This window comes from Vidua chalybeata, chromosome 16 (genome assembly GCF_026979565.1).
Source record: "Vidua chalybeata isolate OUT-0048 chromosome 16, bVidCha1 merged haplotype, whole genome shotgun sequence".
In the NCBI taxonomy this organism is placed as follows: Eukaryota; Metazoa; Chordata; class Aves; order Passeriformes; family Viduidae; genus Vidua; species Vidua chalybeata.
The window spans coordinates 10,423,656-10,567,834 of record NC_071545.1 but is presented as its reverse complement, the minus strand read 5'-3'; the positions used below and the strand labels follow the sequence as shown (position 1 = coordinate 10,567,834).

The following is a 144,179-nucleotide window of genomic DNA, read 5'->3' as shown; positions in this document are numbered from 1 at the left end:
TCCTAGAAACAGAACACTATTGAAGTGTGAGCTTTTTTAGTACTTACTGCTTGGTAACTTCGTTTTTCCTATTTAATTACAGGTTTCATGTTTAGAGTACGAAGAAGGACATCTTGTACAGGCAGCTTTTCATGTGTGGACAGACCATAAAAATGTAGGTAGGGGCTTCTTTTCCACAGTGGGTGCCCCTGTGGTGTTCAGAAATGCCTCACTGCTCTGTTATCAAGCAGACCTGTTTAGAAAAGAAAGAAAAAAAAGGACCTGAAGTGCAACCAACTCCTACTTGGTTACCTCCAACCAGACACTATTTGGTGGTGTGGGACCAAATGTCAGGCTAGACAAAGAAGGCAAGGATACAGTGAGTTGGGCTATTGTGGAGAAAGAGCAGGAATAAAAACAGTGTGGACAATAGTGACATTTCTGCCAGTGCAGTGGGTGCAACACACCCACTTGCTGAATCTGAAAATCTTGTGGGGTGCAAGCTCTCATGGTTAACATAGCTGTCATTAAAACCCACTGCAGCATAGAGGAGCCATTAGTGTTCTTATCGTTAATAACTGCAATTTTTGGAGTCAGTCTAGGTGAAAATAATTTAATTAAAATTGCCTTAATTAATGTGATTATTGCACCAAATAAAGAGGACAACACATCAATGCTTCTCTGAAGAATATTTTTTTGCCTCTTCTCTTCTATTGAAAGATTTAGCATTTACTGACTCAGTAAATTACTGAGTCATTAATTTATGCTTGGGGGATGAGAAATTTATTTTCAGTAGAATTAAATCTACAACCTGATGATGTAAGGGACTCCTCATGAGATCACTTGTACTGTAAATCAATCAATTTCTCCCAGGTCAGGCCTTTGGAGCACCAGCTAAACTTGGTTTTTTACAATGAGGGCAGAAGGACTGTTTATTTTTCTTCCAGATAGGGTGGATGGTGCCTGCCATAAGTCAGCTGAGGTGAGGAGCTGGGGAGGAGGTAAAATGAATATACAGGATGGGGAAGCTAATAAAACCCCTTCTTTTGCACAGGACCACAGACCACTTGGCAATAAGATCACAAGTGCAGGCAGACAGGGAAATTCATATTTCAATCACACTGACTCTTTAAGAAACAATGTATTTATTTGTTTTGTGGTATCCAAATAATCTTATTTAGCTTTGCCCTATAAAGGTATTTACCATAGTAATCCCATTAGGTAGATAATATCCCTGCCAGAGCTCCTGAGGAAAGCTTATCACCACTCCTATTGTTCCACTCCTCTTGGCTGCTCAGGAGACAAGAGCCCATAGAACCAGATACTGAAATTTAAGACCAAATTAGATTCTCACACCTTTGCTCCAAAGCATCTTGGAAGTGTTAAACTACTAAAGTGCTTAATCTGATGACTCAGGGGAGTCTTGCTCTTCCTCAGCAATGAGACTTCACCTACAACACAACTGCAGTACAAGCAAAGGATCTGCTTAAAACAGAGTTGTGACTTGGCTGGTAGGAAGAAGATAAAGCATGTAGAGTGGGTGGGATCTGTCTACTTCAGATTTCCTCCCATCTGTAAAAAAATATTGTTTCCATTTGTTCTTTCTGACAGCCTCTCAGAAGAGGGCTCAGGAATTTAAAGAGAAAAATGAATGCACTTGGAAAAAGCTCGACAAATTTGGGAACCTTTCTGTTCCCACAGAACTCTGTTTACTGAGCAGACGCAGCCAAGATGAGCTTGGAGTAGCAGTGAAAGTGCTGGCTCATTACCCAGGTGCCTCTTAACACATCTGTCAGTTCAGAGAAATAACACAGCCCTCCCTGCTTTCATGTGTGTGACCACAGGCTGATGTGCCCAAGGGTCAGCTGTTTAGAAGTGCACACATATTTTGTGTAGTTCATTTCTTTAGCAAATGCACATCTCTATTTCATATAAAACCCAACTGTGGTTTTTAGGCCCCATTTGAAGTGTTGTGTTGACATGGGATTAGATGAGCCTTCAATTTTGATTTAACATCATTTTCATTCCATTGGTAGCTTTCATAATCTGCTGGCAAAATCATGCAATAAGACTGGTCCTACATCTAGATCTTATTTAAACCAAAAAGCCAAAGTGGTCTCTGGGTTCCAAAAGAAAAACTTGATACGTATGAAACCCTCTGCAGGTCAAGCAATAATTGCATGGGAATTTATTACATTGGAGTCCTGAGGAAGGACCTGAGTGAAGGTAAAAATCTTTCTAGCTGAGAACAGGGGACAGAGCTAATGGTGCTGGTCTTGGTAGAAGAGCAGAAATTGGTTCCTGTGGATAAATCCCAATTGTGAGTCAATGAAGTTAATCAAGAAAACATCTAATCATCTTAATGCCCTGTTGCTCTTGAAGAAGAAATAATAATAATAATAATAATAATAATAATAATAATAATAATAATAATAATAATAAATTGCTAAAGAAGATTTAAAAATTGCAAACACATTCCATCTTTCCCAGAATTTCATTTTCCCAGTAAGGTCACAGCAGATATTTAGTCCTGCATTAATATAAGACTCTTAATATATATATATAATATATAATTTAAGAGTCTTAATATAAGACTCTTAAAAGTGCTGGGCTAAGGGAGAAAAATAAGGCCAGGTGCTGATGGAGAATTTGGGGCATCTGCTTCACAAACCATTTTGATATAGAGTATTTTAGAGGGAGGATCGCAGGAGGTGGAGTGGGTGGCTTCAGCCAGGCTGTCTCTGAGATGGTCTGTCAGAGCTGTATGACAGGGGCAGCTTGGTTTGTTCATGATGGGAGATAAAATTCAAATTTTAACTACTACCTCAGCAAAGCCCCAATACCTCCTTCTCCTCGGAATCTCCTGTCTGATACACCTTGAAGGAGGAATCTCTTTGAAGGCCCATCAGTGAAGAAAGCTGTGGCAATTCTTATCATGGCTGGACTCCATTTTCAAGGCAAGGGAAATTCCAGTGAAACTTCAAGATCCATCAAGGTGGTTTAGCTCTTATTCATCACCCTCCTAGCATCCAGGCTGAAATTCTTAATGTGATTAGTGCTGTGGAAACAATTTTCATCCTGCTCAGCTTTACTCACAGCCCCTGGTGAAGTGCAAGACCTGGTGGCCGAGAGGAGAGGGCTCACTAAGAGTTGCCCCTTTTACAGCAGTGGTGAAATGGCAGGGCTCTGTCCCCAAATTTTTTTGTGGCACATGAATATCCCTTTGCTCCATGGCAAACAGCCACAACAGCAGAAACCCTGAGAGGAGAGAGCACAAAACTCGAGCTATTGTGGCAGAAGTGTGGACAGCCAGGAGGAACGCCTGCAAACATTCTGACATTGGAGATCCAAGTGATTCCATTTTCCGAAGGTCGCTGGCGTCTGGTGTGTTATTAAGTAACTCAACAGAGATCTGTTAAATGCATAACCTCCCTGCACAAAGGATACTTTCTTTTACGAGGTTTCTCCCTTTAACCCCTACTTCCCTTTGATACTTGTGAGCTCCGCAGTTGCCAACCATGATTTTGACAACTCGGTTGAAACATTTTAGTGGGACAAATCACCCTGTTTACTCCCTGCCATCCTCATGAGTTTACAGTCAGAACCTCCATTGCTTTCAGCCTGACATTTCCCTTTGCTTTCCTGCAAATCCTTGGACTTGTTTTGTAAGGTGCACCAAGATATTTCATCACCGAGAGAGCAAACATCTGACAAAAGGTAAGGAATGAAGTTGGTCAGCCATGGTGACTGAAGTAGTGGAAAAAGATTAAGCAGATGACAGGACTGAGCTGTGTTTTGTTCTCGTTGGAGTATGATGGAGGACAGGGTAGAATTCAGACAAAATGTGAGATAACTGTTATGAGGAAAATTGTAGGGGATAATTGATATAAACTCAGTTTATTGAGTTTTACTCATCAAATACTGTGGCAGATGCTAGAGGTGTCATTTTGGCTTGGATTTCAGCAGGTCACCAGGGTTTGTGAAGGGCTGGTTTCAGGAATGTTGCTGTAGCCTCTCTGAGCACTATTGCAGCATAAAGTAGAGCACAGCCTTACCCAAATCTGAGCTTTCACTTTGGGCTGGGTTGAAAGTAAATGCTGAATGGATGCTATTGATTTAGGATTAGCTTTGCCACAAAGATAAAAGCTCTTGCAGCCAGGATGGGTCAACTACCATCCAGCCAAGTATCCTCCAGCTAAAACCTTCCCTTACATGGAAAAAGTACGAAGTACAGGACCCTGGCTGACAGGGATAACTGAATCAGCACAGTCAGCAATGGAGCACTTCTGGCCTCCTTAGCTTTTGTCCATTTTAATTTGTGACAAAGGAGGACTTTGGATTTTATAATACTTGTAATTCCCATCAGGGTGACAGAGGCAGAAAAGCTGTAGATGTCAGAACAAACTGACCATGTGAAAGCAGCAGAGGAGCAGAAGTTGCCTGAGTGGCAGCTCAAAACTTGGTTTTTCTTGAGTCAGAGTAGGCAGGATATGAACACTCAGCCCTTGTCTCATCCTCTTCCTCACAGGAGGTGAAGCTGATCTAATTGTCACGTGTTCATTGTGAGGAGGGAGGATGTTATAGCTCTACAGTCAGTCAGCTGGAACAGTGACCCCAGGAGTGGAGCTGGCCTTGAATAATGCAATTATTTAGTACCTATCTTAATACAAATTCTGCTAATTTGGCTGGAGAAGAAAGAAAATTTAGGTCATTAACATATAGGGAAAGTAAAAGGAAGAAACTGCCTTTTGCAGCCCCATACTCCTACTCCTTTCAGTTCTGACAATAGCTAGTACTCACAGTGTTTATAATAGTTATCTGCTCAAGTATTAAATTAATCAGAAACCTGCCCCCAAAGTTAAATATATACCAGTTAACGGTGAAGGATTTAATGTATCCAGTGAGGTAGGAAGGCAACTGTGCAGTTTGTGTGGAGTGACTGGAAACAGCTTTCTCAGTGCCCTTGAGTGCTTTTCCACCAGCATGGTACATTTCCTTCACGAGGAGTCTTGATTTACCCCATGTCTACAGCATCTTCTTCATTCTACCACAGTCCAGGGTTTTAATACTTTCATTTGCAATCCTCCAAAGGTCCTGGTATAAGTCTGTGGAAGTGAAAGAGATCCTTTTTACCCACTTCTCTAAGGTTTATATATTTTCATCTCCCTTGATGCTTGTTTTCATAGAATATTTGACTTTTTGTCAATTTCATGTGTATTGCAGGCTCAGCTAATGTGGGAATCTCTGCTTCCCAGTCAAGGGAGACCCAGCTTCTGGGACTTTATCTTTACTAGAAATTATAATCTGTGTTATTCAGAAGTCTTTATGTAAATAACACTCCTGACACATATCTGCATAATTAGGGTCCCCCATGAATATGACATCCTGTGGCTTAGGATAAAATATTAATTGATCTATGAAATATTCTGAAATCCCACTGGAATGCAGTTTATGTCCAATGAGTTTCTCTTTGCTTTTGACTCCCTGCATTACATGCAGATAAATCCAGCACAATCCTATGTTTTCTTCTAATGTTTTCTTCTAATGAAATATTACTCTTCAAAATCCATAGCAGGAGTAGCAAGAAGTACCCAGAGAGCTTTGACTTGTACCCTCTTCTGCAGGGCATGTGTAATTTGCTCACTTAATAATGATTTTAAAATGTTTAAAATCTAAACAAAACAACAAGTTCCTACTCTTGTATTCAGGTGTGACTTATCCATCTTTCATGATGAGACAGGCATAATAATTATATAAGCCCTTGGGCCAATATACATGAGCATTAAAGTGAATTATGACATGATCAGACTGCTAAGGAAAGCCACAGTTATTTTGCAGAAATGGGGCCAAGTTCTACTCCCCTGAAACTGGTCATGATGCTACAGAAGTCAGCAGTTACCTTCCTGTGAAATTTGCTCCGTGCAGCCTAATGTAAACTTGGGATTTTAGCCCTGTCATACCAGTACACTCTGCTGCCAAGAAAACAGCACAGAAACAAGATGATAATTTTTCAGTTTTACATTGCAAGTGCAGCTCTAATGCTCTGAGAGGCAATGGGAACAAAACAAGAGGTGACTTGGATACACAGATTTAAAATACGTGTGGTTTCCAAAAGCACAGCATAAAGGGGGAAAGTGAGAGAATTCTACAGCTACAATAGTTTGACCAAAGATCAGAGAAGTCAATGGGAGTCTCTCCATTTTTCATTCAGTGAGATTTAGATCAGATCCCTTTGGGGACTCATAATGAAGTTTATTTCCATTATAAATATACAGTTGATATGTCAAATTTTACTACCATCATGAGAAAACGATTACACACAGAGTCACAGCCCAGCTGAAATTCACTTGAAAGAAAATTGCAGTAAGTTACTATTGCCAAGTTTTAAAGGGAATGACATTTGACAAGAAAAACACTCATAGTTCTTAGATATAATCACTAAATTTTATTCTTTCTGTGGTGATCAGTCTATTGCACTCATTAATGAGAAATCTGTCCTTCTCAAAAATTGATCCTTACTGACCCTTTCCTCCAGATCTTAGCATATGATTTGACAGGAGGAAAAAACATAAATATCTTTACACTAAAATAGCCAAATGCTAGTGGAGTTTGGATAGGTGCACGAGCTGCAACCAAATAATTTTGAAGTAAATTTTTGGTTGTCTTTTACAAATTCTCTCATTTATTTTTCCTTCTGGTGAAGACAAAGCATTACTGCAAAGGTAATAATTTTTTTATCATCATAAATGAGACTGATTTATGGCTTTCTTCCTCTGGGTGTTACATTTATATGAACCAAATCCTAATTCAGGGTCAACCACAGCTTTTGTGAAGATCTCTGTACTTAAAAAATGAACAAACTCAATCCAACATGTTATTAATTACACAGGAAATTAGTATAGAAAAGAGTCTTTGACCATATTTACATCAGAATCTATTCTTTCCTGTTTGAAAAATGAAGTGATCGACACACTTTTATCAAGCACTCAAAACTCAGAATTTTCAACCACTTCTACTCATTATGAACATAATTTGGTTTTGGTGGGTGGAATTCTCATTAGTCTCTGAGCTGGCTGGCATGTTTTGATAACTGAGAAACAAAGTTAAAATCTCAGCAATGTGAAAGCAAGTTTGTTTATTTTCCCAAATGACCCTATTGAAATTCTCTTCCCAAATTAAAAACACTCCAATACATATTGATAAGTTTCACATGCCCCTAACTTTGAGGGATACCAGTCATTCTGATCCTAAATCACAAATATATTTCATATTCTCCCATTACTGTATTCATTGACAGGTTGTAAAGAGGATGTAACAGACTGAAATCTAAGAAAGAAATACAGCAAAGAGATGAAGGAGCGTTTTTTATCTGTCTGTCTCCTCAAGTCTTCAGATGGTGACTAGATGCCTACAGATAAGACTTTTCTCTTAATCAAGGAGTTAGAGAACTCAGAAGTTAAATGACATTGAGTGAGTCATAGAGGAGATCAGATCATCTAACAAAACCTTCAGTTGTTAGAATATGCATCCCTCTGAATACAGATAATAATTTTCCAGGAGTCAAAGACCAGATCTTTCTATATCAGTTATTTCGGTGGGAAGAGGAGCTTCAGGGGTCATATGTGTCATTTTCAAAGGTCCTAAATGTTAGAGCTGACCCAGGGCGATGTGACAGAAGCCACTGGCTGAAATTGTGGCTCCAGTGAGCCCAAGGGGGAGTCTGAATTCAGTGTGGCCATGTTACCACCCAGGGTGTCAGTGGGAAAATTGCCAGTCTAAACCAAGGGAAAGCAATATATTTAACCCCAGGAAGACAAAGAGAAAAAATATTCCAGTCCCCAGTCCCTCATCTCCCCACAGAGCCTCCACCCCCCCAAGCCAAAGATAGGAGCCAAATGGAGAGTGCCATCAGATTTACAGGTCTGTCAAGGTAAGAGGGGTTTGGGGCAAGTCTCAGCAGAAGACATGTGTGAGGCAGGGAGGTCTTTTTCTTTTTTCTAATACATAAAGGGGGTAACTAAGTGTAGGAAATGGGGGCTACAGCCATGAGATACGAGGGCAGTGAGAAATTGCATAAATTGGACAAAACAAAGTTCATCGATGGGCTCACAAAATCTCAGAATGGTTGAGGGTGGAAGGGGGCTCTGGAGTCACCATGTCCAGCCCAGCCTCAGCAGGGTCAGCTAACGTAGGCTGCCCAGGGCTCTGTGCAGACAGCTCCATTTCACAGAGACACCCAAGGGCACATCCCAGCCTTCACCATCACCATCCAGGGAGGATTCCATCAGAGCTTTCCTCCAGGTGCAGGCTCTTCCCCAGCTCACTCAGTGCTGCTGTTTCTCACTCGTTAATGGATCTCCCACAAGGAGTTTCTTGATGTGCAGGTAGCTCATAAACCCACAGTTTTTATGGGAGTCAGGGCAGAGCTTAATTCTAGTTACAGGAAACAGGAGGAAGAAGGGCGGACTTTTGAGCTGTTTTATTGTAATTTAAGTAGGCTTCTAAGAGACGAGGAGCTGGCAGTAATGTCAGAGGTTACAAGGAGTTTCCATACAATTGCAAATCCGTATTTCTCCATCCTTATGCACAATGTGGGAGAAGAGCAGCCAGGGGTAAGTGGCAGAACCAGGAGGAAGAGAGCTGTTAGCTGGCTCTGCTTTGTCTCTCCCTCTTATCAGATCTTGACTTTGCAGCAGCAGCTTCCACAGCAAACTCCTTTCCAGCCTGACTTCCTAGAGATGGGAAGTTTCAGACACAGGAGAGAAGCTAAGGAGGCAGAGGAGCAGCTTTTTCTGGCTGCAGCAAACTGCGTGGGATCCCTCCATGGCCCAGCTTGGTTTCCTTTGCCTACAAGCCCAACAGGTTCCCCGAGGAGATAGAATATTTGGTTAATGGTTAATTTGTCATTTGTTATTAAGTGAATACTGACAAGCATTAAGACTACACTGTGATTCTTTGATGGGAACTTGTCTGTGTTTTTTTCTAAGTGGTCAAGATTTTCTCTGCTGGATAGGTATTTCAAACTGCAAAAGAAATCCATTCCCTACCCAACTATTTCATGCTTGTAGACATACCAAAGAATGTCACTGAATGAACTGAAGTAATTGGGGCCACACAACACAATTGTTCTACTGAGATTGTTCCAGTTTTACATCCACTTACGTACCACCCCAGAAATCCGTCCACTGTTAATATTTTAAAGTATTATTTTAATTTTTTTTTTTGCTTGACATCCAGCTTTTCCATCATTTTAGATGATATTTCCTGTTTTAATCCATCCTGGGTACAATTGTCTGTTCTTTTCCTTGCAGTTCCCAGGGCAGATGGAAGAAAATGGGCATCAGTTTAGATTGTCTGTGCCAGGAAATATATAATAATGCCGTCATTCTTAAGACAACTCTGCAGCAGCAGGCTCAGACAGCTACAAAGTGGAGCACATGCATGGATTTGTCATCCTGTCTTACTCTTGAACAACATTGGCTTCTTTGTCAATTGTGAGGAAACGGGGGGGAAAGCCCCTTGGAGATGAGCCACACGTTTATTTGTTCCTGAGCTCTGATAGCAATGTTGGCTGCAAAACAATCCTTTTTTTTTTTTCAGAAAGGAGAGGTGAGCATCTTGTGCAACTTGCTCAGAAAAGTCAACAGATGTGTTTGACAAATGCACTTTCTTGACACAAGTTGACTTGTGACACCCAAGGGCAGGATGTGTGTGACAGCATAAATCAGATGTTCCAGACAGACCAGGAGTGCTGTTACCTGTTCCCTACATCCCCACTTCTGGTGTGAAAAAAAGCCATCAACCGTGGTAATGATCTGTGGGCAGAAGTGCCCTAGCACACTACTGGCACAGAGTGAAACAAACCTTGGGGAATATGTGAGCAGAAATTTCCTTTTCTGCTCTTCTGCACCAATGCCCAATCCATGGTGGTGGACATCTGATGTTTCTATCCAAACTAATGATTTAGTAAGGCTGTGTCTTTCACCAAGTTCAGCTGAGTGTGGCAGGTCCTTCTGAGAGGGGACACTTTGCTCCACCTCCTCCCTTTTCACAATACTCAGAACATGAAGAGATTCACTTTGTCTCATGGACAAGTAAGTACAGGCTCTGTGGACCTAAAGTCCTACTGGCTCCTGCAGCATCTCTTTCCAGAGTGCCAGTGGGAAGAAGTTGTGCCTTCAGAGTTGTAGATTTTTCAGTATTTCTGCCTTCATCAAATATTTGGGGGATATAATGAAAATATTTACTTCTAACTGCAAAGGGAGATGCCTTTTACTAGTGGATGCTCTGTTTCTCAGGCCTTGTGAGAAAAACAAAGTCCAATGCTGAAAGATGTCATTTAGGTGGTTGCATTCCCCATCCTTACCTGTGGCAGAGGCTGGGCCATCCACAAAGAGTTTAAGTCTGATCATGAGAGCACACAGGCAGCACCTGAGGAGCTGTGCTTCCACTGAGACAGACACACAGCCTATCCAAGCACTTCATGAGGGGGATGGTAATATTTTTAATGCCTCCCAGCAAGCACATGTTAAGAGGTTTGGTAACCCAATATGAATTCTGAAATGTACAGACACATCTGTGTCAACCCCTAATGAAAGTGCCTCTGGAGCACTCCAATGAAACATCTGCAGCCTGTGTGACTTTTGTATTGCCTTTAGATAAAAACATGCTCCCTTGTAAGAGCAGCCTTGCTGTTAAGTTGATGTACTTGCAAATCATGGAGTATGAAAATGAGTACTGGTAATATTAGTGCTGCAAGTCCTGATGGCAAAACACATTTCCTTTAAAAATGGAATGTCACAACTGACGGATGACATCTAATTGAGTGACACACTTCCACACGCATTAGCACATGCTTTTCTCAAAGTAGAATGACTTAATTTTAAGGGAAATCTCCACAAGGGAAGGGAAGAATATAAAGTCCTTCCTTTTTGGTGCATTAAGAAGGTTTGAGAATTTCCCACTCTCCTACTTGTTTCTTGAATTTCAGCTCCCTTTAAAGTCAAAAGCAGCACTGAATGTCCATTTCCAGCACTCCTGTATCAAGGGAGGGTTCTGTACCTTGCCCCATTGCATCCCAAGAACAAAAGATGACTGACACACTGAATGTGTTTAATAACACACGTAGCTCAGGGAACATTTGATGAAGCAGGACAGCTCTTTCGCTGTTGCTTTTTCACCACAGATGTCCCCAGCAAGCGTGCCCAGAGCTACCAGAGAACTCTGTAAAGCAGCTGAGGCCAATTGCCAACATTTGGGCATATTTCAGGTCATCTCACTCTAAAAAAGAGCCCAGAATAAACTGCATCAACTGCTACTTCTTCCTATTCTGGACCCCCACAGCAAAGTGTCACTGGAACAGAGTGTGTGGTGTTCCAGAGCTCCCTCCCACCAGTTTCTCAGCTGGTCTGAGCCTCCCTGTAATAGATTAAAATAAATAATGATGATAGGGAATGAATAGCTAACTAATTAAGGTTTAGAAAGACCAGCAAAATCATCCCAGAGCTAAGAAGCTTTCCACTGCTTAGTTTTGAAGAAAAGTTGACACATGAGCAATGTTTAGGTTCTAATCCTCCTCTATCCCATGCTCAGTCTCAGTGAGAGGAACATACCTCTGCATCTCTCTTCTCTTCTGGATTTTATAGCTCTCCTCATTAATCTTGTGTTTTCCCTTGGGTGAGTCCAGCTCTGTTACCACTCATCCTCGAGGCTGGGACCCTGGAAAATATCTTCTGAATTTTCAACAAGTATTTGTCTCCCTCACCACAGCTCTTATTCCTCTCTTCCCTTAGGAAACATAGCTCATTAAAGATCAAGAAGAGCTTAACTCAAATATAGGTTTTATTTATAGAATTTCCCCTTCCTCTGCCTCCCCATGTCCCCTTCACTTTTCTCAGTGTATTTTATTTTCACCAGCTGCACTATCCTCTCAAAAACAACTTTCAAACTCTGTAGCTCCATCAATGTTAAAGGAGTTATCCTGCATTCACAGGAAGAGTAAAGATCCCAGGTTTATGCTTCTTTATCATTTAACCGTAAAAGCTACAGTTTACAGGTTCTGTAATCTTTCAGGCTTACCTTAATGAGGGGTACTTATCCTTGTCACAAAAAGGTAACCTTAGGATTATACAAGAATAAAACTTTCTTTTGTCTTTTCTTCCAGGTGTCCATATGTCTGCAACGGGGAATCTGGCCAGCTCACAGAAACTTCCTCTCCTCCAAGAATTGCATACTGAGGCAAATTCCCAGCTTATTAAAAAATAGTTGTGTTATTTTGCCATCTTGTTTGTTCTGCAATTCCACTGTATTTTTCCCCCCCTCTCTCTCTCTCGTATTTTTTTTAATTATGCCACCGGCTTTTGAAGGGAAAAAAAAAAAGGAAATGGAAAAGAAAAAAAGCCAAGAAATTTTAAAATGTATCTTTATTTTGGGCCGTGTGTCACTTCCAAACTTCTGTAGGAATTGATAGGAACATCCCAATATTCTGATGCTATTTGTCCAGTGAAGAGCTGTTTGCATGAAGAAGTACACAGAAGCTTCCAAAAAACCCCTAAAGATCTTAAAGTATGTTATAAAGCTTCTCTTCAGCTTCTGACAGAGTGCCTTAACTTCACTGCTGCTGAAGTCTTTTCCAAAATAAATGAAATCAAAACTGGAATGGCTAAAACTTGAGTAACACCGTCCCAGAGCTTAATGTGGTCCAAACACTCAATTTCAAAGTTTAGCTTAGTTGTTTTAGTTTTCCTGAATGATTCCTAAGACAACTTTTCAATTCAGTGGTGGATTTTCTTTGGTTGTTTGCCTTTTTTTTTTACACCATCTTATAACTTCCTAGATTTTGAAGGTAAAAGCCAGTTATGTTGAGATTTGGGAAACTGCTCCTTCAAAATAAAGGAAAATGTTTTGGTCTGTGGCTTCTTTCATGAAGACACAAAACTGACCATAACAACACATTACATCTTTTTAGCTATACTGCATCCTTCATTACTTTTTGAAGGAAAGGATTGACAGAATTCCTTATATCCTTTCTTCTTTGAATGCTATAAAAGTACTCTAGAATTTTTTTCCTTAATATACACTTGTGAAAAAATTGAAAAGACACACACAAAAAAAATAAAAAAAAAAAAATTGAAAAGGCAGCACAATGTTTGCTGGTGAATCACCAAACGGCACCCAGACTCCAACACAACAGTGTTGCGTAGCTGTTTGCAACTTCACTTAATTGAATTTTGCAATGCAGTTTCACAATGCCACTTTGTAAGGCTTCCTTTGTAAGAATCCTGTTCCTTAGTATTTAAAAACCCCAACTAGGCTTTAGAGAAGAGGGTTTCAGCTCTGCCTGCTCCTGGCTTTTCACAAGCTCTCCCTGCCCCGCGCCGCTGGCGGAGCGATTGCGCAGCTCATCGCGGGGCGCGGCTGGAGGGAGGGATTGCGCCTCCCAGTCCTGACACATTTTTATCCTTGGACATCACACAGCGAACCGACAGCCCTGTTCAGTCACCCACAGCCCCTGGTGCCTCCTCAGAGCTCAGTGCTCACGGTTTTAACGTGGCCTCTGCGCTTCTCCTGCCCCGCCACAGCAGAGCCGCAAAGCCTCCGGCTCTCCGGCACAGAACGCGCTGTTTTGGTAAACTTTTCAACCCTCCTGCTGGGCTGGGATGCTGAGCACTGGGAAGAGCTCGTTATGCCTTAATGATCTGAGTGGGTCCAGCGTAGGGCTGGGAGAACAAGTGTTTATGGAAGGATGAAAAGCAAAAAAAAAAAGAAAAGGGTTTTATGGAGGAAGGTATGATGTCACCCGGACCACAGCCTATTTCTGGAACTAAACTGTGAAACCCATGATACATTTTGACACATAAATGTTGCCAAGGAAAACTGATAATATAATTGTTAATACGGTCACAGCCAACTGTTTTTCAGATAAGGAGTTAAACTCTTCTATGCAATACAGTATTTGTGGAACGTAGCACCTAGTCATTCCATGCTTTCATTGGCTCTGGGATTACTTATATCATATTTAAATAAAAGGACTAGATTATTGGGTAACATAAGAACAATGCATTGCTTATGGTCTTGCAGCATTTATCTTAAGTCAATACAAAAGTTTTGAGCTCTAAAGCCTATGTCAAGGGCAGAGAAACAAGGGCCACATTCAGTGAACCAGTGATTTGTTTATTTCTTAATGCACATTTAAGTATCTTATTTTGGGGACTCAGATATACTAAGATGATTCAGTTAAATACAGCTTAATTTAAAAAAAAAATGTGTCTGTCTGAGGAACCAAATCTGATAGAAAATATTAAAAGTTATTATGTGCAATTTGTTCTAGATAAGGCTAATGATCAAACAACTTCCTCATCTCTGCCACAGCACAATTTCCCCTGAGATAGAGGTCCATTTTTGCATCCTTCATATGAGCTTTGTTCCTGGGAGCTTGACAGGGCTCCACAATGTAATTATAGAGTGATTAGGAGTAAGTAATACCAGAAAAGAAGAGATACTTTATAAGTGCAGATATGGAAGGGAAGGGATAGGTTCAGATATGAAAGACAGAGAGACACTGTAGCCCAGACACATGAAAACTGCTCAGAGGGGCTCAGGACACAGAGGCAAAGAGTGACAGCCAGGACTCAAGGTGTGCAGGGAACAAGTGGAGCACTGAAGGGTGAAGTCTGGGCATGAGAAACAAGTAGAACATTTCTGCCACCTGCAAAAATGCAGGCAGGCCAGAGTTTAAAAGATGTTTAAGTGACCACTTAGGAGTTTCAGAGAACCGGAAGTCTCCCTGTTCTCTTCAAAAGCTTATAATGTCCTTTGTTTCCATATTTACAGGCAGACACTTTTAAGTATAAGATTATAAAATAGTGTAATTATTTAAATCAATACTTTCTACTCCTTAAATTCTGAAATTTCTGATTGCAATGAAATAAAATGAATTTTTTATCCTGGTTTGTAGTGGATCCCTGTAGTTCATTTGCAGCCATGGCCAATTTACTCTCAGAGAAAGAAAAATAGGTCTCTGGTTGAGTGTTTCCTTCAAACACAGAATAACATCCCTTTACTGCTGACCCTCCCCCCTCCCAGTGTGAGAATGGAGTGAGTGAATTTGGCCACGAACCTGCTGTGCTCCTGACTTTGATGGTGCCTGAAGGTCCATGAACAATTCAGTTGGGAGTGATTTGTGCTGGTGTTATTTCCATTTCCCCCAAATCAGCTTTCCTGCCATGATGTGATGCTGTGTTGTCCCCGGAGTGGGGTGCAGGGTCATTGGAGGCTGGGTCTCCATGTCCAGACCCCGTCTGGTGGTGCCTGTGCAGAGCTGCCTTGGCTGTGGTGTTTTCCCAGCTGCTTTCTTGGCTTCCAGCAGCAGCTCTCTGTGTTCAAGTGTCTGTAACACACGATCTCCCCGCGGTGGGAAGGGTGATGGTGTGATCAGTGAGCTCCATCTGAGGGTTCTGAATGTAGTTAAGGAAAATAACACTTAAGAAAGGATCACTTCTACCTCCTTGAGCCCAGTTCTTTCTGCCAGAAAGTCTCTTCTCAGGTGTCTCTTCATATTGCCCAGCAATGCCTGCAGGGCAGCTTGTCTTTGACTTCCCCTGCTTAATAGATCATATCACACCATTTTACTAAACTAGCAGAAAAGTTTGGAGTCTGCTCTCTTCTGATTCCCTGCCTTGAGCCAGAGTTTCAAGTTGTTTTTCCAATGTACACTGATTTATCTTTTCCTTCCTCAAGCAGCAATTTCCCAAATAACGGGTCAGGGCTGAGTGGCAGCGTGGAACTGGGTGGCCAGAAGAGGTTTTTATATATCATTCCTCCTTTCTGAAGACAGGACATGAATTCCAGAGGACTGAGGACTGCTGCCAGCTCAGCATCAGCTCAATCCCGACTTTCACTGCGTGTCGTTCGCCCAAGAGCAGCAGAGTGCAGCCTTGCCTGCTGGAGCTTGGATTTCTGTGTAATTGCTTCCCATGTTACTGAATTTACAAGGTCAAATTACACACCCTGGCTTCAGCAGGGACCTTTCCATTGGCATGGTGCCAATCTGATGGCCATGTGTCTCCCATTCAGTAAGACCCAGGGCACCAACTCATCCACCCATGTTCTTGGGCCTCCTGTCTCTTCTAGTTGGAGACCTCCTAGTCTAGGAGATTAATTGAGGTCTTCAAGTGTTGAGCCTATAGGAAATGCAAAGACTTAGGCAGCAGTTAGGCCAGATGAAGGCAGAACTCATTAGAGGGAGCAGGGCATGGTCATTTGGAAAGATTTAGTTATATATTCAGTGAGGAGGTTTAACTGGGGACAGCGCAGATAATCCTGCGATGTAGAGATGGAAAATTTGCATTTATGCCCTGAACATCAACTGTTCCTGCCAGCTGTGGGAGTTGTAACACTTGTGGGAAACAGGTGCTTGCTTGCTCCAGTGTTCACAGAACTCTCTTCCCCACATACCCCTCAGTTTGCAGAGAAAAAGCTGTTTGTACATAAAGAACTGTTACGCATGTTTCAGATTCTTAATGTCTATGAAGTTTCAATTACCCAGTAAAGGAGGAAAAAGAAAAAAAAAGAGTATCATGAGTATCATGTGACCAATTCATTTAAGAAATTATATGGCCCCTCAACACTTGGGGATCTGTGTGTAGCTGGCCCTGCTATGCTTGTTTTCCTCTCGTTACTGACCTCTTTGTACAGATGGGGACTGAGAAGTGAAAAGATGAAACACTGTGTGACAGCCAAGCGGGGAAACTGTGGCTGAGTCATGGAGAAACTCACATTTCCCAAGGATTAAGCACTGAAAGCCATCTGTAGGTGACAGAGGAACCAGGCAGGGAAAACCCCAGCCGTCTGCAGAAAGTCAGAGATAAGGGAAACATCTTAAGGACTGGTGTAAAGGTAGAGTGAACTGCTCTCACTGTGTGATTAAATGATTCCCATCAGCCACGGTGTCACAAACAGAAAACATGTGGGCATTGCTGCCATTCCTCAGCCCTCAGCAGCCTGCTCTCCTCGGTTCTTCTTGAGAGTCCCACCTCTCTCTGAGGCACTTGCAGAGTTCACAAAATCAGCCGGAATTAAGGCTGGTCACATTCGCCTTTTGAATTGCAACAGGTAATGGATGCTGGGGAAAAAAATAGGAAGGCAAAAGCAATCCCAAATATTAGACTGGCATCTCCCCTTGCTCCCTCTCTTGAGATGGGAGCTGCTTTCAGCAGCAGCTGTTTCCAGGGTGGGATTTGTCTTGGATGGAGAGAGTGTCTGTCTTGGCAGTGTCTGATCTGTGGGACATGGCTCTCCACCACCCCCACATCTCCATCCTGCACCTGTGCCAAGAGCCAATTCCATCACTTATGTGTCCACAACCTAAAAACAAGGTGGGGGCCACAAGCAAGGAGGAGACAGAATGTGGGTGGGGCTGGAGGAAGATGGACAGCATTGGAGACCAGAATAGTGGTGCTGAACCCATTAGCAATAATAAACTAATTTTCTTTGCCCAAACAGCCATTAGTAAAGTGGTTACCACCAGGCAGTCCCAAAAGGAGTGATTTCTTTGGGACAACATGGTCAGGCCATGTGTTAGTGGGGGACACTGCTGAGCTGAGGCCTCTTCCCAGGTCTCACCCACAACCTGGACAGAAATTTCTTCCTCCACGTGTTGGAGTAGATTCCAGCACTTCATTTCAAAGGCAATGCCAGCTGAGAGCAGGTTTCTGTTCCACGGCAGTGTGGGGATCATGCTGCTTTCTTGTGGCTGTGGATGGTGACGGAGAAAATAATTCGATAAGTCTGCAGAATGTTTTTATTGTCATGTCAACAAAATATTTTCTGCCTCCACAGACTGTGGAAGTACTTAGCATGCAGCATCCATCCAGTTTTGGAAAACACTTGAAAACCACCGACAGAATCTCACTATTCCTTTTTTTAGCTCCATAATAAAAAAGCAAACAAGAAATATGCTGATTACCAAAATGAACTAATTTTTTTTCTGAAGCAATTTAATTTTTTAGCTTTGATCTGATACCAGAACCCAAAGGACTTACTTGCTATTTCTAAATAATGAGTCTAATGTTTATGCTCTGAGCCTGAACTTTTCTGGTTTTGGAAAAAATGTGACTTTACATAAAAGTCCTTTGATTAAGAGATCTGCAGTCAGAGGAGTTTTCGATACAATAATGAAAAGGCCTTTCAGATCTCTCACTCAAACACTGCTCAGCACGATATTACTCAAGAAGGGAAGAAGCCGACAGAACAATCACACTATTAGTCTTTGCTTTGCCAAGTGTTGTGTTAGTCATATTCCTATGGTAAAATCTCCCAAAAGTGCCTAAGAGAAGTCTTACACTGCATGGAGCAATGCATGCCTGCAAATGCACCCTGACCTGGGTGGTCTCTCACCCTGGCTGTCTCCTTTGATTGTTATTTAGCCCAGTTTCATTGAGGCTTTAGGAGTTGATTGCTGTACAGAGGGAAAGTGCTTGGAGGAGAAACAAGGCTATTTCCTCCTGCTATGGTCCAAATTCCCCTGCAGCAGGGATGGTACCTACAGCAGGCTGCAGCAGACTCCTGTTGCCAGTAAGATCATGGCACAAAGCACAGCCCTTGCACAGTGAGATCCCATTCCCTGCCCCATCAGGGCACCTGGCTGCAGTGCACCCACCTCTCCTGGGTGCCAGGAGCACCCAGTCCCTGGGCTCATCCGAGCTCCTGTGAAGGTCACCCTGCTGTCCTGGTCCTGCTTCCCGCGACGTGGGATGGAAAGAGTGACTCTGGCACTTTCTAAGTAGGTTGAAGTTTGGAAGCCGAGTGCCTGTGTTATTTATGCAGAACTGACATGTCTCTTTGTCCTGAGCCATGTGGCCCAGATTCCAGCCCTTGTATCTACAAAACATTACTCACGTGCCCGCTCCTCCTGCAAGTCCTTGATTCCAATGGGATTACTCACATGTGCACGCATACCCAGGGCTCTGCAGAGCAGAGGCAAATCCTGCTGCCTTCAGCAGATTTACACCGCTGCTCTGGAGATGAAAATCTGACACAGGAGCAGCTCAACAGGAAAAGGAAGATCAACCTGATACCTCCTCTGTATTCTTCTTCCACATTCCCTCTCCACTGTCACTGGGGCAGCCTGCAGGAGGGCCTGCTCCCCTCTACCATCAGGGCCTTGCTGCATACTAGGGGTTAAAATGAGAAAGCACTTTGGTTTTGTAGATTTATTGCTTTCCTCCTGCTCTATTTGTAAAGCTCATCATTAAGGTCAGCCATCCCCACCACTGCAGCTGTCTGTACATTTTTTTCCTCTGGTTCTAGAGTTGTACTTTACTGAGGAAATTATAATTATTAAAACACACAAGGTCACGCTCTAGATGAACTTGGAAACAGTTCAAATATGTTTCAGGTTTGAAACTATGTAGCAGTTATGGCCAAGTGGTGAGTTCATAACAAAAGAATGGTTAATTTCACACTTCAGATAACATTTCCCCTGGAAAGCGGTAAAGCATATTGGGACAGGAATTATTAAAGGTCGAGAACACTGGAGACACATAATCAGTCATTAGTCCTGATAATTAGATATTCAAGATAGGCTCAGGATGGGGGTAGAGTGGTTCTGCCTGAATGAGCCAGTGTGTATTCTTACTTTTAAATCACTCTTTTAAAGTTTTTCATTTTCAGAAAGGCACCATGACTTTCTGGACTTGATGTGGGACATCTCGGGAACTTCTCCACAAATGGCTTTTCTTCACGTGCTGCAGGTCACAATTCTGCTTGCATGCCAGCAGATAACAACATCAGGCTACCACTGGAATTAAAATATACAAACCGTATCCTGAAACAACAACAAAGAAAACATACATGTTACCTCCCCCTGTGCATTGGGATGGTGGGAGGAAAGCAGTGGCAGATGTTTGTGGCCTCCCCAGCAATCTGCATCAGAGCTAATCACTGTTCATCCCTGGCAAACTGCAAAAGAGATTTCCACACAAGAGGTTTTGAAAGACCAAACCTCCTCTGTGCAGAGAGCAGCCTGGAATGGCTCTCTGCTAGCCTGTGTGAGATTTGTGGCTAAACCAGGTTGATCTTGGTTGGTTTTCTTCCAAAACTGAGGCTGTGTCATGCAGACCTCCCCTACTCCATTAACCTGCATTTCAGTGTTGAGGCTTATCAGCAGTGCTTCCAAAGAATCACTTAAAATAATATTTCTGTTAAACACAAAAAAACCACCCCAAATCCCCCAAAGTATCTGTCTTCCTGAACACTGGCATCCAAAAATCAATGTTGGATGTTCCAAATCCTCCTTTAGCAGCTTTCCTCTGGAAACAGCAACAGCCCAGCCCAGGTTGCCCACGCATCCTCAGCTGTGCCTCCAAATCTCCAGTATCACCCTGCACCAGGGGAAAACACACAGTACAACCAACCTGTGCAGCTGGAGTTGTGAAAATCTACTTGAGAGGAAACCAGGAGGTGACTGATTTTATGAGCACATCTCAGAGGCACGTGCTGCTGCCACCCACATGTCCTGCTGCCATGGCTGGGAGTGACACTGGACTCTAGTCTGTGACTTTGGGGAAATCAGTGACACCCCAGCTGCTGGGGCAGAGGGGAAAGGTGATGCTTTATGTGGGTTATTGCCCTAGCTGGATCTTTTATTTTCTCAGCTGTGCACAGCTATGGACATGCCCACAGTCTGTCTTGGAATTGTGTCCCAGTATTGGCTGTTCAGCTGCATGGCAATGAGGTCAAGAGGTTGAGCTTTACCTCTGAATTTTCCTTCTTTTCCAGGTATCATATTTTATTTACAATTTAAAAAGAACTTGCTCATGTCTTTGTGGAAAAAAAAAGAATGGCAGTAAGCATTCAACACTAGTTTCATTTTTCATCAGCATTATCAAGGCTTGGATTTTAACTTTGGAATGTCCTTATCTAAAATGAAATCAAGTAAGCACTTTGTGGCAGGGGGTCCTACACTCCCTCCTCACTTCAGGGAGCTTGTGCAATGTGCAGCATTTCCCTCCCTGCTGCATGCTTGGATCAGCTCCCCAGAGCTGACACGTGCACACATCTTCCCACAGGTAATGTCACGTGCACACATGGCTGGTAACATGCATTATTCATGCTCCAAGGTTTACACCTGAGCAGGCTCCCCAGCCCCTGGCTATGGACGGGACAGACGTGGCTGCTGTCAAACTCGTGGACAAATGTGTAAAGTGTAAAACATGCAAACCCAAGGCATATTTTAATGACCTCAGTGAAGCCCAGGGCTGGACATCAGGTGACCTGCAGGTGGGCTGAGCCCATCAAGTGGCCATCCAGAGGAGCTCTGTGTTTGTGTGCCACAGCGTGGACAACTGTCCAGCTGGAGCTGGACAGCAGCCTTGGGCTTCCTAGAAAATGTGGATGCAGACACCCGATCTTCTGCCAACCCTTTTGCAAACTTGCAGACCAAAAACTTGCAAACAAAAGTGAGCTGGTCCCTGCCTCTGCTTCCACCACATGGGGGATGGGCAGAACGGGCCCAAATGTTATGTCATCTGCTTTCTGTGGGGTGGGGAAAGCTCGGCTGAGTCCCACACTTGGATTTGAGAGGACTGGCAGCCCTCTGGATTCTCAGCAGCTTCCAGGGTTTCTCTTCATCCTGAACCTAATGTGTGACTGGCAGCAGAGTTCACGAGGATTTTCAAATGAGCTTAGAGCAGCTTGCTCATGACAATTTGGGTCCTTGGTAAATAGCCCACAATAGCTGATATTTTTCCATTTTATAGGGGAGAGTGCTTCCCAGATATATGTATTTTTTTAACTGCTATAAATGAACATTTTAATTTTAATGCTTATTCCTCTGCGTCCCCTTGGAACCATGTGCACTCTTTGGAAGGACACTTGTGTCTGTCTGAACACTCATGGGCTTTTCATGTGGGCATCCTCTCTCTCACTCCCATGAATGAAGTCTGGCTCCTGGGTAACCTAAATGGGCTGCACAAGTGGAGCTGCCACAGGCTGGCAAAATGGAAGGGTGGAACCTCTAAAATGTTAATGACACAGTGAAAATTCATAATTGATGGACCTGACGTACCAAATGAATAAAAAATAAGAGCAAGAAGTGAGAGGAGAAAGAGGAGGCCAAAGGCAGGTCCCTTTCAGACGTGTTGCCATTGCTGTCCTGACCAGCTGGCTGTACCTACTGCCCATCTGAGTCCACACCTCAGCACCTGCATGTTGTTGTCTGCGTAAATCCTGCTTCTTTTGTCTTCTACAAACATTGGGGCTATTATCTGCAATGTTCCACCCTCATTCATTGAAGAAGAATGTTCTGAAAATGAACCACTGAAGACCACAGGCTTTAGAAATACCCAAAAGTCATCTCGAGTAAATCCGTTGCTTTGGATAGAGATACTGCAAGGGTGATGCCCCCTCAAACCCATCTTAATCAGTACCATTTTACTCTAATTTCTGTAATAGTTTGGAAGTAATGCTGAGAACCTCTCTAAATGGTTTTTTTTGGGCCTTTTTTTTTAACAGAGATTCAGCAACATGAAAACACTTTGAGGATTTGCCTCATTTCTGCAAATTGTTCCTGCTGAGGCAAACAAACATTCAGAAAAAGCACCCTTCAGAACAGAATGTTTTGATTTTCCAATGAGAACAAATATCTTAACACTTGCCACCATCCTTAATGCCAGTTAAAGAAAAATTAATGAAATCTCTTGAACTTGAACGCAAACATAACGTTCTGTCCTAAACACGCTATTCTGTTGGTCTCAGTGCTAACTGCAAATTTATTTGCTTTTCAGCTTGCTAAAATATGTAAATCTTTTGTTTTCTAGGTTCATTCATTAATATTGTTTTATGAACTTGTCAGAGGCACTAACCATGAAATCACAAGTAAACAAACAATGATCTTGTCTGGCCTTGCATGGAAAGCTGGAAAGAGCATGGATGAGTGAACTGAGTGGAAGTGTTGGCTTCCACCACTCCAAGTCCAGCCTGCAAGTGGGATGGGAGCATGGGACCAGCTAGTCCAAAGAACAGCTTCAGCCACAGGCTGACTTAACAACACTGCTGCAGCTTCCAGAATGCTCCAGATGTGACAGGGATCAGAATTCGCCCGTGTTATTTCAGTTTGTGAAAGTTGCTCTGAATCTGCTGTGTCGTTTCATCTCAGCAACAAGCAGGGTTGTGTCAGTACAGCAACACAACTGCTATAAGCAGGGGAGCTACCTAAAATAACCTTGGGCCAGTCATCTTTCTTCCAAAATCTGGGCTGGAAATTCAGCAGTATTCTCTTCATTGGGAAAAGGTGGCTTTTTCTTGGGTTTCCCTGCGTGCCAGGAGCCAACGTTAAAGCCAAGACCTCACCCTGTCTCTCACACACAGGTTGCTTTGTTAAACAATATCAAAGTCTCACTCCATTGCTTCTCCTTCCGGAAGCATTGAACCGGCTGCTTGAAGGGGAAAAGTTGCACAAACTTGTACTGACACACAACTTGCAGTGCAATATGCAAAGCTTTCCTTCAAACCAAGGATTCCCCCCCTGACTTCACCAGGGCTCCTTTCATGTCCCTCCCCTGCACCACATCCTTGGCAATTCCAAGGAATTCCCCACAACCATGGTGAGGAATTTTCAGCATGATCAACTGGTGGTTGAAGAGTGTTTTTTGGTGTTTTTTTTTGGTTTTTTTTTTTTTTTTGTGGTTTTTTTTGTTTTGTTGTGGTTTTTTTTTTTTTTTTGGTTTGTTTGGTTTTTTATTTTTTTGTGGTCTGCTTCTTTTCTTTTCTTTTCTTTTCTTTTCTTTTCTTTTCTTTTCTTTTCTTTTCTTTTCTTTTCTTTTCTTTTCTTTTCTTTTCTTTTCTTTTCTTTTCTTTCTTTTCTTTTCTTTTCTTTTCTTTTCTTTTCTTTTCTTTTCTTTTCTTTTCTTTTCTTTTCTTTTCTTTTCTTTTCTTTTCTTTTCTTTCTTTGACATCTCCCATTCCCAAACTGCTCTGTTGAAATGTGCATTTGTGTTTCACAGTCACCTCTGGAGGATCCTTTAGAAGACTGCAGACCCAAGGAAAAGGGGAGAAATGGATGTATCTGGGTAGAACCAGAGATCTGAAGGAGAATGTTGCCTCCCTGCCTTCCCTTTATACAGCACTGCTCTCTTCAAAGAATACCCCAGCCCCTTTGCAGCTTAAATTAACAAGTGTACCTTGAGCTGCACATGTGATGTGGACACAAATCTGGTCTTGTGTACATTGCTGAGAGCATGATCCTCTATTCATTGAAATTAAACCATTACAAAAAACAGTGCAAAGGAAAGGACACTCTAAGCCTGTCTATTTTGATCAGGGTGGAAAATACCGTTAGTCTGTAAAATGTTGGGCTACTGTCTGGTTTTAGAAGACTACCTGGGTTTCCAGCTGGGCAGGTAAAATGTTGGTCAAGTGGCAAGGACGATACACCCCCATGGCTTCTTTATTTCCTAATTTTACATTCACTGGAAGAGCAAGAGAGAAGCATGGCAAAGAGAAAATGTCCAGTGTAAGCTGACATAACTCTACCATTTCTCTATGGTCAGTTTTGCATCAGAGCAAAATGAGTCGATTTAACTCATTGAAGAGGTGCTGCTTGACATGTGGGACCAATTCAGAATCCAAGACAGGGAGCTGCTTGCTTGCTGTGAGAAAATAAAGCTCCATTTAAGTTAATGGAGTTACACAAATTGACCTCCATGGGGATTTGCTCCTGCTCTCAGAAGTATCAGCTCACAGTAGTTAATGGGTGCTTTGGCATGGATTTAGGAAAGCCTGGGTATTGTCCCGGTCAGTAGGTGGTGATATTAAAAATAAAACCAGGATAACATTGAACAGAGAAGCCATGATTTTAGTATTATTTAAGACATGCCATCTACAAGACAATTAGTCTATTAAAAATATATTAGGACTGGATATTCCAGGTATAGTCTGTGTTGTGTCAGCCTGATGACTTCTAAGTGGGTTATGCACTTCATGACTTGTCAATCCATAGTCATTCTGCTGTTATAAACCTCTAAAATTGATCCAGTTAACTTTATCATTATCTAAAGACAGAATTGAGTAGCTGAACAAAGTGCTCTGAACTTCACGGCTCCATCCATCATCTCATCCTAAGGACCTTGCTCTCTCTTGCTTTCTTGGAACTGGCTGTTGTTCAGAGAGAGATTAAGCAGCATCTTCAAAAGCAAGATAAAAAGCAGAACTATAGGCTGTGCTTGGCTTTGTTCAACAGCTTCCACCTCCCTTTGAAGGAAGGAGGAAAGGCTGGGGAATCTGGGTTCTGCAGCTGAGCAAGGCAAGGGGTAGAAGAAATCTCAGCATTGAGAGGGTAGCGTGTGCTGGCATGCACTCAGTTACAACTGTGTTAAAAAGTGGATGTTTTTAGGGGAAACATGGGAATCAGGTTTATCTGCTCACTGCCCCTGGTTGGGTTTCACAGCCATGTCCTTGTCCCTGCAGGAATTGGCTGAGACACCACCTACCAACAAAGGGAATAACAAAGGGGCACCGTGTGCTCCTGGTGTCAGCCTGACCCTCCTTTGCTCTTTATCACTGTCTTAACTGAACATATTTACTGCAAGGAAGTTCTAATACATCTAAACACTTCCTGCTGCCTGAAATACTTTCTGTCAAAGACAGTGGAGACAAGTGTAAAACTAAGAGAAATGCCTGGAGAAATCAGGAATTTCTAATGGCCTGAGTGATGGCCAATCAGACAAGGTGTTCAGTAAGGCCTTGCATACTGGGAAGGGATGTAACACTGAATACTGGATATTGATTAACACTGTTTGATGTGTGAAAAGGGAAATCTTTCATAAAGAGTCACTTCTGTCTACTGAAAGAACAGCAGTAATATTTGTAAAGTGAGCTGAGAGAACAGCTAATGATGTATATTCACCAGTAAAGCATATGATGGGCCTGATTTTAAATGGCACTCAATTAAATGGTGCTGCTGAGGACAACCCCAGATGCGGGCAGCATGAGACTGTGTGATCCTCATCATCTTTCCCTCAGGATGCAGGAAGTTGGTGCCCTGGTGGGTGCTGGACAGACTGTACAGCAAATATTCCAAGCATTTACAGGCTCTGCCGTTCCTGCAAGCATCAGTTCATAGTACATTTCAATGCATTTAAAAGAAATAAAAAATGAGTAGGCACAGAAGGCACAGGCACAGAAGCTTGACTGTAATTTCCTCCTTGCTCTCAGATTGTGGGGTTTGAATTTTGCTCAGCCCTCCCTGAGAAAGGGTGAGGCAGGCCCTGATATGTCTGCCTGCTAAGGCACTCTGTCTATGAAGGGCTGCAGATCCTGACTGGTGTTCTCTTTGATTTATATGGGCCTCTACAGTAAAGATTAGTGTGTCTAAGGAGAAAATTAGGATAAAGTGTGTATCTTCCTTGAATGTCCTGTTCAGTTTGCTAAATGACAAACAGACCTTCAGACACCTGTTAAATTGTGATATAAGTCAATAGCCCACTAAATTGCCTTTCTGATTTCTTCTGCTGTTTGAACACCTTCCACCTAGGCTCTCCAGGATATTAACAGCCCTTGAGAAACACAGAATTCAGTTAAAAGCACCAATACTAGACCAAGGGCACACAGAAAAGATGTGCCTGAGGGATGTGTTCTGTCCTAAGCAAGGACAAAAGACTCCAAAGTCCTGCAGCAAAAGATGTCTCCAGGGATGTCCAACTCCACTAGTATCTTGCCTCTCCTTATCCTAAAACAACCCTGAAATCCTGGTTTCCGTTTCAGCTATTACATATTTTTTTCACGTGTGATAATTGTTAACCTGGTTACATGAGGCAGTTTCAGTATGAGATCCCAGAACTATTTCTTTCTGGTCCTTTCTGAGTGATTTATGCTAATTGTTTAGGCAAAACAGTATAAAAATACTGATCCCTTGAGAGGTTGGGCTTTGTGGCAGTCTCAGGCAGAGTACAAATAAAAAGTTGTGTATGGCTTAGCAGTGGACATGCACTCTTATGCAATCCAAGTATCCAGGAGCAGAGTATTTTACTCTTTCAGTTTAGGGCATGTGTCCAGGAATTACATGTGAAATTAAAACCACTGGAGTAACTGATGTGCTGTTTTTGTTGGACTCGCAGGGAAAGATTTCATCCAAGATTTCTCCTCAGACATAGAGATCAATTTTACTGATGGCTCCCTTGCAATCCTGCTCCATCAAACATCTGAGCTGCAAACAGCTTTGTTCCTGAAGCAGAGCTGTGGGATGGCCTGAGCTGCACACACCAGTGGCACAGCTACTGCAGGGAAAGCTTCCTGTCAGCCCTGGATGCTTGGAGTAAGTGCCCTGCTGAGGTAAAATGGCAAAGAACCGCTTGTTTCAGTGATGCTACTGCAATTTCCAGTGGCTGTTTGACTCCTTCAGGACTGCCACGGGGGAGGAAGGCAAAGCATGGGATGTGGGAGAGAAGTGGGGGATGGTCACAGGGGGGAGTTGCCCCAGATGATGCAGTTTGGGCTGGTGGCTCCAAGCAAAGGCAGGAGTGGGTGTTACCACTGACAAATCATCCTGCACCATCTGGTATCTGGTCCTGGGTTTTGTTCAAGGGCCATTTTTAAAAGCCTGGCTCAGGTGACATCTGATTTCACCCAAGCAGCTTGGTTACCTCCAGAAGGTGTGCAAACCATATTCTGCTAGCCAGGATGGATGTGATCACCACTGAAGTCTGGGCAGCTGCCAGGTGTCCCAAGTGATGTGCACTGGACCTTCCCTGGCAGTGTGAAGGGTGACCACAGGGTTAAAGCACTTTTCTGGGGCTTTCCCTGCTCAGTCTGCACCTGCTCGCCTGCACATAGCTCAATGAGTGCCTGGGACACAAAAATAAACTGCTTCCTGGCAGGTCATCTGAGATGGTGGAGGATGGTATGTTTTTATATCATTCCTTCCAGTCCTGGAGATATGAGCTGACCTAATCATTGAAGATAAGCAACATCAGGTCTGGTCAGTATGGACAGGAAAGACCTCCAAGAAAAACACAGGTGCTCCAGGAAATGCCACTGCTGATCCAGAGCTGCAGACAACACTGCATGGGGCTCCTGGAGCATGGCTGAAACAGCAGCAAATCCCCTGGGAGAGCCATAAATCCCTGGGACTTCTCATGGGAATGGGGTAACTCGTGTGTGTGTGCTGTTCTGCATGGGAGAGAGCTCCTGCTCTGTTCTCCTTCTCATGCACCAACCAACACATCAGTGTGACTGTGATGGACACTCTAAAGGCTTTCACCATCACTGCAGGGTGCTTTTAAGGGGCACGTGTCTATCAGACAAACCACAATGTTCATATTTATTTGGCTACCTAAAATACAACCTGTATCCTGTTGTCCCTTGCGGCTTCTTTCCTCGCCTGCTAAAAAGGTGTACACTGTGCCTGGTACAAACCAGCCAAAGCTGCTCCACCCTGGAGATGGGTGAACATCAGCCCTGAATTTGTATTTCTGCAGAAAGAACGATGATAGCAGTTTATTATTACCTCTAGAAATGATGTTGCAATATTGGTCAGTCACCACTAGCAACTGAAGTTGTAATGAAGTCATACTTCAAAGTACTGCTTTTTAATTCTGTTTGGTGGTTGGGTTTTTTATTATTATTTATTTTGCTTTGTGAGGATTTTTTTTTCTTCTGCTGGCAACTAATCTAGTATATAAATATCTGACCTTACTGGAACATTTGGGCAACTTATGTGTTATGAAGTCTCCTTCATTTGCTAAAGAAATGAATGTTGCAATTTTCCTGATTCTGAGAATACATCCTTCTGTGAATTAACATTTCACAGAAGCTGCACTTATGTGTTTTGGAGGAGGAAAAGATAGGAGAGAAAAAAAGAAGTGAAGAAGACATCAAAAAAAAATCTCATAAATTGTCTGTAGTCCTCACCAGACGTGTGAGTGAGAAGTGCACTCACATAGTTTTGAATAAGGGAGCTGTGACAGTTGATTTCTCCACACATAAAAAAAAATAAAGCTATATTATGACACAAGGTAGACTGAACAGCAGCCCAGTTTATAGTTTAAATGTCTTGGGAGCTTCCAGAAAAATCTTTTGCATCAAACCTTTAATACTATTGCCACCATGTGGCGAAATTTGACAAACGGCACCATTAGTTGCCACAAAATGTGTCTCTTCCTTATGATTTATTTCATATCAACTGTGTTTGGAGAGATTTAGAGGCCACTATATGTTTAATAATTACAGGAATTAAAGTCTTTGTCTTGCCTTCTCAGAAAAATGATGCAGAAAGTTCTGCCATGTTTCAAGGCACAGCTTCTGTAGTGAAGTTCCCAAAATGAGTTGGGATTTTTAGTTGGACTCAAGCTCTGGGGATGAGGGTCCCTCCAGTTCTTCTCCAGCTTTCCCAGACTTCTCCCAGTTGTCTCAGGCTGTCGAAAATCCCCCTCTAACCAGCCATGGCAAGGGCACTGCTACAATAAAATGTGTCCCACACGGGAGAGCTCCCCTAACCTCCCTTCCACGCAGATGCAGATGGACACAGTGAGCAGCCCTTCCTCTGCCCACCCCTGGCACATGGCACGGGGACTTGTCACCAGGCTGGAGACTTCAGGGTTCTGCTGAGAGAAGCCTCCTCATGAGTGACATCTTTTGTGCTGCTTGGGTGAAAAGGGGTTGGGAGAGAGGTGACCTGACAGGACCAAAATGCAGGGCAGTTCTGGCAGATGCCTTTGGAGCTCTAACTTGTTTCCCTTCAAATATGTCTAATAGAGATTTTTCAGAAAGAAGACTGCTGAGATGACTTATTACTGATGGAAATATCTTTTTTTTTCAGGTCACAAAGCCTGTATTTTGGTTATTTCAGCAGTGTGCCCAGTATTTTAACCACTGCGTTAGGGAATCCTGATACAATGTATGTTCCAGTTGGACTATCATGTCTGTTTCCCCTCAGGTCTTGCTCCTTCACTGCTATTAAACATATTTTAGCAGATTAAACATTTACCAAGCATTTGAACCATACCTACAATGCCATTTTTTCTTTCCATTTAATTCTGCCCTCTGCCCTGACCTTTGTTTTTTTCTTAGTCATTGGAGCCAGCCTGGTTTCAAACATTTAAACCATAGTACCAGTTTTGCCTTTGTCCCTTTGTGTGGCTGAGGGCCTGTCCTGATGGCAAGGACAAGAGCAGGATTGTGGCCATGCCATTCCTTCTCTGTGGGTTAGGTCTGAGAACACAACAATCATTCAGCGTGTCCAACGCCCCGTCCCAACAGGTGGTCTAAGACATCTACTGCTTGCCTCATTCACCAGGCAGATTTATTGAAGCCTGTTTCCAATTCAGGCTGTTTAATGGTTCCTTTTTTTTTTTTTTTTTTTTTTTTTTTTTTTTTTTTTTTTTTTTTTGTGTGTGTGTGTGTGTGAGCTGAGTTCGCCCAGTGTAGTGGCTGCAGTCAGCCACTCTACATCCCTGTCCCGGTGCAGTTACAGAAATGAGCACTCATGGCACTGCATTCAGCTGACCTGACTGAGAAAGCTGCAGCAACAGACACAAGTCATGCTGAGGAGTGTCTTGGCTGGGTCTTGCATGGCAGTGAGGGATGCAAGGGGCAATCCATCAGTAGACACCACAGAGGTGCATATATCACCCTATATATCTATACGTGCCACGTGTATCTATGTATTTACATGTTCACTTCTCCTTCTCCTCCCCTCCTTGGTGAGGGATGTCACTGGAAATCTTGACTGCTTCAACTTTGGCTTAACTCAGACCAGACCAGGTCAGACTGAAGCTGCCTGTGCCCCTCCTGAGCACAGAGCTCCTCCAGGCATCAGCCAAGGATGGCTCCTGGGCTGTCACATTCCTGCCCACCCTGGAACAGCCTGTCCCCTCTCACAGCTCCTCTGGCTGCCCTCCACCCTCATCAAGGGTGTGGGAGAGCACCCCCTGACTGTTCTAAGGTCAAACTGGGGAAAAAAACCCAAAACAAAAACCATGCGAATCTGTGAGAAAAGTTCATTGAAGTGAAAGAGGCTTGAGGAAGTTTTTGAATGAAATTAAGAAAGATACACACCCTCTTGCCCCCAGTTTTTTCATTGTGGTTCCAGGCATGGTTTTGTTTGATTGAAAACTCAGTGTTGGATTTAATTTCCAAGCTATTTATCCTTCTTGAATCTTGTGAAGTGATTTTTATGAAAAGAAAACCAGTGTTTGCAAAACAATTCAAAGAGTTGAACTTTGGGAAGCATCAGAATATGAACTGTGGGGTTTTTCTTCAGAATAAGATATTTCCTATAAGGATCACTGAAACAATCTATTTTGAAATTCATGAAAATTATCCCTTTGCCTTTATCCTTAGGTTTATTTTTTTTTTTATGACTGGAAAGATTTTAGAACAAGTTTCCTGCTGTATTTTGTTTGTCACTCATTCAAAAAATAGTGTTTAAAAAATGTCCAGATTGGATTTGTCTAAACCCTCCCATCCCTTTAAAAGGCAGACATCTGTGTTATAGCTGGTTATAGGTGCAAATGGAGCAAAAGGATGGGCTCAAGGGAAATAAAACCTCTGTGCATCCTGTATTTACCTGTCTGTGGATGTGTGCCATCATCCCTGCAGCGCTGCTACCGAGCACCCTTTCTCTGTGATTCTGGCTGACTCGTGTTCTGGAGCTGCTGATCATTTCTCAGCCACAGCAGATGGCTGAATGTGGGTATGATAAACCCACATTCTAACAAGCAGCCATTTGGCCAAAAAAGTTGCTTTGCTGCCCTCACCTTCCCCGTGTCAGATGGCACCAGCAGTGCCTCTTCTCATGGCTCGTGCTCGCTGCTGCTCCTGCCAACCAGCGGTTGTGCTGCTGCCCAAACCTGATCCCCAAGGCCACGGTTTGGGCTGGGGGTTGGGTGTTTTTCCTTTTATATTATCAAATGTATCCATGGAACCCTCTGAGTGCTTACAATAACCACACAGCCCCATCCATTTACTGCAAGAGCCTGCCCCAAGCCTCGTAGGAAGATAATGGGGCTTTAATCACAGCAAGACTCACCCTTTTGAACTGTGCTCTTGAGCAAAAAAAGTACATGAGGCAAACACAGTCTTTGGCACATCTACATGGAAAAACTTCATAGTGTTCCTCGGCTTGGCCTCCTGAGAGGGAGTCTGAGCTCTTGCTCTGTCAGTCAGATGGGATTTTTACTACACTTTTTTTTTTTTTTTTTTTGGTTGCTCTGTTGTTGGGAGAGAGAGGATCTCTAGTTGCCAGATACCAAACTGTGTACGATCTCCTTGAGCAGTCAGGGAAAAAACATATTTACTTCCCTTTCTATAAATGGCTCTGAGAGAACTGTGGTTTTCTCCAGGGTTTAGTCTTCTCTAGGGTTGATTTTAGGCAGGTCGTAATGGACCTACCAGAGGTTCATGATGGAAACTCAGGTCCAGGTTCTCAGCTAGAAAAAAGTTCCTGGCAATTAATGTCAAATTTATCCCAAAATCTCAGAAGCATTGACCAGGCTAGAGATACTGTTCTCAGCAAGGAAAGCTGCTGGTAGTGAATTTAGTAGCTATTCCAGCTGAAATAACATCAGGGCTCTCTTTTTTCCTCTTTACGAGCTGAACTTCTGCAGCGTGACTCCAGCATCTTCCTCTCCCAGTGCAATTCAGCCTGTTTTTTCTGTAAATATCTGTACATGTTAACATTAGAGACAGAAGGTATGATAAACTCCCATTAAGGGTTCAATGCCAGTAAATGAAAGAAAAAAAGCATTGAAGTGATTACTTGACTTAAAATTCCCTGTTTGGCTCTGGCAGGGTTCCAAGGCGCATGATCGCCAAGGTCACACACTTTGATGAAATTCCCTGGCACAGTGGGAGAGTTAAAATACTGTATTGTAGTTCCTTTTGCTGTGGGGAAATCTTACAAACGTTGTTTATTTGGGATCTTTCCTGCCTCCAGTCATTCCCCACTTCAGACTAGGAAGGAATCAGCTCTCATGAAGTAAACAGGGTCAAAGCTGGTGGGGTGTTGGGATGGGAACTGGGTGAATGTTTGTGGCTAAATATTTCATTAGAAGAAAAGGAAAAAATGTGGATGTGAGTCCTCCTGACAGGCTTGCAAATTAAATCATGTTTCTCAGGTGCTTGAGCCAAGAGAAGATGATAACTAAGAGTAATAATAATTCATTATGCTGTAATCTTGCAATGTTCTCAAGATGAAGCTTTGCTTTGCTTTCCTTTGATTCCAACATTTTTGTTGGAACTTTTGTTTAGAGATGGAACTAAACGTGTTTGCGCTTCAAGGAGAGAGGACTAATGGGAGTTAAATATTTCATGCTTGATTTTTGCTTGGAGTGTTTTACTTGAGTGAAATTTAAGGTGTTTTTTTCCAGTCTCAGATTGTGTATGCTAAAAAAAACCAGGTGGAGCTCCCTGTTATCTGCTGTTCAAAGCTAAAAATGAGGCGGTCTTTTCTTGGAGGAATTCACCCCCTGGTCCTTCTTGAGGAAGCAAATTTGCTAACCAAGAACCAGTGTTGGCTGTGATATCCTCAGACCTTCCAGACCTTTGGGTTTTGATGCAAATCTCACTGTATTTGATGTACAAAATGCCTCTACTCCTGGAGCTGATTCCTCATGTGACAACTTCAGCTTTTCATTAGGAGAACTTCAACACTCCGGATTTATGGGGAACAAAACTTGCCTAATGTGTCCCAAGTCACTCCTCATTCTCAAAAGTTAAACTGCAAATGGAGAAAACCCAAAATGCAGAGAAGGTGTTGACCTGGGAGGAAGGGTTTGAACAAAACTGCAGGTATTTTAACCAGTCCAGGGTTTGATTCCTGCAGTGTTAGGTGCACCAAGGCAGGAAACTCTCCATCCTTCCCCTCGCTGTCTCCCAAATGTTGGAGACTACCTCTTAAGAAATACTGGTTTCTCATCTGGAAGCATCTGCCTTTTAGCAAAGCCTTTCCTGGTTTTCCATTGTGTTGGAAGGTGCTGAGATGTACCTTAGCTCTGTTAATTTATATTTGTTATTGTCTGTCATAGCAACTTTATTTATAGTTGATTAAAGCTCTTGGTTGGGGAGGCTGCATTCATACAAGCAGCTCTTGGCTGCTCTACATTAAAGCGAGGCCAATATTTATGGAAAACAGAATATGGCAGAAAACTTGGGATTTTGTGGTTACTACAGAATGTCCCCATTGTTTTCCTTTCTGGTGCTCTACCCTCGCTGCTTGCCTTCAATGGCCAGGTTTGCTTTTGTTTCTTGACAGAATGCCTTGCCAAAACCACCGTTTTCTGATTCAAATCACAGTCTGACAGCACTTTGGATGGATAGATGGGAGAGATCTTCTCCTGCTTCTTGAAAAGAAAATGGGATTTCTCCTCTTGCTGATGTCTTTCATGAGAATGTTGATGCAAAACAGCCACCTTTGCACACAGATAACATTAAAACGGAGAGCCTGGGAGGAATAAGGAGATTTCAAACTCTCCAAGGGGAAAAAAGATTGAAATACTCCAAAATCTAAGTTTTTCCCAACTTGAGCACTGTTTTTCTTTGCATTTTGCTGAGCTGTGGAGGAGCTGGAGATGTGGGGGATCATGGAGGAGATGAGTGCCTGTGAGATGTCCCTCGTTCTGTGGGGACTTGAGGTGGGGCTGCGGCTTCCGCTGCTCCTGTGTGACTAAAGGACAGGGATGTCCTGAGTGCCCCTCTCTGGAGATATTTGCCTTCCAGGACCACGGTTTGCCCCATTTCTGCTCACCCCCAGCTGGGTGGGGTTCCCTGCAGGCTCATGGGGGCAGCTGGGAGTGTGGACATCCATCACACACAGCGTGGCATGAGAGGAGTCCCCAGCCTGCTCCCAGCGTGTGTGCCCTGCTCTGGCACCACACCCAAATCCCCTCCTGCCCCACAGACCCCACCGGGCTGGCTCGAGCCCAACCTCAGGGGCTGCAAGCCAACAACCAGAGCCCAAATTGGGGGCCCTGCTTTTAATTAGAGGATTAGTCTGAAGGAGGATGAGACAGCCTTGCAACTCTCCTAATTTTAACCATAGTTAGCGCCTAATTAATGAAACATTTAACTTGTCTGGGACATGGGCTTGGTGGGGGGAGAGATACCCCAGGCCAATCAGCACTGATGTATTCTGTTTCCCTTGCACTGAGGCAGAGCATTTCTAAGTGATGCGTGTGTGATTGCTTCCAGATTTACGATTATTTCTATTCTTTTAATGCTGAATTAAAAAAAAAAAAAAAAAACAACCAAAAACTCCAAAGAAGTCGGTTTGGCATAATCTAATTTTCTCATGTGAAACAGTTTGTAGAGCAGATGACCCCAAACAATAGGAGAGTTTGCCTGAGCCTGGCTGCTCTTGCTGCAGGCAGCCTTCCTCTGGGCTGCCCTCCTGTAACCAAATGTGACCATGTCCCTTGTTGAGACTCCTCAGCTCAGCCCGGGGACTTCAGCTCTGCTGCCTTGGCCAGGCTGCAGTGCCTGGCGAGTGCTGAGCACATCACAGCACGTGAGACTGGAGAGGGCCAAAACCAGACCAAAATGGATTTTTTTTCCCCAGACTAGCAGATTTTGGAAATTCTCTGTGAGGTTAGACAGGGTTTAAGGGATATGACCCTGGACTGGTTAGGACACAGATGAACTCAAGAGCTTTTAGATCTGACTGAATTGTATCTTAAATATCTCAATTCATATAAGCTTCCCTTAGCTGGAAAACTGCATTTCACCAAGGAGCTGCTGAGGATTCTTGGCTGGCAAGGAAAGGATGGTCTTCAGCACTTCAGGATTGCATGAGGGGATAGAAAGAGCCTCAGGGACTGGAAGGCTCCAGTAAACTCTGCTCACAGCAAACACCCTACCCTCTGCCAGGGTATGACCCTATGGGAACTAGATTAAAATGGAAACGAAGGAATTTATAGTGCTAAAGAACTGCATACCTGCCCTGTCCCCTCTGTTTATTTATTGTGCATTCCTTGGTTTTCATGCAGTAGCTCTGGCATCTAAAACTAAGTATGGACCTTGCTCCCTAAACTAAATCCAGACCTGGAGAAAGGGATTGGACCTCAGTGTTGGTCTGGTTTTGGTGCATCAGCAATGGAAGGGAAACAACAGCTCAGAGAAAAGAATTAGAAAATAGACAGAAAAAAAAATCCAAGTAATTTTTAATTCATAGTTAATAATTTAGATCCGGTTCCACTTTTCTGTGATCAGGGTATAAAAGAGAAACAAGGAATTAGTGATCTTCCCACCATGACTTCTCTGGCTGTGTACTCTGTTCTCTTTCCCGCATTTTTTGGTGGTTTTTATTTCTGATAATTGATTTATTTAATACATGAAATTAATTCAACTAGACAGAGGAACGAATAGTTTATTCGAAAGGGAAAATATTCTGGATATTTATACTGAAGCACCCCAGAATGGCAGCAGCAGGGCAAACCCCAGTGTTGCTCTTATCTTTACACACTGCTGATGTGTAACATCAGAGACATCTTCAGATGGGAAGGTCTGCACATAATTAAATGAGGTCACACCAGAGCAGGCCCAGCAGAGCAGGAGATGTCACTCCTGGTGTCCAGTGTGAGATTGAGAGGAGGACAAGTTCATGGGTGACTGTAGTGGCTTGTATAGTTCATTGTATTGTGTCTTTTTCTCTACAAGAGGCCAGATGTCAGCAATGCACAGGATCCTCACAGAAGGAATCTCTGCTTTTCAGTCCTGAGCTGGCAAAGCCCAGGGTTTGAATCACTTTGAATCAAAGCCAGGGAAATCAAGGAAACAATTTTCCAAAAATTAAGGAAAAAACTAAAACAAGAAAGCAAAAAAAATTTAAAAATCACCGACATTTAACTTGGAAAATCTCACTGCAGCGATCAGAATGTTTTATCTGAGATGATCCAGGGGTGAAGGTGGAGCAGGGAGGAGTTCCCAGCTTGAGCTGACTGCTGTGAAAGTGTGGTAACATCTGCCTGTGGCCAATCAAACCCATCACCATGGGGTGGATGCCCAGCAGGGCACTCCTCTCCCCACCTACACGGGCACCTCAACCTCTGCAGACTTTCTAGCCCTGTTTGTGTCATCCTTGCCATTTGTCCTGGCCCATGGGACAAGTGCATGGCCTTGATTACTGCTAAGATAGCTGTCCTCTCTGTTTGAACTGGAGGAATGTAGGAAGAACTCCCAAAAGCTGATGGTTTCAGAGGTCCCACTCCATCCAACACATGATTATTCATGTCCTTGAGATTTACTCTAGCCACACTTTTTTTGTGCTTGTCCTTGTAGGTTTTTTTTTTTTTTTGCAATCCTTCCAATTAGCATACAAGTGAATGACATTGTGAATATTAATATGATTTTCATTTATTTCCAGAGACAATAGCCATATGAATCAGCAGGGTTCCACTAATCTACGCTGAAGATTTCAGAGTTGTTGAAGCTGGTTTAAAAGGCATGGGAACTTGTGGCTGTGGAGCAGCTCATTATACACTCATTATGATTCCACCCTTGAAGGTGAGGAGCAGTGAACATTTGATTAGAGTGCTGTTATAAATAAAACAAATGTATCTGAAAAATCTGTGAAGAGGTAAATCATGTTAAGGGAAAAGGCCAGTAGTGAAAAAAGTCCTAGACAGTGCATGGATAAAGACAAACTTATATTAGCCCAGAGATTTGCTCCTCTCAGCCAAATACATTGCAATGTTTATCAGAATCCTTCCTGCAGTGGACCCGGGGCTCATGTTTGACTGCATTGCTTCAGATTACAAAGACATTTCTCTGCTTCCTTCTGAGGACAAAGTGCAGAGCTGTGGGAGTTGGCTGGAGGTCAGGGTGGTCTTAATCTCTTTCTGCATCTTTCCTTCCCTGCCTTGCTCTGAGGAACTAATTTAGGCAGGCACAGCAGGCTGTCCTCAGGGCTGTGTGGGTCACACACAGAGCCACAGCACCTTCTGTGCCCTGCTCTGCCCTTCCCCAGCCCTGCCAGCCTCCACAGGCTCCATGGCAGGAGCAGAAGCTGCCCCAGCTGAGCCAGAGGATGCTGCCTTTCCCTCCTGTCCTCTGATCTGGGTGTCCAAGCTGTGCATCAGGCTGCAATGGACAGCAGGGGCTGCAGAGGGGGATTCAGCTTCCAGGGCTTGAAGGGACACAGGAGAGCTGGAGAGGGACTTTCTACAAGGGCACTCAGTGACAGGACAAGAGAGGATGACTTTCAAATGAAAGATGGTGGATTTAGATTGGACAAAAGGAAGAAATTCTTTATTGTAAGGGTGATGAGGCCCTGGCACAGGTTGCCCAGAGAAGTTATGGATGGCCCATCTCTGGAAGTGTTCAAGGCCAGCCTGGATGGGCTGAGCATCATTAAGTCTAGTAGAATGTTCCCTGTCTGTGACAAAGGGGTTGGAACAACATGATCTTTAAGGTCCCATCCAGTCCAAGTAATTCTATGAGTCCATGACTTTGTGATTCACAGTTGTCCTGGAAGGTCCCTCCTAAAATTTCATATATAGGGCAAGATCTGTTAGAGGCAACTGAAACATTTTTGAAATGTCCCATCACAGTCATGAGACATTTGCAAGCAAATATGAAAACAAGGTAAGTAAGGACTGCATTTTCTCTCACCACAATATATGTGCAGAGACAGACAGACAATAAAATCTCATTTTTAATGTTGGTGAGGCAGAGGCTCAGAGTTTAAAGGCATAAAAATTTAACTGGTTTATCCACATGGGGAGGTGCTGCCTGGCCCATCTCCAATGCTGACACATTCTGCCACTGCTGAGCTTCGAGGAGTCCCATCACTGCAGAATGGAAGGCCTTTGGGACATTTTAAAATGGGCTGGGTCTTGTGTCTTTCCACATCCTAATCTCACTAGAAGCATCCTGGATACCTATTAGGATCAATGCCCTTCAGGAATCTGAGGGAAGCATTCCCACTGTTTGCTCTGCTAAATTAAGCAGTGATCTATCTGACTGCCTTTAAAGTACAATTTCCTTGGACTTCTTGCAGCTATTACCTGCTACACTGTATTGTTTGTGATTCTCTCCAAGAAAGAAATAGGACATGAAGATTGAGCCAAGGAGTCTGCAGTGCTTGGAAACACAGAGTGCTCCCAGCTTTGGCAGGCTCAGCACCCTGCCCACCCAAGTGGCAGCTGGAAAAAAGCTCAGTAGCTCTCATTTTTTGGCTAGTAGTGACCTGGGAGCGATGCTCCTATTCTTGAGGACTTTCTTTGGCAATTTCCTTGGATAGATAAAGCTCAAAAGGTTGGTTTTATTTGTTTGTACTCTGAGGTCCAGTGACCTGATTCTCAGTTTCATCAAGTGAAGAATTCCTGGCCTCACGTTTCTTTCATAAAGAGAAGTGGAAAGAAACATTTCCATCAGTGGCTGTAATTATCTTTTTCTTGCTGTTTTGGCATTAGTAACTGTATTCCATTCTGATCTAATTTGTGGCATTTCCTCCTCATATTTGTTGTTTTATATTATATATTGAAATATGATGTATCTGTAATATAGAAAATGTGTTCCATATTTCTGAGCACATTTATACAAAGGCTAATTCTTGTGCTGTAATTTGAAAAACATGAATCAAACCCAAAAATTAAAAGGAAAACATGCCTTAAACATACTTAAGGTAATGGCATACTTTCAGGAAAAACAAGAATGTATTCATTTTTATACCAAGTCAAATGTACCCTGGAAGAAGATCTGGATATTAATATTCACTTATTTTAAAATTGGTGCTATATTGTAACTTGAACAGGAAGAGGTAATCAATCTTTACATGGTTACATAAATAAAGCAAACTACTTAATTTATTATGAGTTACAAAGACCTGGACTCGTAACAGGAACTGAATGCATTTGTGAATTTATGTAACAAACATATCACTACCAACACCAAATTACATCTCAATCAATGTTAAAAGGCATCTGACATTTCCCTTTGATTTATGGATTAACCTTTACAGTTAATACAGTCTAGCATTTATTGTTTTCATCAGTTTGTGGTTTGGTAGCAACCTCACAGTTCATTGCTGGGAATTGACTAAATTAATGGCTTTTCCCACCATGATCAACCAGCTAATGAAAAAGGTCTATTTTGCACAGCTGGTGGATGCTAATATTTAAACAAACAAAACAAACCCTTATGAAGGACAAATGAGTCTTGGGTTCTGATTCTGCCAGTCAAGTTATTTATCTCAGGAAACCAAGGTGCACCTATTGACTGGGGTTAAACCTGGCTAAAATGTAATATATTAAACCCAAAGTAACACGAAGCAGTCCTGAAGCAGCAGCTAGAGGAATACATTGTATTTCAGGATCAATTTGCAGGTAAAAATTAGAAAGTTTTAATTCCTCATTGCCTGAGATGTTCTCTCTTTGGCATGGAAAATATTGGGGAAAAAAAAGTACAGGTAGTTTTGCCAAGTTCTGCTCCCATTGATACTGTTCAGATGCTGAGGGATTATGTATTAGAATGACAAAGCATTAAGCAATTATCTGCATCACTTTGTGGAAATAATTCAAATACAAAAGAGTTTTCTTTAATAAAGAATAGCACTGCCTTAAAATAATCCAGCTACCCCTCCAATTTACTCTGATTAATTATCTTAGAAAGAAAAACATTGTGCAACTTGAACTGATTTTAGTGATGACAAGTCAGTTTACTTGGGACTTCTCATTTCAAGCATCATTTTGCACATAGCTAATCAACGTGAAATTGCCATTAACTTCTGCATTGCAAGAAAAAGGAGGTTAGCACCTGGTTAAGGGTAACACAGCCTGGCTCCACACAAGCATGGAAAAGACAGGACAGGCTTGCCCAGTTTCTGGATACACTCATCTTCCACTTCATTGTGATCAAAGAGAGACCAGACTAAGAGCTTTCAGAAAATGGACAGGTTTGCCTACATTTATACAACTCTTCTGAACTTTATTTGTCTTAGACACCTCAGAGTAGCAGTGAAATTTCCACTCTGTCCCATCTGGAGTAAGAAAAATTTCAGTAATACCAGTCACTTTCACAGCATTTTGGCTTCCTTGTCTGCTTCCTCATGCTCTTAAATATTCATTTTTCTTAAAGTTCACAGAAGGTTTCCAAGCCTTAAAAGCCAGGGTTCGTTAGAGCTAAGCTTTTGTTTGAATTGCAAACATCTGGCAGCCCAAGGAGACAGAAAATGCTGCACTGCATCCTTGTTACAGCTCACAGTGGCCCCAGCAGATGCTGCCTTGCACCTTCAGCAGCAGTTGAAGGTGGAAAAATCTCTGTAATTGCAAGGCAGATTTATCTGTTTTATCCACAGTCACAGCTAAATTCTGCTGTGGCTCCATCCTACATCCCCAGCGATTTCTGAAGGACAGAGGAGGGCAGAGCTCATTAATAAAAGGTTTTTTTCTCACAGGTCACAAAGTTGGGGGGGGGAGGGCGGGGGGGGGGAAACCAACCCAGCAACCCAAACAACTTTCCCACTTCTGGTGAATTTTCCTCTGAAAAGGTTGGCCTGTTGGGGAGCCACGATCCATGACAATCCACTTTTCCTCAGCCATGGATCATTACTCCAGGATGGCACCAAGGCTACGTCTGCAGCAAATGCAATGAGCCCAGGTTGGCCTGGGAAACTTCTCTGGAGGCACAGTCAAAGCTCTCTGCTTGTACATCTCTGTGCTTGTGATATTGCATTCTACTCCTCTTTGGAGTAGTGTGGGGAACAACACAAGAGCCAAGCTGGGCTCTCCAGGAGATTTTGCATCCAAGGAGAGTTCACTGTGGCAAAATTATTTTAAGTTTCTGCATGAATTCTTTAGATTTGAACATCAATCCTGGCATTATGGGTCCTGTGAAGAGAATGGTTCAATAACTCTCTGCAATATCATTGTTGCCAGTGCCAGGGACTCCTCTTGAAATTACAGGTGTTGTCTGCTCATTTTTACTGCCAGTAGAAGGGGTTTTTTTGGGCATTTTCTTGAAAGAAACAGCTGTAAAATGCTTCTACTTGCTGCAACAGCACAATTTTTGCTGGAACGGGTGGTAGTGTGAGTTAATACGTGACAGAAAGTTTCTTTCATTTAGTTGGGGACATGGGTTTGCTCTATATGAGCTTAAAAACCGAAAAAAAGAAAACTATTTCTTAAAAGCAACATTTCCAAGCCTTGCAACCTGATCCCAGTTCTCTTTATACTTTTGTGCATTCCTTGAAGTCCTGCTCTTGGAGTCTCATGGAATCAGAGTGCTGTCAGTTCCTACACATTTAGGCACCACTCAGCCCTGTGCAAAACTGATCTGGGGCAACTGCTCAGTGGCAGGGTGCACAAGATGCTCCAGCTCTAGGGGAGATTAAAGCACAGACAGGAGAGGTGACAGCAAGTGGAGAGAATGTGGAAGGTCCATAATGTCAGCGCGCTGATACAGCATGTTTCTAACAAAATTCTTTGCAAAGGTGGACTCTGTCTGCTGCCTGGAGGACACACAGAGACATAAAATGATTTTCTCCAAGGCATTGCCCATGTTGGAGACAAAACAGATTGGATCTCTGAGGCCAGAAGGTTTTCTATTTAGGCTATGCCAGAGAAAAGGATGAAATACAGAAGCAAACAGAAATGCTTTCTTGGCTGTAACTTAAAAAATGAAAAATAGAATTTCCTGCTATCTGAAGTAAGTGCATTATAATCAGAGTATGGCTAAATCTAATATAGGAGCCCATGTGCCACCACCAGCAATAGTTATTTTGCAATTGCCTCCAGCTATTGCTACTAGTAGTGGTGATTGCAATTTCCTTGTACCTTATGTCAATATTACTGGGTCACAAGCAAGGAAACAGGAAGCCTGATAATCAATTTCAGTAGCTGTACAGTCATTTAGCTCGGGAGTTTGGTGGTTGGAAAAATTTAGACTTCAGCTCCAGTAATTGCAACCCTGAATTAAGACAGAGATATCAATTTCATATGTGCTGTGCACATGCCCATGTGGCTGTAGAGCCAGGACACAAAAAACTGACTTGTTTTAGTAGGAATATTCCTGACAGGGGAAAAAAATCAGTTGGGTTTTCAGCTCCAGTATTGTCTTCCCTCTCCAAATTCAGCTTATGCTGTTGTCATGGTAGAAATGGTTCACACTCAGGCAGGCTTAGAAGTAAAGAAAAAAATTGATATACATTCAGGTATATTAATTTTCCTCTCTGTCTGTTGTTAAGTAACAGGGCACAGCTTTATGATGCTGTAGCACAGAGTTGACATGATTATTCATTTTTATTTTGGAAAATATCCTCTAGATAAAAAAAACTGAGGCTCCTCTTAAGCAAACATCTGTCAAACAAGGAGTGTTTCAGGTGAGAGGGCTTTGTTGCAGAACCTCCTCTGCCAGTGAGTGCTGGTGGACCCGCTGGTGGTAGCCGAGTGTGTGTCCCCAGCACTCGGGGCAGTCTGCTCCTTCACATCACCCCCAGCAGCCCTGTATTCCTTTTGCTGTCACCTGATGGGAAGGGACAGGGGAGAGAACAAAGTGCTGGGAGCTGAGATTGCATAGGAGCACTTCTGTGCCTTGTCCCATGCATCCCCTGCTGGGAGATAATTCAAGTGAGACAAGGCTAAGAGATGGTCCTGGAGATACAGGTCCTGTGTGGCAGACATGGTCCCAGGGGTCTTTATAAAAACATACAGCATGCCTGTGGAAAATATGTGTCTCCCACCCCAAAAATGAGTTTCCCTTAAAGGCAAGTGGGACATTTCTAGAGAACAGCTTCACCTCAGCCATGCAAGGTCAGTGTGCACGGGCAGAGGACAGCTATTTTGACATCAGTGCTTGGTGTGGCTGAGGTTGGAAGTCAGGCAGGTCTCCCTCAGTCTGCTGCCCCTGGGGGCTCCTTGCAGCCAGCCTGGATTCTAGCTGTTCCCCAGCTGTTCCCCAGCAGTGGAGGAAGCAGTGGGAGCAGGACCTGCTCAGACCCCCCCTCCTCTCTTGGCCTGACCCACCCTCCTGGCCTGGTGTGGGAACAGGCTGCTGCTGCCTTTGGGCCGTTTCTTCTGGGTGACAAGAAATCTGCCTGCTCTCCTCCCAGCCCAGCTAACCTGTCTGGCAGTGCCTGGCTCTCTGCTTTCCTCCCAGGACAGGCTTGTCTTAGTTTCATGCACTGGGAAGCAGAAAGAGCCAAGCTTCTTCTCGATTTCAGGATCAGAACCTGAAATGGATTAAAAGGTTGCTGCTTGAATTTTAAAATGTTGTTTTTCATGACATGATTATGTGACCTACCTTTGTTTATTATAAAACTAATACCACAAGTTACAGTTCAATGAATTCACATTTTATTTGAAATTTTTGTCTGAAGTAGCCTAAAGCTCTTCAAGAAACAATTGCACAAAACCATATGAGAGCTGCTAATTTATAATCTGCAGCATCACAGCACAACTGGCTTTTCATTTGGCTAAAAGGAAATAGTTACTTAGAACAACAAAGTAAACCATGTGTCCATAGTTTATATTAAATGCCCTTGGTATTTATTAGGGATACACAATGTATCATCTCCAAAATATTTATTTTCCTGTAATTTCAACAACAAAATGGAAAGTAATACAGTGTCATGCCTTTGCCAAACTGTAGCAGATCTTGGGACAGTTTCCTGTTGAAAGAAAATCTGAGATCCTGAGTCTGGATATTAGCTAGTGTGACTTGTTTATTTGAGTGTGTACACCAGCCCCAGAAGAGAGATGCTCTCAAAAAGCATACAAACATCTTTGCACCAGGAATCTCACCCCAGATGCCAACATCTGGTTCTGCTGTGTTCAGCCCTTGGGCTTAGGGGAACTTATTCCCTATTTGGACACATTTCCCATTGAGTTCAGGAAGTATTTTGTCTGGCTGAAAGATAGAGCCAAAGAAACCTGTGGAAGCAAGCTTCTATTTTGTCTTGAGAAGTCACCAAGTAACTGCTAGAAGGTATTTAATTTTCTCTGCAGTCCACATGGCCTTTAATCTGATTAATTTCTGGCCCTGGTAATAGAAGATGAAGTTTTGATCCCTTGAACCCAGTGGCAAAACTCTCATTCATTTCATGAGAGTCAGGATTCAAGCCATGTAGCCAGTCCCAGATGCTCCAATGCAGAAAAATGTTATGGGCTGATTAGTGCTGAAGTGCCTCCCAGGGTTTGATAATTGCTCATACAGCTCTCAGCCTCGGAAAAGCTTGAGACAGATTAATCATGAAACACAGCTCATTGCACCTGTTATTTTCCACATCCACTTTTATGGGAAGTGCTGCTTCTTTTCTGCAGTCTCAGAGAGGCCGTGCTGGAAGGAGGGGATGGCAGCAGAGGATGCTGGATGCAGTCGGTACCAGCAGAGTGCAATGCCTCCAGCAAAGAGGGGAAGATGGGGAGCAGTTTTGTCGTAGGGTTAAATGTCTGTGGCATGAATCCTCCAAAAGCATTTTCAGCTAGAGCAGATCTTGCTTGAGACAGATGGCTAATGGTCAGCAGAGCCTTTGGGCCCAAGAGGGAAGTTGGTTCCATTCTAATGTTTTTCCCTGCACAAGGAGACCATGACAGTGCTTCACCATCAGCAGCTGTGGAAAGTGCAGCTTCGGGGGGCAGCTGGATCCACAGTGGGGCTGTTGGGGCCACTGCAGGGCTGACAAAAGGGTTTAATGGCTGTGGGACAGAGCAGAGTTCTTTACTGTGCAAATTTTGGGAAGCCTCGTTTGGTTTCTGTTGTCTTTTTATTCAGAACCACTGATATCAGCATGGAAACTGAACAAACTTTCAAGCACATAAATTCTTTATCACGTCTCAAAAAAGACCTAAGAGGGAGCAGCTTTTGTGCAGAACATTCAGTCTGTGGAGCTGGAGAACTGAGAGAGCTGCACTGAGCTGCCCCATGCAGGCTGACAAGTAAAAGAGCATTTCTGTACCTTATTTTCAACCTGCTCAGAGCGAGACAAGGTGGTGTGTGCCCAATGTAAATGCTGCTGATGGAGACCAGCAGCTCAGTTTTGCAGTGCAAAGTTTTTTTCCGAAATACTCTGTCAGAAGAACCACTCCCAACAGATGAAAGGAGGCTCCTGTTGCTGGCATAGCAGGGTTCATTCACTGCTACAAAGGGCAGGGAACACACAGAGAAACACGACAAAAAGAAGTTTGCTTTGGGCTTACTGCAACTTCTAGTTTTCTTCTTCTGTCAGTGCTCTGCAAGTGCTATTTTCAGTTCCATAGTTATGGTGAGAAACATGGTGTATTTTTATTCCTAATTTAGCTTGTTTATCCTGAGAGATTCCAGGATCTTCATTTGAAAGATAAATTCAAACCTTCTTTTTTTCCTTTGCAGCCCACATTCCACAACAAAAACATTGCATGCCATACTTCATTACAGGGCTTGGAAGACCTTCATGACCATAAATTTAGGAACTTGTGGAACACAATGGACTTTAGGATGGAAACAAGCCAGTTGGCCTATCTGGTCAGGTCCATCCCTTCTGTTTGAATTAACAGCTGGATTTCACAGTGGGAGAAATCCGGCAGTTCTTTCTCAGGCAAAATTCTCACAGTTGGATTTGCCTCCAACCACTGTAGCAAGGGTGGGAGGCAGCACAACTTACTTTGTTATTTTATGTTTGCTCTCCGGGTAAAAAAGACTCCAGTGGAAGTTCCATAGGACTTGGACCTACCCTGCTCTTTAATTTAATGACCCTAAGTGCAAAAAGAAAGACATTCCCAGTGCAACAGAGACAGAAACAAGGTTCTTTGTGCAGAGCAGTGCAGATGGTGCCCACGTTCTGGTGAAAGCAATTAGAAGTTAATCTAAGGCAAAATAAAGAGGTTAGGACCATTTGTTGCTCTGAGAATTCTATCTAGGAGGGAAGGTGCTGGCAGAGTTTTGCAGACTGTGAGATGAGAGATGTTGGGTAGAGAGATGCAAAGGTCGGATTCACACACGCTGTTTCAATTCCAGAGGTAATCACACCAAAGTTAACAGATTTGCAAGGATTTACACCCTCACAGAAGGGAGGAGAACATGGCCCAGAAGAGACAGAGAGGGGAGAGGCCAGCTGGAATGAGCAGCCCAGGATTTCCATGTTTTGACTTTGGGATCTGCAGGGCTGATCACAGACAGGGATTTGTGTTACACTGCCAGAGCTGAGGGTTCAGGTCCCTGTGTGCTCACGGGTGTGTGGTGGAGGTTCCCTCTTTTTCCCTGAGACTGAGTGCAGCTGGACTTGAATTTACAGCAGAGACTTGACACACAACCCCAAGAGCCCTTGAGATACCAGCTGTGTACTACTGGAAGATGTGGAGCAAAGTTTTTCCCCGAGGCTCTTCCCTCCAAACCCCTTCCCCTCTCACTGTGTCCTCTGTTGCTAGAGAGTGGGAGAAACTCACAAGATTCAGACCTGAACAGGCAAGTGGTAGACAAAAGAGAAACCCTCTGTGACCAGAAAACAGTGCAGAAATCAGGATTGGGTTTTGAGGGAGAAACCAACCTGCTGAGTGGCTGAGGAATGCAGTGGCAATTCAGGCCATGGCATGGAGCACAACAAAGCAAAGGCATGGGGAGAGCCAGCTCTCCAGGGTGGGTTGACCTTCAAATGCTCTTTGAGCACAGCTTCTCTTTACATGAGGAGCTAATAGGTCTCAGCTAAGAGAGACTAGTAAGATCTGATTGGCAGAAAAATAGGGGAACTTGGCTTTACTGACAAAGAAAAGGTTTGTTTTCAGCTATCCCAGTCTGCATTAATGCTCCCATAATGTGCAGGAGGTTCTGCTGAGGGAGAGGTAAACTGCTGGCCTGCCTTGGGTGTTATCTGGCCTCTCTTCACTGGAGGAGAAAAGATGCATCCTTGCATCCTTGCCCAAGTACTTTGAGCTTCATTCTAAGGCTGATGATTATTTTGCTGCACAAAAACCACTTTTGTGACACCAGTGGCAAAAGCCTGAGAAATTAAATCAGTAGAAGTGAAATCGCTGCATAATAACCTGGCGTGGCTCCATCAAAATCTTTGTTTTGTGATGGGAAGCCTGCCTTTAGAAGGATAAACAAACAACCCCCCTCCAGGGTCCCTCAGTGAGGCCAAGCCTTGCCTCTCCCCAGAAAGAAACCTTTCATCTTTCCTTTGCAAAGGTATTTATGATCCTGAAGGGAGAGCTCTAAAGGCTTGCTCCCCCTCTCAGTGCCCCCAGCCCAGCAGGCAGGAGCTGCTGTCCCACAGCCTCCTCCTGCCTCAGCCCAGCCTTGGGACAGGGTCAGCCCCCACGTGAGGCACCTCTGCTGGGCTCAGGAGACCCACGGCTCATTCTGGGTCTCTCTCTGCAGCCAGGAAGGTGCCATGAGATGAGGAATTGAGCCAACACCTTCTCCCAGCCTGGCCAGCCTGCTGATGGTCCTGGAAGGGTGCAGAGCCTTGCCCTGCGCTGCTCATCCCTGGCTTCAGCTCAGCTTTGAACCCCGGTGCCAAACGGGAAAATATTCACCTGCTTCGACACGGGGCAAAGAGGGATGCTCCTGTGAGATTTTCTTTTTTTTTTTTCCTTTATGCAAGTGGCAGGCTGTGATGGAGCTGAAGAAATAGCTCTTGATTCAGAGCAGAAAGAAACCCAGACTTTTCCCCCTCTTCCCTGAGAAAAAGTAATTTACGTAAATTTATCCACGGCCAGCACACGGCAATAGCTCACAACTTTGTTAATGGAAACCTGGTGATCCATAACACTTGTGTGGGAGATATTTGCTCGGGGGTAATACAATATTAATGTTAATATCAATGATCGATCAGAGGATTTGCAAGAAAGGCATAAAGTATTTAATTATAATTACATTGGGAATGGCTTTGTAATGGCTACGACATTTGAATAAGGTCACGTCTAGCCCTCACCCCTGTTATGTTGTTCTATATTAAATGCCATTCACTTTAACTGCTGGAAACCTTTCTGGAGTCGTCAGAATATAATATACTGGGTAAATTGAAATATGTCCCTTCATTTTTCGAAATATGATTGATATCCTTTGCAAAACAAATGTTAACACCTATTTGTACACAAATTTCTTTGATTATATGTTAGGGAAACTAAATTATGACAGTCTTTCCTAGCAGGCACTTTACTGTGAGCAAAGGACATGGCTATTTGTGAATATTAATTCATCTTACAGAAAATGGCTTTGGGTCTCTGCTGTAAATCCACTTGGGTGTATTTCTGCCTTTCCTAATGCATTAATTCTACATTGATTAGTAGCCATAAACTGCTTCTCCACTGGTCTCAGCAGCCCACAATGTTCACCTCACCCAGGTGTTCCTCAGGAGGAACTTTTGCTGTCACTGAATTATCTCTTGTTAACAGCATCAACCAAGAACACATAGTAACAATCATATTTGCATGTTTCACAGCAGAAAATATGTATTTCAAATATACTGCAGGTGTGTACCATAACTTTCAGCCCAACAGCAGCATTGCCATGTTTAAAACAATCAGGAAAAAAAAGATCTGTGCATAAAACAGAGTATTTATCTGTAGGCAGGATCCCAGAGGTGCACAAGTACCCACCCACAATGAGTGCATGCAAACACTGAAGCACTAAGTGAGGACATGCTCTTCCCACACCTATTTACTACTGAGCATAAACACCAAAGGAGCAAATTCTCGTCCCTCTTCAAATGAGAATCCATCTGTGCAGTCCCCCCAGAGGTTTTCTTCTTTTTCTAACATCAATGTAAACAGCAGATCAATCAGGTCTGAAGAGACAAATTTTGCTTTCAGATTTTCACCCAGAATAACTGCTGATTCACAGAGAATTGAAAGCTCCCATTTGAAGGCAGAATTTGGTCTCAATAAATCATCCCTTCAAAGTTTGGAAGACATACAGTGATGTAATTGACATGATTTTCCATTTCCTCTTTTCTGAAGAAGAAGCAAAGACTTTTGCGTGCTGTAGAAATTCTTGAAGAGAGAACAAGTTTTATAGTTTTCCAAAAAATGGGCATTTATTACCAATCAGTGTGAAATACCACTGCTGGTAAATTTTAAGTATATGGCAGGAGTTTCAGCATCATGACAACATACATCATGCATTTTTACAACATATAAGTGCAGTGATATTGCTCCCTTTCTCAATAACAATATATAAGAATATATAGTATAAATGTACAGTATATATTAGACACAATGTAAAATAACTTAGTGAAATGCCAAAGCTTCTGCATAAAAATTCAAGTCATGCCTGAGCATACCTCTATGCTGAATTTTATCTCATATACCTTCATTTACCTTCAGTTCCTGTTGCAAAGATAATTCTATCACTGTATTTAATTGCTTAAAACCATCAGAATTCTTATCCTTTTTTTCCTTTTATCTGCAGTAGGTGAAGACTGTAATAGCCAAGTCAAAGCCAGGATTTTGTGGAGCCTTTGCTAACACTGTTTATGTTCTGGGAAGCAATTCATTGTGAACAAGTTGTATAAAAGCAACTTCTTAAAAGCTCATTACAGTTCATCATTGTCCATCAGGTTCTGTTCCAAAATATCCCACTGCATGTATGGTAATGAAATGGTAATGAAGTGGCTTTCTCAGAAATGGAGCTCATGAGCTAACATTGATATCTGGAAATTATAAATCTCACCAGTTTAGCTGAAATCATATCAAGCACCACTTTGGTAATTGCTTGCAAGAAGGATCAATAAAAATCTGTTTAATGGGGATATGCAACTTGTCTCAGAGCAGGTAGGTGGAATTTTAGCTTTGCTCAACACTCGACAGAGATTTTTGCAGTGCCAGGTTTCCCTTCACACTTGCTAAATGAAATATGGTCAAGGACTTTTCTGCAGCATCTCAGGAAGATTTCTGATAGTACAAGGGAAAAAGTATTGGGGCTTTTTTTAACCAAGGCATTAAGAGACTCTTTGACTGTCACATTACATATCAAAGTCTACCAGAGTTCAGCATCCATGTAATTAGCTCTCTTGGAATTATTTTAAATACAACTTGACTTCAACAATTTAAACAATTCTGCCCTGAATATAAACAAAAATATACTTGAAATACTTATCAGTAACTACATTCCCTAATGAACAATGAATTAAAGCTGCAAAACAGTTTGAAGTATGATGTTAAAAGAAAAAAATAAGGGAAGACAGGGCGATTTTCTGTAATTCCTTTTAAGAAACAAATTTCCACCCCCTCGCCCCCCTACATTCCCAGCCAGTGTAAGTCGACAGAATTACACTGTTTTAGATCAGCTTAAGTTCTGACCTATATACTCCAGTGGAGTTAATCCTAATTTCCACCACTGCAAGTGGGATCCAATTCACTTTGTCTTTCATAAAGCAGTGGATGATAAGCAAGTCTCTTCTCTGTCGGATTCTGCTTGAGAAAGGAAATTCTTTGTGGTGCTAAATGATGTCCATGACAGTTTATAAAATAAAGCTGGAATTTCATAAATTTCAGCATGGTGAAAACCTATACTGGTAACAGTTATTTATGCTTTAATCATAGCAAAGTTCCTTGGGTACAGACAGGGCATCAGCTGGTGAGTCTGTAACCCTTTCTGAGCACGGCTTGGGAGGAAAATGAGGAGGCAGGCGGCTGATCTTCAGTGACATGAGGCTGCTGAACACACTGTGACTCAGACTTTGTTACCATGAAAAAATAACATCACATTGTCCAGAACTGGAGATTAATATGTGGGGCCTCCAGTAGGTGATATTTATTTTCTTGCATGTTATATTGAGATCTCAGGACAGGCAAAGGGTCGGGGGCTGAAAGGATGTAATCGATGCTAAATTTGATTTCAGAATCCGATTTTGCTAAGGAGGAATTGCTTAGGCTCTGCCTGTTGGTCACGCTGTTTGGAGCAAACCCACAAGGCTCCAGAAGTTTTGGGCCCGGTTCAATTCTTTCATGTTTACTTTCAGAAGAGGAAATGTTGTTCAAAGCAGAGTCCACAGACGAGATACTGGGGGATGAAGGACTTTTCCCTCTGCTCGGTCTCTGCTCCTTGTGTTCCCTTTTCACGTTCCTCCTCCTCCGTCTTCTCCTGTAATTCCCATTTTCAAAGAGATCCAGCATGGATTCGCATCCTGCTGCAAAGCTCCAATAGTTTCCTTTCCCCTTCTCATTCCCTTCTGTTCTGGGAACCTGTATTTATTTAAAGGCAGTTCAGTGTTTGCATGTGTTACAGATGCTGCTGTTTAGCATCTGCATTCATTTACATTTAAGAATGGTGTAAACACATATGACAAGACTTTTAAGCCTATTCTCTGTCATTATATGAGTAAGATGTAAGCCCCATCCTCTTCAATTTGTTATCTATTAGCATAGATCAGACAAGGATATATTCCTTATCTCTGTAATTGACAACTCAGATTTTAAGTGATTTGCAGCTCAGCTGTTTGTTTCCCTTCTTTCCTAGTGATGAGATTATTGCTGCCTATAATTTTTTAGCCAAGCACAGTGTGTATGTAAATACACAGTAACTGATCTTACCTTCACAAAACAACTGTTAAGCGATAAGTTATGTCGGATGGAGTTCTGCCAGGCTCTTTGATTTGATCTGTAGTAAGGAAATTTCTTCATTATAAAGTCATAAATGCCAGAGAGGGTGACTTTATTTGAAGGGCTTTGCTGGATGGCCATTGCAATTAAGGCAATGTAGCTGGAAAAAGGAAAACTTGCTGTTACACCATCGCCCTACTCACAGACTCAGTTTTTAGGACCACATGGGTACATGTGTGCCTATATCCTGCTTCCAAAATTCCCCCGGTGGCTCTGAGCCCTGACCCAAGGGAGAAGTCCTGAGTGTGGTCACTGCCTGTCCTCTGGGAGCCCCAGGTGACACGGCAGGGTCACTGCCAGGCGTTGAGCCCTCAGGGCTGCCTGCCCTGGCACTCAGTGCAGGGGACAGGATCAATCGCACGCCTCTGCAACTCCGTCTGAAAAGTTTCCCTGAGCAGGAAGGCTGCAGTGAGGCAGAGCAGGCTCAGAGTCACTGTCACTGGAGACCAGCCCTGCTCATGGAAAGGACCTTGGGTGTCCCTGTAAACACTTACAACCTGCCTCTTCCCACCACACCGGGATTTTCTGCATCCAGTTCACCTCTGGGCACATTTAACATTTAATTCCCTTCTCCCAGGGGTCCTGGAGGTTGGAGACTGTCTGAGATCTGGAGTCCTTAGGGCATGCCAGAGTTGCTGTGACCCCTCATGGGAGGAAACAAATCATGAACACTTCACACACAGAAAGGGGGAAACCTGCCCACTGCAGCGCCTGCACCAGGGCCAGACCCATTGCACACACCTGGCCCCCTGCTTCCCTGAGAGCTGTGATCCCACCAGCCCAGAGCTCAGAAACCTCACCACAGACAGGGGGACTTGGAAAAACTTCATCTTACCTGTACGCTGGTCTGGTGAATTTCTTCTCTTCGTCAGAACTACAGGTAGGATAATCATCCCCATCATAATTGAAGCAGTTATAGGGGTACTGCGTGTTGTCAAACATCGTCCTGCTCCTTGCTCAGCTCCTGTGGAGTGAGAGAGATGGAGTGATGTTTCTCAGAGCTCGGACTCCCTCCTCCCTTCTTCCCTCCCCTCTGTCTGTCTTATTCCCTCTCTCCCCCCTCCTCACACTCTCTCTCCTCCGTGCACACACACTCTCCGTGATGGGGTGGGGATTGTTTTTGCAATTCTCGCGTGCCAGGCAGCCCCTCTGTTGGGATATTATTTTTTGGGGGGTGCTGTTCTTGCTGTTGCTGCTGTTGCCCCCAGCGGGGTGGCACGGGCAGGCTGCCGGGGCTGTGGGCTGGGGTGAACCTCGGCTGCGGGGTGTGCGCGGTGCCGGTAGCCGCGCTCCGCTCGCTGGGTGGTCCCGGCTGGAGAGGGGCCAGCGCTCCCCCGCCACATCCACAACGTGACAAAGGCAAACAGCGTGATGTTAATAAATCATGCTTCAAGGTCTCTACTTGGAAATTAAACTTTGAGAACGGAGCGCAGCTCCCCGCAGCCCCCGAGTGCTCCCCCTCTGAATTTTTCTCTCCCCAGCGGAGGAGGGTGGCTTTCTTAATTATTTATTTTTAGAAAACCGACGTACAATAAACAGACGTTCCAAGCAGTAATGCACGCTTGTCCTGATCTGCAATCTATAATGCAGTATAATAGACATAAATTATATTTCCATGACTAAAGGAAAATCTGTATGTTCAAAGAAAGTAGAACAGAGGGATATGAGGGACTACTGTCAAGCAGGAAAGTAAAAGGAAAATAGCTGTAGGCAGGAGAGCTGCCTGTGTGGGCTTTGATCTGAAGGATGAATTAGACTAATAGCCCTGTGTGTTGGCATCCAATACTGTAACAATTTAATAGTTTTTCAATGCTTTGGAGTGTTTTCCAACAAGTGATGTAAACCAAAGGCATCACGCACCATTTCAGGGGGGACTTAGAAGGTGTGTGCCACATGATAATTAAATTATTTGAAGACAGCTCTGTCCCAGGAAATAGCCCCAGGAGGAAATGGGTTTTGCAAAAGAGAAAGCAAATTGGTGTGCAGAGAGTTTCCCTGGATGGAAATATAAAATCAGAACCACTAGCAATGCAACTTTTGTTTTCTGTAGCATCTTTCATACAAAGGATGTGCCCAAACCCCTTTTGTAGTTAAAGGGTACAATTAAGGGAAGATTCATCTGAGTGATAAAGAGCCCTTTAAAATGATGCTTTAGTGGCTCCCAGAGTTTTGACAAAGATGGACATAAGAAGGCTTTTTGTGTGGAATATAGCAAGACATTGTAGCAGGGCATAGGAGGAAGTGTATGGCATGAGAAAAACACATAGATGAGATGTTTTCTTGGGAATATTAAACCAGAGCAGATAGCCAACATAAAAATTATCTGCACTCTAAAATACATCAATAGGCATATGCATGAAACATCCACTGCAGGAGGAGGTGTTAATTCAAAGGGTCAGTACTGGTGCCTAAGGCGTTAGCAGGGCTTTAATACTAAGATAGAGGAGATTCAGAGGAGGAAAACTAAATATATAATGTCTGATCTTCATTCATACTCTGTCCAGCTGGACTAGGAGGTTTAAAGTAAAGAAGAAGCCAAGTCACAGATATGGGAAGATTCTCCCTCCCTAAAACCCATGATCCTTGACACAAGAAGATGTCCACTTTGATTTTTAGCAGTGGTTCTTCTCTTTGGAGGTGTTTTACCTCACTGAAATTCCAGTAACTTAGACTAAAGACTAAAAAGGGTCTTGCTTCTGATTTACAACAATTTCAAAAAGCAGACCTACATTGGTTGATTGCTTTTACCCAATCTCTAAGCACTCTTTTTTCAGTTCTTTGTATTCTATTTATGAAAATTGGCTTAAGAAAAGTCAGACAACACACTTTGACCAACATCCTCACATATTTACTGACAGTATTTAATAGATGAAATTTTCTGTAATGGGAATTAGAGCAAATTACTGTGTCATGTATGTAGCAATTTTAATTATCTCTATTCCTGTATTTTCTTGCAGGGGTGAGTGCCACCCACTTGTCCATCTCTAACACATCTGCAGTGTGCATTTCAGCTCATGGCCACTGTATTCCTCACCCACTCCAGTGGGAAATACACTTGGATTAAATTTCCATCTCAGCAGCTTGCTTGTGAGGCTAAATTGAGCAAAAGGGGTCAGATCATGGGTTGGTGTCCTTGGGCATCACCTCAGGGGTGAGTGGGACCATGGGTGGGTGGTGCAGGGGCAGCTTGGCAAGACACAGGAAACTCCTGCCACTGCCATTTGTGTCACACATCATCTGGGGACAGACATTGTCACTTCCTGAGAGCTGGGGGTTTGGTTACTGGCTCTGTAAATATCATTACAATCACCTGCTGCAAATTCATACAGACCCTAAGAAGAACACAAACCATTTCTGAGTCCTACAAGATCAGAAACAAATTATATACAATTTCTCATAAACTTGCTTCTGAAATCCATATATGCAAAACTGGCAGACTATTTCTCAAGGTAATTTTTAAAGCCTGCATGCTTATATTTTATTCCCAAGTGAGTGTTTATGGTCCAATTATAATCCTTGAAAATAATATTCATAAAGAAATGTTAACATGCTCTTGTATGTACCATGGTGGAGTGAGCAGGTGCCATGCTTATGGTGGCAGAACATGTTGCTCAATAGCTTTTTTTCACAGCATCTGTGCAGCCATTACAATTTAACTAGAGCAAGTATAACTCACCCCTGTCACTATCATAAAAGCATAATTTTGCCAAGCTAGTGTTTTCTCATGTTGTATATTTTCAGAACACAGAGTTGTAAACCATTTGATTTGAGATAGTAAATAGGCAATAAAAATGCCGTGAAAGATTTGACTAATTTTTTAAACATTGATATTAAAAAGTTATTTGCAATTTTTGTAATTATGACAGAGATCATGAAAGTTGTACATGAAATTCAGACAAGTCATAAATCCAAACAGGGCTGAATTACTGCTCATTATGGGATAATAGAATAACAGGGAGCACCTCAGAGTTTAGGACTGAATGCTGGCATTCCATCTTCTTACTGGTGTAGACTGGTGTCTCCCAGCAGCACAACTTCTTCTGCTGTTTCTCAGACTTGGCTGCAGTTTAGGACTTTATTCCAAACCTTTTAAATTTGTCATATAATCATAGAATTATTTGGAATGGAGGGGATATTTTAAGATTATCTCACTCCCACCCCCTGCCATGGCAGGAACACCTTCCACTATGCCAGGTTGCTCCCAGTCCTGTCCAACCTGGCCTTGGACACTTCCAGGGGTGGGGCAGCCACAGCTTCTCTGGGCACCGTGTGCCAGGGCCTCCCCACCCTCACAGGGAAGAGCTTCTTTCTTCTATTCAACCTAAATCTGCTCTCTTTCAGTTTAAATCAGTGGACACCAGCGGTGTCCTTCAGCAGGCTTTGAATCCCTCAACAACAACCTACACCAGCAGTAAGCTGCTTTCTTTCTTAGCACTTTTTAGTACAACATCTGTCTCTCTGGTGAAGAAGGGAATGGGGGAATGCAGGCTCTTATGCACTTTTTCTCATAGTTATTTTGATATGGGATGAGGAGGAGACTTCCTCAAACTCGGATGGGTATTTGGCTCGCCCTGTGAGAGATCTTATGGCATTCAACTTGCTGATCCTTTTTCCAAGGGAAAGGATGAGCCTTGCCTCACTGCCCACCTGAATTTCACCCTAAATTTCCCTCTGCTTCACCCACATCCATCAGCTGAATTCCTTTCCCTTCTGCATCTCCTTTGTGTTCACATGCAGAACTTCATGGAAATAAAATTTCCACCACAATTTGTGGTTTTCTGCCGGAGTTCAGTGAGAATTGTTTATATTTCCTAGCTAGGGGGTTATTTGGAGAAGCATTCCACATCTCTATGCCTTCTAGCTGCAGCAGTGTAAAGCTCATGCATAAAACACAGCATGTGTTTCTACCAAAACAGGAACGTGGATAAGAAACCTTCAATGAGAATTCATCCCATCAGAGGTGGTAAATCAGGGAGCAACTACAGACACTCAGACATATTATCCCTGCCCTAGCTGGATAAGGGGATTCACAAGGTATATGTGAAGATCCAGTTCTGGAGTTTCTCTGTTGTGTTTTGGCAGTGAAAAATAGGAAAAGGAGGATTTCCAGGGTGAAAAGTCAGTTGTCCTACCTACTCTTGTGTTGTGACTCATTTGCTGTGATGAATTCATGGCTTCAGAGACAGTGGGGGGAGAATATGGGCAAGTCTCTAGCTTTTAGACACTTACTAAGTGAAATTCTGGATTTTTTTAAAACACATTTTCTACTTAAACCCAAATGTAATGGAAAGATATTTTCAAAGCTTTATAAGTAATTGGAAAATAACTAAATAATCACTTTTGGTTGGACAAAATTGTTTGGGTTGATTGACCCAAAATGACAATTAAAATGTTATGTTCTGTCCTTGTTTTGTCCAGCACCTTTCTGCTGGAGGGATGTTGGTGGTTAAAAGGACACATCCCTGTTTCTCTCTTCGATATGGATACATGAGGCAGAGGTTCAGAGTTTGTGTGCTTGTGATTTGGTATTCTTCTCCTTCTTAGCAGAACAAATTTAAATCTCTCTCTCTGAGATTGCAGATGGAAACACTGGAGGGATGTGCAAGCTTGCACCAGAGACCTGCCAAGGAATCCCAGAATAGTTTGGGTTGGAAAGGACCTTAAAGCTCATCTCATTCCATCCCCTGCCATGGCAGGGACACCTTCCACTATCCCAGGTTGCTCCAAGCCCTGTCCAACCTGGCCTTGGACACTGCCAGGGATGGGGCAGCCACAGCTGCTCCGGGCAACCTGTGCCAGGGCCTCAGCACCCTCACAGCTAAGAATTTCTTCTTAATATCTATCCTGTATGTTACTGGGTCTATCTTATGTGTTAGTGGGATTTTTCCTGCCTCAGCTATGAAATCCCCTGAAATCCTGATCCATGGGGCTTTTGGAGTCAAGAAGGAAGAGGGTTTGAAATGAGGGTAAGTTGAGAGATGATGCCCATTCTTTGCCACACAGAGCACCTCTTGGGCTGGCACAACATTCACACCCCAGCTCAGTGTGAGCTTGTTTACCAGAAATGGACACAGCCCTGGCAGAGCTGCCTCACCTCGTCCTCCTCTGGCCATTGCTCATTCCAGCTGTCCAGAATCATTTGGCTATAGGCCTCCCTTCATACATTGTTTGAATTCTGCTCCAGACACAGCTAATAACTCGGGCCAGGAAACTTGTTCCAGATGTTAATTAACTCCCTCTGCATTAACTGGAATCACACAATTAAGGCCTGATTATTTATAAAACCATTTTGTCAAGAGAATTAGGAGAATTAGAAACATCCTGGCTCACACTTTCACACAAATGTCCATGTGCTGTTAAATTGTGGAGACTGGCACGAGTTGTCCCACACATTTATTTTCAGCCATCATAATTATTCCAGAGGAGAAGGGGCAAGAGTCAGCCAGGCGTGGAGGAGCAACACTGGAGCAAAGGAGCAGATTCTCAGCTGAGCAAAGGTCTACTGTTGTGGTACCAGAGATTCCTATCACAGGCAGGGTGTCTTTCCTATGCTCAGACACAAATTGCAACATTTAGGTAGCTACTCAGGAGCTGGAGGGCCAGACCTGGGGTCTGTGGTGCTTTGTCAGCTCTCTGCCACACATTCCTTGGTTTAAGGGATTTTTCTGGGGGTCACACAAGCACTTGACAAATCTAAAACAGCAAATTTGAACTAATTCAAAACTGTTCCTCCCATCTGCCTTGCACACATTTCAGACAATCTGGGAGCTTTCATTCTCTGATATGGACAAAATGGACAGATACAAACAAACAAATGCAAGGAGCACAAGCTTTGCCCAAGCTGGCTGGACACACGTGGTCCTGCAAGTGCAAAGTTGATGCTCCATGGTGATGCAGTGCATGGATGGGGAGGGGGCTCTGAGCAGCTGGAGCCTATGCACAGCAGTGTCTGTGTCTCCAGCCACCAGAGACAGTCCCTGGGAGCAGCTGTGACCCTGCAGGGAATGTTTGAATCAAGGCTGAGTGGTCAGTGGGAGTCAAGGATGCCCTGATGGATCCCTCGGTCCAGCCAAGGGCAGGGAGTGGTCACTCAGTGCCTCTTCCTGGACCCTGCTGACACCTTCACTGTTACAAACCCTGCACCTCGGGGAACAGGAGGGATAGGGAGAGGCACCACTCTGTTTTCCTGATTTTATTTTCCTTTGAAAGTAGTAATTCATTCCAGTTCACTTACTCATAGCTCTCTCCCACGCAGAAGTTTTCTGGGAGCTGCATGAACAATCCCAAAACAATGCAGATCAAACTGGCAGGGCAAAAGCAACTGGAAACTGGCCCCTAAGCAAGTGCTGTTATTTCTTTAGGGGAAGGGGATGGCAGCAGGAACACCATCTTCCTTCAGAACAGAGCTGCAGGATTACCTCCCCCCAGGTTCTCAATGTACTGGTTTCTCTACAGGTATAATCCCTTCAAATTTCTCCATAAGGTGCAACCTGTGACTGCACAGACCTCCTAGGATAGTCCAGTTTTCCCCAATCGCCATCTTTATAATAGGATTTCATTTTGTAATCTGATTCCCAAGTCTTAATTACCAAGTGATTATAATATTTCACTATTACCAATATGATTTCTTCTCTTGCATAGCTCACCTCTCCTCACTCATAATTCTGATTTGATGTATTTCTCCCCATAAGTAAAGTCAATTATCAAGGGTTTTCTTCATTCTGAAAAAAAAAAAAGTGAATGTTTTGATAATACCAGTTAAACTGTTCAACTTCCTTCCAGGATAAACACTTGATGGTTAATGTGTCAGGGACATGGGATTACATTTTCCTCAAAGCCAGACATAAGCTGCCTTCTCTTCCTCTGAATTGGAATTACCATTCACCGTTCATCATTTATCATCCTTCAAGTATTTGGCTTTCCATCACATGAAAGCCACTTGCAGCAGAGAACCAGAGCTAACATTGTGTTCTGAGGTTACTGCGATAGCTCCTTAAAGAGGTGTGAACACCCTTCTTGCTTTATTCCATCCTTTTCATCTTATGAGAGGCTTCCTGATGCACAGGGCAGAGTCTGAAGAGAAATAAGCTTTGATCTCTGCCACCTGAAGTGCATCCTCAACTTCAGTAATTTCAGGTGAAAATATTTGTAGAGTAATGCTACTCCTCAGTGCTGCTGAATTTAGCAAGGTTGGGAGCTTTGCTGTGTGCCTGTTTGGGAAGTCATGGTTTATGTTTGAGCTGGTTGAGTGTCATAAAGACTCTCTATATAAATATAAACCAGCTTTGTTCCTGCTTCTCATTAAGTTTTGACTTCAGATTATTTTTCTTCATCAGCTTTTCAATTTGAAATTTAATTTGGGATTTAAAAGTGGCTGAAGCCAACTTGTAGCACGAAAAGTTTCTCATTTTCAGTGTCTTTTAGGCAGGTGAATTTAACAAAATGGGACCATCAAGAAGCCAAGTATTTTAATGGAAGCTCAGCTTCTTCCCATTAATCTGATGTACGGCGCTTTTAGGAATATATAGGCAAGTTCTCAGTAAACCACATGTCTTGATTAAGAGTAGATTTTGTTATTTGAGAGTCAAATCCTCTGTGTTTTCTGACTAACCTGTTTCTGCAGCAGCTCATTTGGCTGTGTGCAAGTGAAGGACTGGTTATTCACAAGCACATCTCTCTGTTAATGAGTATTTGTGAGTGTAGTTTATTTTTCTTTATTATCTTCCTTATTTTCCAAGTTGTTCCTCAATTCCTATGAATAATTCTCAGGAGTTCTGAATTTAGAAATTATGGTCCTAATTCCTGAGCTCCGGATAGAATGCTTTTAGGGAAATAATAGAAGATGATTTATAGTATTTTGCTGCTGGTGTGAATTTCCAGGCAAACAGCAATTTATGAAACTTCAAAGATTCAGGAACTCTGTATTTGGCTGTGTATGATCCAAAACAAAAAAATTAGTATCTGGGAAATCACAGGGCAGCCAAGTCAGCACTTTTACCATGTGGAAGATATTCCTAAATCAAACATCTTCTGTGCTCACCTGCTCCAATAGTGGTGAGTAGCCCCCAAACTAAAGAAAGCCCAACGACTCTTCCAGCAGCTGCGATTCAGCTCTGTGGTGAAATTGGTATTTTATGAGGTATTTTGCAGCATGAAGCTCCACCAGCAACAGAGCTATTTTGTGCCCCTTCTGCTGCCCACAGCACAGTCTGCAGCCACAACTCCAAGGGCACCCAAATAGCCCAAAGCTGCACCTGGAAAACAGAGCCCAGAGGATTGAATGCATTGACACCATGGCAGCTGCTGGGCTGAATGGGAGCAGAGCAGGAGGGCTTGTGTGGGTGGTGACAAAGGCAGTGACCAGGAAACAACAAGGAATGTGTCTGTATTTAATTGCAGATCCTGTTGTTAATGATAGTCTGAAGGAGGAACTTGGGGGTTACCGTTTGTAGGCTGGTCCTCAGCAGGGTGATCAGTGGGTGGAGGTGAGACACTCAGGTTATTGCAACCATTGTAACCATTATTTCTTTAAAGCTGCTTGGGAGTCTTGACAAATTGACTTTTTTTTTTTTTTTTTCCCTCATTCTTCAATACCAGTCAATTTGGAAAATAAAAAGATAGTAAAAATGGATTTTAAATGTTCAGATCCTAATGGAGAATGTAATGACTCTCCAAATCAGGTATTGCCACTGCCCAGCACCCTGCATCCATTGAAAGGAAGCAATGGTACAAGATAGTCCTGGTTATTTTACTTCATATTTCAAGTTTTATTCCACCCAAGAAACACTGCCCATGCTAAAATGATAAGCAGGGATCTGCAGGACAAGTGACCCCACTCTGCAAGCTACCTTTTCCACCAGTACCCAACATCAGAGGTCTTGGCTGACTTACCTGGGCCTGGTGGCTCTTGTGTGATTTACTCAGCGAGTTTGGGAAAGACCTGAAGCAGCCCCTCTGCTACCTGAGGTGGGCTCTGGGTTGCTATAGGTGATTTGTGCTGTGGCAGCAGCCGACAAACAGAAACAATCTTGAAAATCACACAGATGCATTGGTGCTGACAAAGGACACTGGGGTGGGAAAAGAGTTTCTGGGAAGCAGGATGCAAAGAAGCCAAATTTTCACTTAAAATAAGCAGAGAATCCTATTCTGGCATGTGCTGCAGAGAGATCTGCTGGCAGTGCATCACTCTGCCCTGGTGGTTGAGAAAACTGGAGCCTGGGAGTTTTATGGGTCATACAATGTACTTTGAGCTATTCTGCACTAACTGAGCTGGGGAGGGAACACATCTTTTTGTTCATTTTACCCATAAGTAAAAATCAGGCACCAAGATGAGAAGATTGTAGAAAGGATATCTGAATCATGGACTCTTATTTGTGTTTTGAAATAGAACTCAGTAGAAGTCTTGAATCCCAAACCCTCTAAATTTGGAGCATGCAGAATTCACCTCAGTTTTTTGTGGTTAATGGCCTATATATCTCTACCTTTTGTGGGTAAAGCATCTTATTAAAAAAAAAAAAAAAAAAAAGCATTGCAGCTTTTTATGTTTGTTTGGTACAGGGCTGAACAGCATTGAACAGAGAGCCAGAAATGTATTTAGATTAATTCCCCTGGAATACCAGGGGATGAACATGTTCTTAATTAACTCCTGGAGTTTAGAAGATTGTTTCCCAAGGTTATTTTTGGTTGCTGAAGTCTGCATCTGAAGCTTGTTGCCTGGCTAACCCCAGTGCATTCATATCTGATTTGGGCAGTTTAGAACTTAATTTTTAAGAAGCAAAGAAGAGCAACCGTTCCTCAGTTTAAGGGGTGTCCCCAGTTTTCCTTAGGACAGTGTAAAGCTCTTTGAACCGAGTCTTACAAACCTCTCCACGTTGCAGCAATCTGAGTCTTACAAACATCTACCCTGCAGCTTGTCAGTGTGTTTTGCTACCAGATGGGAAACCTCTGAGTTTCCTGGAGATGTCTAGGAAAAGACAACACCTTCAGGGACGAGCACTCAGCTGAATAGATTCCTCATCCTGTTCCCCTACTCTGGCATCAGCTCCCCCATGTCGTGGTGCTCACATGGCACAAGCTGTGCTGTGGTAGGAGAAGAGATGGGAGGGGAAATGGGGATGTGCTGGAATGGGAATGCTGCTCCAGTTAGGAGCATTTGATTATCCATTTGGGGTTTATTTAACATGATTCAAAGGGTTGAACTGCTGTAAATGCTCAGAATTCACAAGAAATAACTAACTTGTCCATTCTGAGGAAGCTAATCCAGTGGAGCTAATGAAATCATCCTAAAAACCTGCATTGCATGAGGTCATCAGAAGCAATTTGGGCTCAAGTTGGAGCATCAAATTGCATTCAGGAAGTGGCAGCACTGTGACACTGGAACAGGTTGTCCCCACAAAAATATCCCCAGAAAGGGTTCAGCTGTGTGCTGGGCCAGGGTATCAGGATGCTCCCAGTGGAGCACTGGGATCTGGCAGGGTGTGGGGAGCTGGTGAAGGAGTGCAGAGCCCACTGCCCCTCTCTGCCCTGTGCAGGCAGGCAGGGCTCCCTTCCAGCTTTGTCCTACTCTGTGCTCATCATGGGCAAGAGCAGAGGGTCCCTCACTGGATATTCCTGCAGGTCAGCTGCTCTTCACTGCTCAGGAGCAAATCCCTCTTAATCCCTTGGAGGGGAAGGCCCCAGATTCTGCTTGCTCAGTTTCATTACACAGGAGTAGAACTGAAACCATTTGGGAGCCCTTTTCCAAGCTCAGCTGCCTAAAGACCCCCTGGTGCTTATTCATAATTTTTCTCCCCTGGACAGCAAAAAAGCAACAGCTTTTTGTGTAAAACCCATTGAAAGGTTTAACTCAGCTTCTGTGCTGTACTCCCTGAGGAGAGGGGAAGGATCAAGGTCTTTCAGGGATGAGAATGTTACTAAAAATTATTGAACTCTAAAATGAAGGTAACCAGCACTGTTCTAGCCATTTATTCTTGCATTTTCTTTCTTCTCTCGGCCTGGTTGCATGAGAAATGAGAATTGCATGAAGACATGGTCTATCTGCATCAGGAAGTTTTTTGCCTCAATCTCCAGGCTTATTTCAAACAGTTCTAGTAGCAGTTGAGTATGTTAAAGAATTAATATTATTAATGATTTCTTTATTAGCTGATGGGAAAGCTGAATTTGGATTTACTGGCCGTCTGGGACATCACACTGACCTGCATGTTGGAGGCAGAGATTGGTGGATTTGCCAAGCTTCGCTGCTTCCTGGACATGCTCCAGCACTTCAATGTCTTTTTTGTCATGAGGGGCCCCAAACTCAATCCAGGATTTGAGGTGTGGCCTCACCAGTGCCCAGCACAAAGGGGCAATCACTGCCCTGGTCCTGCTGGCCACACTGTTGATCCAGGCCAGGTGCCCTTGGCCTTCTTGGCCACCTGGACACACCTGCTCGTGTTCATTCCCTGTGGATCAGCACCCCCAGGTCCTTTCTCACTGGGCAGCTTCCCAACCACTCTGCCCCAGTCCTGCAGCACTGAGGAGGTTGTTGTGACCCAAATGCAGGACCTGGTACTGAGCCATGGCTGTATGGGTTAATAACCTGATAATAAACTGATTAATGGTTTGATATATCCGATGTCACACTGCAAACCAGGAAATACTTCCCTTGCCAAATAAGAGGTCACTACCAAGCTTAATGTGAATTTAATAAGAGCACACACACAGCTGCTGGCTCCAGGTGGTGGGCCACAGGTCAGGGTCATGTCCTTTGCTCACTTTGACAGCAATTCACATAAAGAAGGAAAATCTTTTCAGCAACATGTGTTCCTGCAGAGCTGCCCTGATGATAGCAGGGGTATGGGAGTATTTTCTGTGGGGCAGAGCAATGTCTCCATCACTGGTACCCTCCCGAGCTGGGTGATGCTGCTGCTGCTGCCCTCTAGATGGTGCAGTCCGATAAAAAATTTGAGAATAATGGTAATTTGCTCTGACTTTTTTTTTTTTTTTTTTTTTTTTTTTTTTTTTTTTTTTTTTTTTGCTAGGCAGAGATTTTTTAATTGCATTTACAGGAGGGAATATTGCTAATGGCTGGAAACTGGAGCACTGCACTGTTGGTAATTCCCTTAAGTGCAGGGATGGGAGCCTGATGCACCTAGTTTATGTATATTTAGTAAAACCTGGTACGCTGTACTGTATTGTGCCTTGAGACATTTTGCACTTTAAGTTTCTACATATACTGTTCTATATTATTTTTTTAAAATATTTTTTCCTTTAAACCAGGAGTCTAAGGAAATGCAATGCGTTTTGGAGGTCAATTTGGAGGATTATTTGGGAAATAATCACATACCCGAGTACGAAACCTGGTTTAATTGTTTTGGGTGTTTGTATCTTGGAAGCACAGGTTGCTGACTGCAAATTTGTAGTGAACAAACACAGTAGTGTATATGTTGTGCTGCAAAGGAGATATTTCACTAAGCTGATCACTGTCAAGTGGTACTGATGGAAAAACCAAAAGAAAAAGGAAAGAAAATGGGAATAGGAAGATGCCAATCCTTAAAATGCAAAATCTCCACCTAAAAGAGAAAACAGCAATTTGAGGTGAAAGCCTGCTTTCAATCCTCTGATGAAATAAATTCACCAGCTGGAGTGAAAAAAGCAACTTACACATGGGAAAATGTGTGTGTAGGGATGGGCAGCAGCCAGTTCAAACTGGATGCCATTTGGTACAGAAAATGAATGAGGTGGAGATATAGATCCAAAAATCTAGAGCAGGAAGGGTTAAGAAAAACAAAAAAGATATTTGTTTTCAAGTAAAAACATATCCTAGCAACATCACTGGCCTAATACTAGGTGGAGATACTGAAGCTGATGCAGCCATGAGAAAGGGAGAGGTATCCAGAAGATACTTTCTGCATTTGGAAAGCCACTCTCTTCTCACACAGGCTTGGCTGTTACCCCCTGGTCCATCCAGCTAGGAAATATTAGGCATCATCTGCTAAAGGAAAAATCAGATTTAATTATTCTCACCACTAAGCATCTCGGAGGAAGTGGCCAAGGAATTCTCTGGCCCATGAGAAATCATTTTTGGGTAGCTTGAACACAGTAAAGTCCAGGACTACAAGAATGCTGCTGCTACATCAGTATTAGAATCAGGCCAGCCATTCCTGCTCGTGGGACTTTTTGTCATCCAAGAGGTGAAGAGTGAATCCTATGAAGATAAAATGTGTGGACAGGACTATAATTAATGCCAATCAATTAGAAAACAAATTTTCTAGACAAGGCCTAGATTTACAAAGTTGGCAATCTCCTAGGTGGGATCTGACTGGAGAGGAGGCAGACAAGAGAAAGTTTGCTTTTGATAAATACCTGTGATGGGAGGTTCATGCATGGAGGGGTTTGGGAGGGCTGACAGGAGCTCAGCAGAGACCGGCACTGCCAAATTGAAAAAGCTGAGCTGAATGGAAAGCTGCAAGGGGACGTGACTGCAGGATCTGTATAACGTGGTGAGAAGGGACATAGCACAGGAGAGACACGTTCAGGCTGCAGAGGAGGCTCTGGGGTTGAATGGAGAGCTTTAGGAGAACGGCCAAGGGAGCAAATCACTTTGTCATTTCCTTGTGGTTTCAAACCAACTGGAGCTGCCTTTCAGGTAACTGCTTTGGTCATATAATTATGGGGTCAGCCTGGGGATACTGGGTGAAATGTTGACTGAAGGAAGATCAGGTTTAGATCTGGTCTGAGGTCTCTTCCTGGCCTTTAACTCTGGAGTGATGAAAATCATTCTGAAGAAAGACTGATAGAGACAGTGCATGAGAGGAAAGGAAAAGCTGGAAGTTTTCTTCTGCCCCTTGTTCTTGTCATTTGAATTTACTTATTTCTTATCTCAAGCTTGGTAAGAGTTGTGCATGTCCACACCAGCAACCATCCTGCCCAGCAATAAGTCAAAACAGAAAGCTGAAAATTTGTCTGAATTCATTTTTGTGGGTTTTTAATTTTTTAATTTTGAAATCTGTACTTTTTCTTCTCAGTTTGCAATTGCTATTTGCAATGAATTCTCCCTCTCCTGCCCTTTTGAAGTGACCTTTGCTCAGACCTGCTGGCCTCTTCTCCAGGCTGCAAGGGGGACAGCAGGACTGGAGCAGGTGTGACTCCTTCAGATCAGGGAACGTGGTGGCAAAGAATGTGGCTGTTTTTTTGCAATAGAATGTAAGCTCCAGTCCAGTGGGTTTTTAAAAGTATTATCAGAAGTGAAAGGCTACATTTAAAAATGTATAAGCAGGAACTTTCAGCACTGCATGCCTTCATTCATAATTCACCAGTACTCGTTTCTAAAGAAGATTTGGTATTTTTACAAGGTAAATGTACTTTAAAACCTTTCTTTACTTTGTGAATATGCAATTAAGTAAAGTTACTGAAAAGGAGAGAGAAGCAAGGTTTTGAATAGAGTTGTCCTGATAGCCATGAAATTATTTTAATTTTCATGTAATTCAACTTTGATTGGAAAATGTTGCTGCATTCCTGTTCATAGTAATGCCATGTTTGGGGCTGGTGAAACACCTTTTCTGACAAGATCTCCAAATTTGTGGCTGGTGACTATTATTACCTGAACCTTTATGCCCAAAGATCCGTGGTGGAGAGGACACAGTTTTCAACTCACATCTCCCTGACGTGCCCAAGCCCCACATTTCTGAAACCAGTTCAGCAGACTGGTGTGGCCTGGAAGTTGCACCAGCATGTCCCAACACTCAAACCAGCTCCCAGGACCTGTTGATATCTGTGGTGCTGATCTGGGGGAAGGACTGAGATGTTTACCCTGACAAGAGATCCCCACTGTTCCAGTCTCCACAGTAATTATGGGGGACAAAGCACTTCCCAAGCACCTTCCCTGCACCTTTTCTACAGGCACAGTGTGAGGTGCAGCCATTAATCAGACAAGCTGCTGGAGATAACTGCTAATTAAGAGCAGCTTGGCTCCCTGAAGTTCCCTCCCTCCTCCTATCCGTGCTGAAAGACATCATTTGTTCTTTGTGCTGGTGTTCAGGAGCAGGTTGTGGTTGGGCTCCTCTGCTGAGCAGGGGTTTGGAGAAGGGACAGTGTTTATATAAAATACAGCCCATGTGTGTGTGCTGAGTGCCCCTGCCCACAGCCACACCACAGAGTGAGTCCTGGGCATCCCTATTCCAGTTCTGCAGGAAGAGGGAACAGGGTGTGGTTGATAGGAAGCAATTTGAGAATTTCCACAGACATCTGACTCTGAATGTCTAAGTGGGTGGCCACCAGCATAAAAAGTGTTTGCAGCTGGTGTTGGAAAACTCAGCAAGGCTGTGTTGCAATGCCCTTTACATCAATGTAAGGAGGATATGTTTTTTGCACTAATAATTCTCTTAAAGCCAGAAAGCCGCTGGTGGGGAAAAGTGCTGCTTGGCAGCAGAGCTCCAGAGCAGGACCTGCTGAGTCGACACAAAGAAATGAAGAAAAAAACTGTAATCACAAGTCTGCCTGGATAAATTAGGTGGAAAATTCATGGAAAACACTGAAGTTCCAGCGCAGTGAAACCAGAGTTAAAGGAATCAGCCAAGCTCTATGTCCCAGATGTGCTATGCCACACTCAGCAATCTCCAGACAAGGTCACTTTTACCTCAAACACCGTGGAACAGCACCTGCTGCTTTATTTTCTAGCCAAACCCAGCATTTTCACCCTCATTCTCATTTTCTGCTGATGGATCCATTGTCCCCTATCATGTTCAGATAAAAAGGCCGCTATTAAAAACCACATTAAGTCAGGATTAACTACAAGAGACTTTTGGTGTGCCACACCCCTGTTAGGCACTCTTGCCCTTCTCTTTGGTGCTGCTCTGGGTGGGTGACAAGAGGGATCAGCAGTTTGGGCCCCTCCAGAGGTGCAGGGGGGATGGTGACAGTCCCCTTCTTGCCTCTGCAAGGGCGTGGGGAGCTACCACTGGCTGGACCCAAGACAAACTCTTTGTTCCTGCTTGATTCCATCCCTAGCTCAAATTCATTATTCAAAGGGAAGTCTTTCCAGGGAAATGCAGGGGGGAAGTCTCTGTCCCTAACAAGGCCATTTGGGGACAGTCTCTGTCTAAGCTTGTTCCCATGTAACACTCAACTGGGTCTGGCTTTTTTTACTTCACTGTTCTGTTCTTCATCCTTTAAGAGTTGCCTAGACTTAGGGATGAAAGCCTGCCTCCTTCCCTCAAAGGATCAAATCATTAGGCCTGTTTTCCAACTTGATTGATGTTTATATCTATTAATTGTTTTCCCTCTCATTTTCTGACTTCCTACTGATATCACAGAAAACCCCGAAGAAAACAATCTTTGATGGAGAATAACATATTTCAGAAGACAACTTCCCACCTCCAGTGTTTGTGGGTAATTAGAAGATTGAATATAAATGGCTTGTGAAGCTGCTTAATATCATATTTTTCTTATCTTTACCTAAAATAGTCCATTCCCCTGTGCAGTTTGGACATCCCAGGATCTTTTCCATGCCAAAGGCAAAGGTCACTCCCTCTCTGCCTGTTGTCCATGCTCTGCCAGCAGTGACTTTAGGCAATATGATATTTTTAGCATCTGCTGTGAGGTGACTCCTGTGTTTACACGCTGCTCTATCTTCCACGTGCATTAGCAAGTGGGAGCAGGCTAACCCACACCCTTCCCGAGGGAGACAGGTCCTGCCAGGTTCCAGAGGTGGACAGATGGAGGTGAAAAAACCCAGTGACACCATGAGATCACAGGAGCAGTCGAGATGAACTCTGGAAATGGAGATTTTCCTGCCCAGTGACCCTTGGCTCCAGATGAAGAGATGCATTAATGATAGGATGTGACCTTATCTAAATAAGGTTAAGATTTTCAACTTTGAACAAAGACCAATCTGGGAATTCAATGGAAAAATCTTTTGAGTCATAGTATATGGCAAATTCATATTCAGGACAGATGGTATTTTCTAAAAGTAGCTGTTTACTCCTAGAATTACTCTTCTTCCTTCCTGTGGCATTTTTCCCTCATTCTGTGGTTCTTCTGCCCACAAACTTGTCTTTTTCAGTAAATTTCTAGTGACAATTTTAACGATCTCTTAAAAAAACCCAGCTATAAAAAACCTCTCTCCCTGTCTTTGTCTTCTTACCTTCATGATCCTCTGGGGCAATATCCTGCCCTAATTATGGATAAAAGTACAATATTTAGCTATTTTGGAAAATGTCTTTTGTCTTCATACACAAGGTCTAATTAGAAGTTTAGTCCATCTTGCTTTTTGTCCAGCTAAATGCCACACTCTATTTGCGTTGCTGCCGTTGGTCCCAACTAATTAAGGAAATCAAGAATAGATTGAAAAAAAAAAAAAAAACCACAAATAACCAAACCTATCTTGGTTTATTTTCTTTTAGAAAACTGATTTCAGCTGCACTCTTGTCTCCTCCTTTCACCCTTTGGGAAGGAGAGCAGACTGTTTCAGATTTCTGCCACCTTGGTCTCTGCTCTCTGACAAATCCCCTCGGGATTTGTGCCCAGGTACAAATCAAGACAGAGCAGGGTTTGACCCAGCAGCCCCATCAGGAACCAAGCCCAGGGCCTGGCCCAGTCACCAGGCACCTTATGGGGCAGGGTTAGCCCCAATTAAACACCTTAAAGTTGCCATCTGTGGCAGCCTCATGGTCCTGTGGCAGGGCTGGGCTCTTGAATTTCCCAGGCACGGTCTTGAACATTAGATTTTCTGTTATTTAAGCTGTATTTTCTTTCAGTTTGGATGATGGCGGTTCTCCACTGGCACCACACTCATTAGAAGGCCTCTAAGTCCACAGCTCTATTCAAAGGTGTTGCTCATTAAACCTTGGAAAGCAGACAACCTTCCTCTTGTATGATGGTGAGGATGAAAGATGTTGTAAAAGTCTTTTTTGTAGAAATAAAAATAGTCCCAGAAGCGTAGGTTTTTTTGGTTTTTTTTTTTCTTCCTATTCCACACAGAGTTCTCTGTTAACAATTGCAGATATTTTTGTCTTCTGTTATTTCTGGATATATTTATGATAACCCTAGAATAATCTGACAGAGATTCTTCTCTTCACATAAGTAACCAGCATTCTTTCTGTAGTGTCTCCATCACCCTGGTTTCAACACTCATTTCAGATATAAAATTAGGGACACAGATGCTGAATATTGTACTATTCAAAATGCTACATTTTGTTTGGTCTTCTTTTTTCTTTTAAGTTTGCTTCTCATTAAATTAAAGACATTCCAACTCTCCAATTATAGAGCTGCACTTATTTTAGGGATAATTAATAGCAAATGTAGTTATTAACTTGTTTGCTTGAGGGAGAGAGAGAAAAGGTAAGAGAATTATTGTTGGACCAGCAAAAGAAATAGGAGAAAAAAATCTCTGGCTTCAGGTTACACGTAATATGGGACTGACAAAATGGAGCCAAGTGGGAACCTGCAACGCCAAACTCCAATTAATCCAGGCTCACCAAAGCTTGAAAAGCAGATTTTCAGCTGACATGAATTACACAGCACCTTGACTAGGCAGGCAGCAGCTCCTTTCCTCTGGCAACAAGTTTGTCTGCAAGAGCAGAATTGATGTGTGCAGGAGACAGAGCTCCCCGAGGTCAGGCTGGGCTCCTGTGCAAGGAAGGGGCTGTGGAAGCCAGCCTGGTTGTGGCTTTGATCCTGACAGGGCAGGGCTGCAGCTGAGGCTCTGCCTGCTCCAGGGGGATCAGGGTAATGGGATCAGTTAAAAGGGGAAAAAAGATAACCCACAGACAAAATCCACATGGTGGATGTGAGATCAGTTGTCACTCACACAGGGCAGTACCAAAGGGAGCCCAAACACCCCAACAGTGGCAGCAGCATCGCTGCCAGGGCACCACAGCTGAGCAGGCTGGGCAGGAGTGAACAGAATTTTCAGTTAAAATATTGTAAGGCCACGTGTTAGGAAAAAGTTCTGTTAATGAGCATTTTCAGCATCACCTTCTTGTTCTTCCTAATTTTTCCCCTGTGGAAAAAAAAGCTCTTTTCCTTACCATTCATCTGACTCTTGGTCTTTGAAGCCCTGTTTCTCATAAGTTTAAAAAAAAGGTTAGGCTGTTCCAGATAGTGTAGGGATTGGCATTTCGGGAGATAAATCCTTCTTTTACTGTCAGTTGAAAAAAAAATACTGTAGGAAAATTCCTGCAGCTAAATTCCCATGGAAGACTTTGTCCATCTTCCTTGCCTGGGTGGGTCCATTCTCCAGGCCTCTTCCCAAAGTCCCCGTCCTTGTTTGGCTTTGGTTTTATATCTCCACCTCTGCTTTACGTTGCTGAAGTAGAAGCATGTACATTATGAAAGCAGCTGCCTTAGACCCAGTCAGGTTTTCCCCTCCAGAGCCTTTTCATAAATCTGGGCATGCAGAACTTGGACAACCTTTAATGCTACTGTAGGGGTAGGAAAGAGCAGCTCCTTTCATTGGCAAGCACCAAGCATATTTCTGCACTCAGACACAGAGCAATGGTCTCATGAGCAACGCTTAATTCCACTATTGTTCATGCCAAAGATTAATCTGTTTGCCCACAGCATACTCCTTATCTGATTTATTTGTGTGTATGAAAGAGACCCTACCCGGGGCTCTGCCTCTGGGCAGTCATGGCAAAGACATCCAATTATCAGTTCATCGTTTTATTTTGATTAAATGATAGTTATGATGAACAGCCCCACTTGCATTGTGTCCTCTTTTGTGTGGCTATTAACACATGCCTAGCATGGCTGCAAAAGAGACCAGCCCTTGCCTGCATGCAAAGCCAGCTGGACTCAAAAAGAGCCTTTGTAGTGACTTCAGACAACCTTGGAGCCAGGCTCTGATGTAAAGTATCACAAGCTGGTAGTGACAATAATTTGCTTTTTCAATCTCAGGAAACTCCATGCTTCTAGATGCACCCAGCTCAAACAAATACATATTCAAAAGAGAACACACCATAGGTGGGAAGAGAAATATAATTGTGCCCAATTTTGCAATTGCACTTGTCCTCCAGGAGCTAAAATGGGATTTTTAATATACTTATTTTGAATATGTGCATCTGCTCTGTCATTTTTGCATAATGAGCACATTCCTGATACTTAAAGAATTAGCTTTCCCTCTTGCTAAGATATAGGCAAAATGAGGCATGCTGTTATTCATGTATTTATTTATTCATTCATTATTTCTTTTGCGTGAAGCATACTGGGCAATCCATCTTGTTCCCAGGAAAACCCCAGGGGCTATGGGGAAGGCTCAGCATTCAGCTCTGAACTCAATTATCACAAATCTCATCCTATAAATTAGAACATGTTGCAGAGAAAGAAGAAAATGCAGCTCCCTGTAGTACATTCCCTGAAAGAGAGAGAGAAAAAAAAATGCTTTTGGACAGATGCCTTGAGAGATGCAGGGAGAGAGTTTATCCAGTCACCCCCAGATTCATGCTGCAGCAAGGGAAGGGGCCCTTAGCTGTACTTCCAAATATGTTTTGCCATGTCATGGTTTCATAAATTAGCAAAGTCCAGAGCACAGGGGTAGACATGGACAACCTACCCCAGGCTCCACTCCAGGATGTATCCTGAGCTCAGGCATGATCCTTCCCTCAAAGGAAAGCAACTTTTCTTGCTCAAGTGAACCAAATAATGAGCTTTTATTTCCCCTTTTAATGACTCAGAGGATAGTTCTAAAAATGTATCATTTCCCAGAGTAATTCAGATGCTAGGAACCCACCAGGAGAGCACCTACAGGTCCTGCAGCAGGACTTAGGTCCATGGTAAGTGACCCATGTAACTCCCACAGACCTGCTCCACAGCTGCACCTCTGAATGCTGTGATTTAGAGGTTTCCAGAAAAAGTATCACCAGCTCTTGGGTTTTGACGTGTTTGTAGCACCAGCCTTGCTAACAGGTTGACAGAGACGATATTTTCCTCCAAGTGACGTTCGTAAGAAGGTGTGATTCATAACCAGAATAATTGCTGGAGTCCTTCTATTGACTTCACTCCCAGCCAAAGCTGGACACCCACGTGTGCCTGGGAATAGGGGAGCAGGCTGTGCCAAGCGTGCTGGTGCAGCACAGAAGCTGTGGAAATAGGAGCTGCTCTTAAAAACTCACTGATGTTGGTGCATTGCTGACTATTTAAATAGCGCAAGTTCCCTTGTTTTACGTAACTTTTGAAACTTATTTGGGTTCTGAATGATCCTGGGCAGCTGCCACAGCCTTTGTGGCAGTGGGAGACCACTGTCCCTACAGCTTTGCTCTGAAGGTGCCTCAGATGGCCAAGTAGCACAAACAACCTACAGCTCCATGTTGTGCTGGTTTAGTTGAATTGCTTCAATGGGGCCTGAAGGCTGAAGAATGAATAAGAAGCTTGTTGTCTGGCTGAAGCAGAGTCAAACAGCGAGTTCACCACCATTCCTAGCACCAGAGGGGACTGTGAAGCACTCTCAGGCTGCTGTGGGATGCTGTCAGACAGGCAACATCCCTGCAAATTGCCAGCACTCCACGTTGGAATCATTCAGTCTGGGGTTCAAGGTGTGGGGACCTGGTAAAAAAACTGCCTGAACCTCTCAAAATGCTAATCAACCATCACAGGCTTGAGTTAGGATGCTCTAATAAGGTGAGGATATGTGAGATGTCATAAATATGCAGCAGCCTGCCAGCTGGTTTGGAGACTGCACAGGATGGTGTAGTCCATATTTTTTTCTTTTGACTTCTTACCCCCCCTTCTTTGATAGGGGATATCTGTTTTCTCCTGTTGCAAAACTGAAACCCAGATAAACAGCTATGGCTTTACTCTTTAGCCAGGAACCACATATACCACCACCAGGTCAAACAAAACAGTTGTAATTTTTAACATTTTTTAACATATATCCAGGGTGCTTCTCAGCAGCTCAGGTGAGCAGCTCTGTATCTCTGCAGCTGCTGTAGGCTGGATCCAAAGAAAATTGAAACAGCTGGGAAGGTTTCCATTAACTTCACTAGACTGGGTCCTGTAACAGGAAAATGCTCCTAATTTCAGGCTTCATGGATGGCTCTGCCATTGCCTCTTTAATAGGTGAAAAAAATGCACTGTGGGGACCACACATCCTGAACACTACAAAACCAATTTTTCCACTAGAGCTATAGAATCACAGGAATGTTTAAGTTGGAAAAGACTTCTAAGATCATCGAGCCCAGCCATTAATCCAGCACTGCCAAGTCCACCACTAAATCATGTCCCTCAGAACCCCATCATTAAATCCTTCCAGGGAGGGTGACTCAGCCACTGCCCTGGACAGCCTGTTCCAGTGCTTGGCTATCACTGAAACATGATTTTCAGGTCTCATGACACATGTTTTCTAACCTTACCTGAGCTTCTCTGGAAAGAAGAGCTTCCTTCCACTTCCTGCATCAAACCTGAAGACTACCAGCAGGCCCCTGTTGTTTACCCTGCTCTGAACAGCTGCTGGAGTCTTCAGGACAGCAAGGAATCAGGGGGAAAACCCCACATAAACACTCTGGTGTTTGAGCAGTGCTGGAAGTTCAAAAGACTGGGTTCAGTGCAAGTGCCAAGATAACAGCTGGAGTCAGGAGGATCTGTAGGTGCTGAATCAGTGAGATTGGATTATTTCTTACACCAGACAAGGGGGTTGCTTGTGCTGACAACATTTACAATCCCTCATGATAAATTTGAGAAGCAAGAAATGATTTTGCAGGAACTACAGAATCCTAGAATCGTTTGGGTTGGAAGGGATGTCCAAGATGATCTCGTTCCAACATCCCTAAAAGTTCCTAAAGTCCCATCCAACCTGGCCTGGAACACTTCCAGGGATTATCACACAAGCTCCTATTTCAGTCTAGCAGACATGTCACAAAGTGAAGGCACCATCAGCGTAAGGAAACTTGCTGCAACACTAGAAACTAAAGTTCACTTCCAGCATTTAAAAAAGCCCTAATTACAATGAAAAGAGTTGGCTATAGATGCCTTAAGTTATAAATAATGAATGTTGGTGTTTATTCAGGCAAAAACCACAACCATTAAATATGGAAATCCAGTGCAAATCAGTGAAGCAAACATCTAGAAATAGAGAGAAAAGATAAACAATAATAATAAATTATTAAAGCTTATAATTAAGAAAGCCATGGGAATGTCAGAGAGACCATTCATCTGTAAATGGGGCAGTGAATGAAGATAATCCACCTAAATTCTACATTTAGAATTTAGAGTTCTGTAAAACTCTCACTGACTTCACTGATTAGGAAGGAGTTGCTTAAAAATCAGCAGAAAGGGTTCTGATTTGATCTAGAAAACAGTGCAAACTTCACTCAGTGGATAAACCAGAAATGCTTTTTATCATTGCTATTTATAAATGCTGCCTGTGGCAAAGATTCCTGGTGCATAAATTGTTATGGTGAAGGACTACCAGGAAAAACTACGAGGAAAGCACTTTGCAGTTTTGGATAGCCTGATTTGCTTAGTTTGCAATCAGATTTTTCCTCCATCTCCAAAGCTCAGCCTATGATCAGAGCAATAAGTGCTGCTCCTGGCTTAGGTATTGGTGTTCACAAGAATGGATTTGTCCATCAGCTTGCCTCTGTCATTTTTGGGTTGTTTCTTTCCTCCAGCTCCCTCAGCTGCATTCCTTACATTTTGCTTACAGCTTCAGCTCTCATTTCTCATTTATGTGTGCATGAGGAGTCAGAAGAGGCAGACAGATTGTTGTCCTGCCTTGATTTATGGCACCTTCTGCAGGCACCCAGGTGCTCCAGCGAGCACGGTGGGTGCACAGGGATCACCGTGTTCCAGTGACACATGGCTGGTGCTGGCACAGCCACAGCAGCTGGGGGGCTGAGATTTTAAATTGCCTGTCTTAAGGCACCCTGGGATGTATTTTAAAGTTATGTCAAGGTCAACTAGAGATGCCAAAGGTGGTTTTGTGCATGTGTCTGTCAGTCAGCACCTTTCCAGAAGAGTTGGAGGAATTGATGACGAGATCCTAATGCTGTTCATTACTGTGGCCAAGGCACAACGTGACCCAGATTCCCCCATTCACGTAAGTGGAAAGTGCTCTGATCTGACATCTCCACTTTTGGGATGTTCTGCTTTGGTTCCAGCTGCTGATTCCATCTTCAAGCTGCTGGGTTTGGGCCCATAGCTGAGCGAGACTCAAGGCATGCCATGAGTTACTTGTGACAGGGGATGGGGCTGATTGTGTAGTAAGGTCATTTGAAAGAGAGGAGCTGATCCCCCAGCACCTAAATCCTCACAGAGAAGATTGGATACAGATGTGAGCATTCCCCCATCCTGCTCAAAACCCCCTTAGCTGGTCATCTTAATTGCAGAGCATAAATAGAAAACCATGTAAAGTGTTAAATATGTCTAAAAAGGTGGAGCACCAGCTATTCCAGCAGCCCTTTTCTAGACACAAATCTTTGCTCTGTCCTTGCATTGGAGGAAGAGGAATTGGTACTGCCAAACCAACAGCCTCCTTTTTGCTGATGCTTCGTTTCTAACCATGGCCAGAACTTGTCTGACCTCAATTCTCGAGTCTTTTGACCCACCAAATTGAATTGCTTTTAATTTTTTTCTAGCCAGCCCCCAAAAGCATTGAAGTGGTACTTTACTGATGCAAATGTAGAAGGGAGCAGATAATTGAGTTTGATCTGGTCAGACAGAGTTATGGCTGGAGGCTACCTATGAAAACTTTAAGCATAAAAATATTATTTTCAAGAAATCCAGCAGCTTCTAACTGGTAATAACTTGGAATTCCATGTGAAAACTCATCCCACAACACTCAAAATTTCCTCCAAACACTCAATTTAATTTCAAAAGAATTTTCCTTGTGCACAATTATTTTTTGTGTATTGAGCCCCAAATAAACAACCATGGGCAAGAAACTCTGTAGAAACAACAGATAGCTGGAATAATGTCTGGAAAATGAATTTTGTGGTTATACACTCAGTGCTAGAAGAAAAGTTTGCTCCTTCAGGATGCAAATTATCAGTGCTCTAGTGTGTCCCCAGCTCTGAGCTAGACACTCAGCACTTTCAGGCTGAGTCACAAGAGCCTTGCTGGCAGTCATTAGTCAGGGCCTGGATGTGCCAAGGGGACAAAGGGGACAATGCCATTGCTGCAGGGGATGGCAGGGTGTCCCCCTTGGACCTACACCACCAGATGGAACCAGAACACCCTTTGGATGCTCCTCCCTGTAACACCCACTGAAGTTCATTTCCAGTTCGGTGCCCAAGGGCAGCAGTCAGGCTGAAATCCCAGTTTCCCTCCTCCTACACAACACATCTTGCTGCTGCTTACACTGCAATCTGCTCCAGGCTTCCAGCTTGTGTATACATCACGGGCTCTGCTGATCACAACAGTGATACCTACTTCAAACAATGAGAGCTTTTTGCCTGCAATTTCCCTTTGATGCTTAAATAACAGAAAAACCACAAAAGCAAATGAAGCTCTCCTCTGAATTACTCAGGAGAATAGGGTAAGCTATTCTGCGCTGTCAGATACTGTTGTAATTAGGTGCTTTTAGAAATATATTATCTATTTTTATCTGTTATTTATTGTGCATACTGTATTTATTGTGCTGAACACATTATGCCCCTGACAGGCTATCTCAGATTTCTCCGTGTGTTAATTGTCTGGGCCCTGCTGCTACACCAACTTCTGAGATTCAGAAACAAACCAATTGAATTCTGACATTTATTTATCTTCCTAGAGTGAATATTTTTTGTCTGGTAAATATGTAGAGCTCCTAAGGAGATGTTACACCACGTCATACCAGTCCTCCTCAGTTCCTGGATTCCTGGCCAAACACACAATGACAGTCCTTTCAGAGCCATGGGCTCACATGGTGATATCCTTTACCTAAAGGCAAACCCATGAGGTTTCCAGAAGGAATTTAGACCAGCTGTGTCTTGGGGCAATGCAGATACATCCCAAAAGTGGGGGTTTGCCCCTCCCTGGGCTGTACAAAGCCATCAAAGCCATCCTCAGGGCTGTGTTACCCCAAAAACTGAAAGGCACAGCCATAATTTCACTCCCTGGCTCCAGTTTCCTGTCTCTTGTGCCCACTCACCCCTGCCCACATAAAAAAGGAATAGCAGAACAAGGCAATAATTCTTTTCCCTTCCCAAAAAACCTAGAAATGAACATGAGTCAAAGCTCCAGCTGCCTGGCAGAGGGAATGCAAACACACCAGAACTTCCTGGTAGATACTGAGAAGTAACTGCACAACCTGTTTAATGAATTAATCATCCCTTCCAGCCCTGCAGTATCCTCCAGATCAGCCGTGTCCTCAGCTACCCTGACCACAGGTGGGGTCTGGGCTCAGCTCTTGCCATCCATCTCCTGAGCACCCTGCAGTGAGTTTAGACTTGCATTGCCCACGTGGGGCTCGATCACCCCAGTTTCTCATGAGAGGCACCAGAGAAAGGAAACCTCTCCAGGATGTGAGCCAGTGTCTCCATCCTTCCAAGGTATGTGCATGTCTCATGCCAAAGAAAAGCTTCCCTTTCAGCTTTTCTGTATGCCTAATTTAAGACTAGAAATGAGAAGAATTTTTATAAGTCTAGAAAGCTGTAGCACAGAGCTTACAAGTGGGAACATCAAAGTCCAGGAGAAAAAGGAAGCTGGAGGCCCTCAGAACTCTACAATGTGGCAAGGATTAACGACCTTGAGTCCTTTATACCCTGTACAAACACTACTTATTCCATACTAAACAACACTTAATCTATAAAAAACTACTGATTTTGCTTGTAGAAATTCAGAACCAGATCCATAACAGTAAGTTCATATCCCTGGTAGCAGCAGGCAGCCTTCTGCAGAGACCTTTAGCTTGAACCACCCTGCCAGGAGCCCCTGACCTACAGCCAGCCTCTAAAGAGGCTTCACTGATCTGATCCTCTTTGAACAAACAGGCTGCCAAGGGCTGCTTTCCACAAGCAAACCAGGTTTGCTGAGCTGATCCCAGAGAGCAGGGCTGCCCTGGGAAGGTGATTCTATAGCTCCTCTGCTGTCCTGGCACAATTGCATGGTGAGAAAAAGCTGCACCTGCATTGAAGATAGACCAAGGATAATACCACCCATTTCACCTTTCTATATTCCCAGGTTTTGATTTTGGGTTTTTTTTTTTCCCAATGGGGAGAGAACACTACAGTTCCAGTGCTCTTGCAGAGGAATCCTTGTCAGCATAGGTGGGTCTTCAAAGGTGAAAAAAAGCCATGGGATAAACCAGAAAATTTCCAAGCTCATGAACAGTTGTACAATTTGAGATATTCTGTTGTCTTTGTATGCCATGTATGTGAGAACCATGGGAATTCCAAATGGGCAATAAAATATAAAATATACGTGATTTTTAGTGATAATATATCAACCTAAGAAGTGAATGAGCCCATATAGCAGCTTTTTCTCTCATTCATTATTTTAATATGCTGAAATGCCTACATTTTAGTCTACCTGGCTTCTAAAGTATATGGTTATGAATCCCTGGGAAAGAAAGACATCAAATGAAATAAATGGCAGCTTTGAATTAAAGTTGTGATGAACACTGTCATAATAAATTGTCTCCTCACCCAGAGGAGTGATGAGGGATTCCTGCTGTACCACACCATGTTTTCACAAGTCAAATACAGCCACGTGTTCATTTTATAGCTTGCTTTTGGGCTGAAAGTCTCAACAAATCTTAAATGAATGCAGCTGAGCATGATTCAAAGCTATCTGGATAAGAATACCATGTTTCCAGCTAATTTAGGCTGGGATTTTCTAGGTTGTACAAAGGTTTTTGCAGCCCAAGTCAGAGGCACTGGTGTTTCTAAATTCTCTGGGCAGTGTGTCAAAGCATAATCTTTGAGAGGTGTTACTCCACAGCTTGTTTCTACAGCCATAATTGCAAGAGGAAGGAATGCTGAAATGACAGTCAAAACAATGCTTTCATAGGAAGGATTAACCCTTCTCAACACCCCAGCCCTTACTGGCATTGCAGTGTGCATTAATCACCAATTAATCACCAATTCCCTGCTCCAGCTCCATTTGCTGCTACTACAAAAGGGGATGACAATTTAAACAACCACTTCTGGGACACTTGGCTGGTGCACAGGGCTTTGCTCTGAACAAGATGAAGGAATCCATTTAGACAAGATGGCTACACATTTTGCATATCTTTATTGCACTTTTACCACGTTGCAAACAATTCCACAAAAATGCTGCAAAAGTAAGCCTAGAGCTGCTGAAAGCAGCTTTTTACCCATATATGTATATATTTACACAAAACTATCAAAAGCAAAATTGAAAAGTAGCAGCTCAGCTATGATAGTCTAGAAAGATAAGAGCTGCCACCTCCTTATGGACAAATAGTACAACTTGTCATTTTACATCACTTTGTAAAACCAACATTCAAGTATTCCTGTCAAAGCACAATTAGTGAAATTCCCTTCTGGTAACCCCTGTATTTATTATCATTATTGTCATTATTGTTATTATTTTTTGCCTTTAAAAGTTCATAATGCCTTAACCCTTTAAATGCTGAGTAGCTGGGGGGAAAATAAGCATTCAATTTAAATAAGATACAGTGGATTAGAGCACTTAAAGGGTTAACACAAAATACTAAGTGGACTGTCACCACAAATAAAGTGTGAGTCACAAAACTATGCTGTCCCTCTTAGTTAAATTTGGAAGGTAGGTCGGGGATTTCATAGATATACCATATATAAATACAAAATATTAAGTAAAGGCCTCCTTTCTATACAAAAAGGACAGGAGGTGTTTTGCTATCAGACTGCTGTCTGTCCGGGATTGAGTATTTTCTGAATCTTTTCACACTCTCTCTTCAGGAACTAATGAAAAGCATCACATTAGACTTATTTTTCTTAATGAACTAATCCTTTGCAGAGTCTACACTTTACCTACTTTGGGAACAATTGTATCTCATTTCTGAATTCACTGAATTCACAAAGTAGCATACACAGTCTTTTGCAAGACTTTATTTTTTGTCGTTGTTTTGTTTCTTTTTCTTCTTTGAATCTTCTTGACTCGGCTGGTAAAAACGTAGTCTTGCCATTTCACTACCTCTCGGTGGCAACAGTGTTAACATCCGTGTTAAAGTCATTTTCAACCACGTTGTCATAACCATCCTTCTCTATGCAGTCACTGACAGCCTTGAGGACAATCCGCAACCGCCTGTCCATCGCCTCCAGGTGAGGCTGGTAGAGGACTGGAGCTATTTTGTCTTTTAGCAAAGATTCTTTCATCAGGAGACTGAGTTTGTACTCCTCCTTGGCTAACAACTGTAATCGCAGATAGGTAGACTTCCTGATTCTAGGAGGGAAAGGAGGAAAAAAAATGCAAGTCAGTCATTTCCATGGCTGTTGATCTCGACAGTGCTAAAAGGCTTATAGCCAGAATTACAATAATAGTGCAAGAGCCTTATTCTGTGATCTGAAATAACAAGAACCAGGCACTGTCACAGTCCTAATGCAACTGGCATTGTCACCTGGCCACTGATCTTTCGGGGCCCTTAGAGGTACAGAGGTTTTGGAGCACAGATCCATGGGGCAGTGCAGGCAGCCCTCACATCCCTCACCTGGAAAGGCACCAAGTGGAGCTGGTGCAGCATTCACAGGGCCACGTCCACCTTGGCAATGACACGTGTGACACACGTGGCACTGAGCAGGGACATGTGTGACAGCAGCAGAGGCTCCTCAGGCTCACCCTGCAGGGCTGCCCAGAGCCCCCCCAGACACAGAGCTCACCCTGCAAAGCTGAAACTCTAAATGTCACCTGGCCCCTCTGAAAACCCTGGCCATGGGCACCATGGAAAGTTGTTGAGAAGCACGTGAACAAGCTGGGATTTTGTCACTTGACTTCGATGGGATTTTGTCTTAAAGCTTCTCTCCCAGTGGCTCATGGCTGTGTTCCTGCAAGGCCCTGATCCCACAGAGCATTTAATGTGGCAGTGCCAGTGCTCAGGGCTAGCTGAGCAGGATCACTCCATCTCCTCCTCTCTAGAGCGTGCAATGAAAGATTCACTTAAACATTTTCAGTCCTGTTAATGGAAACAGTGGTACAAACCAGGAAACACCTCCAGAGAGAAAACATACCTGCAGCACTGGTTTAAAGGCACCAATATGGAAAGTTCATCATGGGAATATTTTCCAAACCTATTTAAAGATAAGAGCAAGAATATAACAAGGGCTGTTTTAAAGACTGACTTTTTTCTTTTTCCTTTAACCCCAGAAAGATTATTAAAGGCATTTACCCTCTTCCATTATCTAAGTGGATAATAAAAGTCTCATTTCCAAACTTCTCAAAGGTTTCGTAGTGATGTCGATCCATGTTACCTATAGGACAAAGAGAAGATAAAAGACCATTCTCACTCTGGCTTGAGCCTGCAGGTCAGGGCAATGCAAAAGCCCAGTGCTCCCCAAAAACAGTGGCTGGGTAGAGAAGAGAAAGCAGCAAACCTGCAGAGCTCATTTGCTCCTACTGTAGACACCCCAAAGTGTCTGATACTGGAAGGGTTGTTAAACCCCTGGCAGCTTTTCAAGTTCTCTGTGGCTTTTATACTTAAGCTCTAAAAGGCCCATCAGGAGGCAAAGCCAACCCTCCCACCCTTCAGCAACCCCTCCTGGGGTACACCAAGGAAATCCCTCTCCAGCACAAGAGCATCTCAGCTGCCTGGGGAGCCTGGTCACTGTAGGGTAGCTGTGTTCCCTGCTGGCAAGGAGCCCTGCTGCTGCAGCCATTAGGGTGTGTGCAGCAGACGTGGTACATGTGACATGTGCAAGGCTTTGCTCAGGCAGGAGAAAATGCCTGCTTTGAGCAGGGGTGTTCATCCTGATCACTTTGTTAATACTGCATTCAACTTCCTGAACCCCAACCAAACATCCTGGCTTTCCTCTGGTTTGCCCCAGCTGCTGACTGCCTGGGAAGCCAGAACAGCATCATGGCTGTCAGATATGGACCAGGATGGTGCTGATCTGCACAACTGCACAGCTCTCCCTGTGTGAGCTGCTTTTTAAGGCCAATGTGCAGAGCACTGCTGCCAAGCTATGAATTTTGTCTCCCTGGCAGGGGTCTTGAGCTACTTATAGATGCCACATATGGCTCCTGAGCTGTCACCTGGCCTCTCCTGCTGCAGCCTATTGCAGGAATCTCAGTGGGGGCAATGGCACAGGCTGTGTCCATGCTGGCATGTGCCCAAGGATCCAGGATGGAGGTTGGCAACTCAGAGGTGTATTTGCTGCAGCAGGAAAGGTTTCATATGAGAATGAGAATTAGGCTTGGAATGTGTCACTAGTACCTGGCTGTAAATAATTATTTTATTGAGATCGGGTTACATAAACAGAAAAATTCCTGATACAATCCACAGCTGCCTTTGTGACAAAGCAGTGTCTCTTCCCCCCCAACCCTGACATTTTATAGAGAAGCAGCAGAGAACACTCCTGCAGGATGAAAACAAAGCGCCAGTAATGAGCAGTCCTTGCATGTGCATCCAGGAGCCATATATTACAGGGGTAAAGCACTCACTAAAGCAAACTGTGAAGCCCTTCACTGTTGTGAAGGAGACTGGCCTGACCTGCATTCATCACCACTCTGCATTTCTGAACATCTTTGTTCCTTTAATCTGCACTGATGGGAATACATAACCATGTAAATCTGCATTTTCTCATAATCATCTAGAAAAGCACATACAGTAAATGCAGCTTCAGCCACGCTTGAGCAAACTGCTGAGCTATGCAGAGCAGTTCAGAAAGAAATGGTTCTTATTCTAATTAAATGTTGCATTTAATTTTTGAAAGAGAAGAAACATACCCATTAGGAAATCAAAAACTGTCATATCCATTATATCCAGAATTCTGGTCCCACTGTCATATGGGGGTGTTTGTTTAACCTCTTCACAATAATCTGGATCAACTTCCCATCTGGAAAAGGCAATATTTTGATATTTTATGCGACAGACAAAGCTTACAGAAAATGACCGAAAAAATGTTACTTTGCAAAGATCTATTTGTATCACGTTCGACTGCGGGCAGGGTCAGGTAGAGGCAGCAAATTCCAGCAATGCAGGCAAGCAAGGAAGATTGTGACTGATGGAAAAGGAAGAAAATCACAAGACTGAAAACTATTTGCTTCAGGATTTAGGAGACTAGCTGCACCATCAGTCATATGGTGCAATCAGCTGAGACTTGTTTAGGGCTGCTGAGAGCAGTGCACCTTCTCCCTCTGACAGGACTTGTGCAGGTCCCATTGCATCCTGTCAATGCCACTGGAGGTACCTGTCCCATGAGGGAATTGTGCCACTGAAGGTCCTTTTGGGGTCAGCACCATAAACTGGAGCTCCTGGCACGTGAAGTGCCCTGTCCCTTCCCAGGGGCAGGGAAAGCCCAGCTGCTCTCCTGGGGCCAGGGACTGGGTTATTTCCGCATCACCCTGTGCAGCTCTGCTCACCACTACTCACTCTGCTTTCTTGCGCTTGTGGTAGGAACGCCTCCAAGGGTTTCTCCAGGTTTTCCTTTTTGCTAATGACAAATCAGGCAGGAAAGCAGCCAGGGACCCTTCAATCTGATCTGGTTTCCCACACAGGGCGTGCTCTGTTGAGCAGTAGTAGGAGCATTCCCCATAGAAGCAGATGTTGTTGGCTGGCAAAGAAGGGAAAACAGTTTTAAAGCCTACCCTTAAATTAGTATTGAGAATTCATAAAAGCACTGATGTATGTAGGAGCAGAAATAAATCCAAACCCCTGTTACCACACATAGTCTTCCTCTACTGAAACCACTAGAAAGACATTATTTCAGTGGCTGGGATCATGCCCTTTGCAAAGCTCTTTGTAACCATTTCCAGTCTATTTATATTCCCCAAACCTATTTTTTTTTAATCCTGTCCTTTCTCCTTTTGTTTTCCCAGACAGATACATTCCTTGGGAGTTATTTTCTACCCCAGGCTGGAACCCCAAACCCCACAGCTGAGCAAGTGGCATATGCCCAAAATTAAGTCACTTCTCAAAATATTGGCTTGTTTCTTTAAGAACGGAGAACATTTCATTCATTTCCTTGCTGGTATGAGAAGAACTGGCAGTTTTTGCAAGGAGAATTATTTACCATCAAGAGTCCCGTGGGGGTGTGCATGGAAGGTGGAAATAGCACAGACGTAACGCTGTCAGCACACATCTCAAACACTAATTCCTTCCTCCACACCTCACATTACTCCAACAACCACAGAAAAAGAATCTGCAGCAGGTTTTGGACCGTGTGTTACCTTAAAACCTCCCCAAAACTGTCACCACATATTTCTGTACCAACAGGAACACCCACATCTTTACAAGAACATCCTGCCCACAGGAATTCACTGAAGGTGAGAGAGAGCAGCTCATCCCCAAAGCCCACCAACACCAGACTGTGAACAGGAATAGGAGCACACTGCTGCTCTTGCCAGTGTGCTACAACTCTTGTGACATTGCTTTATGCACATAAAATTTCGTTAGAGGAAGACTGTGCCCTTTCCTCATGGTAATGCATGAAGCTGAGAAGTCACATTGCTTCCTAATTCCCCACAAGGCCTCTAAATTCAAATATTGTTTCTGAACTCCTCTCCCTCTGGGCAGGCTTGGTGTAAATGAGGCAGGAAGGGCTGGGAGCAGCAGGAGGTGATTTTCTGCCTGCCACAGGAAGGTAAGTGTGGGTTTGCATGGCAGTGATGGCCTGCAGCACACAGCCCTGCACATCACTGTGACATCCCTGGCCCAAACCTGCATCCAGCAGAGCGCCCAGTGGAGATGGGGCACTGCCTGTGGGAGATGGGAGTCAGGAGCACAGGGGACAACTCTGGGGATGACAGGAGGGAGGGAGGAACAGAGCAAGGAGCTGTGTTTGAGGAAGGAGAGGTAGGGGAACATGGACCAGCAAAAAGGTCTCATGATGCTTTTGATTAATTAGCTGCATTATCTGGGGCTGGCTGTTAAACCAGGGAATTATACCAAATAACCACACTACAAGGCTGATGTGTTACTACTTGACAATCTGTCCCAGCTTCCCACTGATGTCCCAGCTTTCTCTGCTGATGGCCACCTGGTTTGTCCATGAAGTTGTGATTACTTTACTCTAAGACAGCCTTTTTGCATCAGCCTGCTGTGGCTGAACTCACAAGGGCCACCTGTCCATCCATGCTCAGGAACAACTTGCCCAAATTGTATATTTATATTCACAGGGTTGGATCATAGCAGCTAAATATATCCTGGCTAAGTCCAGAAATATTTACTCTGTGGCCAAAAAGCTTGTTGACAATTACTCAAGGAAAAGAAAAGTACTTCAGGGAAGAGAAAAGGAAGAACAGAAATTACAAAAGGAAGGAAGGGATCACTCAACATATCCGTACTTCTGAGTTTGCAATTTAAGTGTTTTACCAAGCAGAATATCCTCTCTTAAAAATTGTGTTTCTGCTGATTTGAAGCTGCAGTGGGGCTTGGGCTTCAATTCAGCTGTCTCAGCTTCACCCCCTCATCTCTGGAGGGAGGGAACCATGCAGATTTATCTTGACTGCCTGAGATAACTTATCTTCCAGGGTTTCTATGACCTGACTTCCACCTGGCAGCAGGAAGCCAGTGCTCGTTCATCTCCTGCCAGATCAGTTTTGTAAAGAGCAAAAGGCCCAAGCAAATGCCCCCCCATGCCATCACAGCCTCTGCTGCTCACTAGGTAAATCTGACCTTTCAAGAAAAAGGAGTTGTATTAAACACAGCATTTTGCTCAGTGGGAAGATAAATACTCTGTTTAATAGTTTGCTTCTGTATTCAGCTTGGGGAACAATGGAACCCTGCTCTGTATTGTCAACGAAAGCAACTGGGGCTAATCACTTGACAGTAATCACACACTGGTATCCAGGTAAGTCTGGAGGAGAGCTGGGGGCTTTGGCAGTGCTGGTGTTTGCTGCTGCAGGGCTGTGCAGTGAGCATGTGTGCTGCCTGCCACTCATCCCACTCATCCCTGGCAGGATCTTCCAGCTATTGATCCTCCACAGAGCCCCATCACCTGCTCCAGCATCCAGTGCCCTGAGCAGTGGCAAGATGTGTCCTGTCGTTGAGACAGTGAACTTGCAGGAAAACCACAAGTGTATTTCTCACTGACAAGTTACATTCAATGGCAAACCTTCTTCTGCCAGCAGTTATTCCCCCCATGGGCTCAGACCTGTGGTACCTGCTCCCCGCAGCTCCTGATCAGTTTCTGGGGACAGTGGAGGTGAAAGGATGCTGGATCTCACGCTACTGCTAGAGAAATTAACTGCCTTGATTGATACAGAATAGACATCTTATTATGTCTGCCCTAGTCCTTACATACCAGCAGTAAGATGAGGCAGCCTGAATTATCTGGGGAAACATTCATTTTTAAGGTTTCTTAAAAATGTAAGGGAAAAAAAAGAGGCACCAAATATAGAAAACCACAGATCTCATTTAAGACTTCAAGGTGCTGCAGCAAGGCTCTTTGAAACCTAAGTAGGTGACCCACATTCTGCACAGCAGGCTGAGGGTGAAATTCCAGCTAGAGACACAAGCCCAGTGCTTCATGGCAATCCCACGCTGAGAGCAGGGTTTGGCTTTCCAAAGCAAAAATAAGAGAGAAAGGGGAGATGAGCTCCCTACTGGGGCACAGTCCTTCTCCTCTCACTAAAATTGCCCAAACCATATGTTCCTCTCACCAGATAAAGGTGTTTCTTGCATAAGTACACCTGCAAAAGGAGCAACAGCCAGGAATTTGTGCTCCTGCAGGGTGGGCAGGAATGGCAACAACAGCAGTATGGCAAAGCAGACAGGGAGGGATGTTTATACATGCTGGAATGTCCAAATGCTGAGCATTTCCAACGTGCAAAACACCTCTTCACTACAAGCCAAAATTGTTTCCCTAAAGCACCAGAAAGACAAGAGAACTCCATGTTGCAGTGTCTGATTTTCATTATCTGCGGAGGAATGGATGTGATTCGTAATGAAATGCAGGCAAAAATCATGGTCTGGTGATCGAAACTCCAACTAATTACAACAATTAAGAACCAGAGTGTCTGTATCTCATCTGCAAATTCTCTGTGCATCCTCCTGATAGCTGAACAATAATTCTTCTCAGGAAGAAAAGGAACAAGGGGGGATACCTTAAAGCAAATTGCTCGGCAGAGCAATTCTTTTATTCAGCTTTGCATGACTGTTAATAGAGGACATTTAGCAAGCCTCTGCAATTGGAGTACTAGAAAGAATCCTGAATATTTACTACAGCAATGCATGAAAAGATCTTTCATTTACCTGCTCAAAATAATAGGTAATTCAGAACTGCTATTGTATGCTGAGAGGGAAAAAAAATCCATAATCCCTTGGAATTGGTTAATATGAACAAAAACATAGTGCTTACTAGCTGTGTAACATTGATTTTTTTTAAGCTGCTGCCTCAATTACTTCCAAAATGAAGGCTGACATCATTAATATGTCTCTTTTTTCCTAGCAAATTACCATTCATTTGTAAAAGTAGCAGGGCTACTGCAGTCTGCCTTGCTGCAAAGGACATAAAATTAATTTAAATAATTACTGACCTAATTCCATTTCTCATGTTTAAGTCCAAACTGCCTGAAAGTGCACTTTTCTGCAATCTGCTTTCTCTCCAAGTGCAGCATCTACTGACCTGCCTGCTCACAGCCATTGTCACTTTTCCATGGGAGCAGGGATGCTGCTGGGCACTGTGCTCTGAAGCTGCCTGTGGCTCCCTGGCCCTGATTTCCATACCTGATGGGACAAGGGAGGTGGCCCAGGAGTGGAAATGCAGTGAGGTTTCTTCCAACATATCCCCACACAGGTCTGGGAGATAACACAATGCTCCTGGTGGGATCCTTGGGATGCCCTGAGCAGGGCCAGGAGCTGGACTCAATGGCCCTGATGGGCCCCTTCCAACTCAGTTAATTCCATGATCCTGTGATCGATGAGTATCATCAATAATCACCCTCTGAGGGTGCAAACCATGGGCTCCCAGCCCGAGGGGAACATCTTCCTATAAATCCAATTTCACATTGCTCGTTTAATTTTAAGAGCTGTGTGCGTGTGCATGGAGAGGGATATTCTGCCAGCAGGCACCAAGTGTCCCCATGACCATTAATTGTCACTGGGCACTGCTGGGGGTGGAGATTCAGTGACAGAGCCACCTGAAAGGGAGTCCCAGAGGGTCCTCTGCAGGCTTATGGTGGTGCACAGCCTGGTTTGTGCATGTACCCAGAGGTCACACCTCAATTTCTCACCTTTGGAGGCAGCTCTCCCTCAAAACTGCCTCAGCTGCCCTTCATCTGCCAGAGGGGCAAGTCAGCCCCTGAGCCTTCCTCAGGCTCCCTGGTCCCTCTTCCTCCTCACCCCCCAGACCACGAGTCTCACCCCAGCAGCTCCCTCTTCTCTTCCTGCCCTACCCTCAATCTGCTGCCTGAGCTGCCTGCTGGCCTTGTGGAAGTTGTTTCTAAAAGCTTAATTTAGGATCTTTGTTATTTTTTCATTAAGCATTAATTAATGTCTGTCTTTTAAGGTCAGTATGAAATACAAGACAGAGGTTGGGCATATGCTAATGAGAATCTGACTAATTAAGCTGGGGACTTGTAGGGAAGAACTCTGACAAGTAACCAACGTGATTTAACCAAAGTATATTGATGCAGGAAATGTAAAATGGAAAGAAAAATTAATTGCTTAAACATTCTATTCTCCAGAAAAGCCTGATTCATAGTTAATCAAATATTTTAATTGAATTTATCTGAGACCTCTAAATAAATTTGAATAAAGGATTATGCTTGGATGTCTGGAATTTTATAATGGCAAGATAAAGATCTTCATCTGAATTGGCAGCTTTAACTCTGTGTTGCCCTGCTCTGGCTGCTGTAAGCTGCTCAGCACTTGAGAACAATTTTGTAATGCTCAGAAATAATTCAAGTTCATCCTTAAGTCTTGAAATATAACCTAGGAAGACTAAAAATCAAGCAAACCTACCAATCCACATCTTACTTGCCAAAATAGGAATAAAATGGCTTATGTTTAAAGTGAGCCAAAGCACCTTGTACACAGTCAAAAGATTTTTTTTTTTCCATTTTTTGTGCATATTTACCTACAAAAATCAAGCAAAAAAATAGTATAGAGGGACAAAGAGGGAGGGAAAGCAACTAAGGCAAATGCAGAAATGTTGTGTCCACCAGGTTTGGTGAACATGTATTGTCACTATAACTGTGCATGTAAAACAGGAGTGCTCATAATACTGGGTAAAATGAAACCTTCTGCAATTATGTAACATATTTTACCAGCGAAGCTCCTGGAATAAATGACTGTCTGCTCAACTGTGTCCTGCAGAGCTGAACATAAATGTGAAGCTAAAAATAACAGCCGTAATAATGACTTTATTGGGGATCAGAAAAGTGTGATAAACATTTTAAGAGCAAAAGCCGGCAATGACAGCTCTGGTTTCTAGCTAACAGCCATAAATTACAGTTACATTGGGAGAAACTGTAATTAAGTCTTTGGATCTCGACTTTAGGGATCTGGGATAAACAGCTTCTGGCCAATCACAGAGAGATCTCCAGAGCTTTCTGCTCCAGATTGCCTCTTACACAAGTCACAGCCTCAGATCAGCAAGGCACACTTGCACACAGCTGAAACAATATGAATTAAGCTACTGGAATATGGCACTGTGCTTTAAATTGAACCCATAACCTATAAATTCTATATAAGAACAAACTTAAACATTATATCTATGCCTTAACGCAGAGCCTCAATTTCTCCATCTCAGCATCCAAGATGTTAAACAAGAGATGTTACCCGTTTTTCCAAACTTTTGCCCATTTTTCCCTATTCCAGCTGCATATTCTGGTGTGCAGGATGTATATTCTGGTGGAGCTCCATCCTTGACTTTGTCCACAAAATGTTGTGAAAGACTCAAGAGTGAGTGGTATTGGCTTCTGGGTAAGCCCTCAAAGCAAGAGTGAGGACTGTGAACAATTCAGGTCACTTCTAGCCCAACAGGGAATTTGAGCTGGAAGCAGGATATATTACATATGTATTTCCTGATTTTTTGTCCAAACCTCTGTTGTAATCAAACTTGAATGGCTCTGAGAAATTAGGTTTGGTACTCCAGCCAAACCCAGAAATAAATGCAGCTGACCAACAGAAGTGACAGATCACATTGCAGTGGGAAAAAAAAACGTGAATAACTAATGGGCTGGGTAATAAGGTTTTGGGTAAACTGAGAGCACCAGAAAAAACTGCATTAGATATTGCTCTACATAAAACATTTTTTGAGCACATTGCTTTGGTGAACATAAAAGCCTCTCTCTGCAGATAATTTGTCAAGGGGAAAAGGCACTCAACTCAAAACAATAAAGTCTTCTTTGTAAGCTATGTCTCCACATTTATTTTTATTCAAAGGTCTAGAAGACAGTTTTATTAGAAATATCTGAGCAATTAAGCAATCTACACATCGTTTCCTTAAGTGTGTGTTCAGCGGGATAGAGAGAAGAGAGTGTTATTTCCAGGACTACCTGGTGAGATGAAAAATGTTCTCCACAGCTTCTTGTCACGAGTAACATCTCGTATTTCTCTCGTCATGTTAACCAGTCTACCTGCGACCGGGGGCACACGCCGGAAATCCAGGATCCTGCAAGAGGCAGAAAAGACATGGTTTATGTAAAGGATTAAAGTGTAATGAGAGTTATAGGTTTTAGGAAGCTTCATTACACTCTGAAGGCACATTTATCTGTGGTCTTTAAGGAGTATAAAGCCCATCACTTTAAAGGGGATAATTCCTCATGTAATGTATTACAAAATATGTCCTGAATATGATGAGCTCTGCACTGCCTAGGTAGTATGGAGTAAAATACAAGAAAAGTATGGAGGGCATTGTTCCATGATAAAAATGAAGATACATACGATTCCAAAAACTGGAGACAGCAAAAATTTATATTTTCATTTTGTGCTACTTCATGATTGTTATGACATGCATTTTGCTCACCAGTTTTTAAGTGACTTGGGGAATGGGATTTCAGCCTCTTTCCTGCATAAACACCATGTAATTCTTTTTCTGACAGCCTTAGTATGTGTTTGATTTATTTCCTTCTGCCCCTGTCTGTTTTAAAAACCTTATACCAACCTAAACAATCTCCCTGAGACCAAAAATCTTCCCACAGGCAAAGGCTGGGAGAAGAGCCTCTCTCTATCCCCAACTCCCCTGCCTTTAGAGATCATAAAAACCTCTCTATGAAGCACTGCTATTAGATACAGTAAAAGAGCAAAGACCCCATACAAAGTCTCCCCATAGGCAAGATTTTTATATCCACTGTCTGCTGTTCAGATTTTCTTCATTGGGTAGCAACTGCTTTTCCTGCTTAGTGTGTGGATATTTAACACACTCCCCCGTAGGAACTCCACTGATGTTTTTTTTTCTACAGCACCATCTGCTTAAAAAGGCAATATAAAATGTAAAGCAGAAGGGATCAACACCAAGGTCAACAACAATGAAATAGAGAAGATCCTTGAAGGATCTGATCAGGATTGGCTCTTACTGGAAATCCTACCCTATGCCACCCACCAACACGTTCCCATATCCCAGCCATCATTCCAGAAGGCAGCAATGCTATACAAACCCCCAAGTAATTTGTGGCCCCAAAGCTTTGTTCTTTTGAAAGGATGCTTTTCGTCTTTTCACAGTGTGAAAGAGGCTTCAGTGAACTGTCATTGTTTCCAGACATACTGTTAATCACTAATTAGTAATTCCCACCCCTCAGCTGGGCAGGCAGGGAGGGCTGCAGTCTTGGGGTATCCACCATCCCCTGCACTAACTCTGGTGGGGAGACATTTTCAGCAACAGGAGCATGAGATGACCACCACTGCCCTCTCCTTCCCACTAACTTTTGGCATAAATATGCTCCTGATGTGGGACAGGCCCAGCTTTTTGCTGTGAAGCCAGAACTCCCTTCCATCTCAAGGACTCCTCTCTGAATGCACCCTTCCCACGGCTCCATTGGATCTCTGTGCCCTGGAGCTAATTGGGGTGAGCCAGGCTCCCGTCACACTAACGTGACACATTCCCTGGGAGATGGGTCCTCTCCATATGTACTGCAAGATCACAAGGGAAATTGATTTCTCAGCTTCTCTTCAATTTTTCTTTTTGAGAATTACTTATTGCCAGGTTTCTCATTCCCAGAGTAAGTCACATTTCCTAATTATTAACTTACTCTTTCATCATCTGCCATTTCATTTATTCATGGCATTTGCCCACCTTTGTTCCATTTTCCCCTTTTAAAAAGTAATTCAGTTACAGAAATGGCCAAATGCAGCAACTTATCACAATATTTCCCCTTTTAATGTAAATCTGTCCTACTTGCCTGTCGAGGTGAAATGCTGCTATTTCTGCATTATGTCTCTCATAGTCTGAGAAGTAAAAAAAGTCAGGCGGGGTTTCTTGTTCTCTGGTTTGCCTGCAAAGGAAAACAAGGGAAGTGCTTTAATGAAGGGTTAGCATTCCTAAGGAGCAGCGCTCAGTGATCAACATGCTGTTCAGGAGTTCTGTATTGTTTGCTTATTGGAAGACCTTTAAATACCTCATTTGTGCATTATTTGCCATGCAACCTTCATTTTATCTTCTTTTTTTGAGCTACTCCAACAAAAAATAGGAATTAAAGACTTGTGCAGGCAGTGTGCTGTCACAAAGCTGTTCCACTCAGAACTCTCGCTCTATTTAACAAGATCTGTTTTATCACTCTCAAACATTTCATTAGCGATAGCGGTGAAGACAATGTCATTTCATTAAATTATCATTAACTGTAATTATGAATTTTCCAAAAGTAATAACATTTTTCTTTCATCTTTGGCAGCCATGCAGCTCCCATCTAGAATATGCCTCTCCCTTTGTATTACTTAGAGCCAAAAGTGACATGTTTTTCTCATTTCAGAAGGAACGGGATCATTGCAGTTTGATGGCCACAACACTTGTCATGTTTCTAAGAACATTAACAAGACTGTGCTTGAGAGAGGATGCAGAATTTCTTGTTTCTTCAGTTTAAGAACCAATAAAAAATGTCATTCTGATAGGAAGGCTGGAAATAGGAAGGCTAAAGCTTCCACACCACAGTACATGGAAAATACAAAGCTCTGTGTAAGAGAGGAGCAAATCTGTCTCATTTCAAGCACCTTCCAGACCTTTTGGATGGAGCACAGCTCAAGCTGCTGACCAGTGCAACATCTGGGTCCCACCTCTACCTGTTTTGAAGTCCTCAGAGGGAGATAAGCCCAGCAAAGCTGCCTGCAGAGCATCTGCAAGGGAGGACAGCTCTCCAGAAGAGGAAAACAAGGCTCTTTCTCATTCCCTGCTGCCACAGGTGGCCCAGCTGACAGCTCACGCATCACTCGTGCTGCCTGCTGGCAATGAAAATACAGCTTCTGCACGGGGACCTTGGTGCATGAGAGGCTTTGGGATAGTGCTGGTGCAGAGCTCAAACCTCCTAATTTGAAGTCCTAATTTGGGGTTTGCTGGGACCTGAAGCTGTGTCTACCCACCACTGTGACTACCAGAGCTGCTGTCTGCCCACAAACCACCTGGGGCTCTCCAAGCTGCTGAAGAATCCAGATAAGTCCTGTGGTTTTTGGCTGTACGAAGACTTTGCTGTGCACCCAGCTGGGTTTGAAAGCCTGATATCCTTCTCAAACATTCCTTTTTATTATATTAACATCATGGCAAGGTATTCTATCTTGCCCAAAATGATAAACAACATCAAGGTATTTGTCTTGTGTCCAATAGAACTCAAGGTCAGAGTGACCTTAAACACCCCAGTGATGCTCTGGTAAAATGGCACTGACCACTGTCACAGCAGTGGTCATGGAGGTGGCTAGCACTTGGCAGAAGTCCTGCTCAGGAGCTGCTGTGGCCACAGAGATCACAAGGACACAAGCTAAAAGCGAGCCTGGCATAAAATAAAAAATAGTATTTTGCTTTGTCACTGTAAGAAATACAGAAGGGGGAGGAGCACACCCACAAAAAGGAATAGGGGAGAGCAGAACCCCACACAATGCACTAAGCAGTCAAGACAAGAGTTAGGAGCTGCAAGCTCATTGTGCATATTCCCTTAAAAAATGAAGGAATGAGCCCCGCATATTAATTCAAAGAAAAAAGATTAACCTATTTCTGCTGGCGATAAAATTACATATTTGTATGTAACTTTCCCTCCTTTCCAGATTTTAAAAGGGTTGATTTCTTCAACAAATCCTTACCTCAGAAACTTTACGTACATCAAGCACGGTGGGTAAGGTGCAGAAAATATTACTAATTAGCTAATCAATGTCATCTGCTTTTTATCTCCTGGACACTTAAAAAAAAAACCACAGCTGCTCCTTTATGAGAAAATCTTGCTGCAGAAAATCAGACTGAACTGGGGGCTGGGTCTCAGCCTTGCAAGCACAGCCCTGCCCCAGCCCAGCCCCTGCTCCCTTTCACTGCTCCCTGTGCTCTCTGCCACCCCCGGCAATGGCTGTGGATATTTTTCATTTGGGAGTAAGGACAGCTGTCCTGCAGGCTCAGGCTTGTTTGTACACATTTTCCTGCTGTCATAATGTATTATTAAGTGGTTGCACACCCACCTAAGGAAATAATGAAATTGATTGCCCTAAAGCCTTCAAAAACAGACACCAAATCCACAGTGCAATCTAGACAATGGAAATACCAGCTTTTTTTGAACCTGATAACACATCTTCAGTGCTTAAGGTGCTTCCCTCTACAAAAACCACTCTCCAGCCACTTTTCACATGGTCCATGCCCATGTCCAACACATGGTATCCATTTCTCTGCCTCTTGAAAACACCATGTTATTCAGAAAGCAAAGTGGAAGGAGGATTTACCAACTATCCAAGACACTTTATATTCCTTATATTCCTCTGCAGAGCTCTCCAGAACTAAGATGTAGCAGACCCAAACATGAAACCCTCTCCTGAAACAACCTTGAAATATCCTTTATGCTGACTTACTCTAATCTTCTACGGATATAACAGAAACCTGGTTTCTTGGATCTAATATTAACTAGACTGGTTTTTACTCAAGCAGACATTTATTTTTAATTTGATGTCTGCAGCAGTACCTGAAGAGGTTCCTTGGGAATTCCCCAGCCAGAGCAAGCTGCCACACCACCAGCAAACACTAACACGTGTGTGGATTGCAGCCCAAGAAACACAACTGAACTTACAAAGCCACATGAGTCTGACACAGCTCTGAACCAATGCCATTAACAGACTGATATGAGAATGGCTTCAAGTGTCAAAGGGCACCTACATCATAATCTAGAATGCTTACTTTATGCAACTGTATTGACACATAATTTTATTTTTTCCATGTTAAAAAATGCCTTTTTTTTAACTGTGCACAATCTAATCAAGTCTGTTTTTTGCTAGTTCTAATGATCTATTCCGATGTAAAAATATATAGAGGTGGAAGATCAAGCTGCTTTCAAGTCTTCAGCCCCTAAGTGACAGGCTAGGAAAGGGTAATGAACTCCCAGACCCTTCCAGGTCAAGTAAAACATCTTTGAAAACAACACTGGAACTGATCCACACCAATGCATGTTTTAAATCAGAATTGCATTTTAAAAGGGAAAAAAACCCGCCCCTACATACCAGTCAGTTTGATTTTGTTATCTGATGGTTATTGAAGGTTATTGTCTAATAAAATGACACATATAATGAGATACTTGTGCAAAGAGACCACCACAACTTCTGGGGGACAATGAATTGCAGCCTGAGCTCCTCAGTGCCAGCAGTGCCATCCCACCCCGAGCAGGGACAGGTTCTGCACAGGTTGCAGACAGTGGGAGAAGATTTCTGGCAGTAGTTCTTATTTTGCAAACAGTTGGAATCTGGTGATCCTCTCTTTGGAGAAGGATTTGGCAGATATTTATAACGGCAGGCTGGAAAGCTCTGGAGGAGAGACAGATGGAGGTCTGTTGATACTGCACACAGTTAAAAATTACACGGTGGCACCAGCCCAATTACAGCAGGAGGAAAAGACAAATCAGCACGGTAACACGTGTAGGGGAGAAGTAAGAACTGAGGGGAAATCAAAGCCCATGAAGATTTTCCCACCATGGCACAACTCAAAAAACACACAGGAAGCAAAGAATGATTTTAGACAGGGACATGTTCGTGTTGACACAAGACAAGATGCAACTGTGATCTGATCTGGTGGCTATAAAAGTGAGTCATGCTTACAAAACAGAAGAGAGAAAGCTGCTCTGATAAATGAACAGTCATGAATAAATCTGGTGAGTCAGCTCCTTTCTAGCTATGGCTGGGACCTGGTTTGGTGTTCAGTAGTATTTGGATAAATCAACATAATGGTTTGTGTTCAGAAATAGTTGCAAAGTCTCAAGCTTCTCTTCAATGTTTCTGTATTTTTTTTTTTCTTTTTGTCAATTACTCAGTCCTCCAGCCTCAACATTAATAACTTCTGAGGAGTTTTCTTTTTGCTGTTCATGAACCGAATCACCACAGGGCAACTGAAGTCTCTGCAGACACTCTGGTATTTCAGAAATCAGTATTATAAAAACTAAACCTTTACCATGGAAATCTGTATTTAGTTTCCAGGATCATTAGCATACACCTGCCTAAACTACCAGGATCAACACCCACCAGGGCCATGCATTACTCGAAAGAATCCTGCTCAGTGCCAGACTTCCTCTGCTCTGGAGGGGTTCTATTATCTGTACAGCAGCCAGAAAGCTAAAAAATAGGGCAAAGAGCCCAAAGTGAGCTAAGTGTTATCCTGACAGACACATGCTGCCTCCCCATGCTGCAGTCCAAAGACATCTCGGAGACACCTCTTGTGTCAGACCCACGTCCCTGAACTGAGGAGAGGATGTGCTGCTGGCTGGAAAACAGCTCCTTTTAAACAGGCTACCCTCGTGTTCTGACACATAATCAGGGGAATCAGCCGCTGGGATTAGGGATGATTAGGGAGCACGACAAGGAGCTTTGCTGCAGCAGGGAGCAGGTTTAGTTGGTTCAGGCCATTTTGCAGACAGAGCCCCTGCCTGACCCAGCCAGGGGAATTGGACAGCAGCAAACTCACTAAAAGATATAAAGCAGTGAGGCTTTGTAATTGCATTGGCAGGGACAGGACTAGCACTGATAAAAGCATCATTTGGCTATTGGAACAGATAACAGGAGATTAACTGGGTCCACCCACAGCTATAGGTTGCTATTCTTCTCCTTTGGAAAGCAGCTTTCCTCTCATGCTGAGGAGCATTTAAGGTGTTTAAATACCTGTCCTGAAGCCCAGTTGCAGGCTTAACAGCTCATACACAGTGTTACCTAAATGATAAAATATAGCTAATACCAGACTAAAAGGATAGTTACTGCAAGACTAAAAGGTGGCCACTCAGCAGTTTGCTGCCGTTTCAATGATTTTATGGCCTGGAATGGACTTGGGAAGTTTTTGCATTTGGAAGCTCCACAAGCAGCCCCTTGATCCAGCACACCACTGAAGCACAGATGCTCCATCAATTCCAGAGAGCCTTTCTTCCAACACAGACAGGCATGAAATCTCCCAAGCCCCCACTGATCAATTTCTTCTTTGTACTAATAGGAAACTCAGACTGAAAGTCCAGTGTCTGCTTGCAAGATTTTCTCCCTCCCTCCCCTCCATGCAACGCTTATGTCAAACTGGATTGTGCAGCAGGGGGATCTAGAGTGCCCTGAGATCATCTAAAGCTTATTATTCTAAGTAAAGGAGGCAGCCCATGGGAAAAAAAAAAAAAAAAAGGTGTCTCTGAGGCAGCTGCAGTCCTTAGGAGGGTACTGAGATTTTGCATGCAGAGTTGTATCATCTGGGAGGGTTTTCAATGCACTTGGCACCAGTTAGAACAGGTGGGAAAAATGCCATTTAATTTTATAATACATTTTAATGGCTTAGTAAGTCCTTAGGACGAGAAATGATACGGTTAATGCAGCTACATCTACAGTAGCAGAGATATCTGGTGCCTATTTCTGACTCCTTATGGAGCCTTGGCAGCTGATGGCTCTGGCTTTATCAAAGCATTGTGCTACAAAGAGCACTCCCAGGGATGATAGGAGCTGTTTACAAGAGCAGAATATGGGCCAGAAAATGAGTGGCCAACGCAGGAATGCAAAGACATGCAATTTGAGTGGTACAGAAAGGATGTTTGGCCCGTTTCACTGCTATCAACCAAATGACAATATGGGCCCCTGCAGGATATTCAGGCTTCTCCAGTTTAAGTAGCAGCTCTGCAGCTTGAAAAAATGAGAGAATATTTACTGTGGCAGAGAGACAGAAATTCACACAGGGATGTGATAGCAATAGGAATAATTAGCAAACTGCCAAAAGGATAAATACCCAGATCATGCTCTTGTGTGCCAGCCCCCGAGTGCTTTTCTCCTGAGCAGACGGAGAAAGCTTGACAACAGCACATGCTCAAGGACCAGTTAGCTTAATATAAACCATAAACTTATGCAGAGAATAACAGTAAGCCTCTGAAAGCACATTTGTATATATAAATCTCTTGTTACCCTGCACAGAAGGACAGTGGGGGGAAGATGGAGAGAAAATCCACAGGGATACAGTGTATTGGGGTGGGTTTTCTTTCTCTTTCCTGTGGAAGAGCAAAAGGAGGCTCAGGAGGTCACCTAGCCCATCCCCTGGCCCCAGGGTGAGATCAGCTAGAACTAAACCATTCTTGACAGACGTTGCTCTAATGTGATCTTCAAAATGTACTTTTGTGATCACACAGCTACAGCCCTCTTGTCCTACTGTGCTGGCCTTCCTCCCCTGCTTATTTCCAGCCTTGCTCTTTCCCCTCATTCCAGGATCAAGGAAAAACCATCCTGAAAACACCTGCTGCAACTGATGTGAGTGCCTTTCTGAGGGGGGATACATGTGACAAACACACCAGAACAACTGGCTCCCATTCCTGAAAAGATCATCCCCAGGCCAAGAGCTGGGAATGAAGCCTTGACACCCTGAGATTGCAGATTCCTCAGCTCAAGAAGCCCCTCCTTTACTAAGCACAATTAATTTATTTTTAACTCATTAAAAATCCAACCAACCCAGAGTCCTGGAAGCCTATTTTAGGCTTTGCAATTAAAACTAGCACTGTTCTTAGAAGACAAAGAAGCAACCTCTAATTCCTCTACACAGGTCAGGGCATTTGTGAAAAGGTTGTGAAAAGTCAGTCCCTTGCTAGGAGCAGCACCAGTGGAAGGTTCCTGCCATCCCGTGCACTAGGTGTCTACATACATATATATATATACACATGTATATGTATATATATATAAAAGCAGATTTTCACCTGAGCAAACATTGAGTTACCACTCCTGCCTACACAAGCAGATATGATATGAAGGGATGAATAATCACGGCAAATAATATGATCCAAGAATATGAAAAATTCATTTTATTCTCCACTAAACTATAAAAATAATAATACACCCAGACATTTTCCTCTTTCTGGGGGCTTTTCCATTTCTTTTAGTGGTATTAATATCTTAAAATGCACCTTCTCCATACTGCTGCCTTTACTGACATTGTGCTGACAGTAAAGTCAAGACATAATCTCACCAATCATCATTTCATTGTCTACCAGCCCAGAAGAATAGCTCTTTTTTCATTCATTCTTTTGTGCTTTCAAATGCATAAGACATGAAGAGAATCTTTGATCAGCACAAAACACATAAGAGTTTGATCACCTGGGAAAATTTCCTTCAGCAATTCAGAATATCACTTCCAGCTCTGCCCAGTAAGTAGCTGACTGTCACCACGGGAAAAGCAAATGGAAAAAAAATCTATTAGTGTAAGCACATTTGTCAGGATGTGTTCCCCACCCGTGCTTTTTGGTGTGACAGCCACTGGTCCCCTCCCTGTCCCCTGGGAATGTGGCTGAGAGGATGGGGTGAGCTGGGTGCTGAGCTCAGCCTGGTCAGAGCTCAGATTCACAGGCTGGTGTGATTCTTATTCCTTCCTATTCTTATTTATTCTTATTCTTCTTGTTGTTATTATTTAGGAGGTGGCTGTAAAGAAAGCCACGTTAGTGAAATGCTTTACAGAGCAGGTAAGCCCTACAAAACCAGAGAGATGAGCTCCAGTGTTACCCAGCTCCAGATGGATGTACAGAGAGGCATTTAATGTATAATCCAGCACATACAGCAATATCTAACACTGCCTGCTGTGGTTTGGACATGATGTGACCAGACAAGTAGGATAATGCTTTGCAACATTTGCCTGTATTTCCCCTGCACCCTGCAATCACTAGTGAGGTGCTTTTTTGCCTTTCTTTAAGGAATCTTTAAATTTAAAAGGCAGGCATAGTGTTGGGAAGCACACAAGGTTAAAAAACATTTGAGGTAAGATGAGTTTTTCCAGTATTATGGGGCCGATCTCAGTTATTATGGAAAAGCAGCCCCCCCTGGATGCTGGGGTAAGGGAAATAAAGCTGCTTTTCACAACCACTGCAGGGCTGCTTCTGCTGTAAGCATTGACCTGCACAGCTGCTTTATGGCCAGCAGTGGGGACTGAAGGGTGCATTTCCAAAATCAGAAGCTCAGGTTCAGACAAGGCTCCCTCTGCCCAGGGAGCTCAGCAGGAGGGTTACAATCCATACTGGAGTGCATTGCACAGGAGGCAGCACACACCCCCAGAAATTACAGGGCTGCAAAGGTGGGACTTGCTGCAAACTCATCTTTGTCTCCCTCCTTGAGATGCTGGTGGGAAGAAGGAATGTAGAGAGCAGATGAACACTGATGCCACAGTGGCTAAGTGGCAGTGCTCGTTGGGTAGAAATGTTTTTCCATCATCCAGAACAAGCAGGGCTTGCACAGAAAAACAAATGAGTCATGGTATGAAAGGAAAGGCAAGCTCTGGGAAGCTCCTGTCACTAATTTACTCTGCAGATAAAACAAAATTCTTGACCCAGAAATAAGGTTTGGTTCATCCTGGAGGTAGAAACCTGACTTGACATACAAGAATTGAAAGATTAAAAGGTACTTGACAGCACAACAGAAGAGTTCCCAGTGCCAATGTTAACGTGGTCAATGCTGTTGTCACAGTAGGGAGAAAAAAGCCTCACAGCAATTAAAAAGCAGGAGATGTCATTAATGAGGTGTTGCAGTGATATTTTGTGTCTTTTTAAAGACATCTTCATTAAGAAATTCTATCACCATGAATATTTTCTGTCCCTGCATGGCTTAGATTCCTTTGTGCTCTTAAGCAAGTGGCGTGAGCATGTTTGCCGTGCCAAGCCCATGATATCTGTCATCTTTCCCCTTGTTTTATCCCTTTGAGGCTCCACTGTACATTGTCTGCTCGCCACAAATTGCAAACATGAAAAATGATACAGCTGCAAAAACTATTTTTGAAAAACTGTCAAGAGCAAACAGAGCTCCATGTGAGCCCAGTTACCTGCAGCCTCCCTTCAGGAAAAAGACTGCAGAGTATTTTCTACAGAGCTTTTTCACAGTGGACCTCAGACCACTTCTAGAGGTCTGAGAGCACAGGAGGGAAAAATATGTGTAAAATTAGAAGTCTGAAGCATTTCTTCAGCCCTGAGAATGTTATTTAATATGTCTGGGGTCATTAAGGGTAGGGATTTAATGGAACAATAACATTAAACATATTAGAGGCATAGCAGAGCTCAAATTTCTTTGAGCTTTTTGGATTTTTTTCTTCTCACTGTACGTGATGTATGTGCCCATTGAAATTCCTGGGTTCACAATAGGTTTATAGGTTGGAAAAAGTAATTACTGTGACTCTGATGTAGTGATACATAATTTCTTCCTTTTTATTCACAAGTTTCCTTGCTAACATTGTGAGAACCACGAATTCTAGTGAGTTTGTCCTCAAAATCTCCCAGGAAGCAGGAAAATATTAGCCCCGTTTTTCAGCAAAAAGCTGCAAAAACATGGAGCTATTAAGGATTCAGCTCTGCCCTGAGCGAAGCGCTCGAGCCTCATTAAGCACATGCTTAACTTTGGGCACACATATAGCCAGTGAACTATGTGTGTCCTTGACAGTCAAGCACAGACTTAATCCTTCCTCGGAGCTGTTTTGTGCTCAGCACTTTGCAGGAACGAGCCCGTGATCAGCACCAGATCCCTGCAGCAGCTCTGGCCACTCAGCCTGGCCACTGCCAGACTCACAACTGCTCCTTCTCCTTCTTCTTTCCACCCATGACAACAACTCCTTTGGGAAAAAAAATCATTTTCCAAAAAGCATTCTGCCAAAAGCACAAGTCAGTTTGGCCATGGGCTTTGGTAGGTCCCAAATGTCACCTTTCAGGCTGACCCTGAGGCCTGCAAGACTCCTTGTAAGTGAAATGAGGCTCAAATCCTGCCTTTCAGTGTGTCTCCTGCCCCACACAGGCAAATACAAAGAGATCTAGAAAGGCTCAGACAACTTTTGTGAGCTCTTGTGCTCCTGAAATGCCTTTTGAGCTGTGCCAGGTGGAGGAATGTGCTGAGGGGCCGCAGGGCAGTACGAAACACAATGTACAGACCCAATGTTCTCCTCTCCAGGACAAAATTAGTCTGAACTTTGTATTGACACCTCTAGAAGCACTACAGTGTTTGCACTCTCTATTCAGCATATTTGGACCATGCTGTCTCTTCCAATTTGTAGGGGGAAGTTTGAATTTCTGCACCCTGTGCCTCCCTCTCTCATTCATGAAGTGTTACAGTTGTTAAAATCATGTAACAGGAATAAAACCTATGGCTCAGAAGAATAAATAAAAGGATGCTCAGGCTCCAGCTATAAAAGTGAAAAATCCTTTGAGATTTCAGTGTTTTGTGTCATGGCTGTCCTCTATATCTGATTTGTATAGGAGAGCTGTGCTGTCCCAAGGACCCAGAAGCAGTAACCAGAACCAGTAACTAAGATCATGCTCCCTCCTCCCATCCCACCTGCCCATGCAGAATTTCAAACACTTTTGGCTTTATATTTCCAGTTTACCATTCAAGAGCTGCTGGAAAATGCAGTGCACTGAGTGCCCAAGACTTCGGACAAATAACTACCATCAAAATCATTAATGGGACAGAGCCTACACAGTGTGTGGACCAATATTTTAAGAGCATGAAATTCTATTTGTAGAGCTGCTTTACCAGCTATGCATATCAAAATTTCAGTACAAAATGAGGAATAGGGGATCAGAGCATCTTGTGCAACCTCCTCCTGCAAACCCCAGACCTTCTGAGTGGCAGCAGACAGCTCAGCCCCAGCCCCCACGCATCATTTCCCCTGAGAATGCTCCAGAGAGGGGCCAGAGGATGCACTGGTGCCCCATCCTTCTGCCCATCAGAGGGGACTTTCACCCAGACAACCACAAGTTTTGCTTTTCAAGCTTGCTTCAATCCCAGATCCTGAGACTCTTCCATAATTCTGCCACTGAGGACAGCAGGCATGTGGTTCCTGTGAGATAATTGCTCCCCAGGACTGATTCCAATTCCTCGGAGGTGTGATTTCCCAGTAAAGCACACACACCCCTGAACTCGCCTTCCTGCTGCTGTTAACATTCCTTAACTTGTGGCAAAGGGTGATGTGCCTCTCTGAGCTGGAAAGGAGGTGTAATTGCCTGCCTCAGACTGCTTCATGGTTACAAAAGAAAAGGGAACTGCTTTGATATGGTGTGGTTATTTCATTGCTCTAATAAAGCAAACTATGCAACCTCTCTGTTTCCTCGTTTATTTTATTTTAACTCCTGCCTCATTACCACTTCTGCCAGCAAACACAATCTCTGTGAAGAGTGCCCAACTTATTCTTTGCCCTAAGCTGGTTCTGCAGTTCATGGGTAACCCTTCATTTTCTCATGTGTTCTCTTCCCAGCCAGAATTTTGCCTAGACAAGGAATATGGAACAGCACTTTGCTGCTGGCCATCCCCCAGCTGAGTTCTGGCACTGGCCCCATCCCATTGCAAAGCCCTGCAGGTGATCAGGCTGGTTTCCCCTCACCCACACATCTACCACCTGGATTGTTTCCATCTGCAGAGGGTTCCATGTTTGGGAATGTGCTGATACCACCACTCTGAGCATTTCTCAGGGAGTTACTTACTGCCTGCAGGCTGCCAAGGTGACTTACAAGTGCAAATACTCCTGGGTGCTCCTAAACCTCTCAACAACTTGGGAACAGCATTCATTCCTCAGCCTCAGTCAGAGGATGCCTTAATTTTCAAGTAGAACGCAGCCCTGGATCATCTTGGTTTTAACCTAAATGTTTCACTTCCTAGCTAAATTTGAGTTAGTTAACTCTATCTTTCTCAGCCTTGGTTGTTCATTTATTGCATGAGGAAGAGAGTACTAGGTTGGAAGCTTTTTTAGTAGCCTTTTCACAGAATAATCGTGCTGTTTTACAAACCTATAAAAAAAAAAAACCCTTTCCTTTCTCTCTAAACTTCTCCTTTTCCAGGCTGGAAACCTTCCCTGCTAATCCACACTTTATATTAAGGGCACCACATGAGTCACAAATTACACTGGAAATTGCACATCAGGGTCCTTTAAGCTTACAACCGTCTGCATGAAGGGTGGGTTCATGCTCTGCAGCCCACAGGGAGTCACTGGGTTATTCCCAGGGGAAAATCAAGCTATATTAGCATCTCTTCCCTCTTCTCCACCTCCACTGAGAAGGAGGATTTTAACCTCCTGGCCTCCATGTGGGCCCTGCTGCCTGGGGAGCTGCAAATATAGTCCCTGGTTGCCACAGAGAATCATTCCTCTCCTCCTTTTATCCCAGTTATAGACACAGCATTTTAGGGAAAAAATGGAGGTGCAGCTTTGGAGGAGAATCACTTAAAATGACAGTGGATGCAGGATTTCAAAAGGGCTCAGTATTGGCCTAAACTGCTTCTCTTCTATAAATAAAAATAGACCTACTGAAATCTCTGAAAAATATTCCATATGAAAAGATAAAGAGCAAAAGGATGTTAGGGGAAGATCTCCATGGCACTGCAAGGGAGGGAAGGCTGTGGCTGGCTTGGCTGCTCAGGGCAATCACTGTTTTATATAAACATCTCCCATCAAGTGCAATCATTCGGTGAACTCCCATGCTCGAGGTGCAGACCAATATTCACGCTTGGTGGGTTACAAAAACGCACCCACTCAGAGCTGGAGTGGAGATAAAGAAAGGGATCTGTGTGTGTGTGTGCAGGCAGATACAGGGAACTCTTCCCTCTGGCTGTGCTGAGCCAGTGGTCAATGTGAAACAGGTGTGCTCCCCTGCCCCACTCTTAGACATTCATTTCAGCTGATTTAAAATTTAAAGTCTATCTACACTGAGGATGTTTGGTAAGGTAAGGGGAGATTTCAATAAAGTGGAAGAGCGTTTATAAAAAAAAGCAGAGCTCAGAAAAAACAACATGTGAAAAAAAGAGGCAAGAGTAGAGGACAAGAGAGGGGAGGAAAATCATGCAAAAGATGTGCAGTAAAAGCTTTAGTGAAATGATATTGTTGCCAGATTTTTTTCTTTTTTTATGGAGCTGATTTATGACATGCAGCTGCTTTTCTCTAACAGTGAATGTCTGGTTACCTCTCCTTGGATTTTTAACTGTGTTTAAATGTCTACAAAATGTGAAGCTTATCTACTGTATGTACAGTGTGATAGCTGTGTGTGTGCACAGCCCACAGCGTTTGGTTTCAAAGACAGAATGAGGTCTTTCCCAAAGCCAAGGACACTTGTATTTCAGTTTTCCTACTGTGTGGATAAGTAAATGGCAGAGCAAAGCGATTGTGTGCTTTTACCATTGGACTTCATTGTCCCATTCCTGCAGCACTTACTGTTTTTCCTCTGGGTTTGATCCAGCTTTCCTTCTACTCAGTGAAAGGTTTCCCATGAGTTCAAGGTGAACTAGATCAGGAAAGACAGAGCCAGTTCAAACTGGGACCTGACCTGCATGTACTCAAATGTAAAGGGCAGAGAATTCATGGGAAAAGCTCTCCCTTGACTCCAGAGAACTGTGGAACAGATGCAGACTCAAGCAAATAATAAATGAACCACCTGTGACAGCAAACACCCCGTTCTCATCCACGCCTGGATGAGGGGGACAGGAGATATAACCTCTGGTTTTAGCATTTAGTTTGAATATACCCATGATATCCTCCACAGCTCTTGCCAATATCAAGCGGATAATGCCGGATTAAGCAAGAGCAGGACCTGAAGAATCTTAAATTAATATTGGAATTTCAACTCTGTCTAGAGCACACCGGGTGTGTGACACTTTCAGGACCTGAGATCTCAGATAGCAAAGAATACACAAGCCATCTTTTTGTGTTTTATTACAGGTCCCTCCTTAAGCAATCTCCAATAGGCTGCTATTACCAAATGCCTGAATAAATTCCAATAAAGTTGAGTGAAGATCTTCATTTTATCACAAATATTGGCAAGAATTAAACCTGGGGTTTTTTTTCTTTTTTTTTTTTTTTTTTTCCTGTGCACTGTTTTCCATGCAGCTCACAGGCAGTGATTGTATTGACAGAACTGCTCAACATCAATATGAATGTCAGAGAAGTATTACAGGATTAGTTACAGCCAGCCAGAGCACCTCTGGACTGAATCAGCTCATTGGTTCAAACAGGTGGAAGAGGAAACCAAAAACAAAGTGGGTTCCTTGCTCACCTCCAGGAAAACGATGAAAATTACTCAAAGGGGCAAAAAAGATTAGATTTGACATTTCACTTTTTTATATATACACATATCTTTTTAGCCACCTCTTTAAAATATTATCTCTACCCTTTGATTTCCATATGCTGGTTCTACAATGTCACACCGTCACATTCTCCAAATTAGGGATTTCACCTTCATACCTACAGTGCAGTCTAAGAGCATGGCACAAGGTGTCCCAGGAATGTCAGGGAATCACCTCCTGCTCCCACCACCCAGCTCTGGCAGGGGCAGAGGCCAGAGCAGTGGGGACAGTGAAAACAAAATAACCCAAAACCCCACTGTTTTCATAAAATCCTGTAAGAATTAAACACTCAGTTGTTCTTAATCCTTTTCACCCAGAGGAGAAAATAAGAGGACGAGTGAAGTCAAGTATTTTAGGGCATATTTCCAGCTACACCTTTTCTTCCCAGAACATGCAATAAGTCTTTAAATGACATCCTAAATCTGATTGCCTTTGTAGCAGACCAGTAAGCCCCGTGGACAAATAGCAGATCTATTTTTGACATGACCTTAATAGGTAAATCCTGCAATTAGGTCCATGCACACAGTTCCCAGGGACATAGCAAGACTTCCCTTTCATCTTGCAGTGCTGGTTTTGCGAATGATTAATATTCACTTCTGTAAGCTTAATGAAGACATTGTTTCCACTTATCTACAGGTCAGATGGCAACTGCAAAGCAACTTAGCTGTTAGATGGCTGTGGATTCCCTGCTGATATGTCAGATTATTTATGCACAATGTGCATTTTTAATAGATGACCATATTAAATTACATGCTTCTGCCTTATTATTTCATGATTTTTAATGGTTTTCAATTCCTTTTCTTTGTAAGAAAGAAGGAACAATGACTCATGCTAATGAAGTACCTGTGTACCACATCTGCATCTTTAAAATTATTGGAATTTCTTTCTAGGGGCGTATCAAAGACCATTAGCTTGAAATTGTTGATTTTTATCATGAAAATGAAGATGAGAAATAAGATTGAGGCCATTTTCTTTTTCCAAAGACAGTGAGATTTTTCTTCTTTCTGAACTATTCTGAGAGATCCAGCCAAAACTTTTCACAGCAAGCCTCGTGCCCAGCTGAATTCCCTCCTGCACAAAGCTCCAGTTCCACCCAACTCCAGCTCTGAAAAGTGATCTTCTCCAACACCACCAGGCACACACATGCACTCCACGCGGGCACCACCTCACAGGGATGGGAAAACCTGTCCTGGGGTGCCAAAGAACAGTCATGGTCCACCTCCAGAGCAGAGCCTAGAGCTGGGAGGGAAGGAGGAAAGGCACAAAGACCCACAAAGCTGCTTTGTTTAGTTGAAATCTCTTTCTGAGCTGCGACTCCTTGACCTGCAATCACACAGGCAGCCCCTGGCATGTGGCAGTCAGCTTCTCCTCTGGGACACGGAGTGTGGGGACACTGAGGTTTGAAATGAGATCCAGAGAGAAAGGTCTGTCAATTGCAGGAGAATTTTCTCGCTTCTTTATCAATGTGACTACTACTGTAACGTTATTGAACTAAAAATAACCAAGCCAGTTCTAGCTCCAAATGTGATCAGCCCATAAATAGTGGGATAAACTCTTTCCAGGCACATCATGTACTTGATTTCCATTTGCAACACGTACTAAAGCTCTGCTTATGCATAAGTAATGCCCACGATTGGGAGATGGCAAATTTTCCTTTTTCTAACACACAAACCACCCTCACCTTAGTGAGCAGAGACATGATGCTGCTTTCACACACCGAGTGATCTTTGCTCTCTGAGCACTGCAGGAGCCACGGCTGGTTTTGGAGAGGGGAGATTTTAACACCGGAATTGCAGATTTCAAAAAGCAACATATGCTCACAGACAAAAGCAAGGCTGTGAGGAATTTATGGGGACCTTACATTTCCAGAACTGCTTAAAAGAAGTTCCATTTTCACCACCCTCATCAACTGTGTGTGTTTGGGGTGGCAGGGGAGGCTCCAGAGCTCTTCATTTCCCTTCACCTTATTTTGCACTTCCAAGTCCTAACCTTGGGTTACAAATTCAGAGCCACTTTGATGGATCACAGTTTGGCTGCCGTGATGTTAAGTTAAACAACAGTCTCATTCCACACTATAATTACTGCAAACAATTTCATTGTCTAAGGGGTGCTTTGCAAGGTTATGCATTAGCTAATGCTTCTTCTGTCACTGTTCATCACATGAATATTCCCTTTACCTGCTGTGTCTGTGTGTGCCTGAAAGAACTGTGGCATTTTTAATGGCATAATTTCCTGGGATGAACTGAAAATCAGCACAGCATGGCCTGCATTATTTATATGCTGAGTCCTACAAATGGCAAGGAAAATACTCTAGATTTCTTGGAAATAAATATATTCATTATCCTGAAGCCTTGTGCACAGTAGACTTTCTGTCACTGAAAGAATTTAATTACTACCTGAAAAGCATCTTCATTTTGCTAGATTTGTAACAAAAATAGAATGTCTAGACACATTATAATTCAAAGACAAAAGACTCCTTACCCACCCAAAAATACCCCATGTTGATAAATGTTGAAACATGCCCTACTGTTGCTGCTAATCAGTAGAAAGTTCTTAGCATTTTTACAGCATGAGATAAATTGTAGATTGAACCAACTGGGAATACTAATGACAGAAGCCATAAAATATTTTGTAACATCAATTATGACTAAAGGAAAAGGACTTGCACCATAGATCAGCAGAATATTTTGCAGCCGTGCTTCATTTAAGACTATGATTTCTGAACATGATTTGGGAGTTGATTTGCTAAGAAGAATGTTCAGGAATATATAATTGTCAGCTCTGCAACTGTGGTGCTTCTGCAATTCAACTGTAGCTGCAGAATTACCTTCGATGGGAGGCTGCAGGTCTGTGGAACCTGACAGATCACCAGTTGTTCAAATAATACAGGATTCAATAATTCAATAAATTATCTGATTTCAGTTAGAGCCTTAAAATGGTTATGATACATTCAATCCTAAACTAAAAAGTGATCTGAGAACTAAAAAAGCACTTTTCCTAAAACTCAGATTTGTTTTCACATGTTCCTTATTGTTATGCTCAGATTACATCCCTGACCATGCTCCACAGTCAGATTCCAAGGCAATGCCAATTTCTGCCTTTTGACATGCAGCTCTTTTCAGAGGAGACCACTATTTTCTGCTGTACACTCTGTCACATATTTCAAAACAGCATTGTAACTTCACCAGCTTGTGTTTAAAAACCTGCTCATAAGGATCCTTCCATCCTGATGGAATTGCCATTTTAAAACCAGAGATCATAACCAGAGAAATAAATTGAAATGGGGACTGTGACAAGGAGAAAAGATACATAGCAAAAAGGAAAAGCCAGGCTCATATTTTCTTCCTCTCCTTGTCACAAAAATTATTTCCTTGCCCCCAAATAAACCAACCAGTAGACTCTGAACCAACAAATTTAAAAACAGCTGTCCTCCTCCTGCTGCAGAATGAATTCCCAATAGTTATACACCACAGGAAAATAACTTCCCACCCAGATACCACTTGTATTCCTCACATCAGCCTTGCTGCAGCTCCACATTAAAGACAGACAATATTTGGTCACAAGGAGGTTAAATTAAATCTTTCCTCAATACAGAGGAGTTATCCACGTTCAGCCTACAGTGTTCCAGCCAAATAATGTTTTGCTAATGATGTCTGCAGTTAGATGACAAATCAGGCTATTTAAATTGCCTCGGCACATCCATCCTTTACAGGCAGGGTATCCAGGTAACCATCCTAGCACGGCTTCAAGGTGGGAGGGAGAAAGCAAGAGCTAATTTCTTCAGCTAGGTGGAAAATTAATCCTGAAGAGATCTGTCTGGTTTGTTATGGTCAATTTAAAGGGAAAACACTTTAAAAGTAATTGTTTAAGAAGTATTTTTAAGATAGGCAGTTAGGCAAGAAAGGACAAAATTACTGTCTTTCAAAAATACAATAATGGCTAGTTTTGTTTCTGAAAATAGTTAAAAATATTTAAAGGCCCTCAATAGGAAGCTTCAAATGCCAGGAAAATATCAGGGAGGAATGTCAGATGCTGAAACCAAACACCTTTTTCTAAATGTAATGCTAAATAAAATATAATATACTGGATTGTCTTGTCTTGTTTTCCCTGAAACAAGCTCAGCAATATTTTCCATACCTGGTCAAGGAAATGTTATTTCTGTATTAGATGCTTCTGTGGCCCCACTTGAGCCATGTCTGTTGATGTCCTTTGAGAAGGTTTAGCCAATCAGTGATTTGCTTGGGATGGACATGGGGGATATGGCAAATTTTTGTGCCCTGGCCTGGGCTGAGGCTTGTTCAGGGTCTCAGCCTCCACTGTGGTCTCCAGTCTGGGTGCCCTGGATATCACTGGACATTATAAATATTTTAGGGAGGGGAAGGGGACTCCTCCAGCTGATTCACACACAGAAATGCTGGGATGAGTCGAGAGAGCAGATTTTATCTCCTCTGCAGGCCAGGAGGGCCACAGCATTTGACCCTCAAGAAAGGGGTGGGACAGGGAAAGGACCCTCAGGCTGCCCCATCCCTGGGGGGCTCAGCCGTGGATTCTGCCCTGGCACCTGCCAGCTGGGCAGGGTTTGCCATCTGCCAAGCAAAGGAACCACTCACACCCTGATGCTGCTCCTCTCCTGATGCAGACCAGATTTTAAGTGTTCACTAAATCTATTAAACAGGAAAATACAAACAACTTCTGATATCCCTTCCTTGAAAACTATTTTGGAAAATATGACTCATTTACTTCTCTTCTAAACAGGAGAAGTAATATTTTCCAGCACTCCCTGAGGATGCATTTAACTAGAAGCTAAGCCAGATGTAGAAATGTCTGCAAAGGTTTTCATTCCTTTCATTAAAAAAAAAAAAAAATAAAAGAGAGGAAAAAAAAAGAAAGTAAAACTGTAAAAGAAGAGTCAATGTATTATTGGGTTTTAAAGAACTGTTGGTCTTTTGATTACCCTTAAAATCAGATCAGATCACAAAGAAAACACAGCATTTCACCAGCTAGAGAAGGTCACATTGCAAAAGGATGCAGGTGGTCTCATTTTTTAACAGTGAATGCTATAGAAGCACAAATCTTCCATCCACCAAGCGGCCTCTCCTGGCTTGGCAATTGCCATATAATATCTGATGAACTCTGATGTCTCACTGCTCAAGGATAAAATCCCAGCAGGCAGGGGCTGTAGGAACTGCTACACAATCAGAGAAGGAAAATCTTATATTATTCCAGCAACCACTTATTTTATTCACCAGAATTAAAACCTCTTCACAGACAAAAATCGGGATTTTTTTTTCATCCCATAAAGCAATTTTAGATTTCTATAGAGTCATTCAAAAGCAATTAAAATCCTGCTCTTGTTGATGGATTTGTATTCCTTGCTTGCAGTGATGTCAGGCTTTGAAATTCAGGGCTGTTGAGTGTAATTCTTTGGGGCTTTGGAGTCACTGCTGAGTGCCAGAAAATACATTCCTCAAGTTCACAGATATTAAATAGCTTTGGTAACACCAAAATAGTTTCAATACATGTAGCTTTTAAATCTAGAAGACATTGCAATAAAGAATTGGTGCAATACCAGGCAATTCAATACATTTTTTAGGAGAAGGGAAAGATGAGAGAATCCAATAACATAATAAGAGTACAATTAGCTAAGAGGGATCAGGGAGCTTTTCCAAACTGTCCTACTGCAAGAGTGACAGGCTTACATTGCCAGGGAAAATTATATTAAAAAAAAAAATCCTTCAAAAACAAGCAAGTAAACAACACAAACCCAGGATCTGCATTAAAATTATTCATAGTCCTCATCCATTGAAAGGTCTGTGTTATTTAGACCAGACAGTGAGCCTCCAACACCACTGTTTGCTTTGGCATCGTGTTGTATAACAAAGGAAATTGTTGTTAAAAATGCGATTCAGATGTCACCAACAGGAGGCCGTTCCCAATTGCAGAGACACAAAATGGCAGGATTGATACTGCTGGGCCTGGAACTGAGGGATGAGCACTGATTTACAACCCTGAATAAAAGGAGCCAGCCACGCCGAGAATAACAGGGGTCTGGGCACCTCCTGCAGTCCAGGTACCATTCTGATCACTGAGGAGGTCTCTCTCCTGCCAAAGGATGCAGCAGAGAACAGCTAAAGTGTAGGGTCAACAATACTGGGCACAGGACCTTGCCAGAATATCAGCACTGCACGATCAGTGATTATGATTATTGGCTTATCAGCATCACTGATGTCTTGATGAGACTGGCATCACCCCAAGAATCTGGTGTTTGTGGGCAAACAGGGCAATTTCTGCCCTTAGGCCACATTTAGAGTACAGAATTGCTGCATTGTTGCTCCTTGAAAGGCAAATGCAGACAAAATTAGTGAAATAAAGCTCTAATCATGCTGCTGCCTGACAGGGACATTGTTAGTGGTCGCTAGGCAGAACTGGCACAAGATATGGGCTGGCTCAAGATGATGAGAGCAAAATAAAGTCTTCAAGGACAGCAGCAAAGCCCAGCTGAAGTCAGCAGGAGAAGAACTGTCCCTTGTGCTGCTGTTCTGGGGGCAGCTCGGCCCTTCAGCACAGTCTGGGGTTGGAGAGCCGTGGGGAGGGCGGGAATCACGACAGAGTGAACAAGGAGAGGCAGGACTGGCTTCCTGTTCTAATTTTGGGCTTATGTAGCACAACCTGGGACATGTGGAACCTGTGTTATATCAGGGACAGATCCTTTATCCTCCACAGCATCACACCCTACACAGCAGGGAACAAGGGGAGTCTGAAAGGCAACAACCAATTCTTCAATTTGGTTTTTTTTTTCCATTTTCCTCCTCCTCTAAACGCCGAGTAATAGATACAAATAGTTGCTCTCCTGCAAAACTTGTTTGAACTGTGGCTGCCAGGAAATGAAGGCAGCTGATGGGGGCCTGTAAAAGGCTGTTCATTAGTCCTGCCTTCTTTATGAGCTTCTTCAGTCCCAAAGCCAGATGGGTGTGGGAATGCAGCAGAACAGGGGACTCCGGTGTTCAAAGAAATGACAGGATCCAGCCCTGCGAGGAATTCCTCCCCCATCCCTTCAGATGATGGGGTTAATTAATAACAGTTAATTAATGATGTGTCAATCATCATGCAGTGCATGCCTGTGTGAGGAGAGCTGCCCCTCAGGGTGATGAGCATTAAGGCCTTCCCCGGAGAAAAGTCCTTGTGACAATTTCTGAAGCCTCGAAGAGGATGTTTTAATCCCTTTATCTCAGGATTCACTTCTCACAGGAAACCACCTAGCAGAGGTAGTTAAAAAATAATTGCTATGCTGTTGCCTTCAAGGTGAGTCTCTGGAGGACACAGGATGGTGGCAGGTGCCAGCTGTCCCCAGATGGAAGCTCAGGCTGAAAGCATTTCAGAAACTGCCTTGTCCTCGGTGATGGAGTAGCAGGAGCCCACGGCAGAATGTGGGGGCATCCTCTCTGCTGTGAAACACCCCATGCCCATGCCAGACACCCCCTGTGCCTGCTCTTCCCAGGGTAACTTCAGGAGGGACAGGCATTTGGACAGGAGCACCGAGGAGCTCAGCTCCCATTCCCCTCTGCCAGCTGAGCATCCCAGGCTCTTGGCTGCCAGGACAGCCAGCCCATCTGCTCACGTGGCACGCTGCCCGCTCACAAGTTGTCAGACAATTTCACGGGTGCCAAAAGAACCTGGACTTGAATAGGTGGCCTGGATATGCTGCAGAATCCATCTCCCCTCACTGACTGCTAACAGAGCAGGGCCTGTCTGTGCTCGCAGCGCCGGGGCCGCGGGCTCGCTCCGCACTGGCACTGCCCTCCACGCTGCAGCAGGAAAGCTTTGCCATGCTCCAGGCAAAGCATCAGTGCCCTGAGTGCTACTGGAGCACAGAAAAACCATCTTCTGTCCCAAAATACCCAGAGTAGGCCGAGATAACTTCAAGGCACCATGATAGCACTGGGCACAAAAGCCTGACTCTTGGAAGGGAAGCACAAGCGGAGCAGAAACCCCCACGGCTCCCCACGGGTCAGGCAGAGCATAAAAGGGCAAGGTTTGGGCTAAAATCCCAGTTACCCAGCTCCTGTACCTGAGAGGCTGCACAAAAATTGGAGCTGGCTCTGGGAATAGGAAAATTGGGCAATGGCAAAAGCAGACTCAGCCCTCCTGGTGGCACTGGGTCAAGCTGCTGTCCCCACCTTTTCCAGGGCTGGCACAAACGCTTCTTGCTGCACCCCATCCTTCTACTGCCAACAGCCCCTAGCCCCACATTTCAATCCTATGGAGAAAACCAGGATTTTGCTGTCAATTGTCTGCCATTGTCAGCCCAGAAGGCAGAGCTGGCTCAGAACCACAGTGCTGCTCTCCCTCCTCTTGGCTGGGGCTCACTCAGGGCCTTGACACAAAACCTGGGTTTCCAACATGAAAGCCTGAAAAATCTCTGGGTTTTATGCCCTGAGAATCAGATTTTCTGCCTAATAAACCCTCTAAAGAATCAGATGAAAAAGAGGTTTGTTTGAAAATTTTGGCTGGGTTATCTTAAAGCGGTGATTCAAATAGGCACAGAATACAGGAAAACACAAATATACTGGGTCAAAATTCCCTTTTAGTGTATCATGACATAGACTCAAACTAAATACAAGTCAGTCATACTGGAAACCAAAGAAAATTATACCAATTATTGCCAGATTTCCCATTAAACCTACAGATTTATTTAACATCTCCATTTCTTTTGCTGCTTGCTGCCAGCTAATTAAAGCAGTTTCAAATCCATACACAGCCTGTGTATAGCTGAGGTCTGTGTGCAATATTTCTGCTATTACAGGTCTCCATGGCCAGCCATATGTGTCCTCTGGCCAGGTGAACACCCTGGCATGAAGAATTTGGACTACCAATTAGCAAGGTTTACAAAAGGGCCTTGAAGTGCTAACAGGATCAGTTGGATGCTGCTGCTGAGAACAGTATCTGGCTTATGTGCTGGCTTGGGGTGTTTTATTATCCATAGCACATAATCCTGCACTTTAAGCTGCTTCTATTTACAACAGTTTTGCTGTCCCCCCGCTACTCTCCAGCTCCCACACATTTGCAGATGCTACTTACTCTGTGTTTCTGCTACTTCTTCACATGCAAATGAGTCTTTCAGGCTTTCTCACTTTTATTTACCCATATGCAGAGCACTACAGCAGGGTGAAAAATTATAAATTAGAAGAAAAGTACTAAGACTATTGAACTAGACACTGAAAAGGAAAAAAAAAAAAAAAAACCTCAGGAACTTCCAGCATGCCCTAAATCTATTTTATTAACAGTTATTATGGCTATTTGAAACACACTTTTTGTGTTGATTTACAGCAGTGAGTCACCCACAGCACCATGCCAAGGGTGTAATTTGGATTTGTGCTGTGCCCTCTCTCCTAAGCTTTGCCAAACCCTTCCTGTCTCGACCTGCAAGACAGGCTGTGGGTCTGTCCTAAATGCCACACCATTTTTGCGTTGTTACTGACCACGGAACTGTGCTGCCTGAACTGGTGACCTCTGGAGGAGCTGGACACGGGTCCTCAGTCCTACACTTGCTGTTTCAGCAGATCCATTTCACTGCTGCTTATCTCCTGCCCCTTTGGATGGCCAGCAGCCCTAACACAAAAACCTGTAGAAATGCTGAGGGCTCAAATGAGCTGACAAACTTCAAACAGATCTTGGTGCAAGTGGCCAAATCCCCAAATGCCTCCTCCAAAGCGGTGGCGATCCCCAGAGCTATCTCTGTGTGAGATAAAGACCAGGGGCAGAGAAAGAGCAATTTAGCTCCATGAAACATCCAAAAATAACTCCTCCCAAAGGGTGAGGTGAGGATGGTGCAACTCATCCTCAGGACAAAGCCACATGTGCTGCTCCAGAGAGAAAACAGCCTCAGCCTGTGGTTTACGCCACAAGTCTTGCACAAATCATTTTCCCCTCCCTGAATTTCAGCCTCTGGAGACTAGTTTAAGGATTATAAATTGTAGAGAAACAGAGACAAATTCCCATGGAATGTTTCAGGGTAGCAGTATCTGCATATCCCACTGAAAGCATTGCGGACACATTTTTTTTTGCTTAGATTTACTAGGACATCTTACCTCAGTGCTCCACCAGTCCCCTGTGTGCCAAGCCCTGCTACTCAGCAGTAAATTACAGACTGTACATTTCATGCCAGCTCTCTGCTTTTCTGCACCGTTGATACATGGTAAACTGTGTGAAATAAGGAACTGAGGAGCTAAAGTGCCTCTCTGATTAAAAGAGAAAGCCACAGGACCGCGCTTCTTGGTATGCAGAAAATTAAAGTGAAGAAGTGGCTTGATTAAAATCAGACACTGAAGATGGTTCTTTTCTAATATACTGTGATAATGTAAAAAAAAAAAAAAAAAAACAAAAAAAGAAAAGTTAGATGCTGCAATAACTGGCTTTTAAAGAAAAAATAAACACCAGCATGTCTTTGTTCCCAAAGACTAATTAGCAAGATTCTATGAGTACCTAGAAGGCAGCTAATCAAGCAGGGACAATTCTGTACTGTAAAATGTGTCTGCAGACTCAGGTCTCCCTTCAAACAGTGTTAAGGGGCAGGTACAGGCAGCACCTGTGCCCATTTGTGTTGGTGTAAGACAAGAACAAAAATAGATATTGAGCATCCTGTTATCATCTGCCAAAAACAGCCCAACAAATGAGCTGAGGAAAAATGCGAGGCTGGAAGGCTGTGCAAAAAGTCCCAGACAGAGGTTGTGGTGTTGGCATTTCTGTGAGCTCCAGAGCAAAGTCTTCTCTGTCAGGAGCTGAAGATGCCATGGGGAAGTCAGGAGAGAAGGATTTTGGGGATAATTCACCATGAGTGGTGGATGGCAGCTTCCCAGTGCTGGGAAGTGGGATGGAGCTGAACCCCATGGAGATGGTGATATCCAGCAAAACAGCCCTGGTTTGTTGGAAGGTCTGGTCCCTCCCACCACTGGGACCCACATTGTCTAGTCCTGGCTTAGAGCAGATCCTGCCCTGCTCCAGGAGGGGATAATCCAGCGCAGCTCAGCTTGGGACAGCACACCAGAGCTGCTGCCAGAGAGGGAAGGAGGTTTATCTTCCCTTCCTGGCTGCTGGCACGGTGAAATCTGCTGTCACAGATCCCTGCAGGCCCTAATCTGAATGGACAACCTTTGAGCTACCTGGGCTTGCAGACATTGACTCTGGGGTCGTTCCATGAACATGTTTGCAGAATTTGAGAACAAATTGCTCCTGAGCTGGATGGGCTTGATCAATATTCCAACCAGCAGCTGCTGAGCTGTGGCAAGAGGAAATGCAGAGCACAGTGGTGGACAGAGATTGGATTTCACTGCTGTCCAGGGCCATCAGTCAGCCTCAATCCTGATCCAGCTCCCCTTGAAGTCACCACAAATTTTCCAATCTGCATAAATGAGATTTGGACCAGAGGCACTGCTGAGTCCTGAAACACAATTGGCACTGAAATACTGAAGAAGTCTGAGCTGATGAACAGGATTAGTTATAAAAGAGAAAAACAGTTCATGCATAATATACCAAAAGTTAAAGAGCTAAAATACTACACAGCATCCTCCACTGTCCTTATTTAGGACCACATTCAGATCTCATGCACTTTAAATATCAAAGGATATAATTCATCCAGTTAACTCCAGATTTATTCCTGATACAAGTACAATCAAATGTGCCTATCAGTCTCATTCAGGTAAACATTTCAGCAGGGATTTCACTGGCAAGGATTTGAATGCCCTTAAAAAGCCCCAAATCTCATAGATGAGGTCCATAGAATATCTGATTACTGATTATTCCTTGCAGCAGCAATGAAAGCACTTCCTCTTCGTGATATAACGAGAGCATTCCTTGCAATTTTAAAATACTCCTATATAAACTGAATGCTGGGATTGCCAGTTTCAACCTCTTCAACCAGTTTATTCAACTTTAGCTCTCCAGTAACCCACCCTGCACAGAAGCAGTGACTGGCACAGTAACACTGCTTAGCCCAGGGACAAACCTCAGTGGCTGGGTTGTACTTTGACCAGTGACCATCAGCTGGGTTACATACAGCACATTCCAGAGTGCCAAAGTGCTAATCCTGCAAGGCTTCTAGCAGAGCAGCTACTGGATGCACATCTCACTTCTCTAGCTGCTCAGAGAAAACATTGCAATTTGATTTAATTGCTATGTTGACTTATAACAGTATGTTTATACTGGATGCCTGCCAGCTCACATGTAACAGGTTGGCAAAACGTATTTCCTCAAAACAGCATGAGATGCAGTGCAATAAGGAAAGCAATCTTTCAGCAGCCTCCATCCTGGAGTTCATTTCAACTCCTCTGGCTTGGAAGCAGTGCCACCAGTGCAGAAGGATTACACCACCCTAATTGATATGATAATCAAGCCTGGAGGCTGCACTTCCCAGGTACAACAGCCACAACTCCAGAAAGGGAATAGACCAGTGGGAAATGAAATCCATTAGCAGTTGTTTGTATTACGGGCATTGTTTGGACTATTTAATATCCCTACCAAATGATGCATTATTTGTTGAACAGTCCTAAAAGCAAATCAAAGAGAAATTTGAAGAATGTTGTTAATCCTTTGTCACTATGATATCTAAAAGTCAATGAAAAGCTGTGCTTTGCCCATTGAAACAAAAATCACAGAATCACATACTCATTTAAATTGGGAAAGACCCTAGGATCATTGAGTCCAACCACTAACACAGCACTGCCACGCCCAACTCCCAACTCAACAGCCAGTACATGGTGTTGACCACTAAACCACATGCCCAGGTGTCACACCACATCCCTGAGGGACAGTATTAGCTTTTCTGTGACCTTGGCTGCTTGATCTCAGCACAGTTAACAGCTGCTGTGTCTTTGAGCCACGAGATAGCTACGGGAACATCACAGAACTGAAAGGTGGGTGTGCTTGTTCCAGTAGAGAAGCAGTTTGCCCCAGACTGTGACTACCAGCCAGTTTTGTGGCTGGCACTGGGATGGGTCAGGGCTCTGAAGGAACATGGAGATGCTCCCATAGGCAGCATAATTTCCACAGCAGCAAGTTTCAGGAGGGACAGTGAGAGTCAAGAGTCACAAATAACACAGTCAGCAGTGTTTGATCAGTTAATGAATGCTCATGATTCAAAGGGAGTGGGTTTCACAACCCCAAAATCCTCTTCTGGCCTGCTATCCCCCTGAGACTAATTGGCTCTACTTTATTAAAGACTTTAACTGCAAACTTCATCTACTGGAAGAAACAGTCATGTGGCTCTTTCTAATCCTGTATTGTGACTTGTAAAATCAGAAGAAAAGAAAGAAGATGTTAAAAATATCAAGTAAAATCTAAAGTTGGAACAGAACTGGCTTTTATGTGTTCAGTCAAAACTGAGTTCACTAGATACAGTAGTATTTCTTTGAATGGAACAAATAAGCCTCAAAGATTTTATAATGAATACCCCTTGCACACATTTGTACAATGCAGTCTATAAAATGGGAATGAGAAATGTCGTTCCTAAACACAGACCACAGGACATTTTTCTCACTACTCCAATAACAAGGTATAATTTTCTATCTGATCCTATTTGGCTTTTCCACAAGGAACTGTAAAAACCTCTCTCAAAATCCTGGCACCAGTGTGTGCAATAGGAATCCTAATGCTGGCTCTGCTGGAGCAGAATTTCCCTCTTCAAGAATAAAGCCTTGAGAGGAAAAAAATAGCACATTGGTTTTGTGGCTGAGTCAGCTATTTAACTCCACGAGCCAGCAGAAACAAAGGGGAACCAAATAAAACTACAAAGCTACAAATGCTCCTTTTGGACAAGTGAGCCAAAACTCTTTTGACATTTATGGCTCTACCCATCTCTACCTGATAAGTCATACAGAAAGCTGCAACTGCAGATATCAGCAATCATGTAAATAAATTTTATTATGTGGTATGTACAGTACTAGTACAGTTAGATACACTAATCATGGGAGGAGGGGAAGTTGCTATTATTTTGCTGTCCCATATGGTAATAATTTTGTATGATTGAACTGTTATGAGCTAAATAAAACTACACATTAACTGTAAGATACATTGCAGATACATTAAATCTTCCCTGGAGTTTTAGCAAATACGTGCTTTTTCTATCATGCATTTGGAATTATTATTACTGGGCCATAGGATTTATAAATAGATTTGGCTTCTTCTGCAATACTTTATGGGCAATTATTTCAGAAATGAAGATGCAGAGCCATGGATAAATAAAATAATTGCAGCTGATCAGGCTTTATTTACTGCTATCACATTTCCCTGACTGCTACACTTCTCTCATTTGCTCCACTAGCCTGAGTCAATGACCAGATGAAGAGCTGTCAGTTAATGTCAAACACAGAGCACAAAAGATGCCAAAGGCTGATTCTCATTTCCCCATTTCCAAATTCTGCCTGTGCTTTTCTGGAGCTGGCTTCCTCCCTGGATAAATTCAGTGTGGAATTGGGAGGTCGGGAAAGGGCAGGGCCAGTCAGAGGAGTCCTGCAGTGTGTTCAGCAGTTTTCCAGGGAGCACATTTTGCTGTGGCTGCCCTGTAGAAGTCACTGCCAAAGGTCTGGAGAGCTCCCCTGCCATGAGCAGATGCCCAGCTGTGCCAGGGAAGGGCTGGCATGGTCTCTGCTATCTGCTGCAATCCCACTCAAACAGGTATTAATTCAGCTAGGAAGACACTGAGTACAACTTTTTGTGGCAAAAAACAGCTTTCCAGGCAATTCCAGTGAATCAAATCCAAGCAGAGCCTGGGACTGGCCTCATGTCTACAGAATACTCTCCATGTACCTCACACCATGCAGCTTGCAGTATTTGAGATCTCAGACAGGATGGGAAACTCTGGATTATCAATATTCCTTGGGATCAGGCTTGAAATCCTACACTCAGCCCTATCTAATAGTCATGTTACCTGGGGCTCGTGAAGGAGGTTGCTTGTCTGAAGAGGCTTATCAAGTCATGAGGAAAAAAAAGTGTAATTTCTGCTGCTTTGAAAAGCCATGGAACTGATAACACAGAAACAAGTGAAACATCAGATGGAGACAACCTGAGTACCCACCAATGGTTTCCTTCAATGAGCTCATCTCAGAAATAGCCACCAGGATGACATTTTATGGCTCTAGATTACTTCGAAAAAAATTGTCTGCCAGCCCTGATGAGCAGAAATGTCTCTGAGCTACCTACAGCCTCCTGTCCTGGGAAGGAACATCCAGCTTTGTGAGGCCTGGATAAAAAGGGTACCCTATAGAAAAGGGGAAGCACAAGAAACATCATGGAAGCTGTCGAGGGCCTTAAAAAGATCCTATAAACATAAATCTCATAGATTTAAAGCCTGTTTTTTTTAATTTTATGTATTTTTAAAAATTTCATTCTAGTGTGCTTATTTCTGTATAAAGAAATGATGCTGCAAACCTCTCCAAGAACTTCATCAACCACAGTCCATAAAGTGGAGAAAGAGGCCAGTGGGACCAGATGCCAAAGGAGCTAGGAAGATTTATGCTAGCTGAGCATCTGGCTCCTTGTTCCCTGTTATCAGAGTGAAGACAAATGTTTGCAAACACCCTTATTCCAAATCTCTAATGTGTTCAGCCACAATCAGCACAATTGCAGCAGTGCTGCTCCTGGAAGGTGTGCTGCCTGGAAAAGCAGCTGCTGAATGCTTCTTCCAGGGGTTTATGCAGTGCAAAGAGCAGTGAGAAAAGAGGGTGTTGCTGCCCCTCAAATCAAGCCAAGGGAATGATTAAGACATCATCATTTTCTGTTATTGTTCTAGTGGGTGGTAGCAATTGCTTCCACATAGGAACATGGCTACCCCTCTATTGTCATCCATCACCTTGCTGAGGCTGTGCATTGTTCAGTATTTTGATTTGACCTCATTAGCACTCCCAGAATTACAATGTCATACCAATGATAAAGGCTGAGATTATCTGCAGCTGAGGAGATGCAGAAGGAGCACATCACACACTGTGTGAAAAGCCAGCAGTGCAACCTTGACTCTGCCAAATGCTCAAAAGCAGCCTGAACCCCCTGGCTCTTGATTTTGCATGTGGGACAAGACATGATTAGGAATTGTGCCTGTATGCATGAAACCTGCAGATACAGGGGATGGGCTCATGCACTGGTGATCTAAACCCCCAGGGAGAGCACAGGGACAGGAAGGGCAGGTGCTGGAGCAGATGCTCTCTGGTACCACCTTCCCTCTGAGTTGCCAGTATTATCTGTGCTTTTTCCAGCCTCTCCCAGGCAGCCAGCAATCCACTAGAAACGTGGAGAGATTTGTGTGCAATTTGGGAGATGACACAGAGGTATTTGGCCTTTGCAGAAATGCCTTGTGCTCTCTGGAAGTTCATAGGATTTTCTTGTGATTCCCAGGATAGAGGCACATAGGGAGGGTTCCTGCTCAAACTTGGGTTGAAGGAAGGTCAGACCAATTTTTTTACTTTTTTGGCAGTCAAATAAAATCAAGTCAAATCTGTACTTGTCTGAAGTTAATCTACAGCAAAATCTGTCATGGAACAGGGAATCTCTCAGTCTCCAACCAGCAGTTCCCCCTTGAGCTGTGCTCCCCAGTACAACTCTTAACACAGTGCCAACACATATTCCAAACCTCCCATTCTCAGCTACCTTAGTCTTCTATGTACCATCATAGAGGAGAGAAACTGAACTTTTCTACAGTGGGAACAAAATAAGGAAATTAATTTATTATTCCAGTGGTACCCTTGACACAGATACTGAATAGCTCCATTAAACATTTTGCAGCCCTGAGTGTCTTTACTAACCCTCTACAAGGAGCACAGAATCACTTTCCTTCTTACAGCACAAACATACAGGCCAGGATTCAGGAGTCTGTTTTGTGTCTGAATAACTTCTCTCATCTCAATGGGATCCAGGCAGGCACAAATCAAGGCTGTATAATCTTAGTCCTTCCCTTTCTCTCCAGAGTCATTACCTTCCAGTACCATTCTTGGATAAACTCATTTTCACAGACTCAGCATAGACCCAGTGAAATGACTAATACAACTCTTTAATACAAACAACAATAAATCAACTGATTAAATTCTAATTTATCAGACAAATACTCTTTAGCTCTTCCCAAAGCTGTTCTGATTCATCTCTCTTGTCTGGCCACGTTCCAGAGGAGCACTGACACTAGATAAAGCTCAGACCTGTGCAATAACTTTACATAAGATAGAAATGCTGAAAACACCCTGTATTTATGATGGGAGATTTCACAGGGATCAGAGTGAATAACATTCCTGAGAAGACTGTAATGTCTCTGAAGCCTCCTCAGCATCTCTTCCAAAGACCAGTCTAGCAGCACAAGGGATCAACAGACCCTGAAGCTCCAGGCTCAGCAGCAAGGCTCAGGGACCAGACACATTAACCTTGGGAGATTCTACAGCAAAATTTAACAGCTGAGAAAATGGCTACTCCACCACAATTCCACTTTAAATTACAGACTTTTTTTACTTACTTCATTGGTTTAAACAGTGCTTGTCCATAGTTCTGGAATGTCATGATCAGCTTCAGCTGGGTGCCTCCTGATTTCATTGCTGTGGGGGAAAAACACAAAACAGCTTTAAAATGAGACATGTGGATCTACGGACACTCAGCTTCCTTGAAAGCAAATCATATCTGTTTTTGTCTGTATCAGTTCAGCACTGTGGTATCAGAGTGATCAGGGTCATCCCAACTGGGCAACAGATTATCCAGCAGAGTACAGGGAAGGGCTTTGAGTGCTGACCAGGACTAAACAGGATTGTATTTCCTGACACTTTTTTGCCTTTTTTTCTGACCACCATGGGCTCCATAAGCACCCCAGATGAACAGTAGCTAGAGGAGCAGACCACTGGAGTCTTGTTTCCCCCACCTCTTGCTTTTGGAGTCCCTTTTAACGAGGGACTCACACTGGGAAAGGAGATGGGGTGCTTTCAAAGGCAGCTGCAGCTGGGATGTACAGCTCAGCGCACAGCAGACAGCTCCTTAATTAAAAGTATGAGCAGATACTGTAGCAATCACTGATCTCTGCTGTGATTTTAATAACTGTTCCTGAGCAGTAGAGATATGTAAATTCACCTCCTCTGTGCACAATGGATATGTAGCCAAGCCCAGCCATTACCTTCCAGGGATCCCAAGGTGGTTCATACATAAGAGCAGAGCTGTGCAGAGCAGCCTGGCCTGGCTTGGAGGGCACAAGAGGACAGTGAAGGTGACAAGGACAGTGACTTTGCTCATCTCCCAGCTGGGAGCTAATGGGAATTTGATACTCATTCATACCATTCTGAAAAACTTGGACAATGTCGCAGTAACAGCCAGATTACAGTGTTTTTAAAGTTAGGATTTTTTAAAAATATATATAAGAATTCATAAAAATGTGTTTTTCTTGATGATAAGGCCACTTAAAAAAGATAAACATAGACTTCAGAAAGCAGCTGCTTTTCTGCTGTCTCAATCACAAGCTTCCTAATAAATGAAATGACCTATAGCCTGACTCCTAAATGCACCTCTGTGCTGGGAAGGCCAGCAGGGCTGTGTGGATGAGCCAGTCTTTTAAAGATGCTTTCTAGGAATCGTCAGATAATCAATCCCTTTCTTTGCAGCTCTGACAAAAGAGACTGGAGATCTACATAAATGTCAAGTTATCTTGCTCTGTAAATTCTGGCTGAGAGTTGCCCTTGTTCCACCTATACAGCTTGTACATGTTTTTTCTCTAATCAATGCCATTAGCTGCACATCTTTTTAATTACTCATCTCTGTGCCTTATCACTGATAGGTCATCAGCTCTCTTTCAGCACTTGTAACCTATATTTCTGCAACAAAATGCTATGCAAATCTGGTCAGTGTAATTACATTTCTCCTAGAGTAAAATCCCTCCTGTCCTGCTGTTTTGCTGATCCCAGCCTTCTCTTGCCTTTCCACTTTATCCCAAAGGAACAAATAAATAGTTAGAAATTAAAGGGCATTAAGCAATTTGCACTGACCAGGTAAAGCAGAAGCAGAGGGCTTTCCTGAATTAAACTCACTCCCCTGTGCACGACGGGTCAGTTGATCTGCACCTGAGGGCAGGAGGAGCACAAGGCTTTTTCATGCCCAGCTCAGAGCCTGAGGACAATGAGAAGCAGAAACTTTCCAGTCCAAACCCTGCCTGTGGTGCCCTGGGGCCATCTGTGCACTCTGGAAGCAGCCCTGGTTAGTGTGGGCAGCTGGAGCTGCCCTTGCCCCATGCCCACAGGGACACACACAGGGCATTGCCCACCACCCTCCCTGCTCAGCCACCACCACAGGCCTGGCATTTCAAAGAATCACAGAATGGTCTGGGTTGGAAGGGACCTTAAAGATCCACCAGTCTAACACCCCTGCCATTACAGCAATGCAAAGAAGGAACAAAAGGAAGTTTCAGCACACCCTTCTCTAGGCACAGAGCTTAGATACTAAGAGGACTGGTTTCTCAGCTAATTAAAGCCACTCGACAGATAATGATTTTGTTAGCAGCCAAACTCAACAGCGAGGATGTCATCACCAAGCAGGGAAATGTATGAAGAAGATTAACAATGCAGAATAATTCTTCCATGAGACACAAAAGCCTGGTTTCCTGTCAGAAGGAACTGAGCTGAAGTAAGACAAAAGCACCTCCCTCGTCTTTTTAGATCCATCTTATGCATTTACTTCATTGGTTGCACCAGTAGCCTCACCCCCAGACAAATTTTGCTGGCTCCTCCACTGCTGCTGGGAGCAAGCTTTGGAACTCTGAAACCAGAGGGGGACACTGGTGGGAGTTGTGTCCCATTGTGCTTTAGGGGAGGGCAGGGTGGAACCCACATGGAGCATGGCAAACCCCATGCCAGAGCTCCTCCTTGGCTTCCTCCTGTTACCCACGTGCAGCTGTTCCCACTTTGTCTGCTCTTCCAGTGGCACAGATGTGCTGGCCAGGCTGGGGGTGAGGCAAGGCCACCCTTGCACAGCCAGGCTGGAGAGAGCCTGGCATTGTAATCCCTGCAGAGGGGGAAACACCTAAGCTTGGACTGTTCCTTTGAGCTCGACAAGACCCTTGCTGTACCTGCAAACTAAGCAGCCTTGGAGCAGTCCAAATTATGGGGGTGGCAATGCCAGAGAAGAGCAGATCTCACCTGGAGATGATCCACTCCAGGTCAGATCACTTCCCCTGTCCTAACTTAGCATCACATCAGCACACTGCCTCCCCTCTCTATTTCTGAGCTGTGCTCCTCCCTTTCCTGCCCAGCCTCAGTTAAACATGTCCCTCTGGCCACTGTGGCCTGTCATCTTCCAGGGGTTTGTCCCAGACAAACATCATTTGCTCATCTGGAGACATCCTCGTGCCTTTATCTGCTGCCCACAGGCCCATTCCTGAAGAATGCACAACACCCAGGAGCAGCACATCCCATTTTCCAGGGAGTAGAGGATGCTGCACCACTGCAATCTGTCACATCTGTGATCAGCAGGTTTGGGGATTTTTACAAAATCCTTGCAGCACAAGGCTGTGCTGACTCCAAAGGAACCACTAGTCACACTCTAAATTCACCTTTTATTTTTTTGAAGTATTTTAATATACTGTAACACCATAGGTCACAAACAGCTCTGTAAAGGCTTTATAAACCTGCTAGCTCACAGCAGGTACTTCAAATCAAGTCTCACACAGCTCCTGGATGTACTGGTACACTGCTAAAAACAAATCCCAATGCCATCATTACTTTTCATCTTCAGGCAATTCAAAGCCTCTCTTTTCCCTCCAAAGCAGAAGGAAATGGAAAGCAGCATTAACCTTTCCTGTTAACCCAGTGTAAGGGCTCTAGGGTGTGATCAGAAATCTTCCTAACTTCAGGAGGCTTTGCAAAAAATTCCCTGAGATATCTTTTTGCTTGAATGTTTGGGATTAGAGCCTTGTCCAAAGATTAGTGAAATTGGTGGGATTCCTTCTGTTTTCTCTGACAGACTTTGGATCAAGCCTGCAAAAATCCCCACTCCATTTACATCCCTGAGCCTGCTGCCATGGCCACCTGCCACGTCTGACTCTCCCACCTTGTCACCTCACCAACACAAGTCCTGGATTCCCTCCCTGAGCCACAGACCCCATCCAATACAAAAGGTGTCCCAGCTATCACCTCTCAGGCATCTTTTCAAGCTGTATGCTACAGGGGTCCTGGCAGTCTGGTACTGACAATGCTGCCCAGAGGGGTTTGACCCAAAGGGATTTGGAATTCCAACTGCTCTGGCTTTCCAGCTCCTCTGCCTTGCTCCATGACAGCCCTGAGCCTACCAGCCTGTCTAAACCATATGGTTTGCTGAGGGAGAGAGAGAGTCCCAACAGGATCTCTGAACTTTTCCTGATTCTTTTGGTCAGCATCCAACAAAGATTTTAAAATGTATTTAATTATGCAGAGCTAATGCCTGAGAGGTGAGATGCAGTCACATTCTGGGATGCAGTTAACATCTGAAACAGAGGATGCTCAGATCCATTTTGGATTCCTATTTATAGATCAAGCTTAAATCTAACATAAACATGATTGGCTTTAACAAGTAATGCTCTACCCCAGGCTGGAGACATGGCCCTGTACAAGCTGTAAAGAACATACTTAAAAATAAATTCAAGCCTTCATCATCTCGTAGCTTGTCCTTGTTCAGCCAATTCTGCTAACTTGTTTTTAAAGGACTTTTAGTCAAGAAAGTAAAAGATTTCTGCAGGGGAAGAGATCTGTGAAATTATTCTAAGGCTTTGCTGTACATTTTAAGTCCCCTCCTTTCATCTGGAATTGTACATTAAATCAATCTGTTGACTCTTGGCAGATTCATTGTTTCCTTACACAGTAAATCAAAGATGCTACATTTCATTGTTTTCCACAAGTTCTCAAAAGCACTTCTTCCTTTCCTTTGGATGAAATGTTCACAATCTTCTTTAGAGCCAGAATTTATGTTCAATATTTAGAGTCTTGTCTTTCCCTTTTCTCTATTCTTTCCATGCCTTGAAGCAGAGTCCACCTCAGGTAATTGCAGCTTTTATTCCCAGTGTGAGTAATCTCACACACTTGCTTTCTAATTACTGCCTGTACAAACTGAAGGCATCACAGATTCACAAATTACCTCAGTCAGGTAGTCAGTTCTCTTTACAGCCAGAGAACTTAAAAATCAAAAAATAAATCCCAGCTCCTCAGAGGAACTGCAAAATCTATTCTTCTTCTCCATCTCCTCTGGACAGCAAGCCCAAGCCCACAGTGCTCCTCCAATGCACCATGCCAGAGCTGGTGCTAAACTGCTGATAGTGCTGTCACAATTATGCACAGACATCTTGTAAATATGCAAGAAAATAGCTAACTATGGTTATTTATGCATGCAATAAGCAGCTATGAAAGGCAAAGGAAATGTGCAATTGCCTGTGCATGTGCTTCTGAAAGCCAGGCTTCAGTGCTCAGTGGAAAAACAATTCTCTCTAGGCTCCTATTTATGGCAAGAGGAAATTTTCAGTGAGTTAAGTCAAATTAAGAGCTATCCCTTTATGCTGAACAAAATGAATAGGAAATACGTGTATATATAGATGCAGAGCACAGAAACATCCTGAGCCCGAGCCTGGGTAACCCTGTCCTTTCCCAGGCCAGCTCTAGGTGTCACTGTGGGAGCTGGATGGGATGCTCCTTCCCATCCATGGATTTGTTCCATTTAAACTTTAACATCGAGAAAATGTCACCTTGGTGCTCCCTGCTCTTGGGAGCTGCTTCTGTCACCGTTTTCATTTTAAAATACCTCTGCACATGACAGAGTCGTGTGAGTGGTTCTAGCAGATGTGGGGGATCAGTCTGGTCCCCACTCTCGCCCATAAATAATGCAGGGTGCAGAGAAATCACAGTCTGGCCAAGAATGCTGCTTTGCTGCAGTTTGGATCTAATTACTGTAGGTATCAGGCAAATAATCTAATTCTATTAGAGCCAAAGTAAATCTGAACACTGGGAAGAAACTGGATAAAGCCATATCCCATTTCACCTAATGCATGTAACCCTGTGTATTTAATTGTCCTGCTTGCTAAAAGGAGCCTGAAGACCAGACATTATCACGGTTTCAATTTATTTTATACTCCTAACTTGACATCTTTCCAGCTGCCTTAAAAAGAAAAAAAAAAAAAACAACCCAGTAAAAATTGATCATAAGGAAAAAAAACACCAAGGCTAATTAGAAGATAAGCAGGAATATGCAAAGAATGTAACAGCCCTATAAATGTCCTTTGGTCAAATATATTACCCTTTATTAATCAGCTTACTTGCTTTTGAATCCCTCTGCTGCTCTGCAGTAAAGCTGAAAACTGGCAGGAATTACTTTAAAACATGTATTTTTAAACATCCAAGGAATTTGCAACATAAAATAAGGGAAGTTGCATTGTGTAAAAAATAATTTTAAAAAGTGTATTAGCAATATACTCTTTCTTTCTTTGCAAGCTGAAAAAGCTCCTGAATCCCCACAGGGTCAAGCAGTGTATGCTAATACCAAATTTCAGATCCTGCCATCTCTATATTAGCAAAAGTCCCCTTCCATTTCCATATACTTGATTTTAGACTGGGATTTATGTGTAGGAATCATTCCCTGCCAGCTCCCATAGCAGCCAACAATACCAAATACACCTCATGGTTTAATTTATGGAAATTATCCTGATTGATTGCTAGAAACCATGGCTCTGTGTTTTTCTTAGAGGCATAAGAGGCCCTACCATGCTCTTAAGAGCCTTGTTCAAACATTAACAGAGGCAATCCCAAAGGGAATCGCTAATAGCAACCATAAATCTTCCTCTCTGGTCCCATGGCCCTTTCCCCCCATTGATCAGAAAGCTCCATCAAAATCAGAATTAATGGAAACCCCATGATACATCTGTATGACACATTAGGTGAAATCATGGCTCCAGGGAAGTAAGTGGCAAAAACTTCCACTGACATCACCAGGGTCAGGATTTCACTCCCATTTTTTATGATAATAATTCTTTGCTGCTAGGCCAGCTGAAGCAGAGAGAGGTGAGGCCAGAAGCACAAGTGAACACCAAGCCCAGAAGATCAAGTGAAGAGGAAGCACTAAACTATTTTTTGTTTGTACCTCCCTTTTTTTTCCCACCAGCTTCTATGTCCCTAATCCACCTCAGCCATCCCCCTGCTCTGCAGAAGGGACAGACTTCATGGCTCAAGCACTGCTGAGTTTGCTGCAGACACCCTCCTCCTGCACAGACAGTGCAGCTGAGCTCTGGACTGCTGGGGAGGTGAGTAAAGATCAATACTCAGCAGCCCTGTGGTACAAACTGCTACAGCCACTGCAGTTTGTGCAAACCTCAAGAGATGGCTCGGTTGGGCATCACCTCTGCCCCTCTGGGGACAGCCTGGCCACTGCCTGGCCACTGCTGCTCTCTGTGGGGACAGGGATGGGCACAGACTGCATCGGTCCCTCCTCAGTGGATGTGCCCAAGGAGCAATGTTCACACATGTGTTACAAAGTGCTGGCTCAATCCCCATTTGCACGTGCCACTAACATTCCAAAAATTGGTGGGTATTGAGGGGTGAGTTCAGGAAAGGTGAGGGCTGTGTCTGGGGGAAAATCACCCAGGCTGTGTCCATACAGTGCCCTCGTCACCCTCCAGTGCAGACCAGAGGAGCATGGGCAGTCTGCTGCTACCTGCAGTGTCACCTCTGAGCTGGGGAAGGGAAAACACATGGCTTGATGAGTAAACACGACCCCCTTAATGAATCACCTCAATCCAGACTTTTGGGGTCAGAAAACCCATCTCATGTTAATAAACAAACCCATGTTTGTCCTCTTTCCTGAGCTCCAAGTCCACTGGACCCTTGAATCCAACATCCCAGGTGTGGGATGGCACCTGGGTACCACAAACTACTTTATTCAAAGTGCTGCTCCAGCAGAGCAGTGCACTAAGCACAGCCAACACACAGCAAGATTCACTGGGCTGAAGGTCTCCTGTGGCATCCAGCATTTTACACCTACTCCATCCCAACCAGCTAAATCAGCCCACTCCTGATGACCAAGGACCTCCTTTATTCCTGCACAGCAGCCGCTGTGATCCACACAATGGAAAATGTAAATCTTAGGGCTGCTTGAGCTATTCTTGCCCAGACCATTTCCTGCTGAAGCCAGGGGAATTTTTGCCTTGCAGGGTTAAAGACCTGCTGACCTCATCCCACAGTGCCAACACACCATCAGCACTTTCACAGAGCTCCTGCTATTTCATCCCTCTGAAAGGGACCTTGCAACTGTGGTCAGCACAAGTAACTCAATTTTCTGCCTGGTGGATGGAAACCACTGCCTGTGCTGCAACTCCCTACCTCTGGAAACCACGGGGTGTGCACTTGTTTAGTATCCCAGGGCTTTCGTCTAAGGTTGTGACACTTCCTTCCCTGTGCAGCTACGCAGCTAAATTCAAGAAGACACACGTTGCCATTAAACAACCCTGGAGAAAAGCCTCAAACGGTGTCACCTTGTTTAACCAGAGCCAAAGGCTGACATGGGCACATCCCTGTTGAGGATTTACAGGCCGAGCAAACAGAGCTGAGCTCTGCTCCTGAGCTCTGCTCAGCAGGAGGCTGGCTTGCCTGGAGCTGCCTGCCATGCCTGGGGAAGCTGCAGCTCCTGCAGCCGCAGAGCCCGCGGTGCCGGATGCTCCTGCAGCCACCGCAGCAAGGCTGCAGGGCAGCCTCTCCTCCCTCGGCAAGGCAGGGCTGCCAGGCACAGCCTTTTAAATAATAATCAGCCAGTGATACAAATCTAGCTCGTGCAAGATGCTGTCTGCTTTCTGCCATCCCTTTTTTTTTTTGTCAGCGTATTTATTTTAAATAAGAGGGCACTTTCAGCCTGATTGTGACTAAAGGATCTCTGACATGAATGGGGTTTGCCTTGCTGGCAGATTTGGCAATTATTCAGGTAATACAGAGCTGGCAATATCTCTTTATGTTTAGCAGGGAAAATGAGCAGGGAAGTCAGAAAGAAAAGTTGCAGGGATGCTGGAGAGAAGCCATGCAAAATATTAATACTCAAACAGCAGTGAGATCCTGAACAAAGAGCAAATAATGATAAAAAAAATAACATATATCCAAACATACCAACACTGGTTATCTTTTGGGAGACAAGATCTTGTAGTAAAGCCTCAATTGCAGGATTATGTCTGGAATACAGCTCGTACCGATTAATGCCAATGTGGAATTTTAACCAGTTTGGGTAGGAGTCTACGGAGGTTTCTCCAGTTGGCAAAAATTCTTCGTGATGATCTTCATTTTGCCTACCACCAAAAACAAAAAACAATATAACAAAAACCCAAAGTTGAGGAGAAAGAAATAATGTTACAGTTTGTAGCACACATCAAGAAACAGGGCTTCAAAATGTGACAACTTGGAAAGGCAAAGCGCTACAGAAGGGAGAGAGGTCCCAGGCTCCTCCCTGCACCAGGAGCCTTCTCTCACTTGGGGCCAGGGGGGAGATGGATTCCCCACTTCCCCCATCCTGCCTGACTTATCACCCATGAAAGTCAGGAGCAAAACTCAGAGAGGCATCACTGAGCGTTGGCAGAGGCCCTTCTATAGCAGAAACACAGAGCTCAAGTTTTACCTTGTGTTTAGGTCCCATTATGTTGCACACAGCTTCTACAGGTCTGACTCAAATTACAGCATCATCCTGAACCTTTAACAGGAACATGGGGCAGGAAACCAAGAGTGCAGCAGAACCTGAGCTGTGATGCCTCCTACAATGCACCCACTCCCTCCTCCTTCTTAAAGAGGGAGAATGAGAGAAACTGCACCACTCTGAACTGGCTGTTAAAGAGGAATTGGCTGGTCATGCCCCTTCCCAAGCAGTAGGAACCTACTACAGCAAAGAATTAATTAAAATGATCACTACCTTCTGAATTTCACTTTCTGTGAACCTTGGCTGCAGCCACTAAGGAAAATATGTACAGCAGGCAGCTGCATTGTGGATATCAGTGTTGATTTCACTCTTCGCCTACTGAACAGACTAACCCATATTTTTGATCCAGAGTTCTCTGAGTTTACAGTCATCTCCAGATGTTCAGGCATTTGTGACTTTTTTTTTTTTTTTTTTTTTTTCTTTTTCTTTCAGAGAACCCAAAACTTTCCAGGTTATTTCCCTTCACAGTCAGCTAGGATTATTAGCTGGAATGGGCCTGGACAATTCACAAGCTCATAGGGCGGAAATCAGAATTATTTATCCTCTCTTTCTAAAGGTTTAGATCATGCTGGCTGCTCTGCAGCTTGACAGAGCTTTTGCACGGTACAATGCAGCTGTTTAAACATTACAATGTCAGTGTGTTTGGAAGAGGGTGCTGTTGTATTAGACAACCCTTTTGATTTTTCAGTCATTGAATTTCTCAGCATTTCTTAGGAGCCAACAGGGCATACGATTCACAGAGGCAACTGACTGCTTTGAAGGCTGGAGAGCAGCGGAGGTGCAGGGCACTGGGAATTAATTGAGGATGAAAAATGTAGCACAGATCAGATCCTGAAAGCGGAAATACCTGCCAGGATGAATGCCTTTGTGGCATCAGAGCCTGCTTTTGAAAAAAGTTAATGTATTACTGTCTGGCCTCACTGCTCAGCCCCTTCACCTCTGGGTGAGAGACTGGGAAGGTGCTGGAGAGGAAGGCTCGCTGTGAGCTCACCCTCTTCCTCACACCGTTCTTCTGGCAGCATCTTCCTCGGCTGCAGCTGGAGATGGGGCAGACCGACCTCTTGGCCTCAGCGCTCCAGCCTTCCCGTGCTCCCGTGTTTATTCTGTATTTCAGGGCATTTCTTTTCCGAAGGAACGCGGCCGGGCGAGCCGGTTGCTCTTTTTCCCGGTGACCCCGAAACGCTCCGTTCAACCCTCTGCCCGCTTCCACCCTAAAGCCACGACACCCTGAAGCCCGCGTTCCCCCTCCGAAGGGCAGCGACCCGGGGGACACGCCACGTCCGCACCCCGCCCGCCCGGCCCCGCGTCCCCCCCCCGCCCCGTCCCACTCACCACTCGGGCTGCTCGGCCGCCCGCGGGTTGAACCTGATGTCGCTGTTGACATTGAAGAGGAGGTCGCCGTCGGCCAGCGGGGGCAGGGCGGCGCGGTACAGCGGGTGCTGGAAGAGCGCGGCCAGCGGGGCGGCGTTGCCGGCGGGGGGCGGCGGGCGCGGCGCCCCGGGGCCGATCAAGCGCCGCGCCCTCCCCGCCGCCGCCGCCGCGCCCCCGCCGCCCGCGCCGCCGCCGCCGCCGCCCGCCGCCCGCTCCGCCGCCTCCCGCGACTGCGACGAGAGGTTGGAGGCCGGCTCGGCGCTGAAGTCCTGCAGGATCCGCAGCGTGTGCTTGCTGGGCCAGCGCGGCGCGGCGGCGCGGGGCGGCGCGGCGGCGGGCGGCGGGCAGGAGCAGCCCGGGCGGCCCTCGGGGCCCCGGCGCTCCAGGCGCGGCAGCAGGTCGATCATGATGTGCATGGTGCAGGCGACGAGGAACACCATCAGGATCAGCACCCGGAACTTGCGGACCAGGAGCATTTTCATGGCCGGGGCGGCTGATGAATTACCGGGGGAGGGGGAGGGAGGGGAGGCGGCGGACAGAGCCCGGGCGGGCGCGGGGCTGCCGGGCCCCCCCCGGGGCTCCGGCGTGCTCCTCTCGGGTCGGGAAGCGAGCGATCAAGTCAATAAAGTTACCTCCATAGGCGCCGGGAAATAAACAGCCTAAACCCGATAGGTCCTCATGTCTCAGTATCATCAAGAACTTGGGAGGGGGAGGGAAAAAAAAATAAAAGGGAAAAAAATTAAAAAAAAAAAAAAAAAAAAGCTCCGGACCGAGCCTTTAAAATCAACAGGAAAACAATGCCAGCGGCATGGTAATATAGAAAGCCATCTGTTCACGATTTCTCCCTCTTTTTATTACAGGGATCACAACAAACAGGGAAAACTGGCTCTTGGAGAGAAACCGGCATCAGACACAGGCGCTGATTAAATAAAATTTAAAAAAAAATATATGGGGAGGAGGAGGGGGGAAAGAAAAATATTAAGAAAACCTGTGTGGAAAGGCGACAGAAGAAAAAAAATCATCCATAATATTTGGCTGTGCTGGAAACGCTGACTCCTTTCCCTTGGATTTGAGCAGTGATGCAGCAGAAGCGCTCCCCGCTCGCTCTTGCTCCCTCTCTTCTCTCAGACTCTTTAAGAACACTGGCTGGAAAATCATTTTCTTAGAGCGGTTCCAGTTTCTTCATCCATCACGTCCAGTGCTTGGGAGAGATTAGTAAGTTCAACTGAGATCGAGTCTGGGTGGCTGCTGTATCCGAGCTGGGCTTGTGCTTTGGCTTGGGTTGCTTTTTTTTGGCTGCAAAACTGTCTGATGGCACAACTGCAACATAAAGGTTAAATATGGCACAGAAAAAAAAAAAAAAAAGAGGGGGGAGAGGAAGGATTAGAGGAAAGAAACTAATATAAATCAGTAGAGGTTCTTTTTAGCGAAGAGGTCTTTGATCTCTGCTGGGTCTTACAGATCTTTCTTTTAAAGAGAGAGAGAATGGAAGAGAGAAGGGGTGAGAGAAGGAAAAGGGGGGAGAGATCTTTGGCAGGTGCAGAGTGAAAACCTCTTTCAGCTACACTGAATTCTGGTGACTGGTTGGACTAGTAGCTCTGCAGCTCCAGCTTTCAGTGGGTGTGTTAAATATTATGAGCGAGCCATGATTCCTGCCTTCCTCACGTCATAGTTAGGAGATTGGCTAAATAAACGCTACAGTGATAGTAACAGGAAAACCTCAACCAAAAGAGGGTTTTTTTCCCTCCTCTCCTCCCTCCTTCCCACCCCCCCCTTTTCATTCTACTGCAGCTCCAACTGGGGCAAGGAGAGGGCGTCTGTTCCACAAAGGTTTGGGAAAAAAAATATAAAGGGAAAAAAAAAAAAAAAAAAGAGAGAAGCGGTAGAGGAGAGAGGAATCTGCGCTGACAGCGTTCCGAAGCAGCAGCGCGGTTGTGCCCGGGCTGGGATCGGCGCTTCTGCTCCGTCCCCGCCCGGGCTGGCGAGTGGCGCATTGCCCGCTGCGCTCGCCCCCTGCCCGGCAAGGGCAGCCCGGGAGCCGCGGGCTCCGCTTCCCCCGGGAGCAGCCTTTCTGTCTAATCCGAGCTCCCGCGGGCTGTGATAACCCGGCAGCGTGCTGCCCTCCCTCCTGCTACCTGGTTCCCTGGCTGGGTGGCCCAGTGGGCTAATGGCAGTGGTGGCCATGGGGCCAGCACAGCCCGGAGAGTGCTGTTGGCAGTTGTCTAAGAGCGAGGGCACTCGGGAGGAAGGAACAAGCTGTTCCTGGTTCTTCAGGTGATCAGGCAGGGATGCTCAGATTTCTGGGGAACTCAGATTTCTCTTTGGCCAGCGTTTCCCTGGATTCTTGTTGAGTTGGGATGTAGGAGGACTGAGAAAGATAAAGTGCTTACCCCGACCCACCACCACCTTTCCACAGAATATCTTCATGCTGAATGTGGCAGTCCATTTTCCCCTGCATAAAACCACATCAAAGTATTTCCTTCCCTCAAAAAGTCTTTCCTCACCCACCAGGCTCCATCCAGCACTGTTCCCTTAGTGGCACTTCTGCAGAGCCCCGTGCTTTGCACTCCTCTGAAGCACATCCATGCAGTGTTAGTTACAGTGTCACCATGTTTTGCACAACAGAAATCACTGACTTTCCAGCAGGAAAAAACAGATTGATGAACCAAAACAAGCAAATAAACAAACAAAAGACCTAACATGGCCATGATCCTTTGGACTGCTCTGCACCTTTGTGGAGAGACAAAAGTTGTTGTCCTAGGGAGACTTTGTAGTTCCAGGGTTCAGGAGTACACGTGGATCCTTCAAGTACAGGTGTACTTAGTCACAGAAAAACATTTTGCTGCAGAGCCAGAAGCAAGGCTTTCTGTCTTTTCCCACTTTTTTTCACCAAGATCAGACTGGACAAAGGCTGTCTGGACAGCTGACTATGTGGCTGATGGAGGAGGGCAGCAGGAGCCAGCGAGAGCTGAGTGCAGGGGTACGTGGTTCCCTGTGTATCACTTAAGTTACACTCTACTGTGGCTTTTTAAGGAGTTCTGGGGGAGCTGTTTGTAGCACTTCAAGTGAGGATAGATAATATAACACATTATTTCCTTTAGCAAGGCACAGTACAATTTGTAGGTTGCAAATTTTAGCTGCATTTTCTTAATGTTGGTCCTACTAAAACTTAGGCCTATGGTGTTAGATGAGGGTGAAACTGAACAGGTCTGCTGAGAGAGTTGCAAATTACTTAAATGAGTTCTTTAAGTTAAAGTTGTTTGAATTAATTTTACAGTAAAAGAACATTGTGTCAAACATGCTATAACTCCATGTGTAAGAGCTATATAATGAAAGGGAGACTGGCTTTGAAATATAATGCAAGCAACTAGATGTAGTTAATTACATGACTTTCAAGAGGTGAAAATGACAATAATGTGAACAAATAACTAATTCCTCTAGATGACATGTTTTTGTTTTCATCAGTACATATTGGCTATTTAGTTAAGTATGGTTTCATCTAAATTGTGTCTGCCTGTAAACTGAATCTCCCTGTTTTCTACAAGCTGTTTATTCCTTGAGTCTTTTCAACATTTGAATTTTATCTCAGGATGTGAGATTGGTAGATGTACTGTATTTTCTTCTGTAACTGGCCTTTGTAGACAAGTTTTGGCTGGACCAAAGTGCTCCAGAGATGTGAGTAAAAGACTAAAAGAGAGCTGTCTTATGTCTCTGCATTTGTTTTTCAACCTCAGTATCTACAAATGCCTTTAGCCACTGATTGGTCATCTGTGAAATAAGATGCACTGGCCAGTTGGTGAACTGTGGCAGAGACTGAGCTTGTAGCTTTGCTTTGGATGATGGGAAATGCATAGTTCCTTGTTTCCTGAGCCTTTCTTCCCCTGTCCTGAAGGCTGGTAATGATCAGCCTCAGCAGTGTGTTACAGCCCCTCTGTGCCTCTGAGCTGTGCGGATTGGTGAAGCCAAGGGAATGAAGCCAGAGCTCAGCTGGCTCTCCCCAAAACCCTGTGGGTTCCCCCTGTAGCCCATCACACGAGGAGGATGTCAGCCCACCTGTTTTCTTATAGACCTTTCCCACGAGCAGCTGCAAGAGCACAGCCCTGCTCTTGTCCTGGAGTCACTGTGCCCTCTCACCTCTCTAAATCATCTGTTTGGGAACACGAAATTTGTGCCAATCTCACATTTACACTCCTGCTGGTGACCCGTGGGGCTGGCAGAGAGCCTGGTGTTCTGGCTAGGGAGACGGGAACGGCAGGACCTGCTGGGTCGGGAGGGCTGAGGTGGCTCGTGGTCAGGAAGCCTTGGATAGTTGGTGTGTGAAACACTGGGAGAAGTCAGGAGCTGGGCTGCAGGTCAGGGTAGCCTGGAAATTGGGTGGCAGGTGGCAGGCAGACTCAGGGACCAGGTCTGGGGTATTCCAAGGCTAGTGCAGCTTCCCAGGACAACCTCATTGCTGGCCCTGGGCAAGTGTGGGCTTGGTGCCAGAGAGTTTGTGCTTGTGCTAGGATCTGGGGGTTGTGTGATCCACCCCTGCTAGGGAAGGGTTCCCCTTTTCTGCTGCAAGGGAAGAAACGGGGATTTGTGCCCAGCCAGCTGGATTTCAGCCCTACATCCCTGTCCATGTACTGTGGGGCCCTGGCCCCTTCCCTTCCAGTGCAAGTGCAATGTTTGCATGCAAGTTACCTTCTCTGGCTTCAAATATTTGCCTTCAAGACTTGATAAAACCCCCAACATTTTTGGTAACTGCTGATTATCATTCAAACAGGCTTTTAAGTACCCAACTTGTTGCATAGAGCTACAGGGTCTTTGTAATCATGCCTGATTTGGGCAGCTGTTAGTTAGAAGATAGTTGTTTGTTATTTAATTTTCTGAGTTAACTTGGTCTTAGTAAGGAATATTCAAATATTTCTCCTTAAATAAACTCTACACTTACATATGGAATTCCAATATGTGGCAAAGAACTTTCTATTTCTGCTGTGCTGTGTGTTGGACCAGCATTACCCTTGTAATTGCTGGCATTATGTAAACAAGAAAATAATAAGTTCCTAATGGAATATTATGACATCAATAAGTCATTGCATACAGCTCATTTCAATAATATAAATGAATTCAAGTCATTTACATCAACTCTTTATTTTATTTTTGGTCATTGAATTAAAATCTTTCCTCTCTTTTATTGAAGTACTTGAATGTTATTGGGAATTTCACTTTGAATTGCTGCAATCACAAGCCAGGATTGCTTTGGATCTAACAGGCTTCTTAATTTGGTATTACAAATTGGCATTCAGCACTTCTTTGCATGTTCTACCTTTGCTTTTATTGAATAATACAATCAAGAATTCAGGAGAGGTTACTTTCGTATGTCCTGGCATTTCTTCATTGTTTTGTGCATGAATTAATACCTTATCTGCTGCTGAAATCTGTGTAGATGTTTATTTCCCCATTTTTGTCTGCCTGCCTGGCTGAGCAGCGACAATGGTCAGTGTACGTGGTGGTGTATTCAGGTAAATAAATGAAGCATGGTTTTGGGTGAGTAAACATACCCAGCTATTATTTTCTGCTATAACAGTTTACAGCCTTCTGATGTAAAGCCTGAATGCAGCAGGGCAAGCTGTAAGTCAGGCCTGATTGCACACTTTGAATCAGTGTAATATTTTTATTGTTACTTCTAATGGCAAAATGGATATTCCTTTCTGAGAGCCTCTGTCTATGATGCTGGAAGTCCTGAGGCCATCACATGCCTTGCCTGGCCCCTGTGGCCTTGCTGCCCAGGGTGCTCTTCCTGCTCTCCCTCTCCTTCCTCCCTCAGAAGATTCATGTGCTGACCTAATTTATTGGTGCTTTGCCTTATAAACACAGATTACACTGGCACTCTGATGGGTATTGCATGTTAACCTCCCACACTGCCAAAATCACTTTTATTGCTGAGGAATACACTTGGTACTGAACAGGAGGTGATTCCATCAGCTTGATTTCCCTGTCAGCTTTTTCTGTGTATGAAGAATCAGCAACACACATTTCAAGTGGTGTGCTGGTATTTTTTCAATAATGCATACTAATGTTCATTTGGCTGCCTTCTGGCCCAGGGTTTTGTTAGGTATTTGGTATTTTTTTTTAATTAATCTTGACCAAACCTCCACTACCAAATCATAGAGGCTGTGTAGTCTCCTGCTCCTTCCCATGGTGGCTTTGCTAAGGTTGCCTGAAGGGGCACTGAGCTGCAAGCTGGAGCTCAATAGAGCTGAAAGGAGAGACTGGTTCTGTCAGATCATGAGGGCAAGGGGGGCTCTGTGTGGAAATGCATCACCAGCCTCAACTGATTTCAGAAAGCCAAAGCTTCCAGCTCCAGCCTTGCTTTTGAGTGTTCCCATTCTTTAATTTGGGATACAATATTCTGGATGATCTAAACCCCCAGGGATTTCTGGATCAGCCTGCTGAAAGCACTGAGCTGGTTATTCTATCATGCCAGTGGATCAGGAGGTTTTTTCCCTGCCTGTTTGTTACCCCTCAGCTGTTGCTGCTGCAGATCAAGGGCTGGCTCCTCAGCTGGTATCAGCTGGCCCTGGTTTCAATGAAATGCCATCTCATTATATCAGCTGAGGATCTGGGCCACAATGCTTAATTCTTCCACTGTTTGGAACAAAGAGCTTCCTGGCCATGCAAGAACAAAATTCTTGTTGTTGCTGGAGTGATGGGGTTGGGCCTGTGGAGGGATCACATTTGCTGGAGGCATTCAAATGGAGCAGTGATCTTGCATATAGGTACATTACAGAGGGGCTGAGAAATTACCTTCCTGAGTGCTAGGATGTTATAAAGAAAATTAGTTGTTAGGAGGTTGTGTTCTTATCTAAAAATTATTCCTGAGACCAAGTCAAAACAAATTATCTTGATGTGCATCACATAAGAGTATGCACTGCTTATCATAATTTCATCTTCTTACAGCAACTAATTCCTCTAAAAGTAATTGTGATCAAATAGCCTGTGTT

At 43.8% G+C, this 144,179-nt stretch overlaps 2 protein-coding genes across 3 annotated transcripts; both read right to left on the bottom strand.

Annotated features, from left to right (window-relative positions):
* Positions 1–49,354: 49,354 nt before the first annotated feature.
* Positions 49,355–53,423, bottom strand: FOXL3 (forkhead box L3). The gene is made up of 3 exons (XM_053957747.1): positions 53,317–53,423; positions 52,413–52,581; positions 49,355–52,064 (listed from the first exon to the last, which is right to left on the bottom strand). Exons 1-3 carry the CDS (start codon positions 53,421–53,423, stop codon positions 51,582–51,584), a joined length of 759 nt encoding a protein of 252 aa, XP_053813722.1. The 3' UTR covers positions 49,355–51,581.
* A 28,163-nt stretch (positions 53,424–81,586) lies between these two features.
* FAM20C (FAM20C golgi associated secretory pathway kinase) lies at positions 81,587–138,764 on the bottom strand. Of its 2 annotated transcripts, XM_053957713.1 has the most exons (11): positions 138,182–138,764; positions 137,155–137,892; positions 135,246–135,421; positions 126,626–126,704; positions 94,812–94,928; positions 92,970–93,085; positions 85,900–86,080; positions 85,254–85,363; positions 83,698–83,779; positions 83,540–83,599; positions 81,587–82,757 (listed from the first exon to the last, which is right to left on the bottom strand). In XM_053957713.1, the coding sequence occupies exons 2-11, from the start codon at positions 137,673–137,675 to the stop codon at positions 82,505–82,507; spliced, it is 1,695 nt and encodes a 564-aa protein (XP_053813688.1). In that variant the 5' UTR covers positions 137,676–137,892; positions 138,182–138,764; the 3' UTR covers positions 81,587–82,504. The 2 variants fall into 2 exon arrangements, with proteins under 2 accessions (XP_053813688.1, XP_053813689.1); XM_053957714.1 differs by having other exon boundaries at positions 94,812–94,904; positions 137,155–138,764.
* Positions 138,765–144,179: the final 5,415 nt, after the last annotated feature.

Bases quoted from the DNA above. Each gene is read 5' to 3' on its own strand.
- FOXL3 (XM_053957747.1), bottom strand. From the start codon at position 53,423: ATGTTTGACAACACGCAGTACCCCTATAACTGCTTCAATTATGATGGG. The intron at 52,582-53,316 runs GTAAGATGAAGT...TCCTTTTTCCAG, and splicing joins TTCACCAGACCAGCGTACAG to CTACATTGCCTTAATTGCAA. The intron at 52,065-52,412 runs GTAAGATCAGTT...AAATAAATACAG, and splicing joins TTAACAGTTGTTTTGTGAAG to GTTCCCAGAACAGAAGGGAA.
- FAM20C (XM_053957713.1), bottom strand. From the start codon at position 137,675: ATGAAAATGCTCCTGGTCCGCAAGTTCCGGGTGCTGATCCTGATGGTG. The intron at 135,422-137,154 runs GTGAGTGGGACG...TTTTGGTGGTAG, and splicing joins GCGGCCGAGCAGCCCGAGTG to GCAAAATGAAGATCATCACG. The intron at 94,929-126,625 runs GTAAGTAAAAAA...CCTTCATTAAAG, and splicing joins GCACTGTTTAAACCAATGAA to CACTTCCCTTGTTTTCCTTT.